The sequence below is a fragment of the Mesoplodon bidens genome, assembly GCF_964165515.1.
Source record: "Mesoplodon bidens genome assembly, chromosome: 3".
Taxonomy (NCBI): Eukaryota; Metazoa; Chordata; class Mammalia; order Artiodactyla; family Ziphiidae; genus Mesoplodon; species Mesoplodon bidens.
In genome coordinates, this window is record NC_138178.1 from 84,745,714 (window position 1) to 84,889,892 (window position 144,179).

General features: G+C 42.0%; 1 protein-coding gene and 1 pseudogene across 4 annotated transcripts; both read left to right on the forward strand.

The window, feature by feature from the left end:
* Positions 1 to 9,999: 9,999 nt before the first annotated feature.
* LOC308614148 (aromatase-like) lies at positions 10,000 to 107,778 on the forward strand (the record flags this gene model as incomplete). Of its 3 annotated transcripts, none has more annotated exons than XM_081228335.1 (9): positions 10,000 to 10,176; positions 12,185 to 12,335; positions 20,538 to 20,692; positions 22,928 to 23,104; positions 25,849 to 25,963; positions 29,827 to 29,941; positions 30,378 to 30,540; positions 38,090 to 38,331; positions 39,535 to 39,783. In XM_081228335.1, exons 1-9 carry the CDS (start codon positions 10,032 to 10,034, stop codon positions 39,781 to 39,783), a joined length of 1,512 nt encoding a protein of 503 aa, XP_081084461.1. In that variant the 5' UTR covers positions 10,000 to 10,031. The 3 variants fall into 3 exon arrangements, with proteins under 3 accessions (XP_081084461.1, XP_081084462.1, XP_081084460.1); XM_081228336.1 differs by lacking the exons at positions 20,538 to 20,692; positions 22,928 to 23,104; positions 25,849 to 25,963; ... (2 more) ...; positions 38,090 to 38,331; positions 39,535 to 39,783 and adding exons at positions 92,393 to 92,547; positions 95,204 to 95,380; positions 99,161 to 99,275; ... (2 more) ...; positions 106,113 to 106,354; positions 107,530 to 107,778 and having other exon boundaries at positions 10,008 to 10,176; XM_081228334.1 differs by lacking the exons at positions 10,000 to 10,176; positions 12,185 to 12,335; positions 20,538 to 20,692; ... (4 more) ...; positions 38,090 to 38,331; positions 39,535 to 39,783 and adding exons at positions 75,606 to 75,782; positions 81,811 to 81,961; positions 92,393 to 92,547; ... (4 more) ...; positions 106,113 to 106,354; positions 107,530 to 107,778.
* Positions 107,779 to 121,859: 14,081 nt separating this feature from the next.
* Positions 121,860 to 124,860, forward strand: LOC308614035 (programmed cell death 6-interacting protein-like; annotated as a pseudogene). Its single transcript has 2 exons — positions 121,860 to 123,765; positions 123,987 to 124,860. The product of its transcript is annotated as a programmed cell death 6-interacting protein-like (transcript).
* Positions 124,861 to 144,179: the final 19,319 nt, after the last annotated feature.

The window sequence follows — 144,179 nt, forward strand, 5'->3', positions numbered from 1 at the left end:
CACTTTCTTATTTTCAATTATCACATTGATATTCAGGCTTGGAGTCCACCACGCAAATTCCATCAGCCTGAGTGGACTGATGGGTGCTGAGTGGGGAAGATATATGTGGAAGCCCACAAGGCAGAGCCTAAAACTTGGATGACAGTCAATTCACCATGGCAATGCCCTTCTGGGGGTCTCTTGGTACACAGTCAACTTCTTCTTATGATATTTTAGCCTAGACTTTCAAATGTCCATGGACTTAACTCAGAGGGAACACAGAAACAGTTATGCTTTCCCAGTGTAGCCCCTTCTCAGACCAAACTCACTAGGAAACAAACCTCTTTTCCTTCAGATGTCAGGGGAGATGGCTGTTGGGAGGTTAAAGAGCTTTTTCACAAGCATAGGAAAGGAAAGGAATTGAGAGCTTCCCCTGGAGTGAAATATGACTAAGGCCCTCCTGTGAGGAGATATGGTTGGTATATTAAAGCAAGATTTCTATAAGTAATCCCTTGAAATAAAGGAGATGATTTTGCTGTTAACTGCTTTCTGAGTTCACTTTAAACCTCAACAGTAAATTGACTGATGTTGGTGAATAAAAATTCACATTTTTAAGGCAAGACTAGAAAAATTTCAACATAAAGCTTTTTCTCTGCCCTTTGGCCCCTTTCCTCCTCTCTAGTGTTCACTGTGCATCTGCATTATGCATTAACCAGACCTCCCTAATGGCAAAAACACCTGCTTAACCATAAAGATCCCTTTTTCTTCTTCTGACGTCAACCAGGTAACTCCTTAGAAGATAACATTCCTTTCTCAATGCTGTGAGGTGTCACAATGACCCACTACTCACTTTTTACCTGTGGATATCTTGGTAATCTTTATGTACAGTGACATTATATCATTTTCCTTAAAGATAGCAGTTGATGATCACACTGGTCAGATGACCTGGGGAGACACTGGGCCATACCTAACAGAAGTTCTTAGCTTAACTACTTACTTGTGACCCTATTAATATTATTAGCTATATTACTTGTACTCTGCCTCTTTTAGAAGATGATTATTTCTTGCATTACCAAATGTGTGATTGAGCCTCAGATACAATTATTGATGATTAGATGACTTGAATCTATTGACCAAATATACAGTCCTATAAGACCAATGACTTTAATAGTGTAACTCCAGATATGAGAAGAAGCAACAAGAGGGAACCATTTCCTAGACCATAATGGACTAGTAAGTCAGGCAGTCCAGAGGCTTTTGGCTACTGTTAACAGGGCCTAGTCCAGTAATAAGTGGCCTATCAATGAAATCCTCACCTGACATGGGCATAAACATTCCTAGCCCCTTGGGACAAACTGGTCATGAAATGCTTCCAAACCTTGGTTGAAATTAAAACCTAAATAAACGGAAGGGACTGTAAAATAAAGAATGTTACCCACCATCCAGTTCTACAAGAATCAAATTATTAGCCACTGCCATCACTGACATGCAATGTACCCTGAAAGGAATTCAGGGTGAGGATCAGGGTGAGGCACTCTATGCTAAGGGAAAACTGGCAGAACAAGACTTTAGATAGTTGGATATTTTCAACAGAAATCTTTTATTAAGCCAGTTTCTTATATCTTCCCATAGTTAGAAAAGCACTGAAGCCATTAACTGTTTGTTCCTCATGAATACTAGCAATCTTCTACTGAGATGACTGCTTCATTTCATGTACACCATTGCCAAAATCCCAAGTACACTGGCCTCTCCCTGTATCTCTTTGAAACAGTTCTCAGAGTTCTTGGAGAGACTGTCTACTGGGTTATTATCCTCAGGATTATTGGCTCGAATAAAATTTTCCATCTCTTCCTTAGATTGACTATCGATTAACTGTTTTCACTGACAAAACTGTAAGTAAACAGCAAGTCAAAATTGTGTCTGCCCAGCCTGCTTGATGCCATGAAGAACATCAACTCAGCTTCCAGTCCCTGAGAGCAGGAGGCCAGGAAATTACCTTCCAGATTCTGTCTTTGAAAAATGGAATTCTGGATAGACATTTCCTGTCTCTCACCATCTGGTGTGTCTTGGTGGGGAGAGGGGTATCCTCCAAGTCTCTGCTTTTGAAAACTGACTTCAAAATGGAATTTAGGAAATCACTCTCATCTCTACACCACCTCTATCTCCTCCCTAATCTCTCTCCTCAACATCGCATTACATCCTGCTCCTCTTTGACGTGTGGGTCCCCAGAGGTTTACCGGAGGAGAACATGTATGACCTCTTGTCATTTGGTCAGTTGAGGTGACTTTCTCCTGGACAGGTGTCTGTGTGAGCTGGACCTGGTGACATGACGGTAGAGGTGCCGGGAAGGCCTGTCTCAGAGTGGCAGTGCTGGTGGAGAGCTCCAACTATCTCCCCAAGCCCCTCTCTTGCTCCTTAGGCAAAGGAGGCTCAGGGAGTGTTGTGAGCAGAGCCCAGAACTGATTCTTAGACCAGGGCACCTTCCACCAGGACACTTGATGAGCTGTTTCACTAACACACTAACCAATCACTCTTTAGACAACTACTTAGTCCACAAATGTTCACTAAGCCCCTACCATGGGAAAGCACAGAGCCTGGGTCACTAAAAGGAGTGGGAAGAAGTGTGGGTGCTGGTGGGGGGAGCCATAGATGGGCACATGCAGAAGGACACCTAGTAGACCCTGAAGTAGTAGCCCGTGTCTGCAGGAGGCCTTAGCTCCCAGGTGACAGAAGAGGATTCAAAAGGTCATATGAATGGCCAGGGGAAACATCCTCACCTCACAACTTGGTAGAGGGCTCCAGGCCCTTGGAACAGAGGACAGGCACTGCCAGCCAGGACCAGCTTCACAATCTGTGGGATCCAGAGCAAAATTAAAATCTGAGGCCCTTTGCTCAAAAAAAAAAAAAAAGTATTAAAATCAAGACAGTAAGAGCAGAACATTAATCCAAACACGGGGCTCTTTAAGTACAGGACCCCATGTGATGGCACACTTCACATGCCCATGGAGCTGGCCCTGATGCTACTCATATTTACCATTTCATTCATAAAGCCAAGCAATGTCAGACCACCCAGTACCTAATCCAGGCAACTCCTGAGCAAAAAAGGAAGCAGAGGCCCAGAGAAATGAAGTGACTTGTCCACGGTCTCACAGCTGGTTACTGGCAGCCAGGTCTCCTTAGAAAACAGCTACACCCTGCTTTTGCCAATCAGAATTACATCCTATAGATTTGTCTACCTGCTTGTTTACTTCCTACTGTAAAGCTAGCTAGGTATAGGATAAAAAGAAGAAAATATGCTCGTTTGAACATAAAATAAGGCCCCCCAAACCTGAAGGCAGAACACTTTATCTGCCTCAGATTCTCCAGCCACCATTGATGGCTCCTCTTTCTGGGGAAGCAGCCCAGGTCCACCCAGGAAGTCTCTCCACTGTCCAGATGCTCAGGCATGGCACATGGCACTCCACCACGTGACTGGCATCTTTCAAGGGTCTCCTGACCATCCTTGATGAGGGTGAGGCGGGGCAGAGCACAAATCACGCCTGTCACCGCTGAAAGGACCACGGAGATGAGCAGAATAACACTTCCATTCTATAGATCAGAGACCTGAGGCCCAGAGAAGGGCTGTGGAGAGCTGGGAGAAGCACAAAGGTCTGCTGGTAGAGAGCTTCCCAAATGCCAGTCTTGGCTCAGAAACTGTGTGTGACCATATTGCCAGCTGTACTTCCTTCTCTGCAACATTGGGAGGTAAGCGGAGAAGAAAGACAAGAAGGTGTGATGGAAGGGGCTTCTGAGCCAGATAGACCTGGCCAGTTCTGCTGCTTTCCAGCTGTACAAGTTTTCCTATCATGGAAATACTAAGTCTCAGTTTCCCCATCTAAAAAATGAGCATAGAATGCATCCCACACATTGAATGCAATGAGATGGCCTAAGAGGCCCTGACCCTGCCATTAGAGCATGTGCTCAACCAAGGTTGTGTCCTGCCCACCCTCCCTCTCTTCCTCTGCATCAGGAGTTCCAGCTGGGGCCACAAGCAGATTTGGAAACCTTTCATGGGTGGTGTGAGGTGAAGCATCCCAGCATCTAGTTGCATCTCCTGAAAGATATGGACCTGAAGACCTTATGAGAAAAGACTTTAACCATGTATACAACTGGGGTTCTGACTCACTGGCAAACTAGGGTTCAGCAGGAAGCCATAGGGAGAAGCAGGGGGATCCTCATTATGGATCAGCAAAGGCCTGGCATCACATCAGACACACCCAGAATGCCCAGAAATCTTTGAGGGAAGAGGGAACCTTGAAATAGCTGCTAAGATCCTGTGTGCCAGCAGGGGAAGCTAGTAAATAGTAAAATCCATGAGTTCCCATTAAGGGGGTCTCCTGGTTACTCAGGCTGCTGAGGCCTGCAACTGCCTTCACCCCACACAATGCCATGAAGAAGCCTACAGGGGCCCCTATGGGTGGGGGACTCCAAGGATTGCCCATTGGCCATTTCTGTCCCCAAAGCTGCTCCTTTCCAGCTCACCACTCATGCGCCCACCTCCATGTACCTTTCATCCCCTCCTGCCTTCACTCCTGCTGACTCTCAGCTTAAAAACCCCTTTGTACCCAACGAAGTCTTCTCCTGTCTCAGCGCCTCTCCTTGGGGAAGCTCTTCTCACCCCATCAGCAGGAACCTCCTACACATTTGTGGTCCTTCACACTGGCCTGGATCTCTCTCCTGTGGCAGCCTCTCCCTGGGGCTGGGACCCAGGCCTTTGTCCCCAGACACTGTGAACCTCCTGGGGCAAGAAACTTTGAACTGGTCACCTCTGTACACTGCTCAGTGCCTGACACAGTGTTGGTGAGTGTCTTTGGTTCAATAAAATGGGATAATTGGGTCACTAATTATTCCACACACGTGCAAGTCTCTGCCCTCTACATTTCAGTCCCAGCGTTTGAGAAAAACAGAAAAGCAGGGCAAGAGGCCCAGATGCATCCCTTCCTGTGATGAGAGCAGCATTGGGGGAGTAAGCAGAAGCCCACGGTACCCTTCCCCACCTCCTGCACCACACACACCAACCAGCACATGCACACTGCAGAGCCTTCACTGCTTTCCGGGCATTTCATTATCTTTGTCATGTTTCCCATGGCCTATGGGTCACAGAAAGGGGTCACACATGAGGTCACTGGGAGGGTTTACACCACAATCTCCCTGCAATTCACTGGGGAAATCCACCCCTACAGACCCACCACCTACAGGTTTTCCATAGCCCTGGTCTCCCAAGTGCCAGCCCTCAAGAACCCTTGCTTCTGCATGTCCTCAGGCACTTGGAGCTCCCCAAGGCTTCCATGTCCTGAGCAACCCCTCCTACCCAGAAACACCTGTCTCTGATCCTGTGTATCCAGCCTTGGCTCTCTCTGCAGTGCCATGGACTCTGATTACAGACACTCCCATCAGAGTTCCTGCAGGGGACGGGGGCACATTTAAACCCATGCACACAAGGATGGAGGACTGAGTTCTGGAGCACAGGCACTTCTGCGGAGAAAAGAGGGGGTGAGGGCTTGGACTTAGTTGTACAGTTCTAGTTCTCTAACGCGACGGGTAGGGATTCTAAAGCCAATGCGGCACATGGGAGGTGTGTCCATGGTTGGCAAATTACTCTGTGTGTGTGTGTGTGCCCACATGTTTCATAAATTTTTTAAAAAGAACAAAAGCACTTGAGGCTATAAGTACAACTTACTTCAGAAACACATGACAGCACTAGGACTCTCCTAGACCTTCTGTTCATTCTCAGGCATTGGAATAATTTTGGCCTCAGTCTGCTCCCCAGATCAGCTCTCCTGAGGGACCTCCCTCCCCTCCTCTTCCCTAGCTAACCCTGGGCCCCTGCTCCTTCTTCCCTCCTGCCTGTGGCTGGCCTGCACCCCTTTCTTCCTGGGGCCCAATCATCTCTGCTTCCAAGACCAAGCCTGGCCCAACCAGCCCCCAAATTCTCCCCCATCCTGCACATTCTTACCTTCTTCCCAGTGGCCCTCAGGCTGCTTAGGGCTGCCAGCCACAGAGCCCACATTGAAATTAACAAAAGGAATGCCTACGGAATCCTCACACATTCCTTCAATCTCATAGGAAGGAGGGTGTGGCCAAGAAGATCCTGAACTCCTTTCCTCCAGGGTCACACCAAAATTACGACTATTTACAGAGCAACTACTGATGAGAAAGGTCTGAAGACTAGCAGAAAGGATCTTCTACAACTAAAAATATAAAGAAGGAACCACAACGAGACAGGTAGGAGGGACGGGAGACATGGTTAAGATCCCTACACCCCAGGTGTAATGAGAGGATAGTTATGACTGCAGATGTCTTCCCCAATGAGTCAGGCATCTGAACCCCACATTGGGCTCCCCAGCTGGATGTTCTACACCAAGAAGATGAGCACCCCCCCAGAACTTCTGTGTTTTTGTAATGGCTAAAATCAAACTTACTAATTTTTTTCTTTAGTTTTTATTGAAATATAGTTGATTTATATGTATATACTTTTTTAGATTCTTTTCCATTAGTAGTTATTACATGATATTGAGTATAGTTCCCTGTGCTATACAGTAGGTCCTTGTTGGCTATCTATTTTATATATAGTAGTGTATATATTTTAATCCCAAACTCCCCTTTGGGATTGATCCCTCCCCCAACCTTGCCACTTTGGTAACCATAAGCTTGTTTTCTATGTCTCTCAGTCTGTTCCTGTTTTGTAAATAAGTTCATTTGTATCTTTTTCTTAGATTCCACATATAAAAGCAATATCATATGATATTTGTCTTTGATACTAACTTCACTTAGTATGTTAATCTCTAGGTCCATCCATGTTGCTGCAAATGACATTATTTCATTTTTTTTTTTTTACAGCTGAGTAAGATTCCATTGTGTATATATACCACATCTTCTTTATCCATTCATCTGTCAACGGACACTTAGGATGCTTCCATGTCTTGGTTATTCTAATAAATAGTGCTGCTATGATCATTGGGGTACATGTATCTTTCCGAATTACAGTTTTCTCTGGACATATGCCCAGAAGTGGGATTGCTGGATCATATGTTAGCTCTATTTTTAGTTTTTTAAAGAAACTCCATACTGTTTTCCATAGTGGCTGCACCAATTTACACACCCAACAGTGGTGTAGGAGGGTTCCTTTTTCCCCACAACCTCTTCAGCATTTATTATTTGTAGACTTTTTCATGATGGCTATTCTGACCCATGTGAAGTGATACCTTACTATAGTTTTGATTTGCATTTCTCTAATAATTAGTGATATTGAGCATTTTTTCATGTGCCTGTTGGCCATCTGTACGTCTTCTCTGGAGAAATGTCTATTTAGATCTTCTGCCCATTTGTTTGATTGGGTTGTTTGGTTTTTTTTATACTGAGCTGCATGAGCTGTATGTATATTATGGAAATTAATCCCTTGTGGGTCACAGCATTTGCAAATATTTTCTCCCATTCCTTAAGTGGGCTTTTTGCTTTGTTTATGGTCTCCTTTCCTGTGCAAAAGTTTTTAAGTTAAGTTAGGTTCCATTTGTTTATTTTTGTTTGTATTTTCATTACTCTAGGAGACAGATCCAAAACGATATTGCTGAGATTTATGTCAAAGAGTGTTCTGCCTATGTTTCCCTACAGGAGTTTTACAGTATCCGATCTTACATTTAGGTCTTTAATCCATTTTTAGTTTATTTTTGTATATGGTGTTAGAGAATGTTCTAATTTCATTCTTTTACATGTATCTGTCCAGTTTTACTGTGCTGTCCAGTTTTCCCAGCACCACTTTTGGAAGAGACTGTTTTTTCTCCATCATATTTTCTTGCTTCCTCTGTTGTAGATTAATTGGCCACAAGTGCATGGTCAATGCACTTTATTTCTGGGCTCTCTATCCTGCAGAACATTTGGCTTTAAGGCCAGTAGGGCTACTTTTGGGAGAGCCAGAGGTCTGTGGAGAATAGAGAATCCAGTCCTAAGAGGTGCATATAAAATTTTACATGCTCCAAGTCCAAGGGCAGAAGAAGTAATTTGAAAGAAGTCTGGGTCAAACCCACTTGTTGATCTTAGAGAGCCTCCCAGAGAGGCAAGAGGCAACTGAAACTCAGCCTAGGAACTTAGATACTGGCAGCAGTCACTAATGAGAGCACATCCCACTAAGAGAACACTGGTGCTGCTAATCACCATTGTGGAATTCTCTGTCTAGATTATTAGTGCAGTGACCTGCCCTTGTCCACTTGCGAGTCTGCCTCAGTCCCGGGAAGCCCCAGTCCAGGCAATTAGCTGGGCAGGGATACTGCCCCACTCACCAGCAGGCCTGCTGCCGAAGGACACCCTGCGTACCCAGTAGCTCCAGGACTGGCCCTACCTACCAATAGGCCAGCAAAGCCCCAGGACCCTGACACTAGCCATCAGACCCAGGCCCACACACCAAAGGCCTACATTAGCCCTAAATCCATCCTCACCAACCATAGGTAGGCCCCAGCACTGGTCCCAACCACCCTCAGGTTGACGCCCACTCCTGAAACCCAGGGCACTGCAGCCAGAGACCCTGGGACCCAGCTCTGCCCACCAGAGGGTCAGCACTAGCCCTGAGGCCCCTCCTCAGCCCTGCCGCTGCCCACCAGCCAGCTAACATCTACAACAGAAACTCAGGACCTTGAATCCAGACACAGAGCCACCCACCAGTGAGTCACCCCTAGGCCTGGGACTGTCCTCACCCATCACTGGGTGGACAATAGCCCTGGGAAAACCATGGCACTGCAGCCAGTTGTGTTGGGGTCTGGTGCACTCACCAGTGGGGTATCACTAGCTCTGGGTCAGTCCAGAGCCCACGGTCACACAAGTCAGGAATTGGCCCTGCCCACCAGTGGGCGTACACCAGGCCCAGATACCCCTAAGCCATGGCCCCACCAATCAACAGGCGGATCCAACTCTGGGAGCCCTGAGCCTACTGCTGGCCACCCCAAGACAAAGCTTTGCCCACCACTAGACCAGCATTAGCCCAAGGACCCCCTTTCCCAGGGCTCTGCAGCCAATCATTTCATGACACGGCCCTGCCCACCTACAGGGGGCAGCCTATGCCCAAGGCAGGGCCTGGCAACCAACCTGACACAGGTGCAGCTACACCAACCACCACGTCTACAGTAGTCAGCCTGCCACAACAGACAGACCCACGCAGTTCACATAGAGGGCACCACTAAATCTTACTGCTTGGGTGACCAGAGGGGAGTGCGCTGATGGGCCCCATAGGACATTTGCTCATAAGGCCACTTCTCCAAGATTGAAAACAAAACCAACCTACCAAACATATAGGAATAAAAATGGTGAATTAGGCAAAATGAGGCACCAGAGAAATGTTCCAAATGAAGGAATAAGATAAAACCCCACAAGAAGAACTAAGTGAAGTGGAGATAAGCAATCTACATGATAAAGAGTTTAAGGTTATGGTCATAAAGATGGTCAAAAACTCAGAAGAAGAATGGATGAAGAGAGTGAGAAGTTAGAAGTTTTCCTTCTTACTGGAAAACCTTACTCTTTGTGGGAAGTAATTTTGAACAGGAAGCGGGTGAGGGATTGTTTTTTTTAAAAAAAATTGATTTGGCCTCCAGAGGAAAAGATTGCCTAAACCAGATGCTGATGAAGTCACAGAATGACTCCACCTCTGCAATGAGCTTCATTTTCATGTATTTTGGTAAGAAATTTGGCTCTCAGTTGAGAATTCAGTCACTCTACCTGTTCAAGGGCAAGACGATAAGGTTCTATCCAACCAAGTGTCTAAACAAAACTAAGACTCTACTAAGGTCAGAAATGCTGCACTTCAAGCCAAAAGATCTCTCTTGGGCTTGATTGTTTTGACTGATAACTACAAATTTGTCTTGTCTAAATGTCCAATCATATTATAAAACAAAGCACCCATCTCTACAGTACAGCATCCTCTGAAGTAACAGGAGTCCTAGATGTACCTTTGGGGATTCTCTAATTTTTCTGCCACTCTGATTTCCACAGGACTTTAAATTGCTTCCCCTGAGATCAAGCAACACAAGATGGTTCTGGAGGTGCTGAACTCAGTGCATTATAACATCACCAGCATGGTGACCGAAGTTGTGCCTGTTACCAGCATTGCAATCCTGCTGCTCACTGGCTTTCTTCTCTTGGTTTGGAATTATAAAAACACATCCTCAATACCAGGTAACACAGTCATTTAGTTTTGTATCTAAGGAGAGTGTTTCCTTGGGCTTTTGGTCCATGAGGGTAAAGACAATTTTGCAAAACAGTGAAGAGTAAACCTGAGGAGATGGCTGAAGCCCAAGGCATATTAGCAAATGAATTCAGGTGAACATTTTTCTACCAGTTATCTGCATATGTTAAATGAAAGCATTAAAAAAATCTTAGATAATCCCTTCCAGTCTGCATTTTGTTTTGGTAAAATAGACTTGGCAAAAGTATCCTTTAAAGTAAATTTTAGATGGGGTGGAACAAAGTAAAATTCCAGGTTTTGGATTTTTTTTTAATTTAAATTCATTCCAATTTGGTCTAAAGGTGAAAATGTCTCTGGAATGCCTTCTGTACTCCTTTCTGTCTCCCTCCCACTTTGCCTCATCCATGTCCTCTACACTCTCCCTTCTTGAATTTATTCCTTCTCTTTACCCCACGCTTCATTTTCTTTTATTGTTGGGCGTGGAGGTGCTGTGAGTACCACCATAAGGGCTGGATGGGACCTGGACAGTGGAAGAAAAATGGGGAACACTATGGCTCCTTTGGAACCTCACACCCTGAAAGAATCTTCCACAAGCTCTGTGGATCAATCAAAAGTAGAGTATAATATAATTATCCAGATAATTCCAGTAGAAACAACACCACTCTACACTATCAGATTAACTCAGAATTCCCAGAATTATCAGACGGCTTTGTAGGTTCTTGGAAAATTCCTCATGTCAGGCATGTGTCCCCAGTCCCATAAAAAATTCTGTAAGTCAACCATCTACATATAATGTTATTAGAACAACCCTAAGATTAAGACCCCTTTACCCCAAGACTCCCAAACTTGTTTTGGTTATATAGACATTAACAGACTTTCCATTAAGGGCAAAAAGAATACCCTGATAATCTTTTCCACATTAACCCAGCTACTTCAAAGTTAAGGAATAAACCTTGTTTGCCAGATTTGGGCTTAGACATCCAATTTAAATGATTCACCCAAAAACTTAGATTATCTAAATTATCAGCACTGTACTGTCTCAGATAGTTGTGTGAGTTTGGGCTGAACGACTATTTCACTGACAGAATGAATTAAAGGAGTAAGATACAGAAATGGTATAACTTTACAATAAAACTCCTAAAACCATTCCAACAAGCTTTTGACGTACTTTTCACCACCACCACTAAAATCAAGCTACCAAGTTCGTTCTCTGATACAAGCAACAGCAACTCCCCTGGCTGCTCACCAGATTCACACTCCTCACAATTCTGTCATAGCCTACGTCAGCAAGGGTGTAAGGGCCACGGCTCTTCACTAAAACCACATCACTGGACTCAGACTCTGGTCTAGACACTGATCAGACACACTGCCTCATTCCTCAATGCTTAGCTTTATTTTGTCTCATGAGATTTAGCTTAAGATTCTCTTCTTAAACCAAATCCTTTTTGAAGGAAATAAAAAAGGAATGCATGCTTTTTGTTGGGACATTGTCTTTGCAGACCGTGTCTCTCACAGTTAAAAAGATGACACCCAAACCACAGACTAATTCAAACTCACCCATTCCATTGACTGGTGCTTTCAAACCCAAAGTTTTCAGACAAAACTAGGCAGCCAGACAGACCTGTCAGCTTGTCACTTGTCCTGGTTTTCGTGCCTGTTACCAGAGGGACTGATTGACTTGTATTTGAAACTCATTGACACCATTTAACACAGCAAGAATAGAGTAGACACCTATTTCAGGTCTGTTCAGACTGAAATGCTTGAGACCAAATGGAACTGGAGTGGTGTAGACTCTGGATTACTTTTTACTCATGGAGCTGTGAAGAGTGTCATGTTAACTTGTGTTGTTGTTTTAATCATTTTGTGTGTGTGATTCACCTATATACATCAGAAGATAAAGGACAGCCAGGTCAAAAGAACAAGAATAGCAGTTAATTTAAAGCAATTGCTCTTTTTGGTGTTGCAGAAATACTGATTGTGATCTGATGACTTTCCTAGGTCCTGGCTACTTTCTGGGAATTGGACCCCTCATTTCCTACTTCAGGTTCCTCTGGATGGGGAATGGCAGTGCCTGCAATTACTACAACAAGACATATGGTGAATTCGTAAGAGTCTGGATATGTGGAGAGGAAACCCTCATTATTAGCAAGTAAGTCTGTTAATAATCGGGGACATATTTAAAAATCAAGGCTGGGATTTTCATATTAAAAACCAAACAAACTTATTTCGATATCTTGATGTCTGTTGCTAAAGATGTGCTTTTACTACTTTTTAAATGAAGGATGACGCCTGCAGCTCAGGATCTAGAGCAGTGCTTCTCACCCTGGCTGCATATTAAAGTAACCCAAGGAGCTGTTCAAAACCCCACTGCCCAGGCCACAAACCCAAGTTTTACAGTCTCCTGGGAAGGAGGGACCTGGGCATCAGTAGTGTTTAGAGCCCCCAAAATGATAGCAACGTGCTACAGACCTTGAGGAGGAAAAAAGGTAAGAAGCTTCCAGAGTAGAGGGCCTTTCCCTGGGGTTGGGGAAACACCTAAGCAGGTTGGAGGGGTTCTAATTTTCTTACCCTTAAGTGTAGTTCAGGTGCTGGGAGTGCAAGACTAGACCTGGAGGGAAGAATGAAGCACATGTGAAAGGACCAGAGGACCAGGAAGAAATTGCTCTTAGACACTAGGTACTTAGATCACCAGATAAATTCCCAGGAACCCTGACCAGTTGCTGAAATAGGATCCTCGTTACAGTGCAGGTAGCACCTAGCAACGCTGCTGTCTTAATTAGGAAAGTGACCTTAGCGACCCTGACAGGGTCAGGTGCTGATTCACGCTGAGAACATGATGAAACTCACGCTGCCCTTCCCCCAGCTTTCCCAGTTCTTTCCCTTTTCTGTCCTCACAGGCTTTTTCTCTGGTTGGAGTCTCTGTGTTCTCCTTAATTGCCTCCCAGCTGCTCAATTTTCTTAAGGGATGAGCTCCCCGCAGGAATAGGACATGTTTGTCCCCATCTCCTTCCCTTGTCTGCTCTTCAGGTCCTTCCAGAACTACCCATACCTCTTAAAAAGACCCCACTGGACGTCAGAAAGCTCTTCCTTTTTCTTTGAATAATATGCCAGGTATTTTCTCTTCTGAAAATTTTGACGTCTGTAGTTATTATACCTGTGTAGAGATTATGGGCCAACTTTTCCAAGCAGCTTAGTTCTGAAGTGGGGGGCTGCAGAACTTTGGAGCACGATGGGGTGGGGAGTCAGGCACCAGTGCTGCCACGATTCTGCCTGAGCAACTGGGGGCTATGGGGAGAGGTCCATCTAATCACCTGTAGATAAAGTATGCATGATTCCCCAGGCAGAGATGCTCTGAATTATTGAGGGTCTACAGAAGTTATGCATGACACTATATGTCATGTGTGTATGTGTTTGTCACGAATATCAAAAATAGAATGTGAATAGCATCCATAAAGAGGAACTGGCATTTAACATGATAATTAGGATGATACTTGGCCATATGTTAGCAATTAAAATAACAATTAAGGTTATATTATTTGTATACCTGTTTTAGTCATTTCCAAATTTATAGGAAATTCATTCTTTTATTCTGTAACATACATTTATTTATTAGAATTTACTCTATACTAAGCACTGGATGACCCTAAACTATCATAGAAATTATTGGCTCTCCATTCATTCATTAAATATTTATTGAGAACTTATTACGTACGACAGGTATCATGAACAAATCACTCCCAAATCCCTACCCTTGTAGAGGAATATATTGTTACAGTATTAATATACCAACAATAAAAGGCTAAAACATAGTATTATCAGTAGGGTGAACAACTGTCTTGGTTTACTTGGAACCAGAGGATTTCCCACGTTGTGGGGTTTTTAAGTTGGGCAAACCAGGATGGTTGTCCACACCATTATCAGGTAGATATGGGCTATATAGAAGATAAGGTGGGTGGAGCAACTTTGGGATGGGGAGAAATCAGGATTCTATTTCAGATATTTTGACTTGACTTGCCTAGTACCGCTGAATAGGATACTAAGAAGGAAGTTCTAACCATTCAAACCTTCGACTGTAGTCAGAAACTAGCAAAGGAGGGCTTCCCTGGTGGCACAGTGGTTAGGAGTCTGCCTGCCGATGCAGGGGATGCGGATTCGTGCCCCGGTCCGGGAAGATCCCACGTGCCACGGAGCGGCTGGGCCCGTGAGCATGGCCGCTGAGCCTGCGTGTCCGGAGCCTGTGCTCCGCAATGGGAGAGGCCACAGCAGTGAGAGGCCCACGTACCGCAAAAAAAAAAAAAAAGAAACTAGCAAAGGAGGCTGAGAAGGACAGCCACACAGATAAGGGAAAACCAGGAGAGTGTGGTGGTTTGAAAGCCAGGCGAGAATGCATGTCAGGGAGGATGGAATAGTCAACTCTCCAGATAGGGCCACATGACTGGACAGAGATGTGAGCATTGCATTTAGCACCAGGGAGGTCATGGGTGACCTTGACAAGGGCAGTTTCAATGGAGTGCTGGGGGCAAAAGTCTGACCACTGTGGAGAATGGAGAGAGAAGAATTGGAGGCAGCAGGTATAGACACTCTTTCCAGGAGTTTGCCATAAAGGAGGCAGAGAAATAGAACAGAGCTGAAAGGGATGTTTGGTCCAAGGAGTTTTTATTTGTTAAGATACAAGATATTAGGACATGTGTGTTTTGATGGGAATGATGAGTTACAGAGGAAATTGTTGATGCAGCACACAGAAGGAGTGTGCCAGGTGAGATGACAAGGGGGTCCAGGTAACAAGAGGACGTGGCCTTGAAAAGGGACACGCAAGTTCATCCACAGTAACAGGAGGGAAGGTTGAATATATGGGCACTGATACTGGTGGTTGGACTTGCAGAGGTTCCAGTTGCTTCTGTTTTCTCAATAAAATAGGAAGTAAAGTCTGTAGCTGAAATTAAAGGTGAGGAAGTACAACACTGGGGGACAGAGGAGACCGGATATAACAGTCATCCAGGAAAGCGAGAGTGAAGGAACTTGGGAAATTTAGTAGAACTGGCAGCTCCACTAAGGGCCCACTTGAATTTTTTTTATTAGTTTCTGCTTTATAACAAAGTGAATCAGTCACACATATATATCTGTTCCCCCATCCCTTCCCTCTTGCGTCTCCCTCCCTCCCACCCTCCCAATCCCACCCCTCTAGCTGGTCACAAAGCACCGAGCTGATCTCCCTGTGCTATGCGGCTGCTTCCCACTAGCTATCTACCTTACGTTTGGTACTGTATATATGTCCATGCCTCTCTTTCGCTTTGTCACAGCTTACGCTTCCCCCTCCCCATATCCTCAAGTCCATTCTCAAGTAGGTCTGTGTCTTTATTCCTGTTTTACCCCTAGGTTCTTCATGACATTTTTTTTTCTTAAATTCCATATATATGTGTTACCATACGGTATTTGTCTTTCTCTTTCTGAGTTACTTCACTCTGTATGACAGACTCTAGGTCTATCCACCTCATTACAAATAGCTCAGTTTCGTTTCTTTTTATGGCTGAGTAATATTCCATTGTACTTATGTGCCACATCTTCTTTATCCATTCATCCGGTGATGGACACTTAGGTTGTTTCCATCTCCGGGCTATTGTGAATAGAGCTGCAATGAACATTTTGGTACATGTCTCTTTTTGAATTATGGTTTTCTTAGGGTATATGCCCAGTAGTGGGATTCCTGGGTCATATGGTAGTTCTATTTTTAGCTTTTTAAGGAAGCTCCATACTGTTCTCCATAGTGGCTGTACCAATTCACATTCCCACCAGCAGTGCAAGAGTGTTCCCTTTTCTCCACACCCTCTCCAGCATTTATTGTTTCTAGATTTCTTGATGATGGCCATTCTGACTGGTGTGAGATGATATCTCATTGTAGTTTTGATTTGCATTTCTCTAATGATTAATGATGTTGAGCATTCTTTCATGTGTTTGTTGGCAGTCTGCATATCTTCTTTGGAGAAATGCCTATTTAAGTCTTCTGCCCATTTTTGGATTGAGTTGTTTTTTTGCTATTGAGCTGCATGAGCTGCTTATAAATTTTCGACATTAATCCTTTGTCAGTTGCTTCATTTGCAAATATTTTCTCCCATTCTGAGGGTTGTCTTTTGGTCTTGTTTATGGTTTCCTTTGCTGTGCAAAAGCTCTGAAGTTTCATTAGGTCCCATTTGTTTATCTTTGTTTTTATTTCCATTTCTCTAGGAGGTGGGTTCAAAAGGATCTTGCTGTGATTTGTCATAGAGTGTTCTGCCTATGTTTTCCTCTAAGAGTTTGATAGTTTCTGGCCTTACATTTAGGTCTTTAATCCATTTTGAGCTCATTTTTGTGTATGGTGTTAGGGAATGATCTAATCTCATAATTTTACATGTCCCTGTCCAGTTTTCCCAGCACCACTTATTGAAGAGGCTGTCCTTTCTCCACTGTACATTCCTGCCTCCTTTATCAAAGATAAGGTGACCATATGTGCGTGGGTTTATCTCTGGGCTTTCTATCTTGTTCCATTGATCTATCTTTCTGTTTTTGTGCCAGTACCACACTGTCTTGATTACTGTAGCTTTGTAGTATAGTCTGAAGTCAGGGAGCCTGATTCCTCCAGCTCCGTTTTTTGTTCTCAAGATTGCTTTGGCTATTCGGGGTCTTTTGTTTTTCCAAACAAATTTTGAAATTGTTTGTTCTAGTTCTGTGAAAAATGCCAATGGTAGTTTGATAGGGATTCCATTGAATCTGTACATTGCTTTGGGTAGTAGAGTCATTTTCACAATATTGATTCTTCCAATCCAGGAGCATGGTATATCTCTCCATCTATTTGTATCATCTTTAATTTCTTTCATCAGTGTCTTATAATTTTCTGCACACAGGTCTTTTGTCTCCTTAGGTAGGTTTATTCCTAGATATTTTATTCTTTTTGTTGCAGTGGTAAATGGGAGTGTTTTCTTGATTTCACTTTCAGATTTTTCATCATTAATGTATAGGAATGCCAGAGATTTCTGTGCATTAATTTTGTATCCTGCTACTTTACCAAATTCATTAATTAGCTCTAGTATTTTTCTGGTAGCATCTTTAGGATTCTCTACGTATAGTATCATGTCATCTGCAAACAGTGACAGCTTTACTTCTTCTTTTCCAATTTGGATTCCTTTTATTTCCTTTTCTTCTCTGATTGCTGAAGCTAAAACTTCCAAAACTAAGTTAAATAAGAGTGGTGAGAGTAGGCAGCCTTGTCTTGTTCCTGATCTTAGTGGAAATGGTTTCAGTTTTTCACCATTGAGGACGATGTTGGCTGTGGGTTTGTCATATATGGGCCCACTTGAATTTAACTGAGACCTGTGTGTGTGTGTGTGTGTGTGTCTGTGTCCATGTGCATGTATAGTTTTTTCCCTGGCCCCATTCAGCTGCCAGGTGTAAGCACAGAGTAAGCTAAACTGAGAGTTGGATTTAGCCAGGGTTGAGGTTTTACCAGGCAATTAGGACAAAGTAAGCAAAGGGCCAAGGGACTTGAGGATGCATGAAAAGGAGAGACTCTAAAGATCGACAAGAAAATATTTTTCCAACTTTCTAGTAAGAAAAGTTCTTCTAGTTCTTCTAACAGGAAAGTTAGAAGAGCAGTCCTCCGCCCTTTTTCCCCACGACCTTGACCTTCTGAAGAGACCACATCAGTTGTCTTACAGGATGTCCCACATTCCAAATCTCTCTCAGTGTCTCATTATGGTGTCATTGAACATATTCTTCTATTCCTGGTATTGCTTATAAACGGAACACTAGGTCTATAGGCTCTATTCAATTCAGGTTAATTGTTGTGTAATAATACCTTCCTGTTAGTCCTAGGCACTTCACATTGCATCACATCAAGAGACCGGGAAAGGTGGTCTCGTATTAGTGATACTAAATTTGATCAGCTTAGGGTGGTTACAGTCAGATCTCTTTGTTACAAAGATTCTTTTTCTCTTGCCGTGACCTCAGTATCAAACCTGGGTAAGGATAGAGGGAAAAGGACAGGGAAAATGGGGTACGATTGATGGAGTGTAAGTCACAGGCACAGAACAGGTCTACACAAGGCACGTGTTTTTAAATGTTTGGTACCAAATATTCCATTGATTGTCTCCCCTCTATTTCTAGTACTCATCAATCTTGAACCTGACCACAGGTGTGTGAGTTCTTTGAACTCAGAACGGGAGGGTGGCTTTTTCTTTACCACCTAAGGACTTACTTCCTGGCTACTTTTCATCTTGAAGAGACATTAGGTTTGCCATCTTTGGGGATGTCTTTTGACTTCAGTCACATTTCAAGAAGAATAATGACCCCAGGGATCAGGCATCTTACACTACCCACTGTCCCTTCTGAGCTTGGGGACTCACTCTGTCTCTCCTCAGTGGTAAGAAGTCCTCACTCTCCCAGCCAGTCAGTCACTCAGTCAGTCAATGTAACAACTCCCTCACCTGGTGTTACAGGCCAGTCGACACTGTGGGAAGGAGATCTCTAGTGTTCTCCTGAATATCAGGGGAGCTCTGGGCTGACATCCCTAGTTCGTCACCAACCTTCTTCAATTTCCTGATTTACTCCAGTTAGATAAAGCCAGCCTACTTTTGATAAGTGACCTTATTTTAAACTGCTCATCCTTGGTGACACTTTGCTTGCTGTATCACTTCTGTCTTCCCTACTTTGTTCTTTGCCAAGTCAGAGCCTCTGTCTCAGGATAACTGAGATGTTGGCGCCCCCTAAAGGACAACTGACTTAATTGTTCGCTCTTTATTAACTAACATTTAATTCGGTTGAAGTTTTTAATTGTCCATTAATTCCTCAAAACATATGGACAGACCAATGTGTTTTATGATATACTCAAAAGCTCTAAAGGTCAGAGCAGAAAAATAGCATTCTATCTGTCAACTAATCACTCAAAATTTGTAGATCTGAGTTTGTGAGTAAAGAGTATACAAATTACTTGCTGCTTTGATTATAGAGTGATTTAGGGGATGGTACGAATAGCTAGAATTCTGAAGTCTATTAATTAAATAAGAATTTCAGGACAAAATTTTATATATGTATCAGTCAAATTAATTCCCTGGAATACAAATTGAAGTATCTCGATTTGCGTATTGAAAATACAATACATGAAATAAAGCCACCCCACCTTTTATCCTGAAGAGACTAACTATCCATTTCTCCTTTATGCTCTCAAATGTTAAATTATTTAAATGATTCATTTATACTTCCAACGCCATAGCCTAATTTATAATCAATCTTAATAAAACGTCTTCTCAACAAAGTGAGTCTCTCTGCAGTAGAATTCTGTACCACTGTCCTAAGAAGACAATATTCTCCTCACACATGGAGGTCCCATGACATCTTCAGCTAGGATTTTACAACATGTTATAATGCTCATTGCCTTATCATACCCCAATTAGAGTAGGATTTGGGGCAGGAAGCAAGTCCTGAAGGAGGACATGGGTGGGGAGGGGCTGCCTGCTCCTTCCTACTTGCTCTGAAGGCCCAGCTCAGGCCTTAAGAGCCGGGCCTGGGGGTGGGAATAGAGGGCAGAGCAGTGGAAGAGGAACCAGGAAGTTCAAGGAAGCCTGGGTTCCTGGCAAGGCTCCAGGGTTGCCACAGCAAGGGCTATCTAATGGCTCAGCGTGTCCTATGTCCTGGGAGAACTCTGTGACCCTGGAGACCTCGATGAATCATGATGGATGCAGAGCCCCAAGACAGCTGCTGTCACCACCACAGAGAGCCTTCCAGGCCCAGCCCAGCCAGCCAAGCCCAGGGCCAGAGGTGCCCAGGAGATGTCCTTCAGTCCTAGAATGATACTACCCTGGAGGGGCCAGGCCTGATTAGAGCCTCTGGGAGATGGATGGTACAAGGCAGAACTGCTGCTTCCAAACTAAAGAGATAAGACTTCAGTTACTCCAGCAACTTCCGATTATGAGGCTCATTTCTGCATGGGGAGCACTGTCTAGAGAGGGACTGCTTGGGTGCTGGAGGCTCTCAGGAATATGGTGGTGTGGAGGGTTCAGTTTCTTACAGGCTTGCAGCTTTGATAACGTTAGAGGGTCGTATTTTAGTGACTTGGAGTTAGACAAGGTGAAATAACGAATAACTGTGTGTGTGTGTTCGATCTTTAGGGATGCTCAAACAGAGAGCTAGTATGTAGAAATGTTTCAACTGGAGAAGGAGGTTCTTGTGCTAACACAAGTGCTTATTTAATCTGAATACTAGAAATTATGCATTGCATTTAGATCAACAGGCATTTGGTATGAGAGCCACCTGGTAGGCAAACTCATCACACTGAGTTCTCCTGACCCTCAACAAGTAACCCCAAGGTTTGCTTTCTCTGCAGGTCCTCAAGTGTGTTCCATGTAATGAAGCACAATCACTACACATCCCGATTCGGCAGCAAACTTGGGTTGCAGTGCATTGGCATGCATGAGAAAGGCATCATATTTAACAACAATCCAGTCCTCTGGAAAGCTGTTAGAACTTATTTTATGAAAGGTATTCAGATGTCCAGCTACATTCTGCTCTTTTGTCTATGAATATGCCTTCTTGAAATCATTTTTAACTTCTGCTGCTTCACAGTTTTGAAATAGTAAGAGCTAACATTCATTATACATGTACTATGTAGTAGGCACTGTTTAAGCCCTTGATAACTTTAATCCCACAGCAACCCCATGTGTTAAATACCCTTATCACCTCCATTTTACAACTGAGAAAACTGAGGCATAAAGAGTTTAAATAGCTTGCCCAAGTTTCCACCAATAGCAAATGGTAGCACAGGATACAATCCCAGAGCCTACGTATTCACCCAACACAAACCCTGTCCTTCTTGTTGACCCACAATTTCATGAATGTGAAGGAGAATTGGCACCCTACATACTTAAGATCACTTCAGTTAAGAACTTAGTATGTCAGCCATATAGTTGATTTAGCATAACTAACATGTTTGCTGAATCATTGGCTGACATCCCAGATGTCTTAAGATAGCAATTTGCAAATAAATTACAGAATTTTAGAACTGAGAAGAGTTGTATATGTCATTTCATCCAGACTCTGAGTTTTATACTTAAAGAGTACATTTCTAGAGAGCTTGTGATTTTTCCTCCAGGCAACATAGCCAGGTATGGAGGAGCAGAGACTGGATTACAAACCTCCTTATCTAGTGATTTCCCCCTTTACTATATGCTGCTGGAATGGAAGCCTTTGGCTTCAAACCACACATTCATTATCTTACAGTTTTATGGGTCAAAAGTCTGATATGGGTCTCACCGGGCTAAAATCAAGGCACTGGCAAGCCTGTGTTCCTTTCTGGAGCTTCTAGGGAGAAAGTGTTTCCTCGCCTTTTCCAGGTTCTAGAGGCTCCCCATTCCTTTTATACGTTTGAAATGTGGTTTATACATTTGAAATGTGGTTTCAAGCTCTTGAACATAGAGGCAAATCATTCATCAGTCTGGGAGTGGCAAATCATGCATCAGTCTGGGAGTGATAAACAAAGCCAACACTTCCATGCAAAGGATTGATTCACTGAGGAATCATTTATCTCACTTGTGATTTTGACAGTCTCCCAGGAAACAGCATCCTGGCCTTTCATATCTCCAGGTCCCTCCTAAAGTCAGAAAGTATGTTGCCAACCCAAACTCCCTTTTTATACATGGGTGGAAATGCTTAGACTCTAGGACCACTCACCAGGTTTCCTTTCTTATTTGCCAAGTGTGCCTTCAGGGGCTTCTGCAGCACAGCTGATTTGTTTTGTTTGAGGGCTCTGACTTTAACAGCAAGTCTGAATAAAAAAGACATAAAAAAGAGAGATTACTCCTAAAGAAAGCTTAGAGCAACCTTGAACAAACAGAGAAAGGAGGACTTTAAGAGTTAAACGCATGTTAGACCACCTACCATTAGGACCACTAGATGCTCAGATGGTCAGGAGCCAAGAAAGAGAGAGATCAGAGCCAGTTCACTCTACCTGGTTTCATTCATTTATTCATCTATTCATTCACTCATTCATTCATTCCTCCTTTTGACAAATATATATCGAGGGCCACCCTGTACTATGGACTTGAAGTACAATGCTAATAGGTTATCACTGTCCCCAGTGTTCCCAGTCCTGTGAAGAAGACTGTTCAACCAACAAAGTTTTGTTTTGTTGATAAGACATTGATTGAGTACAATAAATCTGGATGTAGTTTGAAGAGAAACCAAAACTAAGAGAAGGGTACATTTGGTAATTTATAAGACTAGGACTTTACACATATGAACTACAATTAAACAGGAAGCCCCTTAGATCTGAAAGGTAAGATCCAATTTGAATAGTTCTGTAGCAATATTCTGCCACCCACTGAAATATAAAATATCACCCAAGTGAAATCCAAACCTTCTTTAGAGAGAAATGTACATAATATAGAAAATTACTAATTTGTAATTTATGATCACAAATACTAAATGTTTCATTTGCAATCTCACAAATGATTTGTCATAGGTAGAATAAAAGTTTAATTTTGAATCATTTGTTTTGAAAAGATTTGTCATTCATTCATTCATTTTTAATCATAAAACTGATACTTTCTAGTAGACAATTAGTAGAATATAGATAAATGAAAAGAATATGAAAATTTCCACCCATTTATTGAATAAAAATCTGTGGTCAGTTAAGCTCCAAATGTAAAAAGCCAAAATTGCCTGATAGTTTGTATGCCCTGGAGTTGGAGGTGGCTCACTCTGACGTGTACCCTTCAGCTTTGTCTGGCCCCAGCCTGGTGCGCATGGTGACCATCTGTGCTGATTCCATCACCAAGCATCTGGACAGGCTGGAGGAGGTCCGCAACGAGTTGGGCTATGTGGATGTGTTGACCCTCATGCGGCGCATAATGCTGGACACCTCTAACAAGCTCTTCCTGGGGATCCCCTTGGACGGTACTGAAATTTTCACTTTTTTTAATATATATATATATATATATATGTATATATATATATATATATATATATATATATTTTGGCTGTGTTGGGTCTTCGTTGCTGTGCGCGGGCTTCCTCTAGCCGTGGCGAGCAGGGGCCAATCTTCATTGCGGTGTACGGGCTTCCCATTGCTGTGGCCTCTCCTGCTGCAGAGCATGGACCCCTGGCACGCAAGCCTCAGCATCCGCGGCAGGCAGGCTTCAGCAGTTGTGGCCCGCGGACTCCAGAGTGCAGGCTCAGCAGCTGCGGCGCACCGGCCCAGCCGCTCCGCGGCATGTGGGATCCTCCCAGACCAGGGCTCAAACCCATATCCCCTGCACTGGCAGGTGGACTCCCAACCATTGCGCCACCAGGGAAGCCCTGAAATTTTCATTCTTATGACTTGACATTCAGCCCTGTATTAAACAGGGCATAAGAAGGATAACAGACTCAAGCAAAGATATGCTCTTTTGTACACTGCTCTTCTTTAAACCCTTCTAAGTATTCCCAAATATTTTTCCTGGTATGTCTGCCTTGTTCACTTATAAGGTCATAAATATCCACAGCAGGGGCCATCTTCTATTTCTTTTGTATCTCTCTTCATTGCTCTAGGAAATAGGATTCTACCCACAGCTGAAACTTAACAGATGCGATCATGTGATTTAGTCATAAATATATCCTACCACCAAACCTATGTATTTAACCATTACCAACCATTCTTTTGGGCATTGTATATATAGTTACATATATACACACACAAACACATATACACATTCCATCTATCTACACACACACATAAATGTACATACACACCTCTCCCTCAAAGCCACTAAGTATGAAAATTTTGACTCTATATGATGATAAGGGTACTGAGACTGCTGGAAATGATGATGATAACTAACATAAATTTAGTATCTACTATGTGCCAAGCAGTATAAAAAGTTGCTTCACATAAAGTTTGTCACTTAGCATTTACAACAATCCTGGCAAGATGTCTCACACAAGAAACTGCTTTCCTCACTATATTACAGAAACAAATATTAAACACATACATGCAACTCTACCGCCAACAAGAGAACAAACATTAATCATGTGGATCCATTCCATTCTGCTGCTGTCAGCTTAATGTAATTTCTCCTGACTTGATTTCTAGCAGTGTTCATTGATTCATACATTCATTCAACTAATATTTATTGATTGCCTATTTTATGCCAGGCTTAGGTTCTGGGGATAGACCAGTGGACAAGACGAAGTCCTTGCCTTCAAAGAGTTTACATCCTAGTGGGTATATGGACAATGAACAATTAACTATCTAGTATTAAATTAGGCTATAATAAGTGCCTTAAAAAAAAAAGTAGGGCAAAGGGCTAGAAAGTGAAGGGGGAGGTCAGTGGGAGGCTGAAGCTCTTGTGGAGAGAAAGGGTGGTCAGGAAGGCCTCTGTGGAGACGATGTGTGAAAATAGCCCCAAATGAAGTGTGACCATGAGCCACGTGCAGATCTGAGGGAAGAACATCACAACCATAAGAACAAGGCACGAGTTTCACACTTGCCCAGACCAACTGAGCTATCACACCTGCTCCCTGATTGACCACGTCTGGACAAGCAGACAAGCGACAAGCCCTCCCTTTCTCTGCTCCACTCTCCTCGCCTCATCTCCCCAGCTCTTTAATGATTCCTTACCAGTCATAGGAACCCCATCTGATTGACATTAGGATGGGAGCCCCATTCACTCTGAAAGTCACAGCCTCTTGCCTCATCCCCTTTCACACAGGGACTCTGAAAGTCCTGTTTGCCTGTTCCACGCACATCTCTCCTAAGGTATGACAGGTACCTACTTTAGAAGTCCCTGCTCTTTGGTTCCCCACTGGCCTTGATTCTTAGGAGGGATCAAGTAAAGGGAATTGTACAGCTCTCTGTTAACTTATGGATACAGACTGCAGTCTAAGAACCTGCATAACCCATACAGACTTATGTGTATTTCCCTCTGATCACCGGGTCCTTGTTAAACTCTCATTTGGCCTGAGGGACTCAGTGCACCGAAGAGGAAAGGACATGGCCCTGAGGTCAAACAGAATCGAGCTCCAGCCTAGGGACTTCCTGCCACTCTGGCTGTATGGTGCTGGGCAAGCTTCTTCATTTCTGTGAACTGCAGTTTCTGCATCTTCATGTCTCTTCCCTTCTCTTGTATATAATTTGAAAAAAGCAGGGGTTTTCTTTTTTCTAGTATTCAGTTTAATTCAAGAACATCTGTTAAGATCTGACTGTGCACAAGACTCAGGACAAGGCACTGAAAATTCCAAGATGAATTCTACACTCTGGACTGAAATATAAACAGCAGAGCAGCATGGCTTTTTGCCTTTCCAGGTGCCAGAATTGAGCCCGTAACAGCATTAATTACTTATTTCCCATAGTCAGGAAAACAGGAGGGATTTGGAGGCTCAGCCATGGAGAAGGATGTGAGATTCTAGGCTGTGTCTCTAGCACAAACTTGAAAACTGGCAAATCTTTGGTTAACGTGGCCAATTTAGATGTCAAGCAGAATAAATTAGTGTTGATTTGTTTAGTGGCATTCTTCTGGCTGAAACACCCAGTGAAGGTGGAACCTTGCCCTGCTTAGAGTCCCAGATGGTAGGAGAGTCTACAGGGGATTTTCTCTGAGCAGTGTACCATTCTTGGGCTCGCATTTTTGCTCATCTGTTCTGATCTTTTTCTGTTTTTCCAGAAAGGGCTATCGTGGTTAAAATCCAGGGTTATTTTGATGCATGGCAAGCTCTCCTTCTCAAACCAGACACCTTCTTTAAGATTTCTTGGCTCTGCAGAAAGTATGAAAAGTCTGTGTAAGTAACATATTTTGGAATTTTTATTGCTGAGATTGGATTGATCTGTGTTGTGTCTTAGTTATTGCTGGCCTCTTCGGCAAGCTTTCTCCTCTCCAGAACCGCAGGGGAGCTGTTAAGTTGCTGGCGAAGCATTTCTTACAGCAATTTGGCAGCATGTGGCCAGACCACAGAGGAAAGGAAGACTTTGGCCCAGGGCAGTTTTCCCCTAGGAGGCTGAGAGCTCCATCTCTGGAATTAGGACACTGCCGTGTATTTTGAGTTGAAGAGGGGTTGGCTGAACCTATCCTTATTATTAGTCAAAATTCTCTTTGCATGTCTGGAAAAATCAATCATTTTATTGTTGTGTTGCTTCTGAATGAATTTAACTTAATTCAACTTGTAAGCACTGACAGTAGTTGCAAGAGAATTTTTTCATGATTAACTTTTATAAGATGGGTTGTTTGTTTAGTTATGCATCTTACATCTTTGGGGGATCCTAAAACTGTCGTTAAATGGCTTTGCTTTGATCTCAGACTAGTCTAGCAGAAGACGAGACAAATGCCCAGCGACCTACTGGATTATCAATGGGTTTTTAAGAGTGTAAGTAGCCAGCCACTATACATGCCACCTCTAACCACCAGTGGAAAGCACAGGGGATCTAGAGGTAGACAGACCTGGTTTGTATCCTATCTCTACCACTTAGTAACCAAATGTCCTTGGGAAGTTCTTTGAAATAAAATATAACATATCCTCCGTGGTGGCAATATAGGTTAATGAGATCCTCTATGTAGGGCAATCAGCACAAAGCATGACACACAGTAGGTAGTAAACATGTTAGCTTTCCCCATCCCTCTGTTCATATCTTTCCCAGATGTCCCTGACTATATTAAATTCTCCATCTCTACAATTTCCCAAACTTGTTTGAAGAGCTAACTTCATCCTGTTTGCGTGTTTTGAAATTCAGTAATATTAGTCTCCAGGAAGTCAGCTTGATGTTGCTTTGTATATTTCAAGCGGATGATGAGTATCAGGTGGATGATTTGGACACTTGGTCCTTTAAACATTTCTCTTTGTTTCTACTGGAGCTTATTGTGACTTGAATCGATGAGATAAATGGTTCATCTCTTGACTGCTGTCAGAAACTGTGGTTATCTAAAGCGTCTTACTGGTCCGCAGTTAAACTTGTTTATTAGTTTAGCTTCAGTATGGTCAGCAGGCCCATAGAAACTTATAACATGAAACTGTATAACAGTTTCTCTTTGGTTTCTTTAAAATTATCTCAACAACATTCCCTCTCTATATAAATTTGCCAATGGTTAGTTCACTATGTACTATCTCCTCTGATCTAGAGCAGTAAAAACCTAGAGAAATCTTTTAATCTTCTTCCCCTGCATGCCTTTGCAATAATGCCGATACTTTTTTTGAGGCATAATTGACATATAACATTATGTTAGTTTTGGGTGTACAGCCTGATTCAATATTTGAATATATTGAGAAATGTTCATCACAATTAATCTAGTTAACATCTTTCACCATACATAGTTACAAAACTTTTTCCTTGTGATGAGAACTTTTAAGATCTACTCTCTTAGCAACTTCTGAATATGCAATACTGTATATTAACTGTAGTCACCATGCTGTACATTACATCCCCATGATTTATTGATCATATAACTGAAAGGAAGTTTGTACCTTTGACCCCCTTCACCCATTTCACACCCAACCTACTCCCAGCACCCATGGCAATCACCAATCTCTTCTTGTAAAACTGAGGTTGGGATTTCTCCTTTAGTTAGTGTTTTTTTTAAGGTCCCACATATAAGAGAGATCATATGGAATTTGTCTTTCATACTAATATTTTAAAAATTATATTTATGTAAAGGTTTCTGGGACATCTACTTCCATCCCTATTTATTCAATTTTGTATTTTCCCTCTTTGAATTCCCAATATTAGAACAGTATTGTTTCTACATTTTGTTTCATCAAATGTAGGCTTTTCAGTCTCAGAATACATTAAGTAAGTGTTTGTGGCCTGGACTAGGAGCCCAGCCACCATTATTTTCATACAAACAGAGGAATTCTTGCAATATAATTTGTAAGTCACGGACTTCCTATTTCCTGGAAACTGACATTTAACTCGATTCTCCTTGTTTTTAATGACATACAAATTCAAATACATACATTTAAGCAGAAGCAAATTTTAACCTGAATAGGAGGAATACCAGTGGATATTCACAGGCCCCTGATTCTGTCCCAGGGAGGAAGGAGATGCTTAGAAGTGGATGCAGCTCCATCAAGAAATTCTCTAGGAATTCAAAGTCTAGGGGCATTTCAATACATCCCAGGCCATTTGGGGGCCACTGCTTAGGTAGGAATACTATGAGCATTCTAGCCCACTATTGAATAAATGTAGGAGATACTCAACAAATATTTGCTGAACAAATGGATGGGCAGGTAAATGAATAAACGTGAATATATCCCTGCTGTATATCTGGAATGGTGAGTGTGTGTGTGTGTTTGTGTGCACGCCTATAAAGCATACTCACAGAGATACACAATAGTAGGCATCCTTATTTAGAATGACACAATGAAAATACTACCCTGAAGAATATCTCTCAGAATGTTTAAACATCTTCCTTGAGATGCCCCCCCAAAAAACTTTTAAAGATAGGAGGTATCTTGGGCTTCCCTGGTGGCGCAATGGTTGAGAGTCCGCCTGCCGATGCAGGGGACACGGGTTTGTGCCCCGGTCCGGGAGGATCCCACATTCCGCGGAGCAGCTGGGCCCGTGAGCCATGGCCGCTGAGCCTGCGCGTCCGGAGCCTGTGCTCCGCAACGGGAGAGGCCACAACAGTGAGAGGCCTGCGTACCGCAAAAAAAAAAAAAAAAAGATAGGAGGTATCTTAAAGAATCCTCCATTACTTTTCCTGCTGAACGGGAGTAAACATAGAGGCTATTTAGGTCAACAGAGTATTTAAGCATGTAGGCAACTGTGTCAACAAGAATTTCAAAGAAAGATTTACTGTACATTTAACATAATACAGAATACTGTTCCCTGAGATTGGGGAACAATACAATTATACGTGAAGTAATACACTTAAAGACAAAGTCAAAGATAACAGAATTGAGATCTCAAGGTGGCCTTATTGTTCATCTAGGCTGATCCCTTCACTTTAAAAGAGACATAAAACTCAGAGACTTAAACTAGGTTACGTGGAATGACAACAACCTGGACCAGAACCTGACCCTTTGTCGAAGGTGTTTTTCCCTCCTCCACACTGTCAAAACGCATATGCATATTGATGCAGCCAGTCATTCATTCAATAAATATTTACTTAGTGTTACTATGAGGCAGAAACTGCAAGGGATGAGATAAATATCAGGAAAAATACTTCCTGTGTAGAAGAGGAACCTCAAACTCAATAGTCTTCGAAACTATGCAGATAAAAGTGGGCTGGGTGGATGTAAGACACAGGAAATGGAGGTGCCCATGGCAGACTAGAGAGTGCATGCTCCCACTAAAGGCATTCACTGGCTTTGGTTTTTGATGTTTAACTTAAGCACTGTGCTGGCCCAATCAAATAGCAGAAAACATAATTGGATTTAGCCATTTGGTACCAGTTTTTAACCCTTAACTAGTTACAGCCTTGATTTCGCTACCACTGCCGAGATATATGGGCTAACTCTGGTCCCTTAACATGATATAATGTGTATGTAATTTAAGAATATCTGTGAAGAATTAAGTATAAATTCAGTTATTCATGAGCAGTAATGGATTCCACTAAAGCAGATCATTTTATTTCTAAACATGGCAAACAAATCCATTTATCTAGATGTCATATCTGTGTACAAGTAGATAATATTTACACTGTTTTTTCCAGCGAGGAGCTGAAAGAGGAAATGGAAATTCTGGTAGAAAAAAAAAGACGCAGGATTTTCATAGCAGAGAAACTGGAAGACTCAATGGATTTCGCCACTGAGTTGATTTTGGCTGAGGTACAGACCTGAACCATAATTCCCACACAACATACGTGTATGACTATTTGTATCAGTGTCTAAAAATTCTCTCCTGTTAATTGTTGCATGTTTCTGCTTTGACTATATGCTCCAGTATTTCTATAATGCCCAATCCAATAGCCCCCTATTAGACAGTCAGGTAAGATTGACCTTTAAGACTGAAACTTCTGTGTTTCTGCACAATAAAAATATGAAAACTGGGGAATACAAAGACACTAAACACACAGATATTTCGTTAACTTCTTCAGCTTTGAGATGAAGATTGTTAATGCAAATGTCCATCATCAGACTCAGAGACATATAATTTCTATGATTTCATTTTATTGAGGTTATTAATCCTTGAGTGCCACCTCCCCTCCTGTTCTGAACCGTTCATTCACGTTGCTAATGTTTCTCCCTGCTTTCAATTGTTCAGAAACGTGGTGACCTGACAAGAGAGAATGTGAACCAGTGCGTACTGGAAATGCTGATCGCAGCACCAGACACCATGTCCGTCTCTGTGTTTTTCATGATGCTTCTCATTGCAAAGCACCCCCAAGTTGAAGAGGCAATAATGAAGGAAATCCAGACTGTTGTTGGTAAGAATTTATCAAGCAAACAATAGAGATTAGAAAACAATTCCTTCTGAATATCAGCTTCTAGGTCCTATGAATCTTATGTCAAAATCTTTATTAGAATACACCCAGAGGACAATAGAGCAAGTCAATGTGCCATATTTTCATTATGCCAAACAGGTTTCTGTGTTTTTCTAATATAAAAAAAAAAATACATGCTGGTTGGAAAAAAATCCAAATAATAGAGAGATGTATAAAGCAGAAAGTATTATTTCCTGATCCCTTCCACTCTCCTTCCCATTCCCCAGGGGGAATCACTGTTAATATTTTGATGTGTATTCTTCAAGGTCTTTTTTGATGGGTACATAAACACATATATGCTGTTCTATTTGTCTGTGTTTAAAAAAACATGGGATCATCCACAAGGATTTGCTACCTTATCAGTGACAAAAGGCTTTTGAGGGTCCACCCAGGGAAATGGCTATCATTTTTTGCAGTGTTTTGGGTTTCAAGCAGCCCGTTCTTCCAGGTGGTGGCAGAGGGAGGAGGAAAGGGTGATGATAGCAGAGGCAGGGGAGCAATCAGTTTCCCTCCCCCACCCTCCCCTCCTCCTCTGCAGGAGAGCCTCCAGGTCCCTGCTCAGCTCTTCCCCACTCTTTCCCCTCCCTGCTCTGCCTCCGCTTCAGCATCACTCTGCCACTGCTTCGGATATCCCCACCCTTCCCTGGAGAAACTGCCACGTTCAGAAGTCAGAATTGCTTTCTGGAGAAAACAGAATGCCTTATTTGGAATGTGCTTCACATAAGTAATCTCTTTAGGAACACATTTCAGACACATGTGAAGGGGTATCAGTAACGATATATATATATTTTTTCTTGACTTTACAGGTCTCTGTGAAACAACTTCTTTTGTTGTTAAAAGGCAACATGTATTTTTTAAACTTTTTATCTTATTTATCTTTAAAACCATTTGAGTGCTGCTTGAAACAGATGACAAAGGGAAATTTCATACACGGATTAAATATGTGAAAGGGTTCTGCAGACGCATTGCCATAGGAGGGCCACTGCCTGGGAAGGTAGATACCAAGGAGCCAGAATGACATCCGGGTTTCAAATTCTGGAATGTTTTCTCAAGCACCCTTTTCAGGTTATGGGTTCTGTGCCAGGTGCAAGGGCACCGCGGTGAACAAGCCAGTGCCATCCCTGCAGTCCTGGGGCTCTCAGTCTCATGAGAAAAAGAGAATTCAAGAAACAGCACAGTGGAGTGAGAGAGAGTCACAGAATGATGGGGGTACAGGCAACACAGGGGAAATTGCTCTTGAGATCATAAATCTTTAATACAATTTCCTTGAGACGTAAAAAGTTCTTGTGCCCCATGATATCCTCCTGACACGACAGTCCTCTTGAAAGATAAAACTGGGACAACCACTAGTACCTGTATACTTGTTCCCCCTAGACCCACAGAACTGGTAATTACTTCTAAAAGTATGCCTTTTGTTACCTTCTCCATCATCTGCCCTCTAACTCCCCACCACAGATAAATACACCCATTAGACTCTTACTGTGTTCGAAAAGCAGTATGTGAGGGGCTGTGTTGTTAAAGTTCTCTAACCAAGTGAGACCACTCCTGAATAACCTAACTGTACAGGAGACAGAGCTGCCTCAGGACCCTGGGTTGACTTTCATTCTGCAAAAACAGTACCCCAATTCAGGATGCTTTGAAGTTTTGCCAATTCTGAGAGTAATCCAAGCCTTTTTGACCAGTGTCGAGCCAAGCTGAGACATGGAGGTGTCCATCAATCCCCAGCTCACCTGGAGCTGATGAGGCACCCCATTTGTTGTGGTGGAGAGAGGGCATTCTTGCCACTTTACCACCCAGGTTGTCCCTGATGAGATGAGGAGGAGAAACTAACAGTGTTATTTTCTTTTTTTTAAAAAAATTCTTTACTTTTTTATACAGAAGGTTATTAGTCATCCATTTCATACACATCAGTGTATACATGTCAATCCCAATCTCCCAATCCATCACACCATGACCCGCACACCCCGCTGCTTCCCCCACCTTGGTGTCCATACGTTTATTCTCTACATCTGTGTCTCAATTTCTGCCCTGCAAACCAGTTCATCTGTAGCATTTTTCTAGGTTCCAAATATATGTGTTAATATACAATATTGGTTTTCTCTTTTTGACTTACTTCACTCTGTATGACAGTCTCTAGATCCATCCACATCTCTACAAACGACCCAATTTCGTTCCTTTTCATGGCTGAGATATACTCCATTGTATATATGTACCAAATCGTCTTTATCCCTTCGTCTGTCAGTGGGCATTTAGGTTGTTTCCATCACCTGGCTATTGTAAAGAGTGCTGCAATGAATATTGGGGTGCATGTGCCTATCTGAATTATGGTTTTCTCTCGGTATATGCCCAGTAGTGAGATTGCTGGGTCGTATGGTAATTCTACTAAGTTTTTTAAGGAACTTCCATGCTGTTCTCCATAGTGGCTGTATCAATTTACATTCCCACCAACAGTGCAAGAGGGTTCCATTTTCTCCAAACCCTCTGCAGCATTTGATGTTTTCAGATTTTCTGATGATGCCCATTCTAACTGGTGTCAGGTGATACCTCATTGTAGTTTTGATTTGCAATTCTCTAGTAATTACTGATGTTGAGCAGCTTTTCATATGCTTCTTAGCTATCTGTATGTCTTCTTTGGAGAAATGTCTGTTTAGGTCTTCTGCCCATTTTTGGATTCGGTTGTTTATTTTTTTAATATTAAGCTGCATCAGCTGTTTATATATTTTGGAGATTAATCCTTTGTCCGTTGATTCGTTTGCAAATATTTTCTACCATTTTGAGGGTTGCCTTTAGTCTTGTTTATGGTTTCCTTTGCTGTGCAAGAGCTTTTAAGTTTCATTAGGTCCCATTTGTTTATTTTTCTTTTTATTTCCATTACCCAAGGAGGTAAATCAAAAAATATCTTGCTGTGATTTATGTCAAAGAGTGTTCTTCCTATGTTTTCCTCTAAGAGTTTTATAATGTCCGATCTTACATTTAGGTGTCTAATATATTTTGAGTTTATTTTTATGTATGGTGTTAAGGATTGTTCTAATTTCATTTGTTTACATGTAGCTGTCCAGTTGTCCCAGCACCACTTATTGAAGAGACCGTCTTTTCTCCATTGTATATCCTAGCCTCCTCTGTCATAGATTACTTGACCATAGGTGTGTGGGTTTATCTCTGGGCTTTCTATCTTCTTCCATTGATCTATATTTCGGATTTTATGCCAATACCATATTGTCTTGATTACTATAGCTGTGTAGTATAGTCTGAAGTCAGGGAGTCTGATTCCTCCAGCTCCATTTTTTTCTCTCAAGACTGCTTTGGCTATTCAGGGTCTTTTGTGTCTCCATACAAATTTTAAGATTTTTTTGTTCTAGTTCTGTAAAAAATGCCATTGGTAATTTGAGAGGGATTGCACTGAATCTGTAGATTGCTTTGGGTAGTATAGTCATTTTCACAATATTGAAGCTTCAAATCCAAAAACATGGTATATCTCTCCATCTGTCGGTATCATCTTTAATTTCTTTCATCAGTGTCTTATAGTTTTCTGCATACAGGTCTTTTTTCCCCCCTAGGTAGGTTTATTCCTAGGTATTTTATTCCTTTTGTTGCAATGGTAAGTGGGAGTGTTTCCTTATTTTTTCTTTCAGATTTTTCATCAGTAGTGTATAGGAATGCAAGAGATTTCTGTGCACTAATCTTGTATCCTCCAACATTACCAAATTCATTGATTACCTCTAGTAGTTCTCTGGTGGCATCTTTAGGATTCTCTCTATATAGTATCATATCATCTGCAAACAGTGACAGTTTTACGTCTTCTTTTCCAATTTGTATTCTTTTCACTTCTTTTTCTTCTCTGATTGCCATGGCTAGGACTTCCAAAACTATGTTGAATAATAGTGGTGAGAGTGGACATCCTGGACTTGTTCCTGATCTTAGAAGAAATGCTTTCAGTTTTTCACCATTGAGAATGATGTTTGCTGTGGGTTTGTCATATATTGCCTTTATTATGTTGAGGTAGGTACCCTCTATGCCCACTTTATGGAGAGTTTTTATCATAAATGGCTGTTGAATTTTGTCCAAAGCTTTTTCTGTATCCATTGATATAATCATATGGTTTTTATTCTTCAATTTGTTAATATGGTGTATCATCTTGATTGATTTGCATATATTGAAGAATCCTTGCATCCCTGGGATAAATCCCACTTGATCATGGTGTATGATCCTTTTAATGTGTTGTTGGATTCTGTTTGCTAGTATTTTGTTGAGGGTTTTTGCATCTATATTCATCAGTGATATTGGTCTGTAATTTTCTTTTTTTGTACTATCTTTGTCTGGTTCTGGTATCAGAATGATGATGGACTCATAGAATGGGTTTGGGAGTGTTCCTTCCTCTGCAATTTTTTGGAAGAGTTTGAGAAGGATGAGTGTTAGCTCTTCTCTAAATGTTTGATAGAATTCACCTGTGAAGCCATCTGGTCCTGGACTTTTGTTTGTTGGAAGATTTTTAATCACAGTTTCAATTTCATTACTTGTGATTGGTCTGTTCATATTTTCTATTTCTTCCTGGTCCAGTCTTCGAAGGTTATACCATTCTAAGAATTTGTCCATTTCTTCCAGGTTGTCCATTTCATTGGCATAGAGTTGCTTGTAGTAGTCTCTTAGGATGCTTTGTATTTTGGCGGTGTCTGTTGTAACTTCCCCTTTTTCATTTCTAATTTCATTGAGTCCTCTCCCTCTTTTTCTTGATGAGTCTGGCTAATGGATTATCAATTTTGTTTATCTTCTCAAAGAACCAGCTTTTAGTTTTATTGATCTTTGCTACTGTTTCTTTGTTTCTATGTCATTTATTTCTACTCTGATCTTTATGATTTCTTTCCTTCTGCTAACTTTGGGTTTTGTTTGTTCTTCTTCCTCTAGTTCCTTTAGCTGTAAGGTTAGATTGTTTACTTGAGATTTTTCTTGTTTCTTGAGGTAGGCTTACACTGCTATAAACTTTCCTCTTAAAACTGCTTTGCTGCATCCCATAGGTTTTGGATCGTCCTATTTTCATTTGTCTCTAGGTATTTTTTGATTTCCTGTTTGATATCTTCAGTGATCGCTTGGTTATGTAGGAACGTATTGTTTAGGCTCCATGTGTTTGTGTTTTTTACTTTTCCCTGTAATTGATTTCTAATCTCATAGCGTTGTGATCAGAAAAGATGCTTGATACGATTTCAATTTTCTTAAATTTACTGAGGCTCATTTGTGACCCAAGATGTGATCTATCCTGGAGAATGTTCTGTGTGCACTTGAGGAGAAAGTGTAATCTGCTGGTTTTGGATGGAATGTCCTATAAATATCAATTAAATTTATCTGGTCTGTCAATTAACGCCTGTGTTTCCTTATTAATTTTCTGTCTGGATGATCTGTCCATTGGTGTAAATGAGGTGTTAAAGTCCCCCACTCTTATTGTGTTACGGTCGATTTCCTCTTCTATAGCTGTTAGCAGTTGCCTTATGTATTGAGGTGCTCCTATGTTGGGTGCATATATATTTATAATTGTTATATCTTCTTCTTGGATTGTTTCCTAGATTATGTAGTGTCCTTCCTTGTCTCTTGTAACATTTTTTATTTTAAAGTCCATTTTATCTGATATGAGTATTGCTCCTGCAGCTTTATTTGATTTCCATTTGCATGGAATATCTTTTTCCATTCCCCCACTTTCAGTCTGTATGTGTCCCTAGGTCTGAAGTGGGTCTCTTGTAGGCAGCATATAGATGGGTCTTGTTTTTTGTATCCCCTCAGCGAGCCTGTGTCCTTTGGCTGGAGCATTTAATCCATTCATGTTTAAGGTAATTATCGATATGTATATTCCTATTACCATTTTCTTAATGGTTTTGGGTTTGTTTTTGTAGGTTTTTCTTCTCTTGTGTTTCCCACTTAAGAGAAGTTCCTTTAGAATTTGTTGTTCAGCTGGTTTGGTGGTGCTGAATTCTCTTAGCTTTTGCTTGTCTGTAAAGCTTTTGATTTCTCCATTGAATCTTAATGAGATCCTTTGTGAGTCCAGTAATCTTGGTTGTAGGTTCTTCCCTCTCATCACTTTAAGGATATCATGCCACTCCCTTCTGGCTTGTAAAGTTTCTGCTGAGAAATAAGCTGTTAACCTTATGGGGGTTCCCTTGTATGTTATTTGTCAATTTTCCCTTGCTGCTTTCAATAATTTTTCTTTGTCTTTAATTTTTGCCAATTTGATTACTATGTGTCTTGGCATGTTTCTCCTTGGGTTTATCCTGTATGGGACTCTCTGCACTTCCTGGACTTGGGTTGCTATTTCCTTTGCCATGTTAGGGAGGTTTTCAACTACAACCTCTTCAAATATTTTCTCGGGTCCCTTCTCTCTCTCTTCTCCTTCTGGGACCCCTATAATGCGAATGTTGTTGTGTTTAATGTTGTTCCAGAGGTCTCTTAGGCTGTCTTCATTTCTTTTCATTCATTTTCTTTATTCTGTTCCACAGCAGTGAATTACACCATTTTGTCTTCCAGGTCACTTATCCGTTCTTCTGCCTCAGTCATTCTGCTACTGATTCCTTCTAATGTACTTTTCATTTCAGTTATTGTATTGTTCATCTCTGTTTGTTTGTTCTTTAATTCTTCTAGATCTTTGTTAAACATTTCTTGCATCTTCTCGATCTTTGCCTCCATTCTTTTTCCGAGGTCCTGGATCATCTTCACTATCATTATTCTGAATTCTTTTTCTGGAAGGTTGCCTACCTCCACTTCATTTACTTGCTTTTTTGTGGTTTTATCTTTTTCCTTCATCTGTTACATAGCCCTCTGCCTTTTCATCTTGTCTATCTTTCTGTGAATGTGGTTGTTGTTCCACAGGCTGCAGGATTGTAGGTCTTCTTGCTTCTGCTGTCTGCCCTGTGGTGGATGAGGCTATCTAAGAGGCTTGTGCAAGTTTCCTGATGGGAGAGACTGGTGGTGGGTAGCTATCAGTGATATTTTCTGACAGATGACTGCATTGGATACCAGAAGAGAAAATTTCTGTGAACATCATTAATCTCACCATCTCACTTGACTACAGGAGGAATGAATGTCTTCTAGAATTCAGAGTAGGGGACAAAACTCAAGAACCACACAGGTGGCAATAAACATTTGAAGCAGATTAGGTAGGTCTACATGATGGTGCAGAGAGGAAGTTCCTCTAATGGGCTCAACAGCCACACAGCCTCAGCCAACTATTGCCATGTGGGGATGTGAGTCCAATGTAACCTGTTTTTTTATTTCTCTACAAGTCCAGACATTTCTATGAAATCCCTCAGATGTTAAGATAATTGACTTCAAATCTGAATTTTCATAAGACACTCTGTGGACCAAACATAAAGTATTTTAGAATTATATATATAAATTTTTTCAACCAAGACAGAACTGACCTATAAGTACACTGATGTGAAACTAGGAGTTTTATGCCCATCACATGTTGAACTAACATGACCTCCTTTGTCCTTTTTATCTGATCGCACAGGTGAAAGAGACATATGGATTGATGACATACAAAAACTAAAAGTGGTAGAAAACTTTATTTATGAGAGCATGCGGTACCAGCCTGTCGTGGACCTAGTCATGCGCAAAGCCTTAGAGGATGATGTCATCGATGGCTACCCAGTGAAAAAGGGGACTAACATTATCCTGAATATTGGAAGAATGCATAGACTCGAGTTTTTCCCCAAGCCCAATGAATTTACTCTTGAAAACTTTGCCAAAAACGTAAGAGCCCTTCCCTAAAACTGAGTGTACCACTCTTGAAAATGTCAACTCTTAAGACCTCTCTGTTTCTGTGTTTGCACCATGTACATTTCATTCTGTTTACTCATTTTCTTCACACCTCACCAGGAAAACACATTTCTCCTAGCTTGGAACATGGCCACCATGTCTGTCCTCAAGTCAAGGAGGCTGGCTCTCCAGCTCTCAGAAATGTCTTCATGGAGGTACAAAATAGGTCAAAAGGTGAACAATTCAGGCCCTTAATTTGTTTAAAATAAGGCAAATTTTCTTTAACCAAGCCATTTAAACTTAACATTTCCATTTAAACTTATCACCTTGTCATCATGTAGATTGAGCCACAGCATCATCTAAGTCAAGGAAATCCACTTCTGCTTCAGATGGAAATCAAGTGAGAAGAAAAGATTTGGTTTCCCAAATGGCCCCACAAGCACTAGGCCTCATTCTATATAAGACTTTGTAATTAGAAGAGTCTCAGCTTGTTCTTTTTCTTTAATTGAGGTGTACTGGAGATTCTGCCTCCATTATGTCAATTCTAGGCAAAGATTTTTTTTAACCTGAATTATCCAGATAGTTCTCTCTGTGCCCCCTTTTTCCATCTGCATATGGAAATATGATCTTAGTTAAACCAGTTGTCTAATTCATTCCATTTCTATATAAGCAACCCACGCCACGTTGGCAATTGGTCAAAAGTAACTTAACTGAGCATGTATTAAGTGCCAGGCATTATGTGATTACAAATGGGGACAAGACAGGCAGAGGTGTCCCATTAAATATTTGTATAACTAAATATATTTAGATCCTTGGCACTAATAGACAGGGAATCCACACCTTTGCCTAAATTTGTCCTTGTCATCATGTTATATGGCCTGGCACAAAAACAATCTTTGCCTCAATGACTGGCAGAACAGCAGTAAAGCCATGGTCTTCCCACAGAGCTAGTTGAGTATTTATATGAAAAGCAAAACAGGGGATTGTTTGAAGTTGTGTCTGTATCACAAAGGGTGAATCAAACTGGAGGGAGAAAGCGGCTTATCTGAGTTACAGTCATTCCTCTCCATGAAGGAGCAGTATGGCCAAGTCACTGAAACTGAGCATTCTGACTCACAGTGTTTTCAGGGTGAATCAAACAGATATGCATGACTCTAGCCTTTACTTCTCTGGCTAATTGTCTGATCATTTTCCTAGGTTCCTTACAGGTACTTTCAGCCATTTGGCTTTGGGCCCCGGGCCTGTGTGGGAAAATACATTGCCATGGTGATGATGAAGGTCACCCTGGTCACACTTCTGAGACGCTTCCACGTGCAGACATTGCAAGGTCAATGTGTTGAAAAGATGCAGAAAAAAAATGACTTATCCTTGCACCCAGATGAGACCAGCGACCTGCTGGGAATGATTTTCATCCCAAGAAATTCAGATAAGTGCCTCGACCACTAAAAAAGTTTGGTCAGTCCCTGCCCTGGAGCACTTCTCAACAGTATTCCACATGGAAACCACCCACCTTTGCCACGTAATCCTCCTCCCATGAACAACTGTGGCCTCTGGCCTTTTATACACTTACTTCCTGTGGGGTGTCAGCGAGCCGGGAGACGCCAGTCATCTGAGCGCATCCAAACCAGAAACCAGACTGCAGGAGAAAATACGGAGGCCAAGATTTGTGCAGGAAATGGCAGCCCTAAAGGCCCAGTTCCACAAAACATGCTTTGGAAAAGACAAGCCACCAGCAAGACTCATGCCCGACTCCTTACTGTCCTGCCCTGAGATGGGAGCTTGGTAATGACTGGGGCAGAAGCACTCAAGTCAATTACAAAGGCCAGGCCGACACTGGGTACCTAGGGCTAAACACACCCACTAGTGTGAATAAAGGGCTTTTGATTTTGTTTTCAGTGGGTTGGGTACTGCGATATTCACACCCTTGGAGAAATGCTTACAAATTCAGCATTTGCCTTTTCCTATGAATTATGTTAAATTAACTCGTTTAACCTCATGTGATTTAACTGTGGCAAAAGTTAAATGGAAGACTGTCATTTCCCAGTCTCTCAATTTATGCCTCAACCAGATTATATATGTGTTCTAGGAAAGAAATTCATACAATGGGTTTGAAATTAAAATAAAATTCCTTTCTTCATTATCTGCATTGTTGTTTAGTTCCATGAGTGCACTGAGAAAGAGAATACCCTAGGTGGTAGCACCTATTAACTCTTACCACAGGTGCATGATTTGGGGGAGGGGAAGTCTCTGAATCTATATCTAAATCTACAACCCAGTGAGTTCAAACTTCTAAGGAGTGCTCCTCATATACCATTATCCTTCTCCCTCAACATTTCTCCCCATCTTACTTTCCATGGCCCCAAAAGAAAAGAGCAACAGATCAGTAGACAACATGGCCAGGGTAGATCCCCTACAATCACATTTTATCCTAGCTCAGATTTAACAATTACCTTAGAGATTTAACAGTTATCTAGTTTATCTAATCATTACATGTAGCCAGGGGTAAAATACAAACCTCGGAATTAGCTCTTGAGAGAATAAAATAGATGAGTGAATTTTCCAAATACCAGTTTTGTTCTGTTATATCACCAATATGGATGTGTATACTGAAGGCCACTTAAAAACTGAAACATTAAACTCATTTAAACACTTGTAAATCTTGGCCATTGAGTCAACCTGAATATTCTTGTCATCCTGCTATTGGGCAGAGCTCTTTTCTTTTGGAATCCATGCCGGTCTCCCATTCTTTTTTTTTTTTTTTTGGCCATGCCTGGTGACATGCAGCTTCCTACTGTCCTCCATTCTTACTCTCAAGATCAGTACTGAATCAACACTCTGGCTCAGAGACATTCTAATTGACCCAGAATCCAGGTGAAAGGGAGAGGTATCCAAAGTGGTCAGGGATGGGCATTAGTAAAGCAGGAAATATTTGCACTTTGCTGTACACCTGAAACTAACACAATGTTGTAAATCAACTATACTTCAGTTTTTTTTTTTTTTTTTTTTTTTTTTTTTTTTTTTTTTGCGTTATGCGGGCCTCTCACTGTTGTGGCCTCTCCCCTTGCGGAGCGCAGGCTCCGGACGCACAGGCTCAGCGGCCATGGCTCACGGGCCTAGCCGCTCCGCGGCATGTGGGATCCTCCCAGACCGGGGCACGAACCCGTGTCCCCTGCATCTGCAGGCGGACTCTCAACCACTGCGCCACCAGGGAAGCCCCTTATACTTCAGTTTTAAAAAGTAGGAAATGGGCTTCTCTGGTGGCACAGTGGTTGAGAGTCCGCCTGCCGATGCAGGGGACATGGGTTCGTGCCCCGGTCTGGGAAGATCCCACATGCCGCAGAGCGGCTAGGCCCGTGAGCCATGGCTGCTGAGCCTGCGCGTCTGGAGCCTGTGCTCCGCAAGGGGAGAGGCCACAACAGTGAGAGGTCCGCCTACCACAAAAAAATAAATAAATAAATAAATAAATAAATAAAAATAAAAAGTAGGAAATACTTCAACTTGGAATTATCTGGATCATCTACATGGCCTAAACATATGTTGAAATAGGCCTGTGCACATGGATATGTCTGTAGTCAAGTCTAGACAAGCATCCAAATAATCCAGATCTGCAAAAGACAGTCCAGGATTTTAGACTTAATATCTAAATTAATTAATTCACATTAACTCACTAGATGATTGTAAACACACACTTTACTGTGACTAGAGCTGTACAGTAGAGGAAAACAGATTTTGGACCATTGCACTTCACCCATCCAATTCCCTTGAACATCTACTGTATTTAATGTGTACATACGTAGCCAAGGCCATCATCTATACAGTCAAAGTGAGACGGAGGTGGATATAGTTGTCTATAGATAATGCAGATAAAAAATATGCTAGGGGAAAACAGGACCAGGAGGTGGAGACCAGAGGAGGACAGGAAGAGGGGAACTGCTGGTTTGCACGATGAAAGCAAACTCTTCCAGAATCAAATTATCTGGGTAATTACTCAACTTGAAATTCTCTTTGTCCAGTATTGACAAACCCCACATGTTTGTACAGGCTTGGTCTAAGAATCTGGAGTGTCATTGATTCTTCACTGGGCTGATGGGCATATATTTGAAAATCCTGTTTTCTCTTCAGAATTTTACCTAATTATTAAGTACTTAATGTACTTAACATAGCACTCTGAATGTGTTGTGGATTCTGTTTTTACTAACTCTCAGAAAACTGGGATGTACCAAAATGAAAATAAATAAGGAAATACAAGCTTTAAATGACACATTAAACAAGATGGACTTAATTGATATTTATAGGACATTCCATCCAAAAACAACAGAATACACTTTCTTCTCAAGTGCTCATGGAATGAACAATCTCTAAGATAGATCATATCTTGGGTCACAAATCAAGCCTTGGTAAATTTAAGAAAATTGAAATCATATCAAATATCTTTTCTGACCACAACGCTATGAGACTAGATATCAATTACAGGAAAAAATCGGTGAAAAATACAGACACATGGAGGGTAAACTATAAATAACTAATACTTAATAACCAAGAGATCACTTAAGAAGTCAAAGAGGAAATCAAAAAATACCTAGAAACAAACGAAAATGAAAACACGACGAGGGGATTGGTTCAAGATGGCAGAGTAGAAGGACATGCGCTCACTCCCTCTTGCGAGAACACCGGAATCACAACTAACTGCAGAACAATCATCGACAGAAAGACACTGGAACTCACCAGAAAAGATACCCAACATCCAAAGACAAAGGAGAAGCCACAATGAGATGATAGGACGGGTGCAATCACAATAAAATCAAAACCCATAACTGCTGGGTGGGTGACTCACAAACTGGAGAACACTTATACCACAGAAGTCCACCCACTGGAGTGAAGGTTATGAGGCACACATCAGGCTTCCCAAACTGGGGGTCCAGCAATGGCAGGAGGAATTCCTAGAGAATCAGACTTTGAAGGCTAGCAGGATTTGACTGCAGGACTGTGACAGGACTGGGGGAAACGGAGACTCCACGCTTGGAGGGCACACACAAAGTAGTGTGTGCATCGGGACCCAGGGGAAGGAGCAGTGACCCCATAGGAGACTGAACCAGACCTACGTGCTAGTGTTGGAGGGTCTCCAGCAGAGGTACGGGGTAGCTATGGCTCAACATGAGGACAAGAACACTGACAGCAGAAGTTCTGGTAGGCACTCCTTGGTGTGAGCCCTCCCAGAGTCTGCCATTAGCCCTACAAAAGAGCTGGGTAGGCACCAGTGTTGGGTCACCTCAGGCCAAAAAACCAACAGGGAGGGAACCCAGGCCCACTCATCAGCAGAAAAGTGGATTAAAGTTTTACTAAGCTCTGCCCAACAGACGAACACCCAGCTCTACACACCATCAGTCCCTCCCATCAGGAAACTTGCACAAGCCTCTTAGATAGCCTCATAAACCGGGGGGGGGGCAGCAGAAGCAAGAAGAACTACAATACTGCAGCCCGTGGAACAAAAACCACATTCACAGAAAGATAGGCAAGATGAAAAGGCAGAGGGCTATGTACCAGATGAAGGAACAACATAAAACCTCAGAAAAACAACTAAATGAAGTGGAGATAGGAAACCTTCCAGAAAAAGAATTCAGAATAATGATAGTGAAGATGATCCAGGACCACAGGAAAAGAATGGAGGCAAAGATCAAGAAGATGCAAGAAATGTTTAACAAAGAACTAGAAGAATTAAAGAATAAAGACCTAGAAGAACTAAAGAACAAACAAACACAGAAGAACAATACAATAACTGAAATAAAAAATACACCAGAAGGTATCAATAGCAGAATAACTGAGGGAGAAGAACGGATAAGTGACCTGGAAGACAGATGGTGTAATTCACTGCTGTGGAACAGAATAAAGATAAAAGAATGAAAAGAAATGAAGACACCCTAAGAGATCTCTGAGACAACAACATTCACATTATACGGGTTCCAGAAGGAGAAGAGAGCAAGGCTCTGAGAAAATATCTGAAGAGACTGTAGTCAAAAACCTCCCTAACGTGGGAAAGGATAGCGACCCAACTCCAAGAAGCGCAGAGAGAACCAGGCAGGATAAATCCAAGGAGAAACATGCCAAGACACACAGTAATCAAATTAACAAAAATTAAAGACAAAGAAAAATTACTGAAATCAATAAGGCAAAAATGACAAATAACATACAGGGGAATTCCATTAAGTTTAACAACTGATTTCTCAGCAGAAACTCTACAAGCCAGAATGGAGTGACATATTTAAAGTGATGAAAGGGAAGAAACTACAACCAAGATTACTCGACCCACCAAGGATCTCATTCAGATTCGATGGAGACATCAAAAGCTTTACAGACAAGAAAAGCTAAGAGAATTCAGAACTACCAAACCAGCTCTACAACAAATGCTAAAAGAACTTTTTAAAGTTGGAAACAAAAGAAGAAAAGGACCTACAAAAACAAACCCAAAACAAATAAGAAAATGGTCACAGGAACATACACATCGATAATTACCTTAAACATGAATGGATTAAATGCTCCAACCAAAAGATACAGGTTCACTGAATGGATACAAAAACAAGACCCATATATATGCTATCTACAAGAGACCCAACACAAACCTAGGGACACATACCGACTGAAAGTGAGGAGATGGAAAAAGATACTCCATGCAAAAGGAAATCAAAAGAAAGCTGGAGTAGCAATACTCGTATCAGATAAGATGGACTTTAAAATAAGGAATGTTGCATGAGACAAGGAAGGACACTACAAAATGATCAAGGGATCAATCCAAGAAGAAGATATAACAATTACAAATATATATACGCCCAACATAGGAGCACCTCAATACATAAGGCAACTGCTAACAGCTATAAAAGAGGAAATCAACAGTAACACAATAACAGTGGAGGACTTTCACACCTCACTTACACCAATGGACAGATCATGCAGACAGAAAATTAATAAGGAAAAAGAAGCTTTAAATGACACAACAGACCAGATAGATTTAATTGATATTTATAGGACATTCCATCCAAAAACAGCAGATTACACTTTTTCTTCAAGGGCACACAGAACATTCTCCAGGATAGATCACATCTTGGGTCACAAATCAAGTCTCAGTAAATTTAAGAAAATTGAAAACATATCAAGCATCTTTTCTGACCACAATACTATGAGATTGGAAATCAATTACAGGGAAAAAAAAGCTAAAAGACACAAACAAATGGAAGCTAAATAATACATTACTAACTAACCAAGAGATCACTGAAGGAATCAAAGAGTAAATCAAATAATACCTAGAGATAAGTCACAACGAAAAAATGACCATCCAAAACCTATGGGATGCAGCAAAACCAGTTGTAAGAGGGAAGTTTATAGCAATACAAGCCTACCTCAAGAAACAAAAAAATCTCAAGTAAACAATCTAACCTTACAGTTAAAGGAACTAGAGGAAGAAGAACAAACAAAACCCAAAGTTAGCAGAAGGAAAGAAATCATAAAGATCAGAGCAGAAATAAATGAAATAGAAACAAAGAAAATTGTAGCAAAGATGAATAAAACTAAAAGCTGGTTCCTTCAGAAGATAAACAAAATTCACAAACCATGAGCCAGACTCACCAAGAAAAAGAGTGAGAGGACTCAAACCAATAAAATGAGAAATGAAAAAGGAGAAGTTACAACAGACACCGCAGAAATACAAAGCATCCTAAGAGACTACTACAAGCAAATCTATGCCAATAAAATGGACAACCTGGAAGAAATGGACAAATTCTTAGAAAGGTATAACCTTCCAAGACTGGATGAGGAAGCAATAAAAAATAAGAACAGACCAATCACAAGTAATGAAATTGAAACTGTGATTAAAAATCTTCCAACAAACAAAAGTCCAGGACCAGATGGCTTCACAGGTGAATTCTATCAAACATTTAGAGAAGAGCTAACACTCATCCTTCTCAAACTCTTCCAAAAAATTGCAGAGGAAGGAACACTCCCAAACCCATTCTATGAGTCCATCATCATTCTGATACCAGAACCAGACAAAGATAGTACAAAAAAAGAAAATTACAGACCAATATCACTGATGAATATAGATGCAAAAACCCTCAACAAAATACTAGCAAACAGAATCCAACAACACATTAAAAGGATCATACACCATGATCAAGTGGGATTTATCCCAGGGATGCAAGGATTCTTCAATATATGCAAATCAATCAAGGTGATACACCATATTAACAAATTGAAGAATAAAAACCATATGATTATATCAATGGATACAGAAAAAGCTTTGGACAAAATTCAACAGCCATTTATGACAAAAACTCTCCAGAAAGTGGGCACAGAGGGCACCTACCTCAACATAATAAAGACAGTATATGACAAACCCACAGAAAACATCATTCTCAATGGTGAAAAACTGAAAGCATTTCTTCTAAGATCAGGAACAAGACAGGATGTCCACTCTCACCACTATTATTCAACATAGTTTTGGAAATCTCAGCCATGGAAATCAGAGAAGAAAAAGAAATAAAAGGAATACAAATTGGAAAAGAAGAAGTAAAACTGTCACTGTTTGCAGATGACATGATACTATACATAGAGAATCCTAAAGATGCCACCAGAAAACTACTAGAGCTAACCAATGAATTTCATAAAGTTGCAGGACACAAAATTAATGCACAGAAATCTCTTATATTCCTATACGCTAATGATGAAAAATCTGAAAGAGAATTTAAGGAAACACTCCCATTCACCATTGCAACAAAAAGAATAAAATACCTAGGAATAAACCTACCTAGTGAGTCAAATGACCTGTATGCAGAAAACTATATAAGACACTGATGAAAGAAGTTAAAGATGATACCAACACATGGAGAGATATACCATGTTCTTGGATTGGAAGAATCAATATTCTGAAAATGACTATACTACCCCAAGCAATCTACAGATTCAAGGCAATCCCTCTCAAATTACCAATGGCACTCTTTACAGAACTAAAACAAAACATCTTAAAATTTGTATGGAGACACAAAAGACCCCAAATAGCCAAAGCAGTCTTGAGGGAAAAAAACGGAGCTGGAGGAATCAGACTCCCTGACTTCAGACTATACTACAAAGCTACAGTAATCAAGACAATATGGTACTGGCACAAAAACAGAAACATAGATCAATGGAACAAGATAGAAAGTCCAGAGACAAACCCACATACCAATGGTCAACTAATCTATGACAAAGGAGGCAAGGATATACAATGGAGAAAAGACAGTCTCTTCAGTAAGTGGTGCTGGGACAACTGGACAGCTACATGTAAAAGAATGAAATTATAACACTCCCTAACACCATACACAGAAATAAACTCAAAATGGATTAGAGACCTAAATGTAAGACTGGACATTATAAAACTCTTAGAGGAAAACATAGGAAGAACACTCTTTGACATAAATCACAGCAAGGTATTTTTTTATCCACCTCCTAAAGTAATGGAAATAAAAACAAAAATAAATAAAAGGGACCTAATGAAACTTAAAAGCTTTTGCACAGCAAAGGAAACCACAAACAAGATGAAAAGACAACTCTCTGAACTGGAGAAAATATTTGCAAATGAATCATCAGACAAAGGATTAATCTCCAAAATAAAGGCCCATGCAGCTCAATATTAAAACAAACAACCCAATCCAAAAATGGGCAAGAGACCTAAATAGACATTTCTCCAAAGAAGACATACAGATGACTAAGAAGCACATGAAAAGCTGCTCAACATCACTAATTATTAGAGAAGTGCAAATCAAAACTACAATGAGGTATCAATTCACACCAGTTAGAATGGGCATCATCCAAAAATCTACAAACAACAAATGCTAGAGAGGGTGTGGAAAAAAGGGAACCCTCTTGCACTACTGGTGTGAATGTAAATTGATAAAGCCACTATGGAGAACAGTATGGAGGTTCCTTAAAAAACTAAAAATAGAATTCCCATATGACCCAGCAATCCCACTACTGGTCATATACCCAGAGAAAAACATAATTCAAAAAGGCACATGCACCCCAATATTCACTGCAGCACTATTTACAATAGCCAGGTCACGGAAGCAGCCTAATTGCCCATCGACAGACAAATGGATAAAAAAGATGTGGTACATGTATATAATGGAACATTACTCTGCCATAAAAAGGAACAAAATTGGGTCATTTGTAGAGACATGGGTGGATCTAGAGACTGTCATACAGAGTGTAGTAAGTCAGAAAGAGAAAAACAAATATCGTATATTAACTCATATATATGGAACCTAGAAAATGGTACAGATGAACCGGTTTGCAGGGCAGAAATAGAGACACAGATGTAGAGAACAAATGTATGGACACCAACGGGGGAAAGTGGAGGTGTGGTGGTGGTGGTGTGATAAATTGTGAGATTGGGATTGACATATATACACTAATATGTATAAAATGGGTAACTAACAAAAACTTGCTGTATAAAAAAATAAATAAAATCCTAAAATTCAAAAAAAAATTTTGTTATTCAACGTTAAAAAATAAACAAAAAAAAACAAAAAAACCCACGATGACTCAAAACCTATGGGATGGGCTTCCCTGGTGGCGCAGTGGTTGAGAGTCTGCCTGCCGATGCAGGGGACATGGGTTCGTGCCCCAGTGCGGGAAGATCCCACATGCCGCGGAGTGGCTGGGCCCGTGAGCCATGGCTACTGAGCCTGCGTGTCCGGAGCCTGTGCTCTGCAACGGGAGAGGCTATAACAGTAAGAGGCCCGCGTACCGAAAAAAAAAAAAGAAAAAGAAGAAAGAAACAAAAAACCTATGGTATGCAGTCAAAGCAGTTCTAACAGGGAAGCTTATAGCAATACAATCCTACCTGAAGAAGCAAGAAACATCTCAAATAAACAACCTAACCTTACACCTAAAGCAATTAGAGAAAGAAGAACAAAAACCCCCAAAGTCAGCAGAAGGAAAGAAATCATAAAGATCAGATCAGAAATAAATGAAAAAGAAATGAAGGAAATGATAGCAAAGATCAATAAAACTGGACTTCCCTGGTGGTGCAGTGTTTGAGAGTCCGCCTGCCGATGCAGGGGACACGGGTTCGTGCCCCAGTCTGGGAAGATCGCACATGCTGCGGAGCGGCTAGGCCCGTGAGCCATGGCCGCTGAGCCTGCGCGTCCAGAGCCTGCGCTCCACAGCGGGAGAGGCCACAACAGTGAGAGGCCCACGTACAGCACACACACACACACAAAAAGATCAATAAAACTAAAACCTGGTTCTGTGAAAAGATAAAATTGATAATCCATTAGCAAGACTCATTAAGAAAAAAGGGAGAAGACTCAAATCAGTAGAATTAGAAATGAAAAACTACAAGTAACAACTGACACTGAAGAAATACAAAGGATCATGAGGGGTTATTGCAAGCAACTATATGCCAATAAAATGAACAACCTGGAAGAAACGGAAAAATTCTTAGAAAAACACAACCTTCCTAGACTGAATCAGGAAGAAATAGAAAATATGAACAGACCAGTGACAAGCACGGAAACTGAAACTATGATTAAGAATCTTCCAGCAGGGCTTCCCTGGTGGCTCAGGGGTTGAGAGTCCGCCTGCCGATGCAGGGGACACAGGTTCGTGCCCCGGTCTGGGAGGATCCCACATGCCGCGGAGCGGCTGGGCCCGTGAGCCATGGCAACTGAGCCTGTGCTCCGCAATGGGAGAGGCCACAACAGTGACAGGTCCGCATAACCCAACAACAACAAAAAGAATCTTCCAGCAAGGGCTTCCCTGGTGGCACAGTGGTTGAGAGTCCGCCTGCCAATGCAGGGGACATGGGTTCGTGCCCCGGTCCGGGAAGATCCCACATGCCACGGATCAGCTAGGACCATGAGCCATGGCCACTGAGCCTGCGCGTCTGGAGCTTGTGCTCTGCAATGGGAGAGGCCACAACAGTGAGCAGCCCGCATACCACACACACAAAAAAATCTTCCAGCAAACAAAAGCCCAGGATCAGATGGATTCACAGGTGAATCCTATCAAACATTTAGAGAAGAGCTAACGCCTATCCTTCTCAAACTCTTCCAAAATATAGCAGAGGGAGAAACACTCCCAACCTCATGCTACAAAGCCACCATCACCCTGATACCAAAACCAGACAAAGATGTCACAAAAAAAGAAAACTAGAGGCCAGTATCACTGAACATAGATGCAAAAATCCACAACACAATACTAGCAAACAGAATACAACAGAACATTAAAAGGATCATACACCATGACCAAGTAGGGTTTAGCCCAGGAATGCAAGGATTCTTCAATATATGCAAATCAATCAATGTGATAGACCATATTAACAAATTGAAGGTGAAAAACCATATGATGATCTCAATAGATGCAGAAAATTCTTTTGACAAAATTCAACACCCATTTATGATAAAAACCCTCCAGAAAGTAGGCATAGAGGGAACTTACCTCAACATAATAAAGGGCATATATAACAAACCGACAGTCAACATCGTTGTCAATGATGAAAAACTGAAACCGTTTCCACTAAGATCAGGAACAAGACAAGGTTGCCCACTCTCACCACTATTATTCAACATAGTTTTGGAAGTTTTAGCTTCAGCAATCAGAGAAGAAAAAGAAATAACAGGAATCCAAATCAGAGAAGAAGAAGTAAAACTGTCACTGTATGCAGATGACATGATACTATACACAGAGAATCCTAAAGATGCTACCAGAAAACTACTAGAGCTAATCAATGAATTTGGTAAAGTAGCAGGATACAAAATTAATGCACAGAAATCTCTGGCATTCCTGTACACTAATGATGAAAAATCTGAAAGTGAAATCAATAAAACACTCCCATTTACCACTGCAACAAAAAGAATATCTAGGAATAAACCTACCTAAGGAGACAAAAGACCTGTATGCAAAAAATTATAAGACACTGATGAAAGAAATTAAAGATGATACAAATAGATGGAGAGATATGCCATGTTCTTGGATTGGAAGAATCAACATTGTGAAAATGACTCTACTACCCAAAGCAACCTACAGATTCAGTGCAATCTCTACCAAACTACCACTGGCATTTTTCACAGAACTAGAACAAAAAACTTCACAATTTGTATGGAAACACAAAAGACCCCGAATAGCCAAAGCAATCTTGAGAACGAAAAACGGAGCTGGAGGAATCAGGCTCCCTGACTTCAGACTATACTACAAAGCTACAGTAATCAAGAAAGTATGGTACTGGTACAAAAACAGAAAGATAGATCAATGGAACAGGATAGAAAGCCCAGAGATAAAACCCACGCACATATGGTCACCTTATCTTTGATAAAGGAGGCAGGAATGTACAGTGGAGAAAGGACAGCCCGTTCAATAAGTGGTGCAGGGAAAACTGGACAGCTACATGTAAAAGAATGAAATTAGAACACTCCCTAACACCATACACAAAAATCAACTCAAAATGGATTAACAACCTAAAGGTAAGGCCAGATAGTATAAAACTCTTAGAGGAAAACATAGGCAGAACACTCTACGACATACATCACAGCAAGATCCTTTTTACCCACCTCCTAGAGAAATGGAATTAAAAATAAACAAATGGGACCTAATGAAACTTAAAAGCTTTGCACAGAATAGGAAACCATAAATAAGATGAAAAGACAACCCTAGAATGGGAGAAAATACTTGCAAATGAAGCAACTGACAAAGGATTAATCTCCAAAATATACAAGCAGCTCATGCAGCTCAATATCAAAAAAATAAACAACCCTATCCAAAAATGGGCAGAACACCTAAAGAGACATTTCTCCAAAGAAGGTATACAGATTGTTAACAAACACATGAAAGGATTATCAACATCACTAATCTTTAGAGAAATGCAAATCAAAACTACAGTGAGCTATCACCTCACAATGGTCAGAATGGCCATCATCAAAAAGTCTACAAACAATAAATGCTGGAGAGGGTGTGGAGAAAAGGGAACCCTCTTGCACTGTTCGTGGAAATGTAAATTGATACAACCACTATGGAGAACCTTATGGAGGTTCCTTAGAAAAATAAAAATAGAAGTACCATATGACCCAGGAATCCCACTACTGGGCATATACCTGGAGAAAACCATAATTCAAGAAGAGTCATGTACCACAATGTTCACTGCAGATCTATTTACAATAGCCAGGACATGGAAGCAAACAAAATGTCTATCGACAGATGAATGGATAAAGAAGATGTGGTACATATATACAGTGGAATATTACTCATCCATTAAAAGAAAAGAATTTATTTGTAGTGAAGTGGATGGATCTAGAATCTGTCATACAGAGTGAAGTAAGTCCAAAAGAGAAAAACAAATACCATATGCTAACACATATATATGGAATCTAAAAAAAAAAAAAAAAAAAAGGTATGAAGGACATAGGGGCAGAAGAATAAAGACGCAGACATAGAGAATGGACTTGAGGACACGGAGATGGGGAAGGGTGAGCTGGGATGAAGTGAGAGAGTGGCATGGACATATATACACTACCAAACGTAAGGTAGATAGTGGGAAGCAGCCGCATAGCACAGGGAGATCACCTCGGTGATCTGTGTCCACCTAGAGGGGTAGGATAGGGAGGGTGGGAGGGAGACACAAGAGGAAGGAGATATGGGGATATATGTATACATATAGCTGATTCACTTTGTTATACAGCAGTAACTAACACAACATTGTAAAGCAATTATACTCCAGTAAAGGTATTTAAAAAAACAAACAAACTGGGATGTATAGATTATTAGTGAAATGCATGCATATAAGGTTTCTTTCATATAATCATTTTCAAATTGTGAGGAAAACTGTAGTTTCCTGTCTTTGGATGTTCCAGACAACTGCCTTTGCCTTCACTGACATCTTACTCTTCCCTCCCCCAAATGGAAAATCATCTCATTCAGAAAGGCTCCACGTATTCAGAAATGCCAGCTGGGAGTTGTCACTTTTTATTTCTAAGCAGCAGCCATTCATGGATAATGAATGGCTCACCATTCATGGCTCACCATTCATGGTGCTAATATTCCACAGTAGTGTGTGGCATTGGCTCACGGAAAGAATGATACCTGGACCCTCCTCAATCTCCTGTATTATTTGGTCTCTGGGACTGAAACTCTCACCTGTACTTGTAGAAAGTCGTGATAAATTAAACTTTTTCAAACTGACGAGTCGAATGGAATTTGTGTACTTTCAGCTGGATATGTCAAAGTCTTAAGTTCTTAAGTTATGAGACATGGAAGTTGAGCCTGTGGCCCAGGTGATTTTTAAAGTTCCTTTCAGCTCCACGAATCTATAAAAAAAGGAGGCAATGAAGGCGAGAATCTGGGCTCAGCCATTTCTTAAATGTATGCTTTGGTCAAACTCTTTAGTCTTTCATACCTCACTTTTCTCATCAATCCAATGGGGATAATAAATTCCTCATAAGGTTGATGTTGTGATTACAAGGGATAATTTATGTGAGCTCTCAGCACAGTGTCTGGTATAGGGCAAGTTCTCAATAAGCCTTGGGCCTGAAAATGATGATGCTCAGTAATTAGGCTGATCATGACACCCTGAAACCTCTTTTCATGCAGTGGAGGGGGCTGAAGATGTGCCAGATGATTCAACATTATGATCTCATTTTAAGCTTCATGACAACTCTCACATTAGTATGATTGCCCCAGGAAGCCCCACATTATTGATGACAAGACAGAGGCCAAGGGATTTGGGGAGACTTGCCCTCAAGGACCCAGCCAGTAAAGGAGCTGGATTCTAGTCCATTTCTCATCCCAAAGTCTTGGCCCCTCCATCATGCCACCTCTTTGCAGCAGGACTCACTGCTGGAAGGCTGAGGAGTGCAGTCCCAGGTTCCTGGCTCTCCCCCATGTGGTGCTGGGTAAACTCCTTTCAAGCCTTGCTCATTCCCTGCCTCATTACCCAAGGAATCTAAGTCAGGAAATATTTTAATTCCTTCATCCAGAAAATTACCTGCCTTACCCACTTCCATGCGTGTTTGGAGGCTCTTTCTCAAGAGAGGTAGTACACGGGAAAGTGCTGTAAAACTTCACTTAGTGTAAGGTGGTAGTATTAACATCTGGATTCCATCAGCTGCCTCAACTGGAAATAATCAGATTCCATTAAGCTATTACCTGACCCACTAGGAACACTTCTAGTTTTGCACAATTTCAATTCATTTCAGATGTGGTACTGCATGAAAAAAAATAGACAGTGGAGAAAAACATAGTAATTTACTATAAACGCAGAGGGGGCAAACCAGACCTTATGGTGGCCATAAAATTCTCTCCATTTACGCCAAACTGACAAGTTCTAAGAAGCCCATTATGATGGAGACAGCTGTTAGGCAATCTCTTCTTTTGGCAAGGATGTCAGCTATGAAAGAAATAGTCAGTCCCTCATCTAGTTATTTCCAAATGGCCAGGTGTTTGGCATGGAGGAGACCCAGCCAGACACAGGCACGGAGGCTTCCTCTTCTAGCTTAGTGCAGCCTGGATGGATGAGGAGGTCAGAACACTTCACTCTTCTGCCTCTTTCCCATTCCAGTTTATTGTGACATGTGTTCATTCTTTCAGACCAAGAAAAACAATAGTAACTGTACTTACTTTCTTATTATATTAAGTCCTTTACATAATCATTTCATTTAATTCTCCCAACAATACTGTGAGGCAGGTACACCCCCATTTTACAGATAAATTCTGACCTTCCAATCCATTTATATTCCTTTGCTACCTGCTTCACAGAGTTTCTCAAACCTACCCACACAAACCCCAACACACAGGCTCAGTGTCTCAAGTTCTCTTAACAAAACCTGCCCCCCACCAATTTTTTCTTGGTCTGTTAAACTTATCTACTCATGTTATAAAGCACAGCTAATATTCAAAATGTTTTCCTCCCTTCCAACATAGGCTTTTGTTTTTCTAAGGAATTGTCTAAAAGAATTATAAGCATCAGCAAGCAGGTCTCGTGGAAGTAAAGGAGGGAAGAAAGGAAGTGCTGCCTTCCAGATACCCCTAAAATAATAGCACCTACTTTACCTACACATGAAGCTGGTCCTACCTATAGAGTTCCCCAAACAGAATGTCTAGAGGAGTGAGACACCTATGATCAGGCCAATTGTAAGCAGAGCTTGTGGGAGAAAAGAAGCACGTCTCACTTATAGGCATTGAACATAGGTTCGGTGTTCTAAAATTCAGTGTCGGACAAATAGAAGTCATCCATGAGCTGGATCAGGCTCACTAGTACCTCCCTCACCAGGGGAAATTAACACCTCCCCTGGCCATCAACACCTTCCCTCTGGCAAGCTTACCACCTTCCCCAAATGCAGCTTGCTACTTTTACTACTCATAGAGATTTAGAAACAACCAAAAACTGGAAAAGAGAAATCAGTTGTCACTTTGGAGAGATCCCTGCCTGTGATATAGCAGGTGTGGATGACATTTCTTTGTGTGTTGTCCTTGAGGCAAGTGGAAGATGAAAGAATTGTTATAAATTGTTAATGAGCCACAACTAATAGCTCTCCATCTCCAAGTGCTTACCATGGACCAGGTTATCTCATTTAAACCTCACAACAATCATGAAAGGTAGAAATTATTCACCATTTTACAAATGACAAAACTGTTTCTCAATGAGTAACTTGCCCAAACTCCTTTAGTTAGAAAATTGAACCCCTGACTTACCCTAAAGTCTATGATCTTTCTGGAATGCTACAACAACAAAAAGTAGGATTTGGTTCCTTGTAAAATCAAATATAGTATAAATATATATACCTGTAATTTTTCATTGGTACAGATGTTAAAATTGTGGGATAGAGTGGCAGAAATTCAGGTACTGAGAAAGTGATAAATTTTTGCTGCTATTTTAGCTCTGATTAGCCACTCCACCATGGAAATGAGCCCAACAACAATGACCTGGGACTTTAGCCTGTTTCTCCAACCACCAGCCAAAGGTGGGTCAAACCAGTTATATCAATTTCTCTATATTAAGGAATCAAAGGAAATTAACTGAAATGTTTTCTCTAGTCATTTATGTTTTATTCATCTCACTATATGACACAAAGCCTGAATTGAATACATTTTTGGTGGATGAATGAGGAAAGAATCTTTGAGCCAACAAGAAAAGCAAGTTCTACTAGATTCACAAAAATAACTGGTGTCACGTGTACATATTCTAAACTGTGTCCTTTGCACTTAAGGCCACTAAATGCCAATGAACCAGCCTGACATGGACAGTGAACAAGATCTGGCTACACATTTAAAACAAGAGAAACATGGTCAAGCAGGGGGAGCTGGATACCTCGCCATCAGGGCTACTAGGGAAGGGGTTCCTGTTCATTAGGGAGTTACACTACATGAACCTTAGGACCTCCTCTGCCACTGAGATTCCACAAGTCTGTGAGTTGGTACCAGTTCTAAAACGAAGTGGTCAGCACTTGAACATTTTCTAAAGGAAGCCAAAGAACTGGTCCTGTGGAATATACAGTCTCAAGAGGCCATCTTCCAGAAGAATCTCTCTTAGCTTCATCATCAGTCCTGACCACAAGGATCCCAAGTATGTGCTATTTTGGGCACAACGATCACATTTGATCATACTGGCTACCAGGAGAGGTAACACTATGTGTATTTGTAAGTATAACTCATTTGCAAATCAACTAGAAGAACACATTTTGTCATATTTCAATGCAATTATTGCTGGTTCTCCGTCTTAGATCTCATTCTATTCTCTACAGTAACCTGTGCTCCTACTTCTGGTAGATCTTTTGCAGCTACTTCCACAGGAGTTCTCTTGGTAGCCCCTGCCTTCTGTAGTGCCCCTCAGCCTGTCTCAGGTCAGGGAACCCCTGCCCTGGCTGCTGGTCCCAGGTCTGCTGTCCTCTCCCCTCAAATATGCCATGTGTTTGTATTTGCTTTTAGTTCTTCTCTTTCTTCTTCCTCTGCAAATCCACCTCCCACATTTCACTCGTCTTCCTGAACCTCTGCTATCTCCCTTTTCTTTGTTTTTTCACATATTTATTGGAGTATAATTGCTTTACAATGGTGTGTTAGTTTCTGCTGTATAACAAAGTGAATCAGCTATATGTATACATATATCCCTATATCCCCTCCTTCTTGCATCTCCCACCCTCCCTATCCCACCCCTCTAGGTGGTCACAAAGCACCGAGCTGATCTCCCTGTGCTATGCGGCTGCTTCCCACTAGCTATTTTACATTTGGTCGTGTGTATATGTCCATGCCACTCTCTCACTTCGTCCCAGCTTACCCTTGCCCCTTCCCGTGTCCTCAAGTCCATTCACTACGTCTGTGTCCTTATTCCTGTCCTGCCCTTAGGTTCATCAGAACCATTTTTTTAAAGATTCCATATATATACGTTAGCTTATGGTTTTTCTTTTTCACTTTCTGACTGACTTCACTCTGTATGACAGATTCTACGTCCATCCACCTCACTACAAATAACTCAATTTTGTTTCTTTTTATGGCTGAGTAATATTCCAGTGTATATACATTCCACATCTTCTTTATCCATTAATCTGTCAGTGAACATCTAGGTTGCTTCCATGTCCTGGCTATTGTAAATAGAGCTGCAGTGAACATTGTGGTGCATGACTCTTTTTGAATTGTGGTTTTCTCAGGGTATATGCCCAGTAGTGGGATTCCTGGGTCATAGGGTAATTCTAATTTTAATATTTTAAGGACCTCCATACTGTTCTCCATAGTGGCTGTATCAATTTACATTCCCACCAACAGTGCAAGAGGGTTCCCTTTTCTCTACACCCTCTCCAGCATTTATTGTTTCTAGATTTTTTCATGATGGCCATTCTGACTGGTGTGAGGTGATACCTCATTGTAGTTTTAATTTGCATTTCTCTAATGATTAATGATGTTGAGCATTGTTTCATGTGTTTGTTGGCAATCTGTATATCTTCTTTGGAAAAATGTCTATTTAGGTCTTCTGCCCATTTTTGGATTGGGTTGTTTGCTTTTTTGACATTGAGCTGCATAAGCTGCTTATAAATTTTGGAGATTAATCCTTTGTCAGTTGCTTCAATTTGCAAATATTTTCTGCCATTCTGAGGGCTGTCTTTTCGTCTTGTTATGGTTTCCTTTCCTGTGCAAAAGCTTTTAAGTTTCAGTAGGTCCCATTTGTTTATTTTTGTTTTTATATCCATTTCTCTAGGAGGTGGGTCAAAAAGGATCTTGCTGTGATTTATGTCATAGAGTGTTCTGCCTATGTCTTCCTGTAAGAGTTTGATAGTGTCTGGCCTTACCTTTAGGTTGTTAATCCATTTTGAGTTGATTTTTGTGTATGGTGTTAGGGAGTGTTCTAATTTCATTCTTTTACATATAGATGTCCAGTTTTCCCAGCACCACTTATTGAAGAGGCTGTCTTTTCTCCACTGTATTAAATGTGTTTTTGATATATGTCTATTTAGATGATTACATTTATTTGGGGGGGGTATTTTATCTGTTTTGTCACTATTTCAAATGAATTATTTTCTCCCATCTTCTGATTGCTGCTCGTATATAGTTAAATGTTTATAAATAGTTAAATAGTTCATAAGTTCCCTAAGTTTATATCACTTAATGGAAGGAAGAAAATTTTATTTCTTTCTATATCAGTCACCAACACACAGTAGTAGAAAATGAATCTAGGTCTACATACAAAAGCTAAAGAACATTTTGTGCCCTCTTCTTATCCAATCTTAAAACAATCTCATGAGAGAGGTGTTATGATAATCCTCATTTTACAAGAAATATGAGATCAGTGCAGTTTGATGGCTCACCCAAGCACCACAAAATCAAGGATTCTGCTCAGGCAGCTTACACAACCTTCTCGGTCCATCTTCAACTGGTTCAAGAAGTCACCCCTACCACAAGGCTTTCGTCCCTGTGTTTTGTGTGAAAATCTGTGTAGGAAGAAAGAGGAAAACAGTGCAGTTTCTTTCAAACCTCAGAAAAGGCAGAAATAAACTTCACAAAATCCTAGAACAGAAGCTGAGGCAGATGGACAGAACTCAGAAAGAGAGCCAGCTAGAACCCCTGGAGGGATGAGTTTCTCAGGAAAAGTCAGGCAGGATAGTGCCTGGTTAGAGAAAAAAAGTCGCTACATTTGCCTGTATGTTTATTCTGAATGGTTTTTCCACTCCATATATATATATATCTTTGGTAAATTTTCAACTGTTTTATATAATGAAGTATATATAAGGTATATATATATATATAATATATATCTTTGGTAAATTTTCAACTGTTTTATATAATAAAGGTTTTTTTTTTATGGCTGTGTTGGCTCTTCGTTTCTGTGTGAGGGCTTTCTCTAGTTGCGGCAAGTAGGGGCCACTCTTCATCGCGGTGCGCGGGCCTCTCACTATTACGGCCTCTCTTGTTGCGGAGCACAGGCTCCAGACGCGCAGGCAGATTCTCAACCACTGCACCACCAGGAAGTCCTATAATGAAGTTTTGTGTGGCGTTTTACAAAGAGAAACCTATTTTTATGGAGCTAGAATATGGTGAGGCTAATTTTGTAGCTTATCAAAAAGCAGGTGCTCTGCAGGGAGGCAAGTGAGCCTCTGTGGACATTTAGTGAACATTTCTAAATGGGAAATAGCAAAGGAAGGTTCCGAGTGACAGCCACTGAGAGGCCAGGGCAGTATGGGCAGGAAACTCATAGTCGTCATTTCTGAATAGAAGCGCATGGTATTTGAAAGATCTTGAAAGCTTGCTCGCAGTATTTAAGGTGAAGCAACACAAATAGAACCGGAGCTCTCACCTGATCTATGTGCCATGCTTCTCTTCTGCTCTGCAATACGATTTCCACATTTTCTCCTAACTAGAGTGCTGCTTTGTTGACCTAAATATCCGTATTCAGTGTACGGACCCTGTGAGCTGACTGTACTCTATGTTCAAACCTGATTTACTTGATTCTTCCACCTTCAAACCTGCCTTCGCCTGTGACACGTGCCCTCCTTGTTCTCCAGCTACTACAGCCTGTCATCCAAGCCTATCATTTTTGCTTTCAAAATCAATTAAACCTTTCTCCTCCAGCTAGATCCCAATCTTGCCTTTTATCCCTGAATTCTGGATTCTCTCATTTATTAAACACATTTTGACTGGGCACTACTGCTGGTATATTCAGCCACAGCACTGGGCACAGGGTAGAGAAATGAGGGTGGTACCACCTGTGGACACAGGAAAGGGTGTATTGACAGAAGGTTTCAGGTGAAACTGTGCAGCTCAGGTCAAGAAGGATGAGGAGCTTCCCTGCTGAGCTTCCTGACTCTTTCTAGTTCAATCCACCATGCCTTCTCTTCAGCCTGACTGCTCTCCTTCATTCCTGACTCAAAGCTTTCAAGTTCCTTCCTTCATCCATTCAGCTCATGCACCGAGTCTGTATGGCTCTGTGCTCAGAGATGCATATGGGGTGAGATCCAGCCCCTGGCCTTAAGGAGCTCAGCAAAAGAAAGACCAGCAGAACCACAATTATGGAGAGAGCAGCCTGAAGCAGGAATAACAGGTGCTCCGGGGTCTCAGAGGGGGCATGAGAAACTCTGCTTGGCAATGGAAAGAGCTGGCCTGAAAGATGACCCTGAAGAAGTTTATCAGCCAGAGGTGGGCTAAGGTTAGGCAGAGAGCATCCCAGGCACAGGGAGCTGCAGGTGGAAAGACACAGAAGAATGAACGGAGGGCTCAGGGATAGTAGTCCCTCTGCACGGTGGGGGAGGAGGTGTATGGTTAGTGTGGTAATGACCCAGATTCCAACCACACCACTGGATGTGATGGCCATATGTTCCCTCCACCATGTGGATTTATCATCCCTGAGGATGTCTGAGGCCATAACAACTACTAATAAGGTTTCAAATGAATGAAATCTCATGCAGCCACTTCTGACTCTGAACTCACATGCCACTGCACGGACATGGCTGGGCTTGTACGGGGCTCAACAGTCACTGTGAATCAGGCTCTGGGATCAGGGCTTATATTCACAAGTCACAGTGTGGACTGAAGGAGTATAAGTTGTAGAACTGAGGCACCTATTGCCCTAGCTGCAGGAGTGTTGGCATCTTATGACTCAGATGAATTTTCCTCTAGGACTTGCTCTCATTTGAAGAGAGTGAACTAACCCAAAGCCATGACCCCTTCCCATAACTCCTGTCTAGTGATAATCCACAGCCAGTGATGGATGCAGGGAACAAAGCCTGGGCCCCTTACCTTGATACAGGACAACTCTAAGGGACCACTCCAGCTCCAGGGCCTCCCATAGGACTGGCTGACCTTGTCACTCTGCATGGCAGTTCAGCTCCCTCTTCCTAATCCTGCTTCCTTCACTCCACCATAGGTGTTCATCCCAAGAGCACTCCCAATGCACACACTCTGTCTCAGAGTCTGCTCTCCAGAGAACCTGATCCACAATAGATACCCTAGGCAGCCTGGTTTCCATTCAAACAAGACCAGATAGTATTAACATAGTTTCAGAAAGACTGTATCAATCTGAAGGAAGCTGGTCAGCCATGGAAACTAGGTAAGGTAGTTACTGGCAGTGCTCACTCATGCATGTGATGGAAGAAGGGGACATGTCAGGGCCTCACAAGCTCTGTTCCACCTGGGAGAACAAGTCCCTCCTGGGAAGATGGGTCTGTAGGGCTGCTGAAATCTGGTGCCATTAAATGAACCCACATCCTGAAACTAAATCCTCTTTTCCCCTCTCTCATGCTCATCAAGAGACAGTGTGATTCTCATCTGCCTTTCTGTGTACCTGCAGACAGAGAGTGCCTGAATGTGCAGTCCATCTGGCAGTTACACTTTCTTATTATCAATCAGCAGATTGACATTTAGGCTTGGAGTTTGTCTCTGCAAACTCCATCAGCCTGAGTGGACTGACGGGTGCTGAGAGTGGGGAAGACATATGCACAAGTCCACAAGGCAGAGTTCAAAACTTTGATGATAGTCAATCCTCCATGGTAATGCCCTTCTGGGGTCTCTTGGTGCACAGACAGTCCACTTCTTCGTATGATATCTCAGCCTAGACTTTCAAATGTTTATAGACTTAGCTCAGAGGCAACACAGAAACAGTTATGCTTGACCCACTGTAGCCCCTTCTCAGACCAAACTCACTAGGAAACAGACCTGTTTTCCTTCAGATGTCAGGGGGAGATGACTATTGGGAGGCTAAAGAGCTTTCTCACAAGCAAAGGAAAGGAAAGGAATTGAGAGCTTCCCCTGGAGTGAAATACGACTAAGGCCCTCCTGTGAGAGATAGTTGGCATATTAAAGCAAGATTTCTGTAAGTAATCCCCTTGAAATAAAGGAGATGATTTTGCTGTTAACTGCTTTCTGAGTTCACTTTAATATCTCAACAGTAAATTGATTGAAGTTGGAAAAATAAAAATTCACATTTTAAGGCAAGACCAGAAAAATTTCAACATAAAGCTTTTTCTCTGCCCTTTGGCCCCTTTCCTCCTCTCTAGTGTTCACTGTGCATCTGCATTATGCATTAACCAGACCTCCCCAATGGCAGAAATACCTGCTTAACCATAAAGATCACTTTTTCTTCTTCTGACGCCAATCAGGTAACTACTTAGAAGACAACATTTCTTTCTCATTCCTGTAATGGTTATAATAACCCACCACTCACCTTGTACATGTAAACATCTTTGGAATACTTTATGTACAATGCCAATATATCATTTTCCTTAATGATAGTGCTTGGTGCAGGTCAGACTGGTCAGACAACCTGGGGGGATACTGGACCAAACTTAATGGAAGTCCTTAGCTTAAATACTTACTTATGATCTCACCAATGTTATTAGCTATATTACCTGTATCTGCCTATTTACAAGATTATTCTTTTTGCATTACTGAACATGTGACTGAGCCTCAGATAAAATGAATGATGATTAGGCAATCTGAAACTATTCACCAAATATATAGTCCTACAAGATCAATGATCTCAATACTGTAACTCTAGATATGTCAAGAGCACAAGAGGGAACCATTTCCTTCACCATAACAGACTAGTAAAACAGGCAGTCCAGAGACTTGGTTACTGTTAACAGAGCCTAGTCTAGTAATAAGTAATAAAATCCTCACATGACATGGGAATGAAGCTTCCTGGCACCTTGGGACAAATTGGTCATGAAATGCCTACCAAAACTTGGTTGAAATTAAGACCAAAAGGAAAGTGATTGTAAAATAAAGAGGGTTGCCCACCATCCAGCTCAACAAGAATCAGGTCATTAGCCACTGCAGTCACTCACCTACAGTACCCACTGAATGGAATTCAGGCACAGACCTTCAGATAATTGGATATTTTCCAAAGAAATTTTTTTATGAACCCAGTTTCTTGCATCTTTAAATAGTCAGAAAAGCACTGAAGCCATTAACTGTTTGTTTCTCATGAATAGTAGCAAGCTTGTACTGAAATGAGTGCTTCATTGCACATACCCCTTCACCAAAATCACATATACGCTGACTTCCCCACCGTGACTCTTTGAAACAGTGCTCAGAACTTTTGCAGAGACTGTCTCCTTGGTTATAAACCTCAGTTGGCTCAAATAAAAGTTTCCATTTATTGCTTAGATTGATTATTCTTTAATTTTTCCATTGGCCATATTGTAAGTAAATAACCAGTCAAAATTGTGTCTGCCCAGCTGCTTGATGTCTAAAGAACATCCACTCAGCTTCCAGTCCCTGAGAGCAGGAGGCCAGGAAATTACCTTCCAGATTCTGTCTTTGAAAAATGGAATTCTGGATAGACATTTCCTGTCTCTCACCATCTGGTGTGTCTTGGTGGGGAGAGGGGTATCCTCCAAGTCTCTGCTTTTGAAAACTGACTTCAAAATGGAATTTAGGAAATCACTCTCATCTCTACACCACCTCTATCTCCTCCCTAATCTCTCTCCTCAACACCGCATTACATCCTGCTCCTCTTTGACGTGTGGGTCCCCAGAGGTTTACCGGAGGAGAACATGTATGACCTCTTGTCATTTGGTCAGTTGAGGTGACTTTCTCCTGGACAGGTGTCTGTGTGAGCTGGACCTCGTGACATGATGGTAGAGGTGCCGGGAAGGCCTGTCTCAGAGTGGCAGTGCTGGTGGAGAGCTCCAACTATCTCCCCAAGCCCCTCTCTTGCTCCTTAGGCAAAGGAGGCTCAGGGAGTGTTGTGAGCAGAGCCCAGAACTGATTCCTAGACCAGGGTGCCTTCCACCAGGACATGTGATGAGCTGTTTCACTAACACACTAACCAATCACACCTTTAGACAACTACTTAGGCCACAAATGTTCACTAAGCCCCTACCATGGGAAAGCACAGAGCCTGGGTCACTAAAAGGAGTGGGAAGAAGTGTGGGTGCTGGTGGGGGGAGCCATAGATGGGCACATGCAGGACACGATGTAGACCCTGGAGTAGCAGCCCATGCCCGCAGGAGGCCTTAGCTCCCCGGTGACAGAAGAGGATTCGAAAGGTCATATGAAGGGCCGGGGGAAACATCTCCACCTCACAACTTGGTAGAGGGCTCCAGGCCCTTGGAACAGAGGACAGGCACTGCCAGCCAGGACCGGCTTCACAATCTGTGGGACCCAGAGCAAAATTAAAATCTGAGGCCCTTTGCTCAAACAACAACAACAACAAAAAGTATTAAAATCAAGACAGTAAGAGCAGAACATTAACCCAAGCATGGGGCTCTTCTAAGTACAGGACCCCATGTGATGGCACACTTCATATGTCCATGGAGCTGGCCCTGATGCTACTCATATTTACCATTTCATTCACAAAGCCAAGCAATGTCAGACCACCCAGTACCTAATCCAGGCAACTCCTGAGCAAAAAAGGAAGCAGAGGCCCAGAGAAATGAAGTGACTTGTCCACGGTCTCACAGCTGGTTACTGGCAGCCAGGTCTCCTTAGAAAACAGCTACACCCTGCTTTTGCTAATCAGAATTATATCCTATAAATTTATCTACCTGCTTCTTTACTTCCTACTGTAAAGCTGGCTAGGTATAGGATAAAAAGAAGAAAATATGCTCGTTTGAACATAAAATAAGGCCCCCCAAACCTGAAGGCAGAACACTTTATCTGCCCCAGATTCTCCAGCCACCATTGATGGCTCCTCTTTCTGGGGAAGCAGCCCAGATCCACCCAGGAAGTCTCTCCACTGTCCAGATGCTCAGGCATGGCACATGGCACTCCACCACGTGACTGGCATCTTTCAAGGGTCTCCTGACCATCCTTGATGAGGGTGAGGCGGGGCAGAGCACAAATCACGCCTGTCACCGCTGAAAGGACCACGGAGATGAGCAGAATAACACTTCCATTCTATAGATCAGAGACCTGAGGCCCAGAGAAGGGCTGTGGAGAGCTGGGAGAAGCACAAAGGTCTGCTGGTGGAGAGCTTCCCAAATGCCAGTCTTGGCTCAGAAACTGTGTGTGACCATATTGCCAGCTGTACTTCCTTCTCTGCAACATTGGGAGGTAAGCGGAGAAGACAAGAAGGTGTGATGGAAGGGGCTTCTGAGCCAGATAGACCTGGCCAGTTCTGCTGCTTTCCAGCTGTACAAGTTTTCCTATCATGGAAATACTAAGTCTCAGTTTCCCCATCTAAAAAATGAGCATAGAATGTATCCCACACATTGGATGCAATGAGATGGCCTAAGAGGCCCTGACCCTGCCATTAGAGCATGTGCTCAACCAAGGTTGTGTCCTGCCCACCCTCCCTCTCTTCCTCTGCATCAGGAGTTCCAGCTGGGGCCAAAAGCAGATTTGGAAACTTTTCATGGGTGGTGTGAGGTGAAGCATCCCAGCATCTAGTTGCATCTCCTGAAAGATATGGACCTGAAGACCTTATGAGAAAAGACTTTAACCATGTATACAACTGGGGTTCTGACTCACTGGCAAACTAGGGTTCAGTGGGAAGCCATAGGGAGAAGCAGGGGGATCCTCATTATGGATCAGCAAAGGCCTGGCATCACATCAGACACACCCAGAATCCCCAGAAATCTTTGAGGGAAGAGGGAACCTTGAAATAGCTGCTAAGACCCTGTGTGCCAGCAGGGGAAGCTAATAAGTAGTAAAATCCATGAGTTCCCATTAAGGGGGTCTCCTGGTTACTCAGGCTGCTGAGGCCTGCAACTGCCTCCACCCCACACAATGCCATGAAGAAGCCTACAGGGGCCCCTATGGGTGGGGGACTCCAAGGATTGCCCATTGGCCATTTCTGTCCCCAAAGCTGCTCCTTTCCAGCTCACCACTCATGCGCCCACCTCCATGTACCTTTCATCCCCTCCTGCCTTCACTCCTGCTGACTCTCAGCTTAAAAACCCCTTTGTACCCAACGAAGTCTTCTCCTGTCTCAGCGCCTCTCCTTGGGGAAGCTCTTCTCACCCCATCAGCAGGAACCTCCTACACATTTGTGGTCCTTCACACTGGCCTGGATCTCTCTCCCGTGGCAGCCTCTCCCTGGGGCTGGGACCCAGGCCTTTGTCCCCAGACACTGTGAACCTCCTGGGGCAAGAAACTTTGAACTGGTCACCTCTGTACACTGCTCAGTGCCTGACACAGTGTTGGTGAGTGTCTTTGGTTCAATAAAATGGGATAATTGGGTCACTAATTATTCCACACACGTGCAAGTCTCTGCCCTCTACATTTCAGTCCCAGCGTTTGAGAAAAACAGAAAAGCAGGGCAAGAGGCCCAGATGCATCCCTTCCTGTGATGAGAGCAGCATTGGGGTAGTAAACAGAAGCCCACGGTACCCTTCCCCACCTCCTACACCACACACACCAACCAGCACATGCACACTGCAGAGCCTTCACTGCTTTCCGGGCATTTCATTATCTTTGTCATGTTTCCCATGGCCTATGGGTCACAGAAAGGGGTCACACATGAGGTCACTGGGAGGGTTTACACCACAATCTCCCTGCAATTCACTGGGGAAATCCACCCCTACAGACCCACCACCTACAGGTTTTCCATAGCCCTGGTCTCCCAAGTGCCAGCCCTCAAGAACCCTTGCTTCTGCATGTCCTCAGGCACTTGGAGCTCCCCAAGGCTTCCATGTCCTGAGCAACCCCTCCTACCCAGAAACACCTGTCTCTGATCCTGTGTATCCAGCCTTGGCTCTCTCTGCAGTGCCATGGACTCTGATTACAGACACTCCCATCAGAGTTCCTGCAGGGGACGGGGGCACATTTAAAACCATGCACACAAGGATGGAGGACTGAGTTCTGGAGCACAGGCACTTCTGCGGAGAAAAGAGGGGGTGAGGGCTTGGACTTAGTTGTACAGTTCTAGTTCTCTAAGGCGACGGGTAGGGATTCTAAAGCCAATGCGGCACATGGGAGGTGTGTCCATGGTTGGCAAATTACTCTGTGTGTGTGTGTGCCCACATGTTTCATAATTTTTTTAAAAAGAACAAAAGCACTTGAGGCTATAAGTACAACTTACTTCAGAAACACATGACAGCACTAGGACTCTCCTAGACCGTCTGTTCATTCTCAGGCATTGGAATAATTTTGGCCTCAGTCTGCTCCCCAGATCAGCTCTCCTGAGGGACCTCCCTCCCCTCCTCTTCCCTAGCTAACCCTGGGCCCCTGCTCCTTCTTCCCTCCTGCCTGTGGCTGGCCTGCACCCCTTTCTTCCTGGGGCCCAATCATCTCTGCTTCCAAGACCAAGCCTGGCCCAACCAGCCCCCAAATTCTCCCCCATCCTGCACATTCTTACCTTCTTCCCAGTGGCCCTCAGGCTGCTTAAGGCTGCCAGCCACAGAGCCCACACTGAAATTAACAAAAGGAATGCCTACGGAATCCTCACACATTCCTTCAATCTCATAGGAAGGAGGGTGTGGCCAAGAAGATCCTGAACTCCTTTCCTCCAGGGTCACACCAAAATTACGACTATTTACAGAGCAACTACTAATGAGAAACGCCTGAAGACTAGCAGAAAGGATCTTCTACAACTAAGGATATAAAGAAGGAACTACAACGAGACAGGTAGGAGGGACGGGACACATGGTTAAGATCCCTACACCCCAGGTGGGCAACTCACTAATGGGAGAATAATTATGATTGCAGATGTGCTCCCCAATGAGTCAGACGTCTGAACCCCACATTGGGCTCCCCAGCTGGGCATCCTACATCAGGAAGAGGAGCTCCCAGAACGTTTGGCTTTAAGGCTAGTGGGGCTATTTTCCAGAGAACCAGTGTGCTGCGGGAAGAGAAACTCCAGTCTTAAAGGGCGCACATAAAATCTCACATGCTCCAGGACCAAGGGCTAAAACAGTAATTTGAAAGAAGCCTGGGTCAGACCTACTTTTTCATCTTGGAGAGCCTCCCAGAGAGGCAGGAGGCAATTGAAAGTCAGCCTAGGGACTTAGACACTGGCAGCAGTCATTAATGACAGCACATCCCACCAAGAGAACACTGGTGCTGGTAATCACCATTGTGGAATTTTCTATTTAGATTATTAGTACAGGGACTTGCCCTCGCCCACTTGCGAGTCTGTGCCAGTTCTGGGAAGCCCCAGTCCAGGCAATTAGCTGGGCAGGGATACTGCCCCACTTACCAGCAGGCCTGCTGCCGAAGGACACCCTGGGAACCCAGCAGCCCCAGGAATGGCCCTACCCACCAAGAGGTGAGCAAAGCTCCAGGACATCCAAGACCCTGGCACTAGCCATCAGACCCAAGCCCACCCACCAGAAGGCCTACATTAGCCCTAAACCTGGCCTCACCCACAAGGGGTTAGGTCCCAGCCCTTGCAGGCTGACACCAATTCTGGGACCCCCAGGGCCCTGCTGCCAGAGAGCCAGGATCCAGCTCTACCCACTAGGGGGCTGGCACCAGCCCTGTGACTCCATTGGTCCTGGCACTGCCCACAAGCAGGCCAACACCTGTTCCAGAAACTCCAGACCTTGCAGCCAGAGACCCCAGCACACAACTCCAGCCACCAATGAGCCACCCCAGGCCTGGGACCTGGCCTCACCCATGGGTGGACACCAGCCTTGGGACCACCATGAAATGCAGCCAGCTATGTTAGGATCTGGGGCACTCACCAGTGGGCCAGCACCACCCCCAGGACACCCTGGGCCCCAGCACCACCCACCAGTAAGCCAACACCAGGTCCAGGAATACCAGACCCATAGCCAGAGAAGCCAGGACTCGGCTCTACCCATTAGTTTGCAAGCACAAGCCCCAGACCTTGGTCTCACCCACCTGTGGGTGGAAACAATCCCTAGAAAGCCCTGGGCCCCAGCTCCAACCACCAGTGGGATGACAGTGGCCCTAGAACCACCATAGCCTTGCAGTCAATGTGTCAAGACTCAACTTACCCACTAGGAGCCCAGTATCACCTCCCAACCATGCCCTGGGCCCCAGCTTTGTGCAACAGCAGGACTGAACCAGCTCCAGGACACGTTGGGCCCCTCAGCCAGCAATGACAGAATCTGGCCCCAACACCAGCATGCTTGTCACTAGCCAGACCCCACAGTCACCCAAGTCAGGAATTGGCCCCGCCCACCAGTAGGAGGACACCAGGCCCATCTCCTTCTGAGCCATTGCCCTATCATCAACAGACTGATCCAACTCTGGGAGCCCTGGACCCACAGCCAGCCACCCCAGGACCAAGCTCTGCCCACCACCAGACCAGCATTAGCACAAGGACCCCCTTTCCCAGGGCTCCATAGACAGGCACTCCCAGCCCTGCCCACCTACAGGTGGCCAGCCTATGCACAAGGCAGGGCCTGGCAACAAACTGACGTGGGTGCAGCCACATCAACCACCACACCCACAGTAGTCAGCCTGCCACAACAGACAGACACACGCAGTCCACATAGAGGATACCCCTAAAGCATATTGCTCAGGTGACCAGAAGGGTGTGCACTGCTGGGCCCTGCAGATACCCCTAAAGCATATTGCTCAGGTGACCAGAAGGGTGTGCACTGCTGGGCCCAGAGGGGTGTGCACTGCTGGACATTTCCTACATAAGGCCACTTCTCCAAGACTGGGAAACAAAACCAACCTACCAGTTTAAGAGAGGTTTGGCAAAACATTAAGCATACTAGCATTCACATTATAGGGGTCCCAGAAGGAGAAGAAAGGGGCAGAGAACACATTTGAAGACATAATAACTGACAAATTCCCTGCCCTGGGAAAGAAAAGAGACATCCAGGTTCAGGAAGCACAGAAAGTCCCAAATAGAATCAACCCAAAAAGGACCACACCAAGGAATATTGTAATTAAGATGGCAAAAATTAAAGATAAAGAGAGAAATTTAAAAGCAGCAAGGGAAAAAACAAACAACAAGTTACGTACAAGGCAAATCCCATAGACTATGAGCTGACTTTTCAGCAAAATTATGCATGCTCAAGGAGTGGCAGGATACATTTAAAGTGTTAAAAGAGGAAAACCTACAACCAAGAATACCCAACAAGCGTTTTCTTCACATTAAAAAAAAAGAGAGCAAAAGTTTTACAGACAGGAAAAAGCTAAAAATGAGTTCAGCACCACAAAACCAGCTTTAAAAGAGATGTTTAAAAGACTTCTCTAAATGGATAAGACTCCCAATAACTAGAAATATGAAAATTTCATTAGCAAAGAAAAAAATCTCATTAGTAAAGGCAAATATACAGTAAAGGTAATAGATAAACCACTTATAAAGCTAGTGGGAATTTCAAAGACAAAAGTAGTAAAATCTTCTATATCTACAATAAGTAGTTAAAGGATATGAAAAACAAAAGGATCTAAAATGTAGTTCAAAAACAGTAAGTGGGGTGGTGGGGGGGGGAATGCAGGGTTGTTAAAATGTGTTCAAATATAAGAGATCAGTAACTTAAAATAATCATGTATTTTACATAGATTGCTATATTTAAACCTCATGGTAACCACAAACCAAAAAATCTCTAATAGATACACACACTCAAAAACACAGGAATCCAAACATAATACTACATATAATCATCAGATCAGAAGGGAAGAGAGCAAAAGAAGAAGAAAGGAACAAAAGAGAACCATAAAAACAACCCCCAAACAATGCACAAGATGGTAACAAGGACATACCTATCAATAATTACTTTAAACATAAATGGACTAAATGCTCCAATCAAAAGACAAAGAGTGGCTAAATGGATCCAAAAACAAGACCCCCATATATGCAGCCTACAACAGATTCATTTCAGCTCTAAAGACACATGCAGCTTGAAAGTAAGGGGATGGAAAAGATATTCCATACACATGGAAATGAAAAGAAAGGTGGGGTAGCAATATTTATATCAGACAGAATAGACTTTACAACAAAGACTGCAACAAGAGACAAAGAAGGACATTACTTAATGATAAATGGATCCATACAACGAGACGATATAACAATTGTAAATACATATGCACGTAAAAAGGAGGACCTAGGGCTTCCCTGGTGGCGCAGTGGTTGAGAGTCCGCCTGCCGATGCAGGGGACGCGGGTTCGTGCCCCGGTCCGGGAGGATCCCGCATGCCGCGGAGCGGCTGGGCCCGTGAGCCATGGCTGCTGGGCCTGCGCGTCCGGAGCCTGTGCTTCGCAACGGGAGAGACCACAGCAGTGAGAGGCCCACATACCGCAAAAAAAAAAAAAAAAAAAAAAAAAAAAAAAGGAGGACCTAAATATACAAAGCAAATATTAACAGACATAAAGGGCGATTAATCTACAAAATAAGGGGACTTCCCTGGTTGTGCAGTGGATAAGACTCCATGCTCCCAATGCAGGGGACCTGGGCTCGATCCCTGGTCAGGGAACTATATCCCACGTGCATGCCACAGCTAACAGTTCATATGCCACAACTGAGGAGGCTGTGTGCTGAAATTAAGGAGTGGGCGAGCCCCAACTAAAGGATCCCTGGAGCCACAACTAAGGAGCCCACGTGTACAACTAAGACCTGGTGCAACCAAATAAATAAATAAATAAATATTTTAAAAATCTACCACAGAAGAGGCAAAAATGTACAATGGGAAAAAGACAGCCTCTTCAATAAATACTGTTGGGAAAACTAGACAGCTACATGCGAAAGAATCAAACTGGACTACTTTCTGCACCACATACAAAAATAAATTCAAAATTGATTAAAGACTTAAATCTAAGACCTGAAACTATAAAACTTCTAGAATAAAACATAAGCAGTATGCTTTGAGTTCAGTCTTAGTAATATTCTTTTGGATATGTCACCTCAGGCAAGGGATACAAAAGCAAAAATAAAGAATAGGGACCATAGCAAACTAAAAATCTCTTGTGCAGCAAAGGGAACTATCAACAAAACAAAAAGACTACTGAATGGGAGAAGATATTTTCAAATGACATATCTGACAAGGGGTTAATATCCAAAATATACAAAGAACTCATATAACTTAAAAAAAAAAAAAAAAACCTACTTAAAAATGGGCAGGGCTTCCCTGGTGGTGCAGTGGTTGAGAGTCCGCCTGCCGATGCAGGGGACACGGGTTCGTGCCCCAGTCTGGAAAGATCCCACATGCTGCGGAGCAGCTAGGCCCATGAGCCATGGCCACTGAGCCTGCACGTCCGGAGCCTGTGCTCCGCAACAGGAGAGGCCACAACAGTGAGAGGCCTGCGTACTGCCAAAAAAAAAAAAAAAAAGGGCAAAGACATTTTGCCAAAGAAGATACATAGATGACCAACAGGCACTTGAAAAGATGCTCAACATCACTAACCATCAGGGAAATGCAAATAAAAACCGCAATATCACCTCACATCTGTCAGAATGGCTATTATCAAAAAAACAACAAATAACAAGTGTTGGCAAGGATGTGGGAAAGAGGGAACCCTCATGCACTGTCGGTGGGAATGTAAACTGGTACAGCCACTATGGAGAATACTATGGGGATTTCTCAAAAAATTAAAAATAGAGCTACCATATGATCCAGCGATTCCACTTCTGGGTATTTATTCCAAGAAAACAAAAAACTAATTGGAAAAGATATATGCACCCCTATGTTCATTGCAGCCAAATTATGGAAGCAACCTAAGTGCCCATCAATAGATGAGGATAAAAAAGGTAGGTGTGTGTGTGTGTGTGTGTGTGTGTTTAATGGAATATTGTTAAGCCATAAAAAAGAATGAAATCTTACCACTTGCAGCAGAATGGATGGACCTAGAGGGTATTACGCTAAGTGTAAATAAGTTGGACAGAGAAAGAGAAATACTCATGATTTCACTCATATGTGGAATCTAAACAGCAAAACAAATGAACAAACTTAGTCAAACAGAAATAGAGTTGTAGATACGGAGAACAAACAAATAGTTGTCAGAGGGGAGGAGGTTGGGGGGAAGAAAGAAAGAAGTGAGGCAGATTAAAAGGTACAAACTTTCAGTCACAAAATACATGAGACATGATTATGAAATGTACACTTGGGGTATATAGTCAGTAATTATGTAGTATCTTTGTATGGTGACAAATGACAGCTAGATTTATCATGGTGATCATTTCTAACTGTACAGAAATATTGAATTACTATGTTATGTCTAGATACCAACATACTGTTGGAGATCAATTATACTTCACAAACAAAGAAACAAACTCACACAAAAGAGATCAGATTTGTGGCTACCAGAGGTGGGGGTTTGGGAGAGGGGTGAATTAGATGAAGGTGGTCAACAGGTACAAACTTCCAGTTGTACGATAATAAGGACTAGGGATGTAATGTGCAACATGATAAAGATAATTAATACTTCTGTACATTATATATAAAAGTTGTTAAGACAGTAAATCCTAAGCGTTCTCAGCAAAAGGAAAAAATATATTTTTTCTATTTCTTTCATGTTGTATCTCTACAAGATGATGGATGCTCAATAAACCTATTTTGATAATCATTTCAGGATGTATATAAGTCAAATCATTATGCTGTACACCTGCTGTATGTCAATTAAATCTCAGTAAAACTAGAAAAAAATGTATCTGCACTCTGATTTAGAAACAAAGAAACAGAATCATCAAATCAAACTGAAAATTGTCCTCCACAGGAGACTGGCTGCTGTGGGGAGCTTGGTTGCTGAACGGCACCTGAGCCTATTTCTGGTGGCAACTACTATGTCTGTCCTCTCTTTCCTTCCGGCTTCCCTATTCCTTCTCTTTCTCCTCTCCCTTTTTCCTTCCTCTTCTATTCTTCCTTCCTACTTGCTCTGACATTGGCCCCCATGTACACTGCTTCATCTAGCGTGGTGCAAGGGATTTTAGGCCTCACCAAAGCCAACAGAAAAAGACTGTCCTGAGTGAGTTACGTTGAATTCAACAGACAACTTTATGGGAGGCTCTGAGATTGCCTCAATGATGCCCTTCTTACTGGAGAAGCTTACCCTTTTGGGGAAGTAATTTTGAGCAAGGAAAGGAGTTGGGGGATGCTTTTTTTTTTTTAGTTGATTTGTCCACCAGGGAAAAAGACTGCCTAAACAAAATCTGCTGATGAAGTCACAGAATGACTCCACCTCTGGAATGAGCTTCATTTTCATGTATTTTGTAAGAAATTTAGCTCTCAGTTGAGAATTCAGTCACTCTACCTACTTAACGGCAAGATGATATGGTTCTTTTTTCTTTTTTTTTTTAAGTACCTAGGGGTAAGACGGGAATAAAGACACAGACCTACTAGAGCATGGACTTGAGGACATGGGGAGGGGGAAGGGTAAGCTGTGACAAAGTGAGAGAGTGGCATGGACATATATACACTACCAAACGTCAAATAGATAGCTAGTGGGAAGGAAGCAGCCACATAGCACAGGGAGATCAGCTCAGTGGTTTGTGACCACCTAGAGGGGTGGGATAGGGAGGGTGGGAGGAGGGAGACGCAAGAGGGAAGAGATATGGGAACATATGTATACGTATAACTGATTCACTTTGTTATAAAGCAGAAACTAACACACCATTGTAAAGCAATTATACTCCAATAAAGATGTTTAAAAAAAAGAAAATAATAAGAAGCACAATCTAGTCATATATTAAAAGGCTAATACACCAAAAAAAAAAAAGATGATATGGTTCTATCAGACCAAGAGTCTAAACAAACATGAGATTCTACCAAGGTCAGAAATGCTGCACTTCAAGCCAAAAGATCTCTCTTGGGCTTTACTGTTCTGACTTGTAACTATAAATTTGTCTAAGTGTCCAATCATGTTATCAAACAAAGCACCCATCCCTACAGTACAGCATCCTCTGAAGCAACAGGAGTCCTAGATGTACCTTTGGCGATTCTCTAATTTTTCTGCCACTCTGATTTCCACAGGACTTTAAATTGCTTCCCCTGAGATCAAGCAACACAAGATGGTTTTGGAAGTGCTGAACTCAGTGCATTATAACATCACCAGCATGGTGACCGAAGTTGCACCTGTTGCCAGCGTTTCAATCCTGCTGCTCATTGGCTTTCTTCTCTTGGTTTGGAATTATAAAAACACATCCTCAATACCAGGTAACACAGTCATTTAGTTCTGTATCTACGGAGACTGTTTCCTTGGGCTTTTCGTCCATGAGGGTAAAGGAAATATGCAAAACAGCGAAGAGTAAACCTGAGGAGATGGCTGAAGCCCACAGCATATTAGCAAATGAATTCAGGTGAATATTTTTCTACCAATTATCTGTACATGTTAAATGAAAGCACTAAAAAATATATCAGATAACCCCTTCCAGTCAGCATTTTGTTTTGGTAAGATGCATACAGGTCTTTTGTCTCCTTAGGTAGGTTTATTCCTAGATATTTTATTCTTTTTGTTGCAATGGTAAATGGGAGTGTTTTCTTAATTTCACTGCCAGATTTTTCATCACTAGTGTATAGGAATGCCAGAGATTTCTGTGCGTTACTTTTGTAGCCTGCTACTTTACCAAATTCAATGATTAGCTCTAGTGGGTTTCTGGTAGCATCTTTAGGATTCTCTATGTATAGTATCATGTCATCTGCAAACAGTGACAGCTTTACTTCTTCTTTTCCAATTTGGATTCCTTTTATTTTTTTCTTCTCTGATTGCTGTGGCTAAAACTTCCAAAACTATGTTGAATAAGAGTGGTGAGAGTGGGCAATCTTGTCTTGTTCCTGATCTTAGTGGAAAAGGTTTCAGTTTTTCACCACTGAGGATGATGTTGGCTGTGGGTTTGTTATATGTGGCCTTTTTTATGTTGAGGAAAGTTCCCTCTATGCCTACTTTTTGGAGGGTTTTATTATAAATGGGTGTTGAATTTTGTCAAAAGCTTTCTCTGTATCTAGTGAGATGATCATATGGTTTTTCTCCTTCAATTTGTTAATATGGTGTATCACGTTGATTGATTTGCGTATATTGAAGAATCCTTGCATTCCTGGAATAAACCCCACTTGATCATGGTGTATGATCCTTTTAATGTGCTGTTGGAAAATGGACTTGGCACAAGTATCCTTTAAAGTAAGTTTAAGATGGAGTGGAGCAAGGTACAATTCCAGGTTTTTTTTTTTTTTTCATTCAAATTCATTCCAATTTTGCTCTAAAGGTGAAAATGTCTCTGGAATGCCTTCTGTACTCCTTTCTGTCTCCCTCCCACTTTGCCTCATCCATGTCCTCTGTCCTCTCCCTTTCTTGAACCTATTCCTTCTCTTTATCCCATTCTTTATTTTGGGGCATGGTGGTGATGATGGTGCCACCACAAGGGGTGGATGGAACCTGGACAGTGGAAGAAAAATTGGGATCACTATAGTTCCCTTGAAAACCTAAAAAAAACTTCCACAAGGCTCTGTGGATCAATCAAAAGTAGAGTATAATATAATTATCCAGATAATTCCAGTAGAAACCCCATCACTCCACACTACCAGATTAACTCAGAATTCTCAGAAATATCAGACTTTTTTTAGTTTTCAGGGAAAACTCCTCATAGCAGGCATTTGTCCTCAGTTCCATAAGATATCCGATAAGGCTTTATTTCAAGAGCAGAGTCATTACACACTTTCAAGCATCGTGGGCCTCTTCACAGAGTGATGTCGAGTGGGAGTGTGGTGCTGCTGCAAAGTGCCCTGGGTCTGGATTCTCTATCGTTTTCCAGAGAACTGTCTGTCTCTCTGCTCAGTTCAGCCTGGTATTTTAGTTTACTTTAAGGCCCAATGGAATGGAATGTCTAGTTTGTTTTGTTCTCTACTCCTGATGGGGGTCTGAAGGAAGACTGTTCCACAGTCTTTTAACTTGAACCCCTTCCCCACCACTGCTCCTTCCTCACTGGATTTCTCCTCCCCCAGTGGGCACCCAAGTCAGGGTCCGTGAAAGGTGGAGGTGAGGGAGGAGGTATTTTTTAACAACTCCCCCCAGATGTTTATGTTGCAGGTGATGGTAGAACTCCCTTGGACCTTTGGGGAGGGGCAAACACAAGAACTGGCATCCTTGAAGCCCTGGACCAGGAGCCTAGGTGGTAGCTCACTCTGTCTACCACCTCTGGGCTGGGGACATCATGCTGTCATACACTGAGAGTCTATGACACTATCACATAGTCCTGTGGTTCTCAGCCCTGCCTGAGGACGGTCCCCATGTGGGTTTTTGGTTTTTTAACATCTTCCCAGGTGGCTTTCCTGAGCAGTCTGGGTTGAGAGCCACGGAATGGAGCCAAACCCGTTCATTTGACACAAGGGGAAACTGAGCCTCAGAGAAGGGCTCTGCCTTGTCCAGGCAAACCGTTGTGACAAGTATGAGTAACTGTGGAGTTCAAACTCCTCACTTCACGGGGGAGGGGTTAAAGCCACAGAAGGGAGACGGCTTGCCAGCATCTCAACTGGAAGGAAAGTGGCAATAGGGGGGGCAGGGGGACCACCAGGAAGACCTAAATCCCAGGTAGATGATCATTTTGCTACCAGGGAGCTTCTAGCTCCATGCTTTCCTTGGGAAAATGTGAGGTCTGGTCAGAACCTTCTAGTTCTAGAAACCTCTGGCCCAGGCTGACATCCCGCGACTCCTGGTTGGGGAAGGGAAGGTGAGGACACTGGCCTTGTTGGATGGGTCTTGCTGACCAATACTTCTGAACTCCTTTGGCCAGATCCCTCCAATCACTGGCTCTCTGGGTTCTTAACTTTATACATATGGGGAATCTCAGGGTCAGTGAAGCCAAAGAGTTGAGAGGGTACAATGAGCCAAAGCCCTCTAGTAAGTTACAGTTTTCAAAGCAGTTTCACAACCACTTTCTCTTGTGAAACTCTGGGCACTCTGGTGAGTTGAGTGTGTTGATGCCTATTTTACAGATGAAGAAACTGAGACTTAAAGAGGCTAGGTGTCCATAACTAGTAAGTGATGAAACTGGGACTCAAATCTAAGTTTCTTAAACCTACACTTACTGAGAGGCCCTGCATTATCAGGTGATGGGGACAGGGGGGTCGAGGAGTGTGCAAAGGTGACACACATAGGCAGAGGACTTAGTGCCAGCGAGGGCCGTGAGGGTTCGGAGAGGAAAGAATCGTTCCTATTTGGGGGTTCTGTAAGCTTCAACTTGGGGAAACTGCCGCAGTTCACTGATCTCTGCCAGGACTACAGTTACCTGGCACCTGGCAGCTCTCCCTCCCCCAAGGATACAGGGCGATGCCCAACCTTGCACATGGGTCCTCTACCCCAGAGGCCCTCTCTGCCCTGGGCACCACATTCTTTATGGGAGCACTGGAAAAAAAAGGACATGGCAATAGTCTCCTTTTGCCCATTAAAAATACAGAAAATGCACAAATAAACACGTCATCACAGACCAGCGCAAGAAGTAGGATGTTAGCAGCATCCTAGAAACTCCTCTTGTGCCTTTTCAATCATACCCTCTCTCATCCCCAGAAATAAACAATCTTCTATTTCTTAATGATCGCTCCCCTGCTTTTTAATAGATTTTTCACCTAATTTCATATTCCAAACAACGTACTTTAGTTTTGCCTGGTTTTACATGCTTTAGCAATAGAATCCTACATTATTCTCTGTCTTGCTTTTTTGCTCACTTTTTTGCCTGTGGGTTTCATCCAGGTTGTGGCATGCAGCTGCAGTTCATATGGTATGCAGTTATATGAACACCCCATGCTTTAATCTCCCATTCTACTGTTGATGGACATTTAGGGTGTCTCTAGCTTGGGGTTACTGTGAACAGTACTGCTATGAACATTCGTGTGCACAGGGTTCTCTAGGGTGTACACCCGGCATGGAACGTAACAGCTTCTTGATTAGGACAGAGAGTGGGAGGCCCCAGCTGTTGGCTTCATGGAGGCCATCTCTGCACAAAAATGCAGTAAAGTATTTACTGCTCCTCTGAGGTGTGCAAGAGACTCCTGCACTCACACATGCCTAGATGAGCATTCCCAAATCTGAGCAGAGAGCAGTGTAATGTGGACACAACCAGAGTATTTCCCTAATATTCTAACAAAATTTCTCCCTTCCTAGAGCATTCTTCTCTCCAACTGGAAGGTATAAGATATACATGTAACTGAAAGGATGATACTGTATGATAACTATTTCATTTTGTGCTTTTTTTCACATTCCTTTTTCCCTGCCCAGGATCTGATAGGGACCTAGTTATACTTATCATACCATCACAGGTCTAACTTGGAGCTATATCTATACCTAGAAGGGTCTCAGTGTTTGTTGGATGAATTAAGCTGACATAAGATGGATCGCTAAGGACTCAAAACTCTAATTCTCTCTGGTTAGAACACTCAGGTTCTCAACCCCTAAGGGAGTTCAACACAATCACAATCTCCCTTGTTCAGGAGATACAGCTCTCCACTTTCATATTTTAAATTAGAATGGTGGTTCCCAAATACTAAGACTTTCTACATGGCACTAAACTTTTACATAAAAACTGAAAAGTGAAGCCTTGATTTGTATGTCTTTGTTCCTCATGGCCCTAGCATATGAAGTAAATGTTTGTTGAATAAGTCTATTCCCAAATAGACAGACGTTTGACTTCACGTGGACTAAATGTATGAGAAACAATATATTTTTCCATTTTTATCAAAATGTAAATACACCTAAAATATTCTAAATAAGGATAATATTTAAAATTTCATGCTTTACACAAGTCTAATTAACTTTTAAAATTCATTCAGGAAATATTTATTGACAGTCTACAATGTTTCAAGCTGTAAACATTCAGCAAAGTATTTTGTTATTATGCATAATATGTCAGTTGATAAGAGGTCAGTATATCTGATGATATTTTAAGGAAATATGTATACAATCAAATCAGCTTGTTTAATTCTTTTAAGAACTTAATGAAATTATTTTAATATAAAGTCAGTCATCTATTCATAGTACTATTAGAACAATCCTAAGATTAAGACCCCCTGACCAAAGAAACTAAAATTCGTTTTGGTTCTGTAGACATTAACAAAGACCTTCACTTTAGAGACAAAAAAGCAGTCTTGTCCACATTAACCCAGCTACTTCAGATTAAGGAGTAATCCTTGTTTGTCAAATTTGGGGTTAAACTTCCAATTTAGATGATTCATGCAAAAACTTAGGTTATGTAGATTATTACAGAGCTCCAGACCAGGCAGTGAGAGTACTGTACTGTCTCAGACAGTTGTGTGAGTTTTGGCTCCACAACTATTTCACTGACAGAACGGAATTAAAGTAGTAAGATATAGAAATGGTATAACTTTACAATAAAACTCCTAAAACCACTCCAACAAGCTTTTGATGAACTTTTCACCACCACCACTAAAATCAAGCTGCCAGGTTTGTTCTCTGATACAAGCAACAGCTCCCCTGGCTGCTCACCAGATGCACAGTCTTCACAATTCTGTCATCGTCTGCATCAGCAAGGGTGTAAGGGCCACGGCTCTTCACTAAAACCACATCATTGGACTCAGACTCTGGTCTAGACACTGATCAGACCCACTGGTCATTCCTCAATGCTTAGCTTTATTTTGTCTCATGAGATTTAGCTTAAGATTCTCTTCTTAAACCAAATCCTTTTGAAGGAAAAAAAAGAGGAATGGATGTTTTTTGTTTGGACATTGCCTTTGCAGACCATGTTTCTCACAGTTAAACAGATGACACCAAAACCACAAACTAATTCAAGCCCACCCATTCCGTTGACTGGTGCTTTCAAACCCAAAGTTTTCAGACAAAACTAGGCAGCCAGACAGATCTATCAGCTTGTCACCTGTCCTGGTTTTCATGCCTGCTACCAGGGGGACTGATTGACTTGTATCTGAAACTCACTGACACCGTTTAACACAGCAAGAATAGACAACTACTCCAGTCCATTTAGAATGAAATGACTGAGATCAAGTGGAACTGGAGTACTGTGTATTCTGGAATACTTCTTACTTGGAGCAGTGAAGAGCCTCATGTTATGCTTATGTTGTTTTTTAAATCTTTTTCCTTTTTTCTTTCTAAGTAATTCACCTATATGTCAGAAGATTAAAAGAACATTTAGATAAAAAAGAACAAGAACAGCAGTAATTTAAAGCAATTGCTCCTTCTGGTGTTGAGGAAATACTGATTGTAATCTGATGACTTTCCTAGGTCCTGGCTATTTTCTGGGAATTGGGCCCCTCATTTCCTACTGCAGGTTCTTCTGGATGGGGATCGGCGGTGCCTGCAATTACTACAATAAGACGTATGGAGAATTCATGAGAGTCTGGATATATGGAGAGGAAACTGTCATTATTAGCAAGTAAGCCTGTTAATAATCAAAGACATATTTTTAATATCAAGGCTGGGATTTTTCCTTTTAAAAAACAAACTGATTTTGATATCTTGCTGTCTTTGGTTCGAAGACTATGTTTTTACTACTTAAAGGAACGTGAGTGATTTCCAGGTAAAAATCTAAAACTGTAGACAAGTGGAATAATTGGGCTTTGCTTGAAGCCAAAGGTACATAGATAAAGAACTCTGGAAAGTTGAGAAATCATTCAAAATCTCCCTAAGCAGTGAATGTAGAAACTTAGATCCAGGTCATTTGGCTTTGACAAAACATACTTAGAGAGAGGTATTAACTTTTTGCTTTCCTAAGTTGTTAGTCTTATCTCTACCATAAGCATAAAACAAACAAACAAAAAAGAACAGTAACAGAAGCAAAAGCCTGAGACAGAAAAATCTGACTGTATCAATTTGCTGTCGTGTTTCTAATGTCAGGCTACCAAGAAATTCTAGGAGGGTAGACAGTGAAGAAGGCGCCATTCATAACACTGCTATCCCATTGGTGACTCTGTGCCAGTGCCCTTGCTGAGTGATTTTACATAAATCAGAAAGAATATTGCCGGTTAAAAGAAATGGTGTTCCCCCAATTCCCCCTGCTCTGTTATATTTTCTGGATAACTAGCAGATTGAATTCACTCCAGGGTTAACAAAATGTGCATCCACTGTGAAAAACTAGGCTTGTGAAATATTAGTTTTCTTATTGATTAGTCATAGAAAATGGAGAGTTTAAAAGAGAGCACATCTCACTAGATGTTCTAAACATTCAGCTCTCTTTCTTAGATTGTCAGCAAAGCTAGCTTCAAACTGTCTCATTCAGGATTTTTTATACTTATAATCCCTGACAGGATTTACATACAAACTAAGACTGACCAGAAGGTTTTACTGATTTATTAGAATTAATTGTTCAGATACACACTATTGCCCAAAAGTAAGTAAAGCAATTCTAGAAACTACATTGATTGTTTTCAGGCCAAGATAATGAACATCATTTCATGAAACACCATGATGAACTCAAAGCCTAATTCCTTGAACCAAATACATGAAAGAAGGGGCCAGGGGACAAAAATGTTATTCTTCCAAATATTTCTTACTATCTTAAAATGTTATTTTCAACCAAACTAGTATCTCGGTTTTTGCCTTTTTTTTTTTTTCATTTCACTCAGTATGGTGTTGTAAAAGTCTGAAGAGTAGCTAAGGCAGACCATGTTACACATCTAACCATAAATAGCTTCAGGTGGAAATGTCATTTCATTGGGTTCACAGCGAAACACCCCAGTGCAGCGGTTCTCAGATGGTGGCCCCCAACCAGCAGCATCCACATATCTGGGAACTTGTGAGAAATGCCCATCCTTGGGTCCCACCCTGACCCACTAAATAAGAAAATCTGGGGGCGGGGCCCAGCGATCTGTTACCACGAGCCCTCCAGGTGATTCTGAGGCACACTCCAGTTTCAGATCCACTGCTCTAATGGCGAGGCCAGAGTTACTCTTGGATTTTACTTCTCTTGGTCTATGGAGCTCTGCCTAGCCAAATTTAAGTGAATTTGATATGCTCTCATTTTCAAAATCAACACTTTACTCACTTGTTTAACTGACTAGAGCCTCAAAAATGTCCTGGAACAGATGGCAACTGGGCTTGGAGGACTGGGACACTGCCTTCTGCTCTTTGATCCCCCAGCACAGCAAGTTGCCTTCCAGCCCTCCTCAAGTCAGTGTCTGCCTTCCCTATCACCCCCTTCCCTCAGGTACAGGCAAAGGGACCTGCAGGATATTCATCCAAAAGGATAACGCCTGCAGCTCAGGATCTAGAGCAGTGCTTCTCACCCGGGCTGCACATTAAAGTCACCCAGGGAGCTGTTCAAAACCCCACTGCCCAGGCCACAACCCAACTGTTACAGTCTCTTGATGGGGTGGACCCAGGCACTGGTAGTGTTTAGAGCCCCAGGTGATTCCAATGTGCTGCAGAGCTTGAGGGAGGAGAGAAGGTAAGAAGCTTCTGGGGCAGGGGGCCTTTCCCTGGGGTTGGGGAAACACCTAAGCAGGTTGGAGGGGTTCTAATTTTCTTACCCTTAAGTGTAGCTCAGGTGGTGGGACTGCAAGACTAGACCTGGAGGGAAGAATGAAGCACGTGAGAAAGGACCAGAGGACCAGGACAGAAATTGCTCTTAGACACTAGATACTTAGATCACCAGATAAATTCCCAGGAACCCCAAAGGCAATTCCTGAAACAGGACCCTTGTTACAGCACAGGTGGCATCTCATCACTCTGCTATCTTAGTTAGGAAAGTGACCTTAGCCACCCTGACAGGGTCAGGTGCTGATTCACCCTGAGGACCTGGACAACAACCCACTCTGCCCTTCCCCCAGCTCTCCCAGTTCTTTCCCTGTTCTGTCCTCATAGGCTTTTCTCTGGTTGGAGTCTCTGTGTTCTCTATAATTGCCTCTGAGCTGCTCAATTTTGTTGTTAAGGGCTGAGCTCCCCGTAGGAATAGGACATGTTTGTCCCCATCTCCTTCCCTTGTCTGCTCTTCAGGTCCTTCCAGAACTACCGGTACCTCTTGAAAAGACCCCATTGGACCTCAGAAAGCTTTTTCTTTTTCTTTGAATAGTTTGTCAGATTTTTTTCTCTTTTGAAAAGTTTGACATCTGTAGTCATTACAACTGTGCTGAGATTATGCCCCAACTTTCAAGTCAGCCGAGTTCTGAAGTCAGGGGAGCTGCAGAACTTCGGGGGGCGGGACGTCAGGCACAAGTGCTGCCGGGATTCTGCCTGAGCAACTGGGGGCTCTGGGGGGGAGCTCCATCTGATCATCTTAAAGTGCGTAAAGTGTGCACGATTCCCAGGCAGGGATGCTCTAAATTACTGAGGGTCCACAGACGTTACGTATGACACTTTATGTCGTGTGTATGTATTAGTGTTTGTAATAGTATCAAAAAGGAGAATGTGGGTAGCATCCATAAAGGGAAATTAGCAATTAACATGCTAATTGGGATCATATTTGCACATCTGTTAGTCATTTAAATACTAATTATTGTTATAGTATTTGTATACCTGTATTAATTGTGCATAAATTTATAGGGAATTCATTCATTTATTTTGTAAGCATCCACTATTGAGAATTATATTAAGCACTGGATGATCCTAATCTATCATAGTCATTATTGGCTCTCCATTCATTCATTAAATAAATATTTATTGAGAACTTTATTATGTACGACAGGTATCATGAAAAAATCACTCCCAAATCCCTACCCTTGTAGAGGAATATATTGTTGCAGTATTAATATACCAACAATAAAAGGCTAAAACATAGTATTATCAGTAGGGTGAACAACTGTCTTGGTTTACTTGGAACCAGAGGATTTTTAAGCTGGGCAAACCAGGATGGTTGTCCACACCATTATCAGGTAGATATGGGCTATAAGAAGATGAGGTGGGTGGAGCAACTTTGGGATGGGGAGAAATCAGGATTCTATTTCAGATATTTTGACTTGACTTGCCTAGTACCGCTGAATAGGATATTAAGATATCTAGGATATCTAGGTTATCTTTTTCTCTTGCAGTGATCTCAGTATCAAACCATTCAGACCTTCCACTGTAGTCAGAAACTAGCAAAGGAGGCTGAGAAGGACAGCCACACAGAGAAGGGAAAGCCAGGAGAGTGTGGTGGTCTGAAAGCCAGGCGAGAATGCATGTCAGGGAGGATGGAATAGTCAACTCTCCAGATAGTGCAACATGACTGGACAGAGATGTGAGCATTGCAATTAGCACCAGGGAGGTCATGGGTGACCTTGACAAGGGCAGTTTCAATGGAGTGCTGGGGGCAAAAGTCTGACCACTGTAGAGAATGGAGAGAGAAGAATTGGAGGCAGCAGGTATAGACACTCTTTCCAGGAGTTTGCCATAAAGGAGGCAGAGAAATAGAACAGAGCTGAAAGGGATGTTTGATCCAAGGAGTTTTTATTTGTTAAGATACAAGATATTAGGACATGTGTGTTTTGATGGGAATGATAAGTTACAGAGGAAATTGTTGATGCAGCACACAGAAGGAGTGTGCCAGGTGAGATGACAAGGGGGTCCAGGTAACAAGTGGACGTGGCCTTGAAAAGGGACACGCAAGTTCATCCACAGTAACAGGAGGGAAGGTTGAATATATGGGCACTGATACTGGTGGCTGGACTTGCAGAGGTTCCAGTTGCTTGTTTTCTCAGTAAAATAGGAAATAAAGTCTGTAGCTGAAATTAAAGGTGAGGAAGTACAACACTGGGGGACAGAGGAGACCGGATATAACAGTCATCCAGGAAAGCGAGAGTGACGGAACTTGGGAAATTTAGTAGAACTGGAAGCTGCACTAAGGGCCCACTTGAATTTAACTGAGACCTGCCTCTGTGTGTGTGTGTGTGTGTGTCCATGTGCATGTATAGTTTTTTCCCTGGCCCCATTCAGCTGCCAGGTGCAAGCACAGAGTAAGCTAAACTGAGAGTTGGATTTAGCCAGGGTTGAGGTTTTACCAGGCAACTAGTACAAAGTAAGCAGAGGGTCAAGGGACTTGAGGATGCATGAAAAGGAGAGACTCTAAAGATCGACAAGAAAATATTTTTCTAACGTTCTAGTTAGAAAAGTTCAAATGAACAGGAAAATTAGAAGAGCAGTCCTCCGCCCTTTTTCCCCATGACCTTGACCTTCTGAAGAGACCACATCAGTTGTCTTACAGGATGTCCCACATTCCAAATCTCTCTCAGTGTCTCATTATGGTGTCATTGAACATATTCTTCTATTCCTGGTATTGCTTATAAACTGAACACTAGGTCTATAGGCTCTGTTCGATTCAGGTTAATTGTTGTGTAATAATACTTCCCTGTTAGTCCTAGGCACTTCCCATTGCATTACATCAAGAGACCAGGGAAGGTGGTCCCATATTAGGGATACTAAATTTGGTCAGCTTAGGGTGGTTACAGTCAGATCTCTTTGTTACAAAGATTCTTTTTCTCTTGCCGTGACCTCAGTATCAAACCTGGGTAAGGATATTAGAGGGCAAAGGACAGGGAAAATGTGGTACGATTGATGGAGTATAAGTCACAGGCACTGAACAGGTCTACACAAGGCACGTGTTTTTAAATGTTTGGTACCAAATATTCCATTGATTGTCTCCCTTGTATTCCTAGTACTCATCAATCTTGAACCTGACCACAGGTGTGTGAGTTCTTTAAACTCAGAACGGGAGGGTGGCTTCTTCTTTACCACCTAAGGACTTACTTCCTGGCTACTTTTCATCTTGAAGAGACGTTAGGTTTGCCATCTTTGGGGATGTCTTTTGACTTCAGTCACATTTCAAGAAGAATAATGACCCCAGGGATCAGGCATCTTACACTACCCACTGTCCCTTCTGAGCTTGGGGACTCACTCTGTCTCTCCTCAGTGGTAAGAAGTCCTCACTCTCCCAGCCAGCCAGGCAGTCAGTCAGTCAATGTAACATCTCCCTCACCTGGTGTTACAGGCCAGTCCACACTGTGGGAAGGAGATCTCTAGTGTTCTCCTGAATATCAGGGGAGCTCTGGGCTGACATCCCTAGTTCGTCACCAACCTTGCCTTCTTCACTTTCCTGATTTACTCCAGTTAGATAAAGCCAGCCTACATTTGATAAGTGACCTTATTTTAAACTGCTCATCCTTGGTGACACTTTGCTTGCTGTGTGTATCACTTCTGTCTTGCCTACTTCGTTCTTTGCCAAGTCAAAGGCTCTGTCTCAGGATAACTGAGATGTTGGCGCCCCCTAAAGGACAACTGATTTAACATTCGCTCTTTATTAACTAACATTTAATTGGGTTGAAGTTTGGGTTGAAGTTTTTAATTGACCAGTAATACCTCAAAACATACTAACAGACCAATGTGTTTCACGATATACGCAAAAGCTCTAAAGGTCAGACCAGAAAAATAGTATTCTGCTTGTCATCTAAGCACTTAAAATTTGTAGATATGAGTTTGGGGATAAAGAGTATACAAATTACTTCCTGCTTTGATTATAGAGTAGGGGAAGATAAGAATAGCTAAAGTTCTGAAATCTATTAATTAATTAATAAGAATTTTAGTCCTTACTATAGCATGATGTTTCTACACAGGAGAAAAATTTATCTGTGTGTCAGTCAAATTAATTCCCTGGAATGTACATAAGAAGCATCTGCATTTTTGTTTTTGTTTTTACAGTTGCTAGCAAGAGAAAAACTTGTCCAAAACTCAGGATAATGTGATGAATATTATCTGGCATCAATACAAGAATATATTTGACTTAGTAGAGAGCATTTTGATTAAAAATCGATTTTTCTTCCTGAAACATATCAAGTAAACAATTCATTCGGGCACCAATCCTGTTTTCATTTCTCCCCACTGCCATTATTTCAGGGGCTTCCTTTTAAAGCTCTTGGAATACATCACAAATGTGATGGATTAAATACTTAGCCTACAGCCTAATCTACTCAGCCAGAGCTGAGCTCTTTGGCCCACTGTCTTCTATGGGAATATGTCCTCACAGACATTTACTGAACAACCTCAATGAGACAAAATCATCCTTTTAGGAGCCAAATGTCAACTCGGAGAGAGAGGAACTAGTGAGAAGATGGCCACTCTAGCCCAATGTAAGAACACTTACATAGGCTATAGTAGCCACTCCCCATCTTTGAGGATTATGTGTTCAGAAAACACCCATAGTAGGAGAATTTGCAGTTGAGAAACAAAATTTCAGTGGAGAAGTGGGGACAAAATAGCAAAGCTGCAGTGAACACCTGCTCACTCGTGTTGAACTTAAAAACTTCAACAATATTAAGTTCACCAAAATAAGAAAAGATAACATCTAAAATAAAGCTAACACCAGAAATGTTATGCATCTTGAATTTGCACAATTGAGCACTGTGCAATTCTTTCCATCTTCTATCCCCTGCACACCAGATTCTCCCTCATCTGCAGTATCAAAAAGATGTTCATGGGCTTCCCTGGTGGTGCAGTGGTTCAGAGTCCACCTGCCAATGCAGGGGATATAGGTTCGTGCCCCGGTCCGGGAAGATCCCACATGCCACGGAGCGGCTGGGCCCGTGAGCCATGGCCGCTGAGCCTGCGCGTCCGGAGCCTGTGCTCTGCAATGGGAGAGGCCACAACAGTGAGAGGCCTGCATACCGCAAAAAAAAAAAAAAAAAAAAAAAGATGTTCATAAATATATTTTACTTTCCTGTAATAATGTGCATATTTTCTTTTTATTCCTCTGCCCAAATGTTTGGTTCCTTTCTGATGTCATGATCTGTGTCTCTGAACTCCACTCTGGCCTTGGAGACATGGGATAATGGGTAATCCTCATGTGGGAAAGTTCTGGAAGATCTATTTTAACTTCCCTAGCAGACCTCAGCAGGTTAGCTCTCAAGCCCCGAAGTTAAGGGTTCTATCACGTTAGCTCTGCCTATGGCAGCTCCTCACCAGAGCACACAGGATGGGCAACTTTTATATACGTTCTGGCTCCTGCCCTGTAAGCACGGCCAAAACACAGACTAATGCATTGGCTTTCTTCATGTCTCCTGTAACTGCACTGCAGAAAACCTCTACTCCTTCTCTGCTCTCCACTCTTTTTAATTCCCAAACTCCACTACCTTTTTCTGATTATCTCCAAGAAAAATGCCTATCAATTTAAAGCTACTTGAGTGGAAATTTTTTGAAGTTGCAGAACTGCCATGCTTACTTGTTACTAAGGGGAATTTGCACTTGGCTGTGTGGTCCATGTATAAACACTGTGACATAAAACCTGTAATCTGAAGAGCCTGTTGTCCTGCCCCACAGAGGAGTCTGGATAACGTGCTTGGAACGGCTTTGCCAGCATGGGGAGGTGAAGGGTGATACATGAGACCTTGTCTGTGCCTGAGCACAAACCCTGTGGTCCTACTGTCTACCCAGCAGCAGAGTCAGTCGAGGGCCCCACACCTCAGAGGTGGCATTACCAGGGTCACAGGTAGAAGGGCTGGAACTTGGAGGGATGTGGCTGAGACATGGCTTCTCTTTCCTCCCTCCCTCACCATATCTAGGTGCCCCTGTGGGTAAGGATTTTGGGGTGGCTGTCTGCACCTCCTTCTGCCCTGGTCTGTCTGCCGTGTATCCTCACTGAACTGACTTTCTTCATTACCTTGAGATAATCTCGTTTGATTTCTCCAAGGGGTGTTTGGTGTTCAGTCTTCGCCTATAATACAAAACAACTGGCACTTATGAAAACAATGGACATACAAACACCACATGTCCTGCTTATACCTTCCTATGCTCTGATAAACTCCATCCCGTCTCTGTTCATACCCCCTCCATCTCACTCATCATAAGGAGGGTCAATCACATAGCTTATTAACAAAGACGTTTTGGACTTCCAGCTTCCTGAGCCATGCTCATCATGGTCACAGACACCACTTAGCCCTCACCCAGGTAGCCTGCTTCTGTCTAGGCCCTGCATGAACCTTTTCCAACCTCAGCCCCTTTCCACAGGAAATGCAGTCACCTGCAGAATTTCTTTTATTTTATTTTATTTATTTATTTATTTATTTATTTATTTTTGCAGTACGTGGGCCTCTCACTGTTGTGGCCTCTCTCGTTGTGGAGCACAGGCTCTGGACGCGCAGGCTCAGCGGCCATGGCTCACGGGCCCAGCCGCTCCGCAGCACGTGGGATCCTCCCGGACCCGGGCACTAACCTGTGTCCCCTGCATCGGCAGGCAGACTCCCAACCACTGCGCCACCAGGGAAGCCCTGCAGAATTTCTTAATTTTTCTCTTGGTAGATGAAAATTAGTTCATACCACCCACACCTGATTCTTAACTTCATGAGTTCCCAACAGACCTTCTCTTCTTCTAAAGTCCCTCTTTTACTGAGCAGTGAATGAGGAGTCCCTCTCCTCCCCAAATCCTCATAATATAGGCTCATCTCAGCTGTTTCCTCTCAAGCCTTCCCTGTGCTGCTTGCATCCACTATCTAATAAACCCACACCACCTTTTATCCTGAAGAGAATAACTACCCACTTAACCTTTATCCTCAATCATCAAATTATTTAAATGATCCATTTATCCTTCCAATGCCAAAGCCTAATTTATAAGCAATCTTAATAGAACATTTTCTCGGGACTTCCCTGGTGGTGCAGTGGTTAAGACTCCACGCTCCCAATGCAAGGGGCCTGCGTTCGATCCCTGGTCAGGGAAGTATATCCCACATGAATGCCACAACTAAGGAGCCCACATGCCACACTAAGGAGACCGCCTGCCACAACTAATACCTGGTGCAACTACCAAATAAATAAATAAATAAAACAAAACATCTTCTCAACAAAGTGAGTCTCTGCAGAAGAATTCTGTACCACTGTCCTAAGAAGACAATATTCTCCTCACACACGGAGGTCCCATGACGTCTTCAGCTAGGATTTAACAACATGTTATAATGCTCATTGCCTTATCGTGCCCCAATTAGAGTAGGATTTGGGGCAGGAAGCAAGTCCTGAAGGAGGACATGGGTGGGGAGGGGCTGCCTGCTCCTTCCTACTTGCTCTGAAGGCCCAGCTCAGGCCTTAAGAGCCAGGCCTGGGGGTGGGAGTAGAAGGCAGAGCAGTGGAAGAGGAACCAGGAAGTTCAAGGAAGCCTGAGTTCCTGGCAAGGCTCCAGGGTTGACACAGCAAGGGCTATCTAATGGCTCAGCGTGTCCTATGTCCTGGGAGAACTCTGTGACCCTGGAGACCTCGATGAATCATGATGGATGCAGAGCCCCAAGACAGCTGCTGTCACCACCACAGAGAGCATTCCAGGCCCAGCCCAGCCAGCCAAGTCCAGGGCCAGAGGTGCCCAGGAGATGTCCTTCAGTGCTAGAATGATACTCCCCTGGAGGGGCCAGGCCTGATTAGAGCCTCTGGGGGATGGATGGTACAAGGCAGAACTGCTGCTTCCAAACTAAAGAGATAAGATTTCAGTTATTGCAGCAACTTCTGATTATGAGGCTCATTTCTGCATGGGGAGCACTGTCTAGAGAGGGACTGCTTGGGTGCTGGAGGCTCTCAGGAATATGGTGGTGTGGAGGGTTCAGTTTCTTACAGGCTTGCAGCTTTGATAACGTTAGAGGGTCGTATTTTAGTGACTTGGAGTTAGACAAGGTGAAATAACGAATAACTGTGTGTGTGTGTTCGATCTTTAGGGATGCTCAAACAGAGAGCTAGTATGTAGAAATGTTTCAACTGGAGAAGGAGGTTCTTGTGCTAACACAAGTGCTTATTTAATCTGAATACTAGAAATTATGCATTGCATTTAGATCAACAGGCATTTGGTATGAGAGCCACCTGGTAGGCAAACTCATCACACTGAGTTCTCCTGACCCTCAACAAGTAACCCCAAGGTTTGCTTTCTCTGCAGGTCCTCAAGTGTGTTCCATGTAATGAAGCACAATCACTACACATCCCGATTCGGCAGCAAACTTGGGTTGCAGTGCATTGGCATGCATGAGAAAGGCATCATATTTAACAACAATCCAGTCCTCTGGAAAGCTGTTAGAACTTACTTTATGAAAGATATTCAGATGTCTGGCTACATTCTGCTCTTTTGTTTATGAATATGCCTTCTTGAAATAAATTTTAACTTCTGCTGCTTCACAGTTTTGAAATAGTAAGAGCTAACATTCATTATACATGTACTATACGGTAGGCAGTGTTTTAAGCACTTGTTATTTTAATCCCACAGCAACCCCATGTGGTAAATACTCTTATCACTTACATTTTACAAATGAGACAACTGAGGCATAAAGAGTAAGTATCTTGCCCAAGTTTCCACCGTTAATAAATGGCAGCATAGGATACAACCCCAGATCCTACATATTTAACCACCACAAACTCTGTTTTTCTTGTTAACACACAAACAATTTCACGAATGTGAAGGGGAATTGGCACCCTATATACTTAAGGTCACTTCAGTTAAGAATTTAGTGTATCAGCCATATAGTTGATTTAACAATGCCAACATGTTTGCTGAATCACTGACTGACATCCCAGATGTTTTAACAGAAAGAAATTTGCAAATTAGAGAATTTTAGTCCTGAGGAGGGCTGTATCTTGTCTAGCCTCTGAGTTTCATACTTAAGTAAATACATTTCTAGAGCGCTTCTGATTTCCCCCCACGCAACACAGCGAGGAATCAATGAGCAGAGACCAGATCCCGAACCTCCCTATCTAGTGATTTCCCTCTTTACTATATGCTGCTGGAATGGAAGCCTTTGGGAAATAATCATGACCAACCTTTGACATTAACATCAGAGAAGATGGTCATGTACTAGAAACCTTATCATTGATGGAATCTGGCGCTAGATGGGTTGTAGGTCTGACCAGGGACCATGGATATTCTTCCCTCCAGCCAGCCTCTGCAGTGAACCTAGATGCCTCCTGTGTGGCTGCCGAGACAGGGAAAAACTATGCCTGTCCCAGTCTAGTGGTGATCCCCCTCCACAGAGCTGCCCATCACCAAGATTCAGCACAACTCTAGCACAGATTCCACTACCTTAGTTTCCTATTGCTGCTTAACAAATTGACACAGACTTGGTGGTTTCAAACCACACATTCATTACCTTACAGTCTGAAGGGTCAAAAGTCTGGCATAGGCCTCACGGGGCTAAAATCAAGGCACTGATAAGGCTGTGTTCCTTTCTGGAGACTCTAGGGAGAAAGTGTTTCCTTGGCTCTTCCAGCTTCTAGAGGCTGCCCACATTCCTTGGCCTGTGACCCTTTCAGGGATATTACATTCTGTTTATATGTTTGAAATGTGGCTTCAAGCTCTTGAACGTAGAGGCAAATCATACATCAGCCTGGGAGTGATAAAGCCGACCCTTCCATGCAAAGTACTGAGTCATTAAGGAATCATCTGTCCTACTAGTGGATGTGACAGTCTCCCAGGAAACAGCATCCTGGCCCTTCATATCTCCAGGTCCCTCCTAAAGTCAGAAAGTATGCTGACAACCCAAACTTCCCTTTTATACATGGGTGGAAATGCTTATAGTCGAGGACCACTCACTAGGTCTCCTTTCTTATTTGCAAAGTGTGACATCAGGGGCTTCTGCAGCACAGCTGATTTGTTTTGTCTGAGGACTCTGACTTTAACAGCAAGTCTGAATAAAAAAGACATAAAAGGGACTTCCCTGGTGGTCCAGTGGTTAAGACTCCATGCTTCCAGTGAAGGGGGCGTGGGTTTGATCCTTGGTCGGGGGAACTAGGATCCTGCATGCCACAAGGGGTGGCCAAAAAAAAAAAAAAAAGTAAAAAAAAAGTGATTACTCCTAAAGAAATCTTAAAGAAACTTAGAACAAGGAGAGAAAATTTTTAAGAGTTAAACTCTCAGGTTAGACCACCTACCTTCAGGACCACTAGCTGCTCAGATGGTTAGGAGCCAAGCAAAGGGAGAAATCAGAGCCAGTTCAGTCTACCTGGTTTCATTCATTTCATTCACTCATTCATTCATTCCTCAATTTGACAAATATAAATCAAGGGCCACCATATACTATGAACTTGAAGTACAATGTTAATAGGTTGTCACTGCCCTAAAATAGTTCCCAGTCCTGTGAGGAAGACTGCTCAAACAACAAAGATTTGTTTTGCTGCTATGACATTGACTAAGTACAGTAAATCTGGATTTGTTTGAAAAGAAACCGAAATTAAGAGAAGGGTACATTTGGTAATTTAGAAGACTAGCATTTTACACATATGAACTACAATTAAGCAGGAAACACCTTAGATCTAAAAGGTAAGATCCAATTTGAATAGTTCTATAGCAATATTCTGCCACCCACTGAAACATAATACATCATCACCCTGGCCAAATTCAAACCTTCTTTAGAGGAAAATGTATATAATAAATATGGAAAATCACTGATTTGTGATTTATGACAAGTACTGTTTCATTTGCTGTCTCACAAATGTCATCAAATGAAGAAAAGTTTAATTTTGAATAGTTTGTTTTAAAAATATTTACTTATTCATTCAGTCACTCATTTTAAACCATAAATGTGATAACCTGCTATGGAGAAAATTAAGAGAATACAGAAAAAGTATAAAGAAGAATATGAAAATCTCCACCCATAATAAAAATGTGGACAAGTAAGTTCCAAACACAAAACGCCAAACTTGCCTGATAGTTTGTGTGCCCTGGAGTTGGAGGCGGCTCACTCTGACGTGTACCCTTCAGCTTTGTCTGGCCCCGGCCTGGTGCGCATGGTGACCATCTGTGCTGATTCTATCACCAAGCATCTGGACAGGCTGGAGGAGGTCCACAGTGAGTTGGGCTATGTGGATGTGTTGACCCTCATGTGGTGCATCATGCTGGACACCTCTAACAAGCTCTTCCTGGGGATCCCCTTGGACGGTACTGAAATTTTCATTCTTGTGACTTGACATTCAGCCCTTTATTAAACAGGGCATGAGAAGGATAACGAACTCAAGTAAAGATATGCTCTTTCGTACACTGCTCTTCTTTCAACTTTTCTAAGTATTCCCCCCAATTTTTCCTGGTATGTCTGCCTTGTTCACTTACAAGATAATAAATATCCATAGCAGGGGCCATCTTCTATTTCTTTTGTATCTCTCCTCATTGCACTAGGAAATAAGATTCTACCCACAGTGAAACTTAACAGATGTGATCATTTGATTTATTCATAAATATATCCTACCACCAAACCTACGTATTTAACCATTTCCAACCATTCTTTTTGCCACAATGTATAAATATGTACAGTATACGTATATATTCACACACATACACACATACACATACTATATATATATATGAATACACATACACACCTCTCTCACAAAGCCAGTAAGTATGAAAACTTTGACTCTATCTATATGATGATAAGGGTACTGCTGCTGCTGGAAATGATGATAACTAACATTAATTTAGTATCTACTATGTGCCAAGCAGTATAAAAAGTTGCTTCACATAAAGTTTGTCACTTAGCATTTATAACAATCCTGGCAAGATGTCTCACTCAAGAAACTGCTTTCCTCACTATACTACGGAAATAAATATTAAACACATACATGCAACTCTACCACCAACAAAAGAACAAACATTAATCATGTGGATCCATTAAATTCTGCTGCTGTCAGCTTAATGTAATTTCTCCTGACTTGATTTCAAGCAGTGTTCATTGATTCATACATTCATTCAACTAATATTTTTTAATTTTCCTGAAGTGTGGTTGATTTACAATGTTGTGTTAATTTCTGCTGTACAGCAAAGTGATTCAGTCATACATATATATATTCTTTTTCATATTCTTTTCCATTATGGTTTATCACAGGATATTGAATATAGTTCCCTGTGCTATACAGTAGAAGCTTGTTGTTTATACATCCTATAAATAATTATCTGCATCTGCTAATCCCAAACTCCTAATCCTCTCTCCCCCACTGCCATCCCCCTTGACAACCACCAGTCTGTTCTCTATGTCTGAGTCTGTTTTTGTTTCGCTGATACGTTCACTTTGTCATATTATAGATTCCACACATAAGTGATATCATATGGTATTTGCCTTTCTCCTTCTGACTTACTTAGCTTAATATGATAATCTCTAGGTCCATCCATGTTGCTGCAAATGGCATTAGTTCATTATTTTTAATGGGTGAGTAATATTCCATTGTGTATAGATGCCACATCTTCTTTATTCCTATGTCGATGGACATTTAGGTTGTTTCTATGTCTTCGCTATTGTGAATAGTGCTGCTATGAACATAGGGGTGGATGTATCTTTTCGAATTACATTGATAGTTTTGTTTGGGTATGTGCCCAGGAGTGGGACTGCTGGATCATATGGCCACTCTTTTTTTAGTTTTGTGAGGAATCTCCATACTGTTTTTCATAGTGCCTCCACCAATTTACATTTCCACCAACAGTGTAAGAGTTCCCTTTTCTCCACACCCTCTCCAGCATTTATTAGTTGTAGTTTTTTTTTTTTTTTTGGCCACGCTGCACAGCATGTGGGATCTTATTTCCCTGACCAGAGATCGAACCCATGCCCCCTACAGTGGAAGAACAGAGTCCTAAACACTGGACCACCAGGGAAGTCCCTGTAGACTTTTTAATGATGTCCATTCTGACTGATCTGAGGTGGTACCTCACTGCTGTTTTGATTTGCATTTCTCTAATAATTAGCAATGATGAGCATCTTTTCATGTGCCTATTGGCCATCTGTATGTCTTCTTTGGAGAAATGTCTGTTTAGGTGTTCTGCCCACTTTTTTTTTTTTTCTTTGCGGTATGCGGGCCTCTCACTGTTGTGGCCTCTCCCGTTCTGGAGCACAGGCTCCGGACGCGCAGGCTCAGCAGCCATGGCTCACGGGCCCAGCCACTCCACAGCATGTGGGATCTTCCCGGACCGGGGCACGAACCCGTGTCCCCTGCATCGGTAGGCAGATTCTCAACCACTGCGCCACCAGGGAAGCCCTTCTGCCCACTTTTTGATTGGGCTGTTTTCAACTAATGCTTAACTGATTGCCTATTTTCTGCTAGGCTTAAGTTCTGGGGACAGAGCAGTGGACAAGACAACGTCCTTGCCTTCAAAGAGTTTACATCCCAGTAGAGATACGTATGGTAAACAAGTAACTATCTAGTAATATTTTAGGCAATAATAAGTGCCTTGAAGAAAAAACAAAGCAGGGCAAAAGTCTAAAAAGTAAAGGGGGAAGTCAGAGGGAGGCCGAAGCTCTTGTGGAGAGGAAGGGTGGTCAGGAAGGCCTCTGTGGAGAGGATGTCTGAAAATAGCCCTAAATGAAGTGTGCCCATGAGCAACATGCAGATCTGAGGGAAGAACATCACAACCATAAGAACAAGGCACGAGTTTCACACTTGCCCAGACCAACTGAGCTATCACACCTGCTCCCTGATTGACCACGTCTGGACAAGCAGACAAGCGACAAGCCCTCCCTTTCTCTGCTCCACTCTCCTCGCCTCATCTCCCCGGCTCTTTAATGATTCCTTACCAGAGTCATAGGAACCCCATCTGAGTGACATTAGGATGGGAGCCCCATTCACTCTGAGGACATTAGTCACAGCCTCTTGCCTCATCCCCTTTCACACAGGGACTCTGAAAGTCCTGTTTGCCTGTTCCACGCACATCTCTCCTAAGATATGACAGGTACCTATTTTAGACGTCCCCGCTCTTTGGTTCCCCACTGGCCTTGATTCTTAGGAGGGATCAAGTAAAGGGAATTGTACAGCTCTCTGTTAACTTATGGATACAGACTGCAGTCTAAGAACCTGCATAACCCATACAGACTTATGTGTATTTCCCTCTGCTCACCAGGTCCTTGTTAAACTCTCATTTGGCCTGAGGGACCCAGTGCACCAAAGAGGAAAGGACATGGCCCTGAAGTCAGATAGAACCAGGCTCCAGCCTAGGGACTTCCGGCCACACTGGCTCTATGGTGTAGGGCAAGCTGTTTTATTTCTATGAACTGCAGCTTCTGCAGCTGCACAATGATAACATTCTCACTCCCCTAGCAAGACTGTAAGGATTAAATGAAATCTCTTTTGTAAAGCACCTTACCCTGATCATGGTATTTAGCAGTTGAAAATAAATGCCTCTTCCCTTCCCTTGTTTATAATTTGAAAAAAGCAGGGGGTTTCTTTTCTCTAGTATTCAATTTAGTTCAAGAACATCCATTAAGAGCTGACTGTGCCCGAGACTCAGGACAAGGTACTGAAGATTTCAAGAAGAATTCTACACTCTGGACTGAAATATAAATAGCAGAGTGGTGAGGCATTTTGCCTTTCCAGGTACCAGAATTGAGGACATAATGGCCATAATTACTAGTACCCTTCTTATTTCCCATGGTCAAGAAAATAGGAGGGAGTTGGAGGCTCAGCCAAGGAGAAGCATGTGAGATTCTAGGCTGTGTCTGTAACAGACTTGAAAACTGGCAAATCTCTAACTTGGCCAATTTAGATGCCAAGCAGAATAAATTGGTCTTGATTTGTTTGGTGGCATTCATGTGGCTGAAACACCCAGTGAAGGTGGAACCTTGCCTTGCTTAGAGTCCCAGATGGTAGAAGAGTCTACAGGGGATTTTTTCTGATCAGTGTACAGTTAGTTCTTGGGCTCACATTTTTGCTCATCTGTTCTGATCTTTTTCTGTTTTTCCAGAAAGAGCCATCGTGGTTAAAATCCAGGGTTATTTTGATGCATGGCAAGCTCTCCTTCTCAAACCAGACATCTTCTTTAAGATTTCTTGGCTATGCAGAAAGTATGAAAAGTCTGTGTAAGTAACACATTTTGGAAAATTTATTGGTGAGATTGATTTGTGTGGTGTCTTAGCTATTGCTGGCCTCTTTGGCAAGTTTTCTCCTCTCCAGAACCACAGGGAGCTGTTGATTAAGTTGCTGATGAAACACTTCTTACAGCAATTTGGCAGCATGTGGCCAGACCACAGAGGAAAGGAAGCCTTTGGCCCAGGGTACTTTTCCCCTAGGAGGCTGAGAGCTCCATCTCTGGAACTAGGAGACTGCAGTGTTTTTTGAGTTGAAGAGAAAGGTTGGCTGTATCTATCATTATTATTTGTCAAAATTCTCTCTACATGTCTAGAAAAATTGAAACATGAAATCATATTGTTGTGCTGCTTCTGAATGAATTTAACTTAATTCAACTTGTAGGAACTGACAGTAGTTGCAGAAGAATTTTTTCATGATGAACGTTCATGAGATGTGTTGTTTATTTAGTTATGTATCTTCGGGGATCCTAAAATTGTCAATAAGTGGCTTTGCTTTGGTCTCAGACTAGTCTAGCAGAAGACCGGACAAATGTCTAATGGCCTATTGGATAATCAATGGGTTTTTAGACTGTAAGTAGCCGGCCACCATACGTGCCACCTCTAAACACCAGTGTAAAGTCCAAGGGATCTAGAGGTAGACAGACCTGGTTTGCATCCTGTCTCTCCCACTTAGTAACCATATGGCCTTGGGAAATTATTTAAAGTAAAATATAACCCACCTTCCGGGGTGGGGATATAGGTTAATGAGATCCTATATGTAGGGCAATTAGCAAAGAGCATGACATATAATAGGCAATAAATATGGTAGCTTTCCCCATCCCACAGTTCATATCTTCTCCAGATGTACCCGACTATCTTAAATTCTCCATTTCTAAAATTTCCCAAACTTGTTTAAAGGCCCAACTTTATCCTGTTTGTGTATTTTGAAATTCAGTAATATTAGTCTCCAGGGAGGACGTCAACTTGATTTTGCTTTATATATTCTCAAGTGGTTGGTGAGTATCAAGTGGATGATTTAGACACTTGGTTCTTTATATTGAATACATTTCACTTAGCTTATTGTGATCTGAATCAATAAGATAAACGATTCATCCCTTCACTGTGGTCAGGTTTGGTGGTAGTCTGAAGAGTCTCACTGTATAGTTCTTGGAAGTTAGTTTAGCTTTGTTATGGTCAGAAGGCCCATATAAATTTATGTGTAACAGTTTAACTGTATAACAGTTTCTCTTTGATTTCTTTAAATTTAGCTCAGCAACATTCCATCTCTACATAATATTTGCCAATGGTTAGTGAACTAGTTTATATCTTCTATCTCCTAGTACGGTAAAGACCTAGAGAAAGCTTTTAATCTCTTTCCGCAGAAAACGGAAAAATCTCTTTCCTGCAATAACGTCAATTCTTTCTTCACTGAGGCATAATTGACATATAACATTATGGTAGTTTCAGGTGTACAGCATAATGATTCAATATTTGAATATACTGAGAAATGATCATCACATTAACTCTAGTTAACATCTTTCACCATACATAGTTACAAAATTTATTCCTTGTGATGAGAACTTTTAAGATCTACTCTCTTAGCAACGTTTAAATATGCAACACAGTATTATTAACTGTAGTCACCATGCTGTACATTACATCCCCATGACTTACTGAGCATATAACCAGAAGGAAGTTTGTACCTTTGACCCCCTTCACCCATTTCATATCCACCCCAACCCCCAACCCCCATGGTAACCACCAATCTGTCCCCTGTAACAATGAGGTTGGGATTTTTGCTTTTGTTTTTGTTATTGTTTTTATAAGATTCCACATATAAGCGAGATCATGGAGTATTTGTCTTTCTCTATCATACCAATACTTTTTAAAAATATATTTATGGAAAGGATTATGTGACATCAGCTTCCTTCCTTATTTATTCAATTGTATATTTATGCCTCTTTGAATTCCCAATATTAGAGCAGTATTATTTTCTACTTTTTATTTTGTCAAGTGTAAGGCTTTTCGGCCTCAGAATACATTAAATAGGTGTTTGTGGCCTGGACTAGTAACCTAGCCACCATTATTTTGGTATAAAGTACATTCAGAGTTCCAAACAACAGACTCACAGAGACATTCATGTAATATAAGTTTGTAAGTCAGAGACTTCCTATTTCGTAGAAACTGCCCTTGATCTCAATTCTCCTAGTTTTTAATGGCATACATATTCAAATGCATACATTTAAGCAGAAGCAACTTTTAACCGGAATAGGAGGACCCAGTGGATATTCACAGGCCCTGAATCTGGCCCAGGGAGGAAGTAGATGCTTAGAAATGGATGCAGCTCTATCAAGAAATTCCCTATGAATTCAAAGTCTAGGGGCATTTCAATACATCCCAGACCATTTGGGGGCCACCGCTCAGGTAGAAATGCTATGAGCATTCTAGCCCCCAACTGAATAAGTGTAGGAGATACTCAACAAATATCTGCAGAACAAATGGATGGGTAGATGAATGAATGAATGTGAATATATCCCTGTTGTATATTTGGAATGGTGTGTGTGTGGGCCTATAAGCATACTCACAGAGATACACAACAGTAGGCATCCTTATTTAGAATGACACAATGAAAATACTACCCTGAAGAATATCTCTCAGAATGTTTAAACATCTTCCTTGAGATGCCCCAAAACACTTTTAAAAATAGGAGGAATCTTAAAGAATCCTCCCTTACTTTTCCTGCTGAACTAGAGTAAACATAGAGGCTATTTAGGTCAACAGAGTGTTTAAGCATGTAGGCAACCGTGCCAACAAGAATTTGAAAGAAAGATTTATTGTACATTTAACATAATACAGAATACTGTTCCCTGAGATTGGTGGGAACAATACAATTATACGTGAATGCATACACTTAAAGTCTAAGTCAAAGACAACTGAACTGAGATCTCAAGGTGGCCTTACTGTTCATCTAGCCTGATCCCTTCACTTTAAAAGAGACATAAGACTCAGAGACTTAAACTAGGTTATGTGGAACGACAACCCGGACCAGAACCTGACCCTTTATCCAAGGTGCTTTTCCCTTCTCCACACTGTCAAAATGCATATGCATATTGATGCAGCCAGTCATTCGTTCAACAAATATTTACTTAGTGTTACTATGAGGCAGAAACTGCAAGGGATGAGATAAATATCAGGAAGAATACTTCCTGTGTAGAAGAGGAACCTCAAACTCAATAGTCTTCGGGACTATGCAGATAAAAGTACGCTGGGTGGATATAAGACACAGGAAATGCAGGTGCCCATGGCAGACTACAGAGTGCATGCTCCCACTAAAGGCATTCACTGGCTTTGGTTTTTGATGTTTAACTTAAGCACTGTGCTGGCCCAATCAAATAGCAGAAAACATAATTGGATTTAGCCATTTGGTACCAGTTTTCAACCCTTAACTACAGTTACAGCCTTGATTTTGCTACCACTAATGAGATATCTGGGCTAACTCTGGTTCCTTAACATGATATAATGTATATGTAATTTAAAGATATCTGTGAAGAATTAAATATAAATTCAGTTATTCATGAGCACTAATGGATTCCACTAAAGCAGATCATTTCATTTTTAAGCATGGCAAACAAATCCATTTATCTAGATGTCATATCTGTGTACAAGTAGATAATATTTACACTGCTTTTTCCAGCAAGGAGCTGAAAGATGAAATGGAAATTCTGGTAGAAAAAAAAAGACACAGGATTTTCACAGCAGAGAAGCTGGAAGACTCTAGGGATTTCGCCACTGAGTTGATTTTGGCTGAGGTACAGACCTGAACTACCCATAGTTCCCATACAACATATGTGTATGACTGTTTATCAGTGTCTAAAAATTCTCTCTTGTTAATAGTTGCATGTTTCTGCTTTTGACTTTATGCTCCAGTATTTCTATAATGCCTAATCCAATAGCCCCCAATTAGACATCAGGTAAAATTGACCTTTAAGACTGAAACTTCTGTGTTTCTGCACAATACAAAATCTGAAAACTGGGGAGATCAAAGACACTAAACACATAGGCATTTGGTTAAGTTCTTCAGCTTTGAGCTGAAGATTGTTAATGCAAATGTCCATCATCAGTCCCAGAGACACATAATTTCCATGATTTCATTTTGTTGAGGTTATTAATCCTTGAGTGCCACCTCCCCTCCTGTTCTGAACCGTTCATTCACTTTTCCAAAGTTTCTCCCCACTTTCAATTGTTCAGAAACGTGGTGACCTGACAAGAGAGAATGTGAACCAGTGCATACTGGAAATGCTGACCGCAGCGCCAGACACCATGTCCGTCTCTGTATTCTTCATGCTGCTTCTCATTGCAAAGCACCCCCACATTGAAGAAGCAATACTGAAGGAAATCCAGACTGTTGTTGGTAAGAATTTATCAAACAAATAGTAGAGATTAGAAAATAATTCCTTTTGAATATCTGCTACTAAGTCCTAAAATTCTTATGTCAAAAATCTTTTCTGGAATCCACGCAGAGAACAACGAACCAAGTCATTGTGTCATATTTTCATTATGCTAAACAGGTTTCTGTGTTTTCCTAATATAAAAAAATACACGCTCATTGGAAAAAATCCAAATACTAGAGACATGTATAAAGCAGAAAGTATTATTTCCTGATCCCTTCCACTCTCCTTCCCATTCCCCAGGGGGAATCACTGTTAATATTTTGATGTATATTGTTCAAGGTCTTTCTTGATGGGCACATAAACACATATATGCGGTTCTATTTGTCTGTGTTTAAAAAAACATGGGATCATCCACAAGGATTTACTACCTTATCAGTGACAAAAGGCTTTTGAGGGTCCACCCAGGGAAATGGCTATCATTTTTTGCAGTGTTTCTGGGTTTCAAGCAGCCCGTTCTTCCAGGTGGTGGCAGAGGGAGGAGGAAAGGGTGATGATAGCAGAGGCAGGGGAGCGATCAGTTTCCCTCCCCCACCCTCCCCTCCTCCTCTGCAGGAGAGCCTCCAGGTCCCTGCTCAGCTCTTCCCCACTCTTTCCCCTCCCTGCTCTGCCTCCGCTTCAGCATCACTCTGCCACTGCTTCGGATATCCCCACCCTTCCCTGGAGACACTGCCACGTTGAGAAGAAGTCAGAATTGCTTTCCGGAGAAAACAGAATCCCTTATTTGGAATGTGCTTCACATAAGTAATTTCTTTAGGACACATTTCAGACACATGCGAAGGGGTATCACTAATGATACAGATTTTTCTTTCTTGACTTTACAGGTCTCTGTGAAACAACCTATTTTGTTGTTTAAAGGCACTATGCATTTTTTAAACTTTTTATCTTATTAATCTTTAAAACCATTTGAGTGCTGCTTGAAATAGATGACAAGGGGAAATTTCATACAAGGATTAAATATGTGAAAGGGTTCTGCAGACGCATTGCCGTAGGAGGGCCACTGCCTGGGAAGGTAGATAGCAAGGAGCCAGAATAACATCTGGGTTTCAAATTCTGAAATGTTTTCTCAAGCACCCTTTTCAGGTTATGGGTCCTGTGCCAGGTGCAGGGGCACCGCGGTGAACAAGCCAGTGCCATCCCTGCAGTCCTGGGGCTCTCAGTCTCGTGAGAAAAACAGAATTCAAGAAACAAGCTCAGTGGAGTGAGAGAGAGAGTCACAGAATGATGGGGGTACAGGCAACACAGGGGAAATTGCTCTTGAGATCATAAACCTTTGACACAATTTCCCTGAGAGGTGAAAAGTGCTTGTGCCCCATGATGTTCCCTTGATGCTTCAACAGACCTCTGCACAGATGGAAAGCCCAAACCACCACTAGCACATGTGTACATGTTCCCTCTAGACCTGCATGCCTGGTAATTACTTCCAAGGGTCCACCTTTGGTTACCTACTCCATCATCTACCCTCTACCTCCCCACCCGAGATAAACACAGCCCATTAAACTCTTAAGTGTACACAGAGCAGTATGTGAGGGGCTGGGTGGTTAGAGTTCTCTAAGTAAGACCACTCCTGAATAACATAGTTGCACAGGAGACAGAGCTGCCTCAGGACCCTGGGTTGATTTTGATTCTGCAGAAGTGGTACCCCATTTGAGGATGCTTTGAAGTTTTGCCAATTCTGAGAGTAATCTGAACCTCTCTGATGAGTGTGAGGCCAAGCTGAGACATCAGGGGGATCCGTCAATCCCCAGTTCACCCAGGGCTGATCTGAGGCACCCCTTTTGTTGTGGTGGGGAGAGGGGGTTCTTGCCACACTACCACACCAGGTTGTTCTTGATGAGATGAGGAGGAGAGACTATCAGTGATATTTTCTGACAAATGACTGCACAGGATACCAGAAGAGAAAATTTCTTTGAACCTGATTAAACTTACCATCTCACTTTGACTAGAGAAGGAATGAATGTCTTCTAGAATTTAGAGTAGGGGACAAAACTCAAGAACCCCAAAGGCAGCAAGTAAATGTTTGAAGCAGTTTGGGTAGGTCTACATGATGCTGCAGAGAGGGTGTCCCTCTAAAGGGCTCATCAGCCATTCAACCTCAGCTCACTGTTGCCATGTGGGGATGTGGGTCCAATTTTACCTGTTTTTTTTTTTTTTCTAGAAATTTAGACTTTAATATGAAAACCCCAGGTATTAAGAAAATCGACTTCAAATCTGAATTTTCATAAGATATTTTGTGGACCAAACATAAGATATTTTACCCACGTTGCTGGTTTACATTAGAATTATAGATATAAATTTTTTTCAACCAAGAGCAAACTGTTCTATGGAAAGTGCAGGATTTTTAATACCAATCGTATACTGAAACTAACATGAGCTTTGACTATTTTATCTTCTTCTACAGGTGAAAGAGACATAAGGAATGATGGTATTCAAAAACTAAAAGTGATAGAGAACTTTATTTATGAGAGCATGCGGTACCAGCCTGTCGTGGACCTGGTCATGCGCAAAGCCTTAGAGGATGATGTCATCGACGGCTACCCAGTGAAGAAGGGGACTAACATTATCCTGAATATTGGAAGAATGCATAGACTCGAGTTTTTCCCCAAGCCCAGTGAATTTACTCTTGAAAACTTTGCCAAGAATGTAAGAACCCTTCCTTAAAACTGAGTGTGCCACTCTTGAAAATGTCAACTGTTAAATCCTCTCTGTTTCTGTGTTTGCACCATGTATATTTCATTCTATTTACTCATTCTCTTCATACCTCACCAGGAAAACACATTTTACCTAGCTTGGAACACAACCACCATGTCTGTCCTCAAGCCAAGGAGGCTGGTACTCCAGCTCTCAGAAATGTCTTCATGGAGGCCACAAAATAGGTCAAAAGGTGAAAAATTCAGGCCCTTAATTTGCCTAAAATGAGGTGAATTTTGTTTAACCAACCCATATTTCCATTTAAAGTTATCACCTTGTCATCATGTAGATTCAGCCGTAGCATCATCTAAGTCAAGGAAATCCACTTCCGCTTCAGATGGAAATCAAATGAGAAGAAAAGATTTGGTTTTTGCAGTGGGCCTTTGGTTTCCCAAATGGCCCCACAAGCACTAGGCCCCATTCTAAATAGGACTTGGTAATTAGAAGAGCCTCATATTGTTCTTTTTCTATAAGTGAAGTGTACTGGTGATTCTGCCTCCATTATGTCAAATTCTAGGCAATGATTTTTTTTTACCTGAATTATCCAAATAGTTCCCTCTGTGCCCCCTTTTTCCATTTGCATATGGGGAAGAGATATGGTCTTAGTTAAACCAGTTCTCTAATTCATTCCATTTCTATATAAGCAACCCATGCCATCTTGGTAATTGGTCAAAAATAATTTACTGAGCATCCATTAAGTGCCAGGCACGATATGAGTCCAAAAGGGACTAAAAATATTTAGATCCTTGGCATCAATAGGTGGGGAATCCACAAGTTTGCCTAAATTAGTCCTTTTCATCATGTTATATGGCCTGGCACAAAAAAAATCTTTGCCTCAATGACTGGCAGAACAGCAGTAAAGCCATGGCCTTCCCACAGAGCTAGTTGAGTATTTACATGAAAAGCAACACTGGGGATTGTTTTAAGTTGTGCCTGTATCACAAAGCGTGAATCAAACTGGAAGAAGAGGCTTATCTGAGTTACAGTCATTCCTCTCCGTGAAGGAGCAGTATGGTCAAGTCGCCGAAACCGAGCATTCTGATTCACAGTGTTTTCAGGGTGAATCAAACAGATATGCATGACTCTAGCCTTTACTTCTCTGGCTAATTGTCTGATCATTTTCCTAGGTTCCTTACAGGTACTTTCAGCCATTTGGCTTTGGGCCCCGGGCCTGTGTGGGAAAATACATTGCCATGGTGATGATGAAGGTCACCCTGGTCACACTTCTGAGATGCTTCCACGTGCAGACATTGCAAGGTCGATGTGTTGAAAAGATGCAGAAGAAAAATGACTTATCCTTGCACCCGGATGAGACCAGCGACCTGCTGGGAATGATTTTCATCCCAAGAAATTCAGATAAGTGCCTCGACCACTAAAAAAGTTTGGTCAGTCCCTGCCCTGGAGCATTTCTCAACAGTATTTCACATGGAAACCACCCACCTTTGCCACGTAATCCTCCTCCCATGAACAACTGTGGCCTCTGGCCTTTTATACACTTACCTCCTGTGGGGTGTCAGCGAGCCAGGACACGCCAGTCATCTGAGCGCATCCAAACCAGAAACCAGACTGCAAGAGAAAATACAGAGGCCAAGATTTGTGCAGGAAACGGCAGCCCTAAAGGCCCAGTTCCCCAAAACATGCTTTGGAAAAGACAAGCCATCAGCAAGACTCACGCCCGACTCCTCACTGTCCTGCCCTGAGATGGGAGCTTTGTAATGACTGGGGCAGAAGCACTCAAATCAATTACAAAGGCCAGGCCAACACTGGGTACCTAGGGCTAAACACACTCACTAGTGTGAATAAAGGGCTTTTGATTTTGTTTTCGGTGGGTTGGGGACTGCAATATTCACACCTTTGGAGAAATGCTTACAAATTCAGCATTTGACTTTTGCTATGTATTGCATTCAATTAACTCTTGTTTATTCACATGTGATTTGTTGGTGGCAAAAGTTAAATCAAAGACTATCCTTTCAGAATCTCTCAATTTATGCCTCAGCCAGACCATATATGTGCTATAGGAAAAAAATTCATACGATGTGCTTCAAATTCAAATAATAGATCTTTTTTCATGTCTACATTTTTGCTTAGCTCCATGAGTGGACTAAGAAAGAGAATACTTTAGGTAGTAGCACCTATTAACTCTTACCGCAGCTTCAATGATTTGGGGGAAGGGAAGTCTCTGAATCTGTATCTAATTCTACAACCCAGTGAGTTCAAACTTCTAAGGAGTGCTCCTCATATACCATTATCCTTCTCCCTCAACATTTCTCCCCCTCTCTTTCTTTCCATGATCCCAAAACCAAAGAGCAACAGATCAGTAGAGAACGTGGCTAGGGTAGAACCCCTGCAATCACATTTTAAACTAGCTCAGATTTAACAGTTACCTTAGAGATTTAACACTTATCTAGTTTATCTAATCACTACATGTAGCCATGAGTAAAATGTATACCTCGGAATTAGCTCTTGAGAGGAAATGAAATAGATGAGTGAATTTTCCAAATACCAGCTTCCTTGTGTTATGTCACCAATAGGAACGTATCTACTGAAGGCCAGTTAAAAACTGAAAAATTAAATTCATTTAAAAACATGTAAATGTTTGCCAGTATGTCAATCTGAATATTCTTCTCATCCTGCTGCTTGGCAATAGGGCAACAGCTGAGTGTAAAATGAGAGTGTAAGCTCCTCCAAGTGGGAGCTCTTTTCTTTCTTTTGGAATCCATGCCTGTCCCCCATTCTTACTTTCAAGATCAGTACTGAGGATTACCTCAAGATAGCAGAGTAGAAGGACAGGCACTCATCTCTTCTTAAGAGAAACCCAAAATCACAACTAACTGCTAAACAACCACTGACCAAAAAAAACGCTGGATCCTACCAAAAAAGACACCCTACATCCAAAGACAAAGGAGAAGCCACAACGAGACAGTAGGAGGAGCGCAATCACGATAAAATCAAATCCCATACCTGCAAGGTGGGTGACCCACAAACTAGAAAACAATTATACAGCAGAAGCTCTCCCACTGGAGTGAAAGTTCTGAGGCCCATGTCTGGCTTCCCAGCTGGTGGGTCCAGCAATGGGAGGAGGAGTCTCCAGAGAATCTGGCTTTGAAGGTCAGTGGGATTTGACTGCAGGACTTCCACAGGACTGGGGGAAACAGAAACTCCACTCTGAGAGGGCACTCTCAAAACTTTTTGTGTACCAAGACACAGGGGAAAAAAGCAGTGACCCCGTAAGAGACTGGGCCAGACTTACCTGCTAGTATTGCAGGATCTCCTGCAGAGGCAGGGAGCAGCTGTGGCTTGCTGTGGGGACACAGACACTGGAAGCAGCAGTCCTGGGAAGTACTCATTGGTGTGAGGCCTCCCAGAGGCCACCATTAACCCCACCAAACAGCCTGTAAACTCCAGTGCTTGGTTGCCTCAGGCTAAACCAACAACACAAGGAAAAAGAGCCTCACCCATCAGCAGACAAGCAGATTAAAGTTTTACTGAGCACAGCCCTGTCCACCAGAGGGACAAAACCCAGCTCTACCCACCATCAGTCTCTCCCATCAGGAAGCTTGCAAAAGCCTCTTAGACAGCCTCATCCACCAGAGGGCAGACAGAAGCAGGAAGAAATACAGTCCTGCAGGCTGCACAACAAAAACCACAATCCCAGAAAGTTACACAAAATGAAACAGCAGAGGATTATGTCCCAGATGAAGGAACAAGATTAAAAAACCCAGAAAAACACTAAGTGAAGTGGAGATAGGCAACCTTCCAGAAAAAAAAATCAGAATAATGATAGTGAAGATGATCCATGATCTCAGAAAAAGAATGCAGGCAAGGTTCCTTGCCAGATCTGTGGATCTCTCCGGCAGTCGGGCTGTCTTTGAGGACCCTGCCCTGTGACTGGGAGAGACGCAGCAAGCCTGGCGTGGGGTGTGGATGAGGACGCAGTGGGGAAGCTGCCCGTTGGCATCCTCTGCACTGCCCTCTGCCCCCCCCACCCAGCGTGGGAAGTAAAGATCAAACCCAAAGGGAGGGAGGCTGGAGGCAGGAGCTGGAAGAGTGATGGGAAGGGCATGAACTGCGGCCGAGAGGGTCTTGGTGCTCCAGCCAGGTGTCAGGCCTGTGCCTCTGAGGTGTGAGAGCCGAGTTCAGGATATTGGTCCACCAGAGACCTCCCGGCCCCTCATAATATCAATCAGTGTGAGCTCTCCCAGACACCTCCGTCTCAACACTAAGACCCAGCTCCACTCAACGACCAGTAAGCTACAGTGCTGGACCTGCTATGCCAAACAACTAGCAAGACAGGAACACAACCCCACCCGTTACCAGAGAGGCTGCCTAAAATCATAATAAGGTCACAGACACCCCCAAACACAACACTGGACGCAGTCCTGCCCACCAGAAAGACAAGATCCAGCCTCATCCACCAGAACACAGGCAACAGTCCCCTACACCAGGAAGCCTACACAATCCACTGAACCATCCTTATCCACTGGGGGAAGACACCAAAAACAAGGGGAACTACGAACCTGCAGCCTGCAAAACGGAGACCCCAAACACAGTAAGTTAAGCAAAATGAGAAGACAGGGAAACACACAGCAGGTGAAGGAGCAAGATAAAAACCCACCAGACCTAACAAATGAAGAGGAAATTGGCAGTCTACCTGAAAAAGAATTCAGAATAATGATAGTAAAGATGATCCAAAATCTTGGAAATAGAATAGACAAAATGCAAGAAACATTTAACAAGGACCTAGAAGAACTAAAGATGAAACAAGTAACGATGAACAACACAATAAATGAAATTAAAAATACTCTAGATGGGATCAATAGCAGAAAAACTGAGGCAGAAGAACGGATAAGTGACGTGGAAGATAAAATAGTGGAAATAACTACTGCAGAGCAGAATAAAGAAAAAAGGATGAAAAGAACTGAGGACAGTCTCAGAGACTTCTGGGACAACATTAAATGCACCAAAATTCGAATTATAGGGTTTGCAGAACAAGAGAAAAAGAAAGGGACTGAGAAAATATTTGAAGAGATTATAGTTGAAAACTTCCCTAATATGGGAAAGGAAATAGTTAATCAAGTCCAGGAGGCACAGGGAGTCCCATACAGAATAAATCCAAGGAGGAATATGCCAAGACAGATATTAATCAAACTGTCAAAAATTAAATACAAAGAAAACATATTAAAAGCAGCAAGGGAAAAGCAACAAACAACATACAAGGAAATCCCCATAAGGTTAACACCTGATCTTTCAGCAGAAACTCTGCAAGCCAGAGGGAGTGGCAGGACATATTGAAAGTGATGAAACGGAAAAACCTACAATCATGATTACTCTACCCAGCAAGGATCTCATTCAGATTCGATGGAGAAATTAAAACTTTTACAGATAAGCAAAAGTTAAGAGAACTCAGCACCACCAAACCAGCTTTACAACAAATGCTAAAGAAACTTCTCTAGGCAGGAAACACAAGAGAAGGAAAAGAGCTAAAATAACAAACCCAAAACAATGAAGAAAATGGTAATAGGAACATACACATCAATAAATACCTTACATGTAAATGGCTTAAATGCTCCAACCAAAAGACATAGACTGGCTGAATGGATACAAAAATAACACCCATACATATGCTGTCTACAAGAGACCCACTTCAGACCTAGGGACACATACAGCCTGAAAGTAAGGGGATGAAAAAAGATATTCCATGCAAATGGAAATCAAAAGAAAGATGGAGTAGCAATTCTCATATCAGACAAAACAGACTTTAAAATAAAGACTATTACAAGAGACAAAGAAGGACACTACATAATCATCAAGGGATCCACCCAAGAAGAAGATAAAACAATTGTAAATATTTATGCACCCAACATAGGAGCACCTCGATACATAAGGCAAATGCTAACAGCCATAAAAGGGGAAATTGACAGTAACACAATCATAGTAGAGGACTTTAACACCCCACTTTCACCAATGGACAGATCATCCAAAATGAAAATAAATAAGGAAACACAAGCTTTAAATGATACAGTAAACAAGATGGACTTCATTGATACTTATAGGACATTCCATCCAAAAACAATAGAATATATTTTCTTCTCAAGTACTCATGGAACATTCTCCAGGATAGATAATATCTTGGGTCACAAATCAAGCCTTGGTAAATTTAAGAAAACTGAAATTGAATCAAGTATCTTTTCCGACCACAACACTATAAGACTAGATATCAATTACTGGAAAAAACTATAAAAAGTACAAACACATGGAGCCTAAACAATATACTACGAAAGAACCAAGGGATCACTGAAGAAATCAAAGAGGAAATCAAAAAATACCTAGAAACAAATGACAATAAAAACACGATGACCCGGGCTTCCCTGGTGGCGCAGTGGTTGAGAGTCCGCCTGCCGATGCAGGGGACACGGGTTCATGCCCCGGTCTGAGAGGATCCCACACACTGCTGAGCGGATGGGCCTGTGAGCCATGGCCGATAAGCCTGGGCATCCGGAGCCTGTGCTCCGCAACGGGAGAGGCCACAACAGTGAGAGGCCCGCGTACCACAAAAAAAAAAAAAAAAAAATCTTCCAACAAACAAAAGCCCAGGACCAGATGGCCTCACAGGCAAATTCTATCAAACATTTAGAGAAGAGCTAACACCCATCCTTCGCAAACTCTTCCAAAATATAGCAGAGGGAGGAACACTCCGAAACTCTTTCTACGAGGCCACCATTACCCTGATACCAAAACCAGACAAAGATGTCAAAAAAAAAGAAAACTATAGGCCAGTATCACTGATGAACATACATGCAAAAATCCTCAACAAAATACTAGCAAACAGAATCCAATAGCACATTAAAAGGACCAGGGCTTCCCTGGTGGCGCAGTGGTTGAGAGTCCACCTGCCGATGTAGGGGACACAGGTTCAGGCCCCGGTCCGGGAAGATCCCACATGCTGCGGAGCTGCTAGGCCCGTGAGCCATGGCTGCTGAGCCTGCGCATCTGGAGCCTGTGCTCCGCAACAGGAGAGACCACAACAGTGAGAGGCCCGCATACCGCAAAAAAAAAAAAAAAAAAAAAAGGACCATACACCACGATCAAATAGGGTTTATCCCAGAAATGCAAGGATTCTTCAGTATACGCAAATCAATCAATGTGATAAACCATATTAACAAACTGAAGGGTAAAAATAGTATGATCATCTCAATAAATGCAGAAAAAGCTTCTGACAAAATTCAACGCCCATTTATGATAAAAACCCTTCAGAAAGTAGACATACAGGGAACTCAGCTCAACATAATAGAGGCCATTTATAACAAACGCAGAGCCAACATCGTTCTCAGTGGTGAAAAACTGAAACCACTTCCACTAAGATCAGGAACAAGACAAGGTTGCATGCTCTCACCACTATTATTCAACATAGTTTTGGAAGTTTTAGCCACAGCAATCATAGAAGAAAAAGAAATAAAAGGAATCCAAACCAGAAAAGAAGAAGTATAACTGTCACTGTATGCAGATGACATGATACTAAACACAGAGAATCCTAAAGATGCTACCAGAAAACTACTAGAGCTAATCAATGAATTTGATAAAGTAGCAGGATACAAAATTAATGCACAGAAATCTCTTGCATTCCTATACACTAATGATGAAAAATCTGAAAGAGAAATTAAGGAAACACTCTCATTTACCACTGCAACAAAAAGATAAAATATCTAGCAGTAAATCTACCTAAGGAGACAAAAGACCTGTAGGCAGAAAAGTGTAAGACACTGATAAAAGTAATTAAAGATGATACCAACAGATGGAGAGATATACCATGTTCTTGGATTGGAAGAATCACTATTATGCAAATGACTACACTACCCAAAGCAATCTACAGATTCAATGCAATCCCTATCAAAATACAAATGGCGTTTTTCACAGAACTAGAACAAAAAATTTCACAATTTGTATGGAAACAAAAAAGACCTCGAATAGCCAAAGCAATCTTAAGAAAGAAAAATGGAGCTGGAAGAATCAGGTTCCAGGACTTCAGACTATACTACAAAGCTACAGTAATCAAGAAAGTATGGTACTGACACTAAAACAGAAATATAGATCAATGGAACAGGATAGAAAGCCCAGAGATAAACCCATGCACGTATGGTCACCTTATCTTTGATAAAGGAGGGAAGAATATACAGTGAAGAAAAGACAGCCTCTTCAATAAGTGGTGCTGGGAAAACTGGACAGCTACATGTAAAACAATGAAATTAGAACACTCCCTAACACCATACACAAAAATAAACTCAAAATGGATTAAAGATCTAAATGTAAGGCCAGACACTATCAAACTCTTAGAGGAAAACATAGGCAGAACACTCTATGACATAAATCACAGCAAGATCCTTTTTGACACAACTCCTAGAGAAATGGAAATAAAAACAAAAATTAAAAACTGGGACCTAATGAAACTTAAAAGGTTTTGCACAGCAAAGGAAACCATAAACAAGATGAAAAGACAACCCTCAGAATGGCAGAAAATATTTGCAAATGAAACAACAAAGGATTATTCTCCAAAATATACAAGCAGCTCATGCAGCTCAATATCAAAAAAACAACCCAATCCAAAAATGGGCAGAAGACCTAAAGAGACATTTCTCCAAAGAACATATAGAGATTGCCAACAAACACATGAAAGGATGCTCAACATCACTAATCATTAGAGAAATGCAAATCAAACCTACAATGAGGTATCACCTCACACCAGTCAGAATGGCCATCATCAAAAAGTCTACAAACAATAAATATGGGAGAGGGTGTGGAGAAAAGGGAACCCTCTTGCACTGTTTGCGGGAATGTAAATTGATACAGCCACTATGGAGAAGAGTATGGAGGTTCCTTAAAAAACTAAAACTAGAACTACCATATGACCCAGCAATCCCACTACTGGGCATATACCCTGAGAAAACCATGATTCAAAAAGAGTCATGTACCACAATGTTCACTGCAGCTCTATTTACAATAGCCAGGACATGGAAGCAACCTAAGTGCCCATCGACAGCTGAATGGATAAAGAAGATGTGGCACATATATACAATGGAATACTCAGCCATAAAAAGAAACGAAACTGAGTTATCTGCAGTGAGGTGGATGGACCTAGAGTCTGTCACACAGAGTGAAGTAAGTAAGAAAGAGAAAAACAAATACTGTATGCTAACACATATACAAGGAAACTAAAAAAAAAAAGAAAAAAAAACTGGTTCTGAAGAACCTAGGGGCAGGACAGGAATAAAGACGCAGATGTAGAGAATGGACTTGAGGACATGGGGAGGGGGAAGGGTAAGCTGGGACGAAGTGAGAGAGTGGCATGGACTATATACACTACCAAATGTAAAACAGATAGCTAGTGGGAAGCAGCCACATAGCACAGGAAGATCAGCTCAGTGTTCTGTGACCACCTAGAGGGGTGGGATAGGGAGGGTGGGAGGAAGATGCAAGAAGGAGGGGATAAGGGGATATATGTATATGTATAGCTGATTCACTTTGTTATACAGCAGAAACTAACACAACACTGTAAAGCAATTATACTCCAGTAAAGATGTTTTAAAAAAAAAAAAAAAAAAAAAGGAGGAGCTATGCCTGATCTGTGAAAATCAAAGGAACACATTTGTAGGTATTCCTTAAGAAATTAATTGATATTCAGAAAAAATCAAGGATGATCCAAAATTTTCCCTTTTCAACTTGTTTATGACATTTCTTCCATTGGGAATCCCCTGCTTATCTCAAAATAGGTACTTGATAAGCACCGAATTAGTATAGCAAACACAATTCTTTTTCTGGATTACTGTTTTCATTTTTGTAGCCTTAGCATTATTATATTTTATTATAATTTTAATGTAGTCTAAAATTTACTTTTAACAATCTCCATTATCCTCTATATTTTACATCTATTTAGGGAGAAATGATATATTAAAATCTGTTGCTATATGAACTTATGGGCCTAAAGGGAAAGCTGAATTTCCTTTTGAAACAAAACTGTATTTTGTTAGAGGGAGAAAAAATTGATAGATTGTAAAGTTGTAAAAGATAAGTATAACATAAATCAGAGATATTTTAGGCATAGATTTAAATGACTACATAGTAAAGTGATAAGTATGTGACATTGATGGCATTAGCAGGGACATTGTTTTGTTTTGTAGGGTTGGTTTGCTTGTTTTATTTTAGGTTTTGTTTTGTTTTGTGGGATTTGTTTGGGTTTTTTTTATGGATTTCATAAGAAGCAGACATGCAAGTAGGAGGCTTAGAACTTCAAGTGGAAATGGTGAGGGATTCCATTTGGAGAAGAAGGCTTGTATATTTCTAAGAACAGTGATGTGTGAGATTAGACTGAATATTGTTTAACTATTAAACCCTCTCTTTTATACATAAAATGATTGGTAAAGGTCTATTACACATTAACTTTATGTATGCTGTCCTTCAACAAATGAAGGGAAAAGGAAGAGCATCCTGGTGATCCAGGCAACGGCCAGGGATAAAGGGAGCAGAGAGGCCTGTGGTAGAGCTGGGACATGGTTCCAAGATCAGCCATCATGGATAAGTGAGATGCAGAGAGAAGTGAATCAGAAGTAAGCATTAAACCAACCACACCCAGTATCACAAGTGGCCACTGACACTGGTAGTGGAGGGATTGGTGAGGGAGGGTCATGACCCTCTTATGTATAGAATGAGTATTTGAGCTGTTTAATTTGACTAGTAAAGGGAAGGATGATGTCAGAAAGCAGGAGAAAACTTGTGATATTCAAGTAACATACACTCTGATTCCATAGGTGTAAGCTGTATAAAACATTTTGACACATTTTATTGATTTGGGCTTATTAGAGTTGTCTTTGTCAACAAACAAACAAAACAAGAAAACCCATATTGTTCATCACTGTCTCTTGGAGAATCCATCATTTTGGGATAAATGAAATAAAGCCTGTTATTTTTCTCCTAGGGCCATTGAGTGAGGTGAGGTGTGTGGATATACATACCCACAAACACACATAATTATATATTCTAAGATAATGTATTTTTTCCCCACTGGTCATGTGAGAGTTCAACAGACTCACAATTTAATAGACTCACTTATGCAAGGGGTTCAAAATATCTTGGTTTTCCTTTTTTGTCTCTGACCACCTTTACTGATACCCCTTATCTCCAGTAGATCAGTCATGTGCTGTACAGCTGGAACAGTTTGCAAGTATCAAAGGAAAACTGTCACTGCTTGTTATGTCAATCATGTGTGACAAATTTTATTGCTCTCCCAAATCTGAAAGTGGTCTCTATTTAACTAGGAAACACTTCTCTGTAAATTGGCTTCTCGTTTCCATTACTGTTCACTGCAGCAATGTTGTTCATCACTGAGAGACAGGCAGATGCGCCCCTGCAGGGAATAGTATCATCGACCTCTCACGTGGTAATATCTTCTTCAACTTCCTTAGCTAATTAATTCTTTCATTTACTATTTGTTTTCTTTTTCAAAATATGCATAAGTTGTAAATTTGAGATAATCTTATTTTGTGGAGGAATTCAGAGTTGGCCATATATCTTAATTATCCTCAACACTGAAGAAACTCTCAACAACTACAGTTTTGTTTAATTCAGCTTCTTAGTCAAGGTATTCTATTATTAAGTGATCACCTTTCTCCCTGCCCAATCTATAATATATTTTCTTTTCAACAGAAGAGTCCTTTTCTTTCAAATGAATGGTTGAAATCTCTTACAGATATGATTTTCTCTTGGACTATTTATATTATATGAGTCAATTCTGGACTGTTTGTATTATATGAATCAATTAAATTTATGTGAACCACATTTCTAAGACCGGGATTCTCTTCTGTGATTCAACTTCCCTATAGAGCTGTAGTATCTGACAATGATTTTTTTTTGTAACTAAGATTTAAGTGCCAAGTCTCACAACTCTTGGCATATAGAAAAATGCCATTTAACTGATCACTGTCTAGTTGTCTTACTGTTACTCTGCACTCTTAACAAAAGAACTTTGGTTGGGCCAAGTCATTATAACTCCAGTGGTGAGTTTTAGTGTCAAAGTGAATAACATGTGGTATCAGGAACAACAAAGAACAACTGAACATGATTGGATTGACAGTGCTGCCACTTGACACTTTTTACTTTCTGTTTATAAAAAATAATATAAATTTTACAACTTCTTTCTAATTTCCAATATTCTATAAATTTCTTCTTTGATGTCATTAGTGTAATTTTCTTATCTTCCCATTTCAATTATATTCATTATTCTATCAATAAATAAAATATAACTGTAAAATAAAAAAAGAAATGAAAAGCTGAAAGCATTTCCTCTAAGATGAGGAACAAGACAAGGATGCCCACTCTTGCCACTTTTATTCAACATAGTTTTGGAATTCCTAGCTATGGCAATCAGAGAAGAAAAGGAAATAAAAGGAATCCAAAATGGAAAAGAAGACGTAAACCTGTCACTGTTTGCAGGTGACATGATACTATACGTAGAAGATCCTAAAGATGCTACCAGGAAACTACTAGAGGTCATCAATGAATTTGATGAAGTTGCAGGTTACAAAATTAATACACAGAAATCTGTGGCACTTCTATACACTAACAACTAAAGATCAGAAAGAGAAATTCAAAAAACAATCACATTTACCACTGCATGAAAAAGAATAAAATACCTACAAATAAACCTACCTAAGGAGGTAAAAAAACCTGTACTCAGAAAACTGTAAGATGCTGATGAAAGAAATCAAAAAAACCCACAAACAGATGGAAAGATATACCACGTTTGCAGATAGGAAGAATCAATATTCTCAAAGTGACTATAGTACCCAAGGCAGTCTACAGATTCAATGCAATCCCTATCAAATTACCAATGGCATTTTTCACAGAACTAGAACAAAAAATCTTAAAATGTGTATGGAGACACAAAAGACCTCGAATAGCCAAAGCAATCTTGAGAAAGAAAAACAGGGCTGGAGGAATCAGGCTACCTGACTTCAGACTATACTACAAAGCTATAGTCATCAAAACAGTATGGTACTGGCACAAAAACCAACACATAGATCAATGGAACAGGATAGAAAGCCCAGAAATAAATCCACACACCTATGGTCAATTAATCTACAACAAAGGAGGCAAGACTACACAATGGTAGAAAGGCAGCCTCTTCAACAAATGGTGCTGGGAAAACTGGACAGGTACATGTAAAAAAAATGAAATTAGATCATTCTTTAACACCATACACAAAAATAAGCTCAAAAAGGATTAAAGACCTAAATGTGAGACTGGACACTATAAAACTGTCAGAGAGGCAGAACACTCTCTGACATAAATCACAGCAACATCTTTTTCGATCCATCTCCCAGAATAATGGAAATAAAAACAAAAATAAACAAATGGAGGGACTTCCCTGGTGGCGCAGTGGTTGGGAATCTGCCTGTAAGTGCTGGGGACACAGGTTTGATCCCTAGTGTAGGAAGATCCCACATGCCGCGGAGCAACTAGGCCCGTGTGCCACAAGTACTGAGCCTCCGCTCTAGAGCCCATGAGCAACAACTACTGAGTCTGCATGCCAAAACTACTGAAGCCCACATGCCCTAGAGCCCACGCACAGCAACTACTGAGCTCACACGCCGCAACTACTGAAACCCATGTGCTCTAGGGCCCGCATGCCGCAACTACTGAACCTGCGTACTGCAACTACTGAAGCCTGAGCACCTAGAGCCCATGCTCCCCAACAAGAGAAGCCACCACAATAAGAAGTGCGCGCACCTCAACGAAGAGTAGCCCCCACTCACTGCAACTAGAGAAAGCCCACGCGCAGCAACAAAGACTCAATGCAGCCAAAAAAACACAAACAAATGGGACCTAATTAAACTCAAAAGCTTTTGCAAAGCAAAGGAATCCATAAACAAAACAAAAAGACAACCCACAGATTGGGAGAAAATATTTGCAAATGATGTGACTGACAAGGGATTAGTCTCCAAAATTTACAAACAGCTCATGAGGCTGAATATCATCAAAACAAACAACCCAATCAAAAAATGGGCAGGGGCTTCCCTGGTGGTACAGTGGTTGAGAGTCTGCCTGCCAATGCAGGGGACACGGGTTCGTGCCCCGGTCCGGGAAGATCCTACATGCCGTGGAGCGGCTGGGCCCGTGAGCCACAGCCACTGAGCCTGCGCGTCTGGAGCCTGTGCTCCGCAACGGGAGAGGCCACAACAATGAGAGGCCAGCGTACCAGGAAAAAAAATAAAGGGCAGAAGACCTAAATAGATATTTCTCCAAAGAAGACATACAGATGGCCAAGAGGCACATGAAAAGATATTCAATATCGCTAATTATTAGAGAAATACAAATCAAAACTACAGTGAGATATCACCTCACACCAGTCAAAATGGCTATCATCAAAAAATCCACAAATAATAACTGCTGGAGAGGGTGTGGAGAGAAGGGATCCCTCCTACACAGTTGGTGAGAATGTAAATTTGTACAGCCACTACGGAAAACAGTATGGAGGTTCCTTAGAAACCTAAAAATAGAGCTACCGTATAATCCTGAAAATCCACTCTTGGGCATATTTCTGGAGAAAAACATGGTCCAAAAGGATACATGCACCCCAATGTTCATTGCAGCACTGTTTACAGTAGCCAAGACATGGAAGCAACCTAAATGTCCAGCGAGAGAGGAATGGATAAAGATGTCTTACATTGGGGCTTCCCTGGTGGCGCAGTGGTTGAGAATCTGCTTGCCAATGCAGGGGACACGGGTTCGAGCCCTGGTCTGGGAAGATCCCACATGCCGCGGGGTGACTGGCCCCATGAGCCACAATTACTGAGCCTGCGCGTCTGGAGCCTGTGCTCCACAACAAGAGAGGCCGCGATAGTGAGAGGCCCGCGCACCATGATGAGGAGTGGTCCCCACTTGCCACAACTAGAGAAAGCCCTCGCACAGAAACGAAGAGCCAACACAGCCATAAATAAATAAATTAAAAAAAAAAAAAAAGATGTCTTACATATATACAATGGAATATTACTGAGCCATTAAAAAGAATGAAATAATGCCATTTGCAGCAACATGAATCGACCTAGAGACTGTCATACTAAGTGAAGTAAGACAGAGAAAAAGAAATATCATATGATATCGCTTAAATGCAGAATCTAAAAAGAAATGATACAAATTAACTTATTTACAAAACAAAAACAGACTCAGGGACTCAGAACGAACTTACGGTTACCAGCGGGGAATGGTGGGGGGAAGGGATAGTCAGGGAATTTGGAATTGACATGTACACAATGCTATATTTAAAGTGGATAACCAGAACACAAGTCCCTTAGCCTGTCAGTCGGCCAGTCCGCCAGCCCGGTACCCCGCGCGCCTTGGCCTTCGTCGCCGACGCACAATCTCTTTGGCCTGAAGCGCGGACGAGGAGCTTGCCATGGCGACGTAAATCTCAGTGCAGCTGAAGAAGACCTCAGAGGTAGACCTGGCCAAGATGCTGGTGAAGTTCATCCAGCAGATGTACCCAAGCGGCTTGGAGGAGCAGGCTGAGTACTGCGCGGGGCAGGGAGCTCAGCAAGCTGTGCCATGCTGTGCTCGGCCGACTGCTGGACAAGCACCAGGGCGCACTTGAGATGCTGCTGAGATATTATGATCAGATCTGTTCCACTGAACCCAAATTCCCATTTTCTGAAAACCAGACCTGCTTGACATTTACCTGGAAGGATGCTTTTGATAAAGGTTCACTTTTTGGAGGATCTGTAAAATTGGCTCTTGCAAGTCAAGGTTATGAAAAGACCTGTGTGGTGTTCAGTTGTACAGCCTTAGCTAGCCAGATTGCAGCAGAATAGAACATGGATAATGATAAAGGATTGAAAATCGCTGCTAAGCATTATCAGTTTGCTAGTGGTGCCTTTTTGCATATTAAAGAGACGGTTTTATCTGCCTTGAATAGAGAGCCCACTGTGGACATATCTCCAGATACCATTGGGACCCTCAGTCTTATCATGCTGGCACAGGCCCAAGAAATATTTTTTTTTAAAGCCACTAGAGATAAAATGAAAGGTGCCATCATAGCTTAATTGGCTATTCAGGCTGCAGATTATTCTGGTGATGTTTTAAACAGTGTCCATACAAAGATACTCTCCCCAAGTATTTGTATTTCCAGGAGGTGTTTCCTGCCCTGGCTGCAAAGCACTGTATCATGCAGGCCTATGCTGAATATCACCAGCCTATCCCGGCAAAACAGCAGAAGAAATTTGGAGAAGAGATTGCAAGGTTACAGCATGCAACAGAATTGATTAAAACAGTGACATCTCGCTATGATGAGTATGTCAATGTGAAGGAACTGTCTGACAAAATCAACCATGCCCTTACTGCAGCAAAGAAGGAGAATGACTTCATCTATCACGATCGAGTTCCAGACCTTAAAGATCTAGACCCTATTGGCAAAGCCACACTTGTGAAATCTATGCCAGTCAACATACCCATCAGTCAGAAATTCACTGATCTGTTTGAGAAGATGGTTCCTGTGTCAGTACAGCAGTCTTTGGCTGCCTATAATCAGAGGAAGCGGATTTAGTTAACAGATCAATTGCTCAAATGAGAGAAGCCACCACTTTGGCAAGTGGGGTGTTAGCTTCACTTAATCTGGGTGTTAGCTTCACTTAATCTTCCAGCAGCAATTGAAGATACATCTGGAGATACTGTACCTCAGTCTATACTGACTAATTCCACATGTGATTGAAAAGGGAGGCATTCAGACTGTTGATCAGTTGATCAAAGAGCTACCTGAACTTCTACAAAGAAATAAAGAAATCCTAGATGAGTCATTAAGACTGATGGATGAAGAAGAAACAACTGACAATGATTTAAGAGCAAAATGCAAGGAACGCTGGCAAAGGACGCCATCCAATGAACTCTATAAGCCTTTAAAAGCAGAGGGAAGCAACTTCAGATCTGTTTTGGATAAAGCTGTGCAAGCATATGGACAGGTGAAAGAGCGTTACCAGGCTCACTGGGACACCACTGCACTTCTGTGTAAGCCGGAGCGGGAGCTGAATGCTGCCATCCCGTCTGCTAAACCGACGAAGACCATGCAGGGCAGCGAGGTTGTAAATGTCTTAAAATCCTTATTGACAAATCTTGATGAAGTAAAGAAGGAAAGAGAGGGGCTGGAGAATGACCTGAAATCAGTGAATTTTGACATGATGAGCAAATTTTTGACTGCTCTGGCTCAAGGTGGTATGATCAATAAAGAAGCTATTTCTGTTACTGAACTGGATCGAATCTATGGGGGTCTTACAACTAAAGTCCAAGAATCTCTAAAGAAACAGGAAGGACTTCTTAAAAATATTCAGGGCTTCCCTGGTGGCACAGTGGTTGAGAGTCCGCCTGCTGATGCAGGGGACACGGGTTTGTGCCCCGGTCCGGGAAGATTCCACATGCCGCGGAGCGGCTAGGCCCGTGAGCCATGGCCACTGAGCCTGCGCGTCTGGAGCCTGTGCTCCGCAACGGGAGAGACCACAGCAGTGAGAGGCCCGCGTGCCGCAAAAAAAAAAAAAAGAAAAAAAATATTCAGGTCTCACACCAGGAATTTTCAAAAATGAAACAGTCTAACAATGAAGGTAATTTAAGAGAAGAAGTTTTGAAGAATTTAGCTGCTGTATATGACAACTTTGTTGAACTTGTAGCTAATCTGAAGGAGGGCACAAAGTTTTACAATGAGCTGACTGAAATACTCTTTAGGTTCCAGAACAAATGCAGTGATATAGTATTTGCACGGAAGACAGAGAGGGATGAACTCTTAAAGGACTTGCAACAAAGCATTGCCAGAGAACCTAGTGTTCCTTCAATTCTTACACCTGTGTATCAGTCCTCTCCAGCAGGGGGACACAAGCCAACACCTCCAACTCCAGCGCCAAAAACCATGCCACCTACTAAGCCTCAGCCCCCAGCCCGGCCTCCACCTCCTGTGCTTCCAGCAAATCAAACTCCTCCTGCGATGCTACTGCTCCAGGTTCAGCTCCAGCTCCAGCTCCAGCGAGTACTGGGACCACAGCACCAGCTCCATCACAAACTCCTGGTTCAGCTCCTCCTCTGCAGGCCCAGGGATCCCCATACCAACCTATCCAGGGTATCCTGGGTATTGCCAAATGCCCATGCCCATGGGCTATAATCCTTACGCAAATGGCCAGTACAATATGCCATATCCGCCAGTGTATCACCAGAGCACTGGACAGGCTCTGCACCCAGGACCCCAGCAGCCTTCATACCCCTCCCCTCAGCCACCACAGCAGCCTTACTATCCACAGCAGTAATATGTCAGCTCAGAAGCTCAGCTGGTTCAGCTCAAAGGGAAAGAAATACCAACCCTGCAATAAGTGTACTAAACCCTTCACTCTGGTTAATATAACGTACTCTAATGTACTGAATGCAGTGTATAATTTCTGTCTGTGGCTAGAAGTTGTGCCCCAGTTCCACGTTTGATTGCACATGGGCCATGTGCTGCTGTTGCAGTATAAAGACTAATTATAATAGGATTTGAAATAAATTACATTACAGTTCATAAAAGCTGAAAATGAGAAATTAAACCCACAAGTGAAACATTTGAAATTATTATACTTATGTCTACGTAAGACATGACTGGAACATCAGATGCTTACAATGATGGTTTCAGTACTGATATTCAAGAAAACTAAGTTACCTTTCTCCTTTGGTTTATTGCTTTGGTTTAATTTTCATTATGCTATTTTGCATAATCAAAACATTGTAAATCTTATAATTTAAAAATAAGTTCCTTAAGAACAGTTAAAAAAATAAAATGGATAACCAACAAGGACCTACTGTATAGCGCAGGGAACTCTCCTCAATATTATGTAACAACCTAAATGGGCAAATAATTTGAGGAAGAATAGATACGTGTATGGGTTTGCCAAAAAGTTTGTTCATTTTTTTCCGTAAGATGGCTCTAGTAGCACTTAGTTGTCTTTAACTTCATTCGAAACAATTTTGTTAGATTGTGTTCTGACAGCTGTCATAGCAGCATACATTTAAAAAAACTTATCAAAATTGGTGAATTTTTGGGTAGACATTTTAATATTGAACATGGAAGAAAAAAGCAACATTTCTGGCATACTATGCTTTATTTCAAGAAAGTTAAAAATGCAACTGAAATGAAAAAAAAGATTTGAGCAGTGTATGGAGAAGGTGCTGTGACTGATCAAACACGTCAAAAGTGGTTTGCAAAGTTTTGTGCTAGAGATTTCTCACTGGATGATGCTCTACAGTCGGGTAGACCAGTTGAAGTTGATAGCGATCAAATCGAGACAGTAACTGAGAAAAATCAACGTTATACCACATGGGAGATAGTCAACATACTCAAAATATCCAAATCAAGCAATGAAAATCATTTGCACCAGCTTGGTTATGTTAATCGCTTTGATGTTTGGGTTCCACATAAGCTAAGTGAAAAAAACCTTCCTGACCATATCTCTACATGCGATTCTCTACTTAAACATAATGAAAACATTCCATTTTTAAAACAAATTGTGAAGGGAGATGAAAAGTGGATAGTGTACAATAATGTGGAACAGAAGTGATCGTGGGGCAAGTGAAATAAACCAGCAACCACACCAAAGGCCAGTCTTCATCCAAAGAAGGTGATGTTGTGAATATGGTGGGATTGGAAGGGAGTCCTCTATTATGAGCTCCTTCCTGAAAACCAAACGACTAATTCCAACAAGTACTGCTCCCAATTAGACCAACTCAAAGCAACACTTGAGGAAAAGCTTCCAGAATTACTCAACAGAAAACGCATCATCTTCCATCAAGATAACACAAGACTGCATGTTTCTTTGATGACCAGGCAAAAACTGTTACAGCTTGGCTGGGAAGTTTTGATTCACCCACCGTATTCACCAGACATTGCACCTTCAGATTTCCATTTATTTCAGTATTTACAAAATTCTCTTCATGGAAAAAATTTCAATTCCCTGGAAGACTGTAAAAGGCACCTGGAACAGTTCTTTGCTCAAAAAGATAAAAAGTTTTGGGAAGATGGAATTATGAAGTTCCCTGAAAAATGGCAGAAGGTAGTGGAACAAAATGGTGAATACGTTGTTCAATAAAGTTCTTGGTGAAAATGAAAAATGTGACTTATTTTTACTTAAAAACTGAAGGAACTTTTTGGCCAACCCAGTATATGTATAACTGAAGCACTCTGCTGTACACCTGAAACCATCACAACATTGTTAATCAACTATACTCCAATATAAACTAAAATGTTAAAAAAAAATCAGTACTGAATTAATACTCTGGCTCAGAGATACTCTAACTGATCCCAGAACCCAAGTGAACGAGATGCAGGCATCCTAAAAATTCAACGATGGGTATTAGTAAAGAAGGAAACACTTGAACTTGGAATTATCTGGATCATCTATATGGCCTAAACATATGTGGAAATACTTCTATGTACCTGGATATGACTGTAGTGAAGTCTAGATGATCATCCAAATAATCCAGATCCCCAAAAGAAAGGCCAGGATTTTAGACTTAATGTATCCACATTAATTCACTGGATATTTATAAACACACAGTTTACTTTGCCTCTGGCTGCAGCTGTACAGTAGACAGAAACAGACTTTGGATCAGTGTACTTCACCCATCCAATTCCCTTGAACATCTACTGTCCTTAATATGTACACATGTAGCCAAGTCTATCGCCTATACAGTCAAAGTGAAGTGGAAGGTGGATATAGTTATATACAGATAATGCAGATTAAAAAGTATGCTGGCAGGGAGATCAGCTCAGTGCTTTGTAACCAGCTAGAAGGGTGGGATAGGGAGGGTGGGACGGAGGGAGACGCAAGAGGGAAGAGATATGGGGATATATGTGTATGTATAACTGATTCACTTTGTTATAAAGCAGAAACTAACACACCATTGTAAAGCAATTATACTCTGATAAAAATGTTAAAAATAAATAAATAAATTAAATACCTAACCCTTAAAAAATAGATACAGCCATCACCTGACATGTCATAATATTAAAAATCAAACAAAATAAAAAACCTACATGGATAATTTTTTTTAAAAATAGTATGCTGGGGGAAACTGGGGTGAGAGTTGGGGGAAAGGCAAGGACAGGAAGAGAGGAAGTGTTGGTTTTCAGGACCTAAGCAAACTGTCCCAATCAAATTATCTGGGCAATTGTTCAACCTGCAACTCTCTTTGTCCTATACTGACAAAATTCATATGTATATACAGGCTTGGCTTAAGGAATTTGGAATGTCATTAACTTTTCAGTGGGCTGACGAACATATATTTGAGAATCCTGTTTTCTCTTCAGAATTTTGCCTCATTGTTTAAGTATTAATTGTCACTCTGAATTTGCTGTGGATTCTGTTTTCACCAGCTCTCAAAGAACTAGGATGTATAAATTATTAGAGAAATGCATGCATATAAGGGTTCTATCATTTTCAAATTGTGAGGAAAACTGTAGTCTCCTGTCTTTGGATGTTCCAGACACCTGCCTCTGCCTCTGCCTTCACTGACATCTTACTCTTCCCTCCCCCAAATGGAAAATCATCTCATTCAGAAAGGCCCCACATATTCAGAAATGCCAGCTGGAAGTTGTCACTTTTTATTTCTAAGCAGTAGCCCTCAACATTCATGGTGCTAATATTCCACAGAAGTGTGTGGCATTGACCCACGGAAAGAATGTTAGCTGGACCCTCCTCAATCTCCAGCATTAGTTGGTCTCTGGGACTGAAACTCTCACCTGTACCTGTAGAAAGTCTGGCTAAATTAAACTTTGTCAAATTGACAACATGAAAGGAATTTGTGTACTTTCAGCTGGACCTGTCAAAGTCTTAAGTTAAGAGAAATGGAAGTTGAGCCTGTGGCCCAGGTGATTTTTTAGTTCCTTTCAGCTCTACAAATCTATAAAAAAGGAGGCAATGAAGCCTTGAATCTGGGCTCAGCCTTTTCTTAAATGTATGCTTTGGTCAAGCTCTTTAGTCTTTCATACTTCAGTTTTCTCATCAATCCAATGGGGATAATAAATTCCTCATAAGGTTGATGTGGCGATTAAAGAGATAATTTACGTGCCACTCTCAGCACAGTGTCTGGTATAGGGCAACATCTCAATAAGCCCTGGGCCTGAAAATAATGATGCTCACTAATTAGGCTGATCATGACACCCTGAAACCTCCTTTCGTGCAGTGGAGGGGGCTGAAGATGTGCCAGATGCTTCAACATTACGATCCCATTTTAAGCTTCATGACAACTCTCACGTTAGTATGATTGCCCCAGGAAGCCCCACATTACTGACGATAAGACAGAGGCCAAGGGATTTGGGGAGACTTGCCCTCAAGGACCCAGCCAGTAAAGGAGCTGGATTCTAGTCCATTTCTCATCCCAAAGTCTTGGCCCCTCCATCATGCCACCTCTTTGCAGCAGGACTCACTGCTGGAAGGCTGAGGAGTGTAGTCCCAGGTTCCTGGCTCTCCCCCATGTGGTGTTGGGTAAACACCTTTCAAGCCTTGCTCATTCCCTACCTCATTACCCAAAGAATCTAAGTCAGGAAATAGTTTAGTTTCTTCATCTAGAAAATCTGGATGATTCTACCTGCCTTACCCACTTCCATGCATGTTTGGAGGATCTTTCTCGAGAGGTAGTGCACGGGAAAGTGTTGTAAAACTTCACTTAGTGTAAGGTGGTAGTATTAACATGTGGATTCCATCAGCTGCCTCAACTGGAAATTATCAGATTCCATTAAGCTATTACCTATCCACTAGGAACACTTCTAGTTTTGCACAATTTCAATTCATTTCAGATGTGGTGCTGCATGAAAAAAAATAGACAGTGGAGAAAAAAGTAGTAATTTACTATAAACACACAGGGGGCAAACTAGACCTCATGATAGCCATAACATTCTCTCCATTTACGCCAAACTGACAAGTTCTAAGAAGCCCATTATGATGGAGACAGCTGTTAGGCAATCTCTTCTTTTGGCAAGGATGTCAGCTATGAAAGAAATAGTCAGTCCCTCATCTGATTATCTCCAAATGGCCAGGTGTTTGGCATGGAGGAGACCCAGCCAGACACAGGCACGGAGGCTTCCTCTTCTAGCCTAGTGCAGCCTGGATGGATGAGGAGGTGAGAACACTTCACTCTTCTGCCTCCTTCCCATTCCAGTTTATTGTGACATGTGTTCATTCTTTCAGACCAAGAAAAACAATAGTAACTGTACTTACTTTCTTATCATATTAAGTCCTTTACATAACCATTTCATTTAATTCTCCCAACAATACTGTGAGGCAGGTACACCCCCATTTTACAGATAAATTCTGACCTTCCATCCATTTATATTCCTTTGCTACCTGCTTCATAGAGTTTCTCAAACCTACCCACACAAACCCCAACACACAGGCTCAGTGTCTCAAGTTCTCTTAACAAAACCTGCCCCCACCAATTTTCTCTTGATCTGCTGAACTTATTTACCCATGTTATAAAGCATAGGTAATATTCAAAATGTTTTCCTCCCTTCCAACATAGGCTTTTGTTTTTCTAAGGAATTGTCTAAAAGAATTATAAGCATCAGCAAGCAGGGCTTGTGGAAGTAAAGGAGGGAAGAAAGGAGGTGCTGCCTTCCAGATACCCCTAAAATAATAGCACCTATTTTACCTACACATAAAGCTGGTCCTACCTATGGAGTGGTGTCTAGCTAGTAAGGGTTCCACAATCAGAATGTCTAAAGGAGTGAGACACCTATGATCAGGCCAACTGTAAGCACAGCTTGTGGGAGAAAAGGAGCACATCTCACTTATAGGCATTGAACGTAGGTTCAGCGTTCTAAAATTCAGTGTCAGACAAACCGAAGTCATCCATGAGCTGGATCAAGCTCACTAGTACCTCTCTTCCCAGGGGAAATTAACCCGTTGCCTGGCCACCAAAACTTTCCCTCAGGAAAGATTAGCACCTTCCCCAAATGCAGCTTGCTGCTTTTACTACTCATTGTGATTTAGAAACAATGAAAAACTGGAAAAGAGAAATCAGTTGTCACTCTGGAGAGATCCCTGCCTGTGATATAGCAGGTGTGGATGACATTTCTTTGTGTGTTGTCCTTGAGGCAAGTGGAAGATGAAAGAATTGTTATAAATTGTTAATGAGCCACAACTAATAGCTCTCCATCTCCAAGTGCTTACCATGGATCAGGTTTCTCATTTAAACCTCACAACAGTCATGCAAGGTGGAAATTATCCCACATTTTACAAATGACAAAACTGATTCTAAAAGAGTAACTTGCCCATATCTCTTAGCTAGAAAGTTGAATCCCTGACTTATGCAAAGTCTATGATCTTTCCTGAAAGCTACAACAACTAAAAGTGGGATTTGGTCCTTTGTAAAATCAAATACAGTATAAATATATATGCCTGTAATTTTTCATTGGTAGAGATGTTAAAATTGTGGTATGGGTAGGCAGAAATTCAGGTATTGAGAAAGTGATAAATTTTTGCTCCAATTTTAGCTCTGATACACTATGTGTATTTGTAGGTATCACTCATTTGCAAATCAACCAAAAGAACACATTTTGTCATATTTCAATGCAATTATTGCTGGTTCTCCGTCTTAGATCTCATTCTGTTCTCTTCTGTAACCTGTGCTCCTACTTCTGGTAGATCTTTTGTGTCTACTTGCACAGGGGTTCTCTGGTAGCCCCTGCCTTCTGTAGTGCCCCTCAGCCTGTCTCAGGTCAGGGAACCCTGCCCTGTGGTGCGGGTCCCAGGCCTGCTGTCCTCTCCCCTCAGACATGCCCTGTGGTTGTATTTGCTTTCTGTCCTTCTCTTTCTTCTCCCTCTGCAAATCCACCTCCCACATTTCACTCATCTTCCTGAACCTGTTATCTCCTTTTTCTTTCTCTTACACCCCAGCCACCTTCCTGAATTGCTCTGGGCAGGGGTCACCAGTTCACTGGTTTCATGGGCCTTCTTTTGTGAGCTGTGAAGCTGAGGCACCCAACCCCCTTTTACCACAAGCTCTTGCCTACATGAGGTGTGGCTTTTCCCCCCGAATCAATTTCCTGGACCATCCCTAACAAACTACCAAACACTGGGAGGCTTAAAACATCAGAAATGTGTTCTTTCACAGTTCTGGAGGCCAGAGTCTGAAATCAGGACATAGGCAGGGCTGCTCTTCCTGGGAGTCTCCATGTGATAATCCTTCCTATCTCACCAGCTTCTTCTTGGCCTGCTGAGCTTGTAGCCACATCACTCTAATCTCAGCCTCTGTGGTCACGTCGCCTCCTCCACTTTGGGTTTGTCTCAAATCTCTCTCTGCCTTTCTCTCCTAAGCACACACATCATTTGATTGGGGCTCAGCCAGGTAATCCAGAATGATCGCATATCAAGATCCTTAATTACAACTGCAAAGATTCTTTTTCCAAATAATGTCACATTCAAAGGTTCTAGGGATTTGGATGTGGACATATTTGGGGAGGGGGGCAGAATCATTATTTACACTCCCCAACTATACCCCCTCCCAGGACATGGCTGGCAGTTCTCACTTTCTAGAGCAATGTTTGCTAAACTTGAACATCTGAGTCACCCGGGGATTTTGTTACTAACTCAGTAGGAGTGTGTGTAGCCTGAGATTCTGTATCTCTATCAGGCTCCCAGGTCATGCTGATGCAGACCTAGGTGGTCCAAGGTGAGCAAAGACTTTAACAGTGAGGTCCATACAGCAGCAGGAGCAACACCTGGGAGCCTGTAAGGATGGAGACTCTCAGGACCAACACAGACCTGCCGAGCCCAAAACTGCATTGCAACATGATCCCCAAGCAATCTGGTTGCAAGTTAAAAGTTCTAAAAACACTGATCAGAGAAGTTTTCACATTCCTACTTCACACCCAAGACCCCACTCACCATACTCTGCACCTGTGCTTATCAATCTTCATCCCTGTTTGGTCAGGTCTTCAGTTCCCTGCGTGGCTGTAACTCCTTTGGGACCCTGAGGGGAAGGCCCTGGAAGAAATGCACCCCGTCCTCCCTTGTACTCAGTTCCATTGCACAAACAGCCCATCTTGAGACCCAAGGCAAGCAGCCACTTGCCCCAAGGCTGTGAATACCACGCTGTATGATTCCAAAGAGCCACAGCACTTGTGACGCTCACAGAAGCTACCAAAGGGCACCTTGTCCTTCTCAGAGAAAGTGCTACAAAACTCTCCTGGGAATCCTGGACTTTCTTCCTGGTATAGGGATTAATTCCATGTGCTTTCTCCACCCTTCTGATGCTCACAGCAAACTCTTACAAGGAGTCAGACAATGCGATATGTCCCTTCGTGCCTCCCAATATCTTAAGAAGAAGGATCCCGCAACAAAAATCTTCTCTCACGCATCTTCCATCATCAATTCTATGGTTTCTTTGCTCAGAGAGTTTTCCCTGAAAAAGAGCCTGCTCCCTCCACTTGGACGTGCACAGTCAGGCAAAGGCTGAACCTAGTTGAACCTAGACTAAAATCCTAGCTCTGCTATTTACCAGCTATGTGTCGGGGGCAAGTGGCTTAACTCCCCAGAGCCTAGTTTGACCCATTTGAAAAAGTGGGTATAACATATGCCTCCCAGGATCCTTTGATTAGACAGAGACTGGAGTACTGGATAGAAACACACATGGAAGGGGCAGCGAAGGGGCTCAGAGAGTGTCCATGATCTTTCTTTGCTCTTCCTTTGGTCCTTTCTTCCCGTGGCCCTTAGGAAAATGGATTGCCCAGTTGCATCTTTCCTTTTTCTTCCTCCACCTCTCTCTTCCAGGCTCAGTGGTCTTTCAGATAGTTCATTTTGAAGAAAAGACGAGTCTTAAACTTGTCTTAAGCACTCTATCTACACTCATTTCCACATCAAAATAAAACTATGTCAAATAAAAACCTCTGATGTGAATTTTATAGATGTCCAGAATTGAATTGCTTTTCCTAATGCTTAAGCAACTTCCATCTTGCAACAAAAATAATGCATTCTTGCCCTATTACTTATTTCTTCAAGAGGCATATATTAGCACATCTATGTAGCCAGGCCCTGTTCTAAGTGTGTGTTCCCTTGCAGTTTATATGTTGAAACAGAAAATAAAGAAGCTAACAGATAATGAGCAATATCATTTCAGATAGTGGTAAGGGCTGTGAAGGAATTAAACTGGGTGATGAGATATGATGGGGTTAGAGGCTCTATTTTAATGTCAGATGGTCAGGTAAGGCAACTCTGAGATATTGAATATAACACCAGATTGACAGATTAATTTAACATCTGGAGAAGAAACTTTCTAGATAGAGGAACAGCAAGTAAGAAGGTCTTGGGTTTGATGAAGCTTGAAGTATTCCTGGACTCACAGGTGGTCTAGCTGCAGTGACATGATCAGAAGGGAGCATGAAACAAGGTGAAAACGATGAAGAATGAAGATGTTATGGACTGAACTGTGTTCCTCCTAAATTCATGTGTTGAAGCCCTAAACACCAATGTGACTATATTTGGAGATAGGATCTTTACAGAAGTTATTAAGGTTAAGTGAGTCTTCCCATAAGGTTGGGAAGAGTAGGACCTAATAGGATTAGTGTCCTTTCAAGAAGAGATACTAGAGAGTACTTTAATCACATGAGGACACAGTTGGAAGGCAGCCATCTGTAAGCTAAGAAGAGATTCCTCACCAAGATCTGAACTGGCCAGACCTTTATCTGAGACTTCTAGTTTCAGATATAGAAGAAAATTAACTATAAGAAAATATAACTATAAGAAAATTAATAACTATAAGAACTATAACTATAAGAAAATTAATTTGTGTTTCAGCTACCCAGGCTGTAGTATTTGGTTGTGGCAGACTGACCTAAGACAGCAGACCATGCTGGGCCACAAGAGCCACAGTAAGAAGCTGGCTTTTAAGAGGGTTATGCTGAGTCCACCTCTTCGCAGCTCACACAAGTCAATTGTTCAGGTTTCAGGAATTTTGTGAGCTGTTAACTGTCAAGTTGGCAGCTAGAAGTTATCCATAATGGGAATATTTACACCATGGAAATAGGCAAATACTACTAATCAAGTCTCTTCTCTCTCCTCCCAGAAGCCCCTTCCAAGAGAACCAGTTGTCAAATATTTACCAGCACACTAATACAGCATGTGCAATTTAAGTTCAATCAGATGTCTCTGGAAGGTTTAAGCAGGATGATGAGTTGACCTAATTTATATTTTGAAATAATCACTCTGGCTGCTGTGTGGAGAACGGTTCCTGGGGGATGAGAGTGGAAGCCAGAGGACCCAAGAAGAGAGGCTTGAATCCAGATATTATGACCCAAAGTCCAGTGATCATTTTACTGTCACAACTGAGGACTGCCCTTAGTAGTCCCTTCCCAAGCCTATAGAATCTCTGCTCCTTTAATCTTTTGCTCAGGTGCCCAATTTCCTAAACCTTCAATCAGAAACCAGCTCTCCTCTGCACCCAAAATTACCATTAGGGTCAGGCTTTACATTTGAGACCCTCAAATAAATCGGAGCCTCAAAGACCCTCGGAGAGGCAGGGCCTTTAAGAGCATATGGCTCAGCCCTTGTCTCCACCCCCAACTCTACTCAATGTGGAAACTGAGGCCTAAAGAAGCTTAATGGCTTCCCTATGATAGTCAGATGGGTAGGGGAAGAGCACAAGGGGCACTGGCTCCTTGTCCAGTGTTGTCTCTGCTACATGGAAAGGCTGAGAGACACTGAATGCAGAAATCTGTCCTGCCATTCTTACTGCAGGTGAGAGCAACAATAAATAACAATGGCAGGAAACTTTTGCAAACTGTAAACTAAAAAAAAAAAAATTTGTAATTTAGGATTAACTGCTTACTCCTACCCTGGAGAGCACTAAGATTGAATTTTGGCTGCTTCGTTTATACAGATCAGCCCTTGCCCTGCTCCTCTTGGCCTCGTTTGCCTCCTTGGATGAATCATCTGTGACTTGCTCTACATGACCAGAGATGGGACATTTCCAAAAGAATTGCTGGATGCAGATACCTACAAACAGGATCATCTTAATCCTTCTGAGTCCAATGCTGCCCCAGCTTTTACATTCCCTTCATCACAACCTATCAACTCATTTTCGGTTTTCCGGTTGGCTACTCATGTTTCCAATGATATGCATTCTGATCAGCACTCTCTGAGGCCTTTATTAGCATGTTTCCTGTCAGGCCACTTGGAACACATTTAACAACAGCAGGGAGAGAAACAGCTCTTATGAAACAACCTGCTTTATACTCAGTCTCAAGAAGATGCACCCTCAATGCTGATACTTTCTCAAAGCTTCTAGTTGTTTATGATACGAATGCCAGTAATTTAAAGGTGGCCGTAAAGGCAATCAAAGAAGCTCTCATTTTTTAATCACAAGAAAACAAAAGAGAGAAGTTAATCAACCCACCCCTTTCAAAAGACCTTGCAACTAAAGTCCATGGAAATAAAAGTAACTTAAGTACATTAGGATGAAACAATTGCATATTTTCTCATTAGGAATTAGTCATATCTTACAGGTTCAAGAGAAATTCTTTACAGGTTTTTTACTCTTTTCATAGATTTATGGAATGTTATTGCTGGAGCAAAAAAATCTACCATCTACAAACCCTGAAGGTTAGATGTTAAGAATTCTGCCTAAGGCCACACAGCTCTCATGAACACCAAAACAAAGAAGAAACTCAGTCTCCTCTGTTTCTCAGCCCAGTGCATGCCCACTCAACTCTCAGTTTCCCCTCCAGAAAGCTCAGGCTACACCCAGCCCCGTATGTCAGGCTGTTCGCTGCCTCGATGGTGGTACTACCAGCCCAGGGATGGGGTTGAAATTTCATTTCAGCACTGCATTCACCTCCTGGACTCACATGGCTGTCCTCTGTTCCTGACCAGACCCTGGCCCTCCCTTTCCAAAGCATAAAGCGAGGCAGTGTCTCAGAAAGCCTGTGCAAAGTGAGGCAGAAATGGCAAAAGACATTCTGCCCATTGATGAATGGCAGCGGACTGCTTCAACACTTCACTCCAAAAACATCTGGATGTGGGCCAGACTTGGTCTACTTGGCCCATATTCAAATTGCTTTTCTTGTGCCCATGAACCTTGGTTCTATTGATTACAGGGTAAATTGGAGGAAATGAATAGACATATAAAGTATTCAGGTCATCCTTGCATTTCTAAGGATTGGCATCAAGCTCATGGTAACAACACAGGCATGAGATGCTCAGGTGGGAGATGTGAACTGAAAACTCACTTTTTTACCTTTCTCTTTTATAAAATTTTTTTATCCTGGTAAAATACACATAACACAAAATTTACCACTTTAACCATCTTTAAGTATACAGTTCAGTGATATTAAGTACATTCCCATGGTTGCACAACCATCACCAACATACATCTCCAGAACACTTTTCATCTTACAAAACTGAAACTCTATACCCATTTAACAATAACTTCCTAATCCCTCCACCCTCCAGTCCCTGGCAATCATTATTCTACTTTCTTACTCTATGAATTTAACTACTCTGGGTATCTCATATAAGTGGAGTCATACAGTATTTGCCCTTCTACAACTGGCTTATTTCACTTAGCATAATGTCCTCAAGGTTCATTCAAGTTGTAGCATGTGTCAGGATTTTCTTCATTTTAAGGCTGAATAATATTCCACTGTATGTGTACACCACATTTTGTTTATCTACTCATAGGCACTTGGGCTGCTTCCACATTTTGAGTAGTGTGAATATGCTTTTTTGGTCATGTACCAGAAGAGGAATAGCTGGATTATATGGTAAATTTTTAATTTTTGGGGGGACAGCCATACTATTTTCCATAGTGGCTGCACTATTTTACATTCCCACCAGCAGTGCACCAGTTTCCAATTTCTACATGTCCTCATCAACACTTGTTAATTTCCATTTTTTAATAATAGCCATTCTAATTAGTTGAGGTGGTTGAAACCCCACTTTTAATCCATATTTTTCTATTGGATTCTTCCTTCTGGCTCTGCTCAGAGACTAGGCCTTCTAGAGAAGGGACTCAGGTGGGGAATTCTTTCAAAGCTGGTATCTGGTCTACAGAGTTAAAGAAAAACCAACACAAACATCAGCTTTTATTCCTTAGTAAGGGCTTTACCTTTCTGATTTGAATACTTGCCTCAGGGCAGAAGATGTTGAAGGACCACGGTGGAGAAAGTAACCTATGAAGATGGAGAGTGTGGGATGAAGAAACTAGAGGACACATTGAGTACAAGGAAGCTGGTGAGAGGACCAGGGTGGGTCATGGGATGGGACAGAGGAAGGACCAGGAGGTGCTGGCTGAAGGTGGTTATCCCGGACCCTCAGAAGCAGAGTGTGCTGAGACCTGGTGCTGACCCAACTTCTGCACAAAATGGACAAGCACAGGGAAGTTAAACCATAAACCACAGGACTGTCCGAGTATAAAACAGTAAAAGGAATTATTTGGGAACCCAGTTATCCTCAGAACCCTGGGCAGACTTTAAAATTTATATATTTTTCCAACTATTTGCTCCACATAATTTTCAAGTGATTCTCTTACTTTTGCCTGGTTTGACATAGCCTGAGGGTGACCCTAAAATTATATTGTCAGTTAATGCTTTCCTAGAAGATTCCATCTGAATTATTTCCCTAAATCTCAAGTTACTAGAGGATATAATGAAAAAGTTCTGGGGTTTTCTGTGGGTGCCCGTCATGTTCTGTTTCTTAATCTGCTGCTTACATGCATATATGTTCACTTCGTGAAAATTCACTGAGCTGTGCATTTTTCTACAAGTTTTATATTAGATTTCAAAAACAATAAAAACAAACAAGAAAACAAGCAGATCCAGGAGTCTTGACACAGCAGGTTCCAGAGAGAGCAGTGTACCATATGGCACTCACCCCAATGCCAAACAGGGGTAGAGAGTGACCAGGGAGTGAAGTGTAACCACCAACTCCATAGCTGGCTTCCTAGGGTAGTCAGCCAACTCACTCATGTCAAGATTTGGTTGGATTAAAGAAACGAAGCAGTGCTGTGGCACCTTCATTTCCTGAGTGCAGGCTGAGTGTGGCAGCAGAAACAGATGGCCTGAGTTTGAATTCCGGCTCCACTGCATGGCCCAACAGCATGACACTGGGTCAGTGCCTTAAACACCTGGTGACTCAGTTTCCACATCTCTAAAATAGGGATGGTGTTAGGTTTGACTACATTAGATTTGGATCCATGTCCCACACAGTATAAGTAGCAAGTAAGGGTTTGGTTCTGTTATATCTGTGTACCAGGCACTTTAATCCTCACATCCACCGAAAGAGGTAGACTCAGGGAAGAAGTGATTTCAATGAGGCCACATGCCTAGTAAATGCAGAATTGAGATCTGAACCCCAGGTTTGCCTGGTTCCAGAGCCCGAAATCTAAGGCTTCCTGACAAAGAGAGGGAAAACTCTCTCCCAGAAACCAGAAATAGAGAAGATGACCAAGAAAATCATTCAAGTGTGAGGAAACATGTTAGACTTTGGAATAAGCAAAGGAGATTACTGGATAGCCTTTCAATGGGATGCTGGAGTCTTCTCTGATTCTGTGAGGGTTCCATGACTTTCATTGCCTTTGAGCTATTTTACAACTCTGAGAATTGTAAATAAGGGATGGCAATACAAAGAATTTTTGTCTAAAGACATGCAAATAAATTCTAGGACCCCCTAAAAATAATTAAAAAGCAAGTTTCAAATCCATATAAAAAGTTACTTCAACACTCCTTTACCCCATACTAACTTGTGGTCTTTCGACTTCTCCTCTGAACCAGTTACAATGTCTTCTCAGTGCCCTTAATCAATCAATGAGTTAAATAAAATCTTTGACAAGTGTTCACTTTATGTTTGCATGAGAATCATGATTTTATTCTTTTTTAATCCTCTAACACAGAGAAGAGGACAGGTTCAGATTTGTGCCCCAGGGCCTCCTGGGGAAGGTTCACTCTTTGCCATAAATACAGTATTATAATGAACACCCAAGTAGACTATGGATTCAAACATAAATGTTTCTACTTTATGAAAGCCTGTATTTTTTTAAATGGCATAAATTTCAGACTACAGCCACATCTCTTTGAAATATTTTCTAGATGTTGCCCTTACAAATTATTTTTTAAATGGTGCTATAATTCCAATCAAAGTTATACACAGTCTGAGAAACACCTATACTGGACATATTATTAGACATATCACTGTTTAGGTTGAGGCTTTCCTTTAGAAAACAACTTGTATATTGCAGCTAGAGGGTGTTTCCTGAGCTATTATGCTTCTAAACCTCTTAATTAAGAACAAGGAATAAAAAAGTTGGATATGGGTATTAGCATTGGAAGTGCCAAGAAGTGCCTAGAAATATGAACAGAGGCTGCCTTAAAATGAATTGACATTCACTGACCAGAGAATCAGGAATGAGAAGGTGAAGAATTTATTGACCCTGCATCCAGGAGCAGAGGGTGGGCTCAGCCCACTTGGACATTCCAACCCTGACCCTGTCCATCCTGATAGAGACTGCCTGAGCATAAAACAGCAAATGAAATTATTTGGGAACCATGTTATCCTCAGAGGTCTTGGACAGACTTTGAAAAAAGTATATATTTTTCCAATTATTTGCTCCACATAATTTTCCAGAGAATTTATTGCTTTTGTATGAATTGACATAGCTTGAGGGTGATCCTAAAATTATAGTCAGTTTATGCTCTTCTAGAAGATTCCATTTGAATTATTTCCCTATATCTCAAGTTATTAGACAATATAATGAAAACATTTATTAATGTCTGTCAAGATCACTAGCTACCAGATCTTCCACCCTTTAGCAGGCTGATTACTTCCTCCCAGGGCGCTGGATGTGGCACCTAGATTATATCTCTACTGTTGTTGCTCTTTTAAAACTTGGCTGGTATGTGTGAATTTGGTGCTTTATGATGACAAAATAGGTGCCCCTAATGCTGTGCTGAGTAAGGTTTCCGTCTCTAGGCTCGTCTATGCATGCTGGGACCAGTGCTGCTCCATCCTATGCTGCAGCCTCAAATCCCTCACCACGGAGCAGTCGCATTTGTGTGAAATGTCTTTGCTACGTATGATTTCAGTGATTCTGCCAGACAGAATGCTGAGCAGAGTAGGAGTGTGATTCAACATAGCCCAAGGGTCTATCACTTCTGGGAGGAAGAGACGGGAACGCCAGGCAACTGTGTCCAGGACACACAAGGGATGTGTGGAAACTTCCTCTTTGACAAAAATCAACCCCGTCAGGGCATCAAAAATTCTTTTCAAATGTTTCCCAGGTGACTAAGTGAACAAAGCCACAACCTTGCATGACTTTAAAACCCCCCTGAGACATTGTCACCATGTAGTTGTAATTACAGTGCACTACACTACTTCCCCCCTTATCCTGGGGAAACAATCCACCACCCCTAGTGGATGCCTGAAAACTCAGACAGTACTGAACCCTGTATGTGCAATGCTTTTTTCCTATATATACATACGTGTGGTAAAGATTAATTTATAAATTAGGCACAGTAAGAGATAAGAATAATAATAAAATAGAACAATTATAATAATATACTATAATAAGAGTTATGTGAATGTGGTCTGTTTTTCCCTCTCTCTCTTAAAATATCTTGTACTAATTTAATGTCTTTTACATCTTAACTAGCACCTACCACACTGTGGCCATATGACTGACAGAATGCTTGGTAAACTACCACATTGTGCAAAGGTTTGTTACTACATCTGACTCCATCTTCAGTACCCAACAAAACCCCATATAAGCTCTTGGTTTCTGCTTCTCTCTTTCTACATCCTGAGTCAGGTCTCCCAGGGGCTGGGAGGCAAGCTGGCCTGAATGCCAAGAAGTACAGCCCAGTTTACTTTCTGAACCATAAGATTCCCAGTCTCAGTTCCCGTGAGCCTGGAGACTTCATACAAAGGTTCTGAGGCTGTGTTCCGGATCAGGAGGAATAGGTTGCACCTGGTGCAGAACAAGTTGTCCCGCCACAGGGAGATGCAGGTCAGCAGCTCAGAGATGGTAAATGGTAGGGGGGGTGGGGACGGGGGTTGGGGACAAGGTTTGGAGTGAGAACCTGAGATCTGAAGAGGAGACCTGATGAGGGGAAGTCTTTAAAGGACTTACAGGTGGAGGGTTAGGACTGAAGGAACATTAGAGTCACACAGTCTAATACTTCATTTTGTAAATGAGGAAACAGATCCAGAGAGGGTATTTGCTGTTCTGGTAGGTGGCCCTCCTGGGACTAGAACCCAGGTCTCCTGACTTTTCTTCCAGTGCTTTTAAAACAGGTCTAGTTGCTCCACGCTGCCTCCACCCTATGCCAAGTGACCACACAGACTAGATTTGCCAGGATGGCAACCAATTTAAACAGTCTTTGTTAAGACATTTTGGTTTGTCAGAGCACAGGTCCCAGTCTGAGGTTTGGGTAGTATACCACCCTCTCAACTGGCAGATGAGCCAAGCAGTGGGCCCAGGCCTCACTTAACTCTCCTTGAAGATGCTCTTGCAACAAGCTGGGAGAAAGTCCTGCTATCCTCACATCTGCCAGTAGGCGACACACATGGAGGTTCATCAGCTGTGTAGTCTGGCCACTGCCAGCAGAGGGGAGGGCAGCCTGCCTTGGTTTCCAGCCAGGGACTGGCAGTAAAAAGCCAGTATGATTGGTTTTACTGTCTAGGAAAATGAAAATACTCACAGATGCTCATTTGCTGTATCATTTCAGATTCCTTAGTGCTGAACTCAGCTGGCTCCAGACAGGGAACTTGAGTTTAAATAATTACCAGGGAGGTAGAGGAGCTATGACCTTGGGAAGTTATTCGCATACTTGGTTTCCTCATCTGAAAGTGAAGGGAACCACAATGCCCACCTGTGGGGTTGTTGAGGGGCACAGATTATCATTTGCTTATCACATAGTAAGTATTCACTATGTATTAGCTAGCAGTTGACAGTGATTTTACTTTATTAATATATCCCCCTTAAGTAAATATTTATTGAACACCTACTATGTATAAGGCCCTGAGCCAGGTGTTTAGGAGATAGAATAATGAATATGATAGTTCTTCATAAATATCACAATTATTATCTTTCATGTTTTATCTATTTTTTATCTATTATCTTAATAATAGTAACTCTATAATCTCTGGTTTATTTTGCTGTCCTTGTTATGTCAGCACCAAATCTGAAGTCCCAGCTTGGCTGCTCTTTGGTTCCTTATGGCCAGCAGATTTCTGTTCTTCTTTTTTGGTTGGTTCTCATATTTTACTGATATTTACAGTTTATTAAGTCACTGTATAAATCTTTGACCTGCCCTGCTCGTCCACAGCTATGGGCTACCACCTTGCTGACAGGAAGCACTGGTCAGACTGGAGCACTTTGGGGAAAGGAGGGCTACAGCCAGGGGAAAAAAAAAAAAATTTACAGGTAAGGAAGTGACTAACACAGCCTGAGGGGAAGGGGAACGAAGCAGAAATAGTATTCAAAACAGGTCTGAGAAAGACAATTGGTGCTCTGGGGGAGAAAGAGAAATGTGGGTGAAAATAAGGACCCTGCCCAGGACACCCCCCAATGGGGGCCAAGAAGAAAAAGGAGGGGAGGTGGTGGAGGTGAGCCCTAAAAAGCACAGGTTAGGGGAGAAATGCTTTGTGTCCATTTCAGGGGTGGGGGGGTGAGGGGGAAGACAACTAGCAATAGGTTTCCCATCAAGGGATAAAGAAGAGCAGGGAGCAGAAACCACTGTGCCCTGGAGTGGAGAAACTTAACCAAGCACCTGAAGGGAGAAGTTCCCGGGGTCACTGGTTGCTCAGCTCATCTCAGGTCCCCCTATAATTGTCAGCCAGCCTCCAGTCCTGATGTTCACACACTTCCGTGAACCAGGATGAATGTAAGGAGCTGGTCAACACATGTGTTAAAATACTGCAGTGCTCAGCATACATGAAAGAGGACTGCAGATGGGCCAGCACACTTGACCTGAATCAGGAAGAAAAGGAAAAAAGAAAACTTGCTGATTGTGGCAATGGAGAAGCAGGCTGATCTAGCTGTTAAGAAAGTGTCTTGGCCAAACAACTCAAAACTTTTCTTTTAAATACTGAGCAGACTCCACAAAAAGTGTACCTCTGTGTGCCAAAAGATATATGCTGGAACAGTAAGTTGGAAACTACCAAAATGTCTGTCAATCACAGAATGGAAAATAAATTGTATTTTCATACAGTAATGAGAATAAACAAACTATAACTACATCCAACATGGATGAATCTCATGAATAGAACGTTGAATGAAAGAAGGTAGACACAAAAGAATGCAGACAATATGGTTGCCTTTACATAAGGATCAAAGGCAGGTGGCACTATGGTGTTAGCAGTTAGGGTGGTGGTCACCCTTGGGGTACTGACTGGCAGAGGGCACCAGCTGGTTTCTGGGGTGCCAGCCATGTTGTTTCTTGATCTGCTGCTTACATGCATATACACTCTGTGAAAATTCATTGAGCTGTGAATTTTTCTGCAAGTTTTATATTAAATTTCAATAAAAAGTAAAAACAAGAAAACAAGCAGATCCAGGGGTCTTGACACAGCAGGTTCCAGAGACAGCAGTGCACCATATGGCACCCACCCCAATGCCAAACAGGGGTAGAGAGTGACCAGGGAGTGAAGTGTGACCACCAGTTCGGTAGCTGGCTTCTTAGGGTAGTCAGCCAACCAACCCACTGATGTCAAGACGTGGTTGGATTAAAGAAATGAAGCAGTGCTGT